The sequence below is a fragment of the Pagrus pagrus genome (assembly GCF_965226575.1).
Source record: "Pagrus pagrus genome assembly, chromosome: 15".
Taxonomy (NCBI): domain Eukaryota; kingdom Metazoa; phylum Chordata; class Actinopteri; order Spariformes; family Sparidae; genus Pagrus; species Pagrus pagrus.
Genome location: NC_140199.1, coordinates 27321767 through 27443662, shown reverse-complemented (window position 1 = coordinate 27443662; position 121896 = coordinate 27321767). Strand labels below are relative to the sequence as shown.

The following is a 121896-nucleotide window of genomic DNA, read 5'->3' as shown; positions in this document are numbered from 1 at the left end:
TTCTGTCCTTTTCTCCAGGTCTAGGGCAATTAGGCTCACAACTTCTACATTTTATGAAATCTCAGCTGTTAAAAGCTTTTCTGAGTGATGGATGAGGTTGCCATAGCAACACATCCTGTCTCTTAGCTAAGCAGTAGGATGCCCTCTCAGCCAAACCTGCCTCCTCACCTAGTGTTCTAGGAATAGTTCAGCCTGTGTAAAGACTCACACATTGCAATGTTACATAACATACATACTGTACAATACTGCATAAACAGGACAGATGGACTGCAATCAATCATAGACAATCTGATGCTAATGAACAGTGGAACAAATGGCAGTAACAAGCTGGGGTGCTTAAACTCTTTATTACTTTTTTATTTGATGTAAGAATGAATTTGCACATGATCATAAATCACATTATGATTAACAGTGCTTCATGTCACAGCCCATCACATTACATATACAGGCTGTAATTATGCAGCCTGCCTGCAGATCACTTCCCAGAACAATGATGACAAAGTTCTTCACATTAAAAAATCATACACAAAATCAGACACATTTACACATACAGGAAATTAAACGGAATGCTATAAACTGCCCCATGCAGTGGCTGCTGAACATGAACAGTACATGTACATGATTGTGCTATAGACCAATGTGACTTTTGACTTAAAAGTTCCCAGCTTTCTTCTTTTTGTCCTCCTGTTGGTGGAAGTCCCATCAGACAGTGGTGAAGGTAAATCGAGTGACATGTTTGTAGTCCTCACCAGGACGCAGAAGACAGTCAGGAAATGAAGGCTGAAGACACACACACACACACACACACACAATATGTATTTTTATTTTGCTGGCATTTGTAGCTCTGTTTACACAGCTATAGAGAGTTGTAGAACACAGAGTTTCAACCTTGAGGTCAGAACCTTTCATTCAAACTGTCTTAACATGCAAGTTTATGTTATATCTCTGACTCAGTCAAGCACAAACAACATCCCCCTTGAGGTCAGGCTGAAGGAGATTTTCTGATTGTCAATTGAATTTTATAGATACTGTATACGCCAAAAACACAAATCACTAATTTGCCTCAGAGAAGCAAATTACTTTACTATTTGGACAATATACAGCACTCTCTATCCTTACAGCCTTATATCTCCAAATTTATACCAAGGTCTGGGTAAATACTCAATTCTGAATGGCTGAAGGGTGTTGATGAAATCCTGATATACAGACACCCGTAATATCTTATTTACAACAGTGTAGTCCTTCAGTGCATCACCACAGGATGACCACATTCACTGATCTAAAATTCATTGTTCCTTGATAAAGAAAGTGCGCTGACACAGTGGCAAAGCTTGAATCAGCTTGTAATGAGCACAAAGAAAAAGGAAACAGCAATCACAATGTTTTACAGTGTGCAACAGCAGCAAATCGGACTCTGCAGTCCACAAAACTCACACATAAATGCAGCTTAAAGCACACAATAAACGCCATCATTATCTAGTATCTGCCCAGACACTAAATTAGGCCTCACTTGAGATTGTACTGATGGTGATTAGCATGTGTCCGTCTGCCTCGTTCTTGGCGTGGATGAATGCCGTTGCTCTTTTTTGATTGAAAAACCTGCTTGTCATGCAAGAAACTGTGGCACTCCATTCTCATAAGGCACCTTTATAAAGCTGTAGCTAATGGCTTCATTAATGGTCAAATAAGTTATTTACTAATGCTTTAACTGTATTCCTAGATTATGAGCTAAATCACATTTACAAAAAAGGCAATTTTAACTTTCTCAATAATATATTAAAATCCAGTTAGTTAACAGCATATCACTCCATACAACAACTATGTATAGAGTTTCTTTGTATCATCATCATCATCATCATCATCATCATCATCATACCTGGTTCACAGCATCAGGCCAATTTTGTGTCTCCAGACAGAAGGCGCAGTGCTTCATGTATCTAGCCCCACCCTTTCCAGTTATTGAGCCATCCAGGAAGTTGGCAGTGTAGAATTGGACTCCTGGTTGGCTGGTAGAAACCTCTAGGACACGCCCACTGGCTGGGTGAGACACTCTAAGAGATGAAGAAAGTTTTCCTGTCAGATTATATGAAGACAATTCTATATGTGTAGTGTGTGTGCATGTGTGTGACTGTGTATATGGAAGTGTGTTGATGAGAAAACAACTTCTGCAGTATACCTTGCAGTGTGCCTCTCTGTGCAGGCTTCTCCTGGTGATGACAAACAGAAGTTGTGGTCAAACCCGAAACCAGGAACTTCCTTCAGCCGAGGGCCAATCAGAACAGGCTTTCTGAGGTCAAATGGCGTGCCTTCCACTTCTCTGATCTCTCCTATGGATAGATTAGGTTATTGATTTTTGAGTGTATATCACTGAACATCGGTGAGATGATGAGGCTCCGACACAGGAATATACAAAGAAACCAAGTTCTTTCATAAACATCTTGATGGTTAAATCGAAAGGCCCTCTGTGCCTGTGTTGGAGTGCACAGAGACACACACAGACCCCATGACCCCTGACCTTAAGGAGACCTGAGAAATCCAGCCTCATCCCACCAACTTTGGAGGAGAGCACTTTGTTTGTTCTTCAAACAACGACGTGCCCTGGCACAGCTGATGGAAACATAGGACTGACTACAATGGCCGCAATCAGCTCCTGCAACCATATCGCAGCCATAATGCGGCTGTGACAGTCCCAGTGGACTCTAGGGGTAAGTGTCTGAAATGGTCAGAGCAGATCTATTTAAATGCGTCAATATACCTATTTATAAATAGTGTATGTGTTATATTGTGTATATTGACCATACTTCCATCTTTAAAAGCAATAAAAGGGGAAAACATTAAAGGGGGCATAATTCAGAATCTATTCACAAATGTCAAAAATCATTTTTCTAAATGTTAATTAGTAGCGTTATGTTGACGGAACGAAAAAGCCGGAAATAAACTGTGAGGGTAGTGCAGTACCTGGACAATTTACAGCATTAACACGCTAGAGTTATGTTGAAGTTCATCTTCAAACAAGAGTGGATGCAAGCATTTCTTTTATTTAATGACTGGATAATCACCTGTGCGAGACGAACATTAAGTAGGCCACATTTTTGTCATTACTTTTTATGCTGTCATGAGTGTGACAGTGTGAGCCCTCACTGTCACTAAAAGGACAGCCTTTTCTGACCTATGACTCCTGACGAGGGTGCACACTTGTGAGGAGTACATGAGCAACATCAAGGTCGCAAAGATGTCCTTAATTCAATCCACCTGTTCCCAGTCACCACACAGGGGTAAGGAGACACACCTGAGACTGGTTGTGGCTGATTGAATGGATGCCACCATCTCTACTTTTACTTTTGTTAAGGAAGTACAAAAGACGTCAAGAAAACACTACACAAGACATTAAGAGAACTTTATATGTTATATTATGTGTATTTAAAGTCATGCTGTTGTTATGATGTTTGCGCAACAATTATTTGTTGAGCTGAGGCTCGCCCCTCGCTATGCTGCTGGTCTGTTGAGGTGCTTAGGAGTAGGCCTACAACTGTCTCTGAGGAGGTAAAGTTTGTTTGTTTATTAAGTCATGACTGTAAAGTTAATTTGCTTATTTTTGCCGTAGTTAATTGATTTGAGTTTGTTAATTCTAACTCCTTATTTCAATTAATACATTCAATGTGTTTAACTGTGATTACTTATAGTTTTCTCTTTTTACAGAATGTGTTGGTCTCTTGTCATTGTTCACTTTAAACCACTTGGGTGAATAAACTTAAAACTTCTGCGTGTCTTGCCATCTATTTCATGTCAACCCGGGTCAGAGGCCGTACACTACCCATACCTGAGGCAGAGGTGTGACAATGAGACATTACGACATAACGTTAATGGAGAATTTACAACTTTCAGATATCAGACTGATTAATGCGATTAATTTTCCTCCTAATTAATTAATCAATGGAGGTATGCCCATTAACAAGTGCGTAATATTTCATGTATGTGGTGACAGTGCGACATAGCCAATGTATACTGTAATTCCACTTTGATTGTTAAAACACAAGTTCTACCTCAAAATACCTCTCCCAGCTTGAACTTTATTGTCTAAATCATACATTAATGATCGGACAGGACCTCCACCATGTATCATTTATACCTGCTCTGATGCCTGATTATCACTCCGTTATGTATAGCATTCAGGAGAGATGTGTAAAAGTGTTCTACAGATTGTTAAATTATTTTTTACACAAGACGCAATATTTAACAGAGCACACATTTATTCTGTATCAGCATCAACCAGCATCAGTCCATTAGCTGAAAGAAGTCTGAGCAAGAAGTTAAGAGGAACTCTTGGGAGGGTTATAATCTCTCGAATAAAGGATAACAAAAGTAAGAAAAGTGCAGAATTCTAATTTTTTCAGTCATAGTATGCTAATTTTCTGTTTCATACTTTTATTTGGGGGTCCTAATTTTCAAAAAACATTACTTTTCTCATATGGTGCATTGCTGCAGCACCCCTTTTGACACTGTTTCTTGAATGCTCCGTTTTAGCTATGGAGTGAGACATCTCGCCTCTGTTCAATCTTTGGTGAGAATGCATCTGTGCATTCCTTAACGGGCAGGATGTAGTGAATCAGAGGCAGAGTAGGGCAGATCGGGTCGAGCAAGATAGTGTGATCCAAAATAACGGCGCTACAGCTGGTAACCATGGATGCGGTACAGCCATACATGTTTGAGCCCAATTCTGATAACGAAACACAGGCGGAAAAAACCAAACCACCTTCGCAACCAAGACTGGACCAGGATGTTTCAGAGTGATTATTTTGTAAATATCTTTTATTTCAAATATAATGTTTTAACTTTGCACTTTCTCTACCTCACAGTAGCAACTGTATGTCTGCTGACTGACTGCAGTGTACAAATCTTATAATATATAAATATATATATTGCCTGTGACATAGTGATACACAGAAGTTATGGAAGTAAAGGTTCGACTCCAAACCATGTGTTTCAGGCAGTGCAGCAGCAGTGTTTTCTGTGGGTGAGAGTAACTCCCTTTGGTGTGGACTTTGGGCTTTTTCACTTTGCAGACCTTTTAACAGGCACAACAATGCTTCATAACACAATAAAGGAAAGGCAAAAACCCAGAAAGCAGAATAAGACCTCTTTAAGGCAGGAAATGGAGCATGTAAATGTAATGGCAGATAAATGAATGCATAAACTGGTAACTGGTTTCAGGAATTAGTAATAGTGCCAATAATATCTTGTTTATAGACTGAAATCCAGTGCCAGTGTCCAATTCCACTTTGACTATTAAAACACAAGTTCTGCCTCAAAATACCTCTCCTAGCTTGAACTTTATCCTCTAAATCATACATTAATGATCAAACTCCTCCACCGTGCATAATTTATACCTGCTCTGACGCCTGATTATCACTGTTATGGGACGTATTCAGGAGAGGAGATGTGTTAAAGTGTTCTGACAGATTATTGACCTGTGTTTTATATAACACCCATTATTATACAGTGTGCACATCTATTCTGTATCTGCATCAACCAGCACTGAGTACACCCCAAAACAAAAACATTTAAATGACTGACATTCAGTGGCATTGTATTCTGATGCTTAACCATGTCATATCATAGTGTTTCAGGGCAAACTTTAATTGAAATAACTTTAACTGTTTTATCATCTACAGTGCAAGTGTTATTGTAGCTACTGTTTCTCTGGCCAGGATGTGCATTGGCAGATGGGTGTAGAATATGTAGAATTTTTGTTATTTTGTAATTTATTTTATTTCTTTGTGGGTGTTCTCTCCATGATGCATGTCATTAAAGAGATCTGATTCATTGATTATATTTACATATTTTCACAGTCTGATATTTCATTAGTTTTATGACAAACTGAGACTTCCTACCTGATGTTTGTAAACTGAGATCTTTAAGTTTACAAACATCATATGTGTAGTTCATGACACAATTCAAACGGGATCGAAAGATTATTTGTCTTTCTCTATTCCCCACCATACCCAAGTAGTCCAATGGGGCAAACCGGAAGCGGCGTGACTTCAGCACTCTATCCACCTTATTCCTGGGGTCGTTGCTGTAGAAACAATTATGGGTGCAACTTCCGGTTCTCACCGTAAGTAGCAGTGAGCCATTGTTTGCTAGCGGTTTTCGTTTCCCATGGTGGTTTATTTGAAAGTTGTCTCTTACTGTTTTCTTTTCTAAACGATGATCAGCTCCGGTGGCATTTAAAATTGTCCTTGCGCAGCTCGGGAACATGTTGCGCTGTTCGCGGTTGTACTAATAACCACACAAAGTTAAATCTGTTACTACAAGAGCAATGTTTTGAACATTCCCCCCCCGGACTAAGAGAATGTTGTTGTGAGAATCGGTACAGTTTCCACCGCCTACCGAAGGATGAGGAACCCAGAAGGATGTGGCTGAAAAATCTTAACTTGAAAAGACCACCTAAAACGTTATACATGTGCTCTTTTCACTTTGTTGACAAAAATATTACTACTTACTTACTTATAAAATTATTATAATATATATAATATTATACAATATTATTATGAATTATTAATACTTACTTATTACTGTGCAGGCACTGATACGCCTCAGAGCTTTTCAGATTATTCATTGCCTCCCCGTCCGAAGCGACGGTTAAGAAAGAAGCTAAAAATGCAACTGTATGTTATCTTAGGTCACTTCTTCATGTCATCCTCCCACCCCTCTATATGAGTAGGCAACGGTATTGTAATGTCTCGTTTAAGCTCTGACAGCTGATGTTCCCACATGTTTTACCTCTCTAACCCTCATGAAAACCGGATTAGCGTCTACTGTTACCATGTAAACAAACGCGACCGGAATTCGCGCCCATAATTCATGCAAGGCATCATGGGGGCTAGGAATAAGGTGGATAGAAACAAAGATGGACACAAAGACAGACGAATAGGCAGGAAGACTGCAGCAGGGAGCGTAGTATTGAAAGACAAGAGCTTCCTGTGGAGTAAAAAGGTAAAGATGGAGAGGAAAAGCAGAAAATATTTTGTTAAGTACAGACAACATCTGGGGAAGTTGAGCTCAGGGTTTCATGGTTTGATATCAAGAAATTCTGATTAACAGTTTGTAGAGGCTGGACAGCTTTAAGACTGACTTTGATTTTTTGATATGACTATATCTATATGATTCCTAATTCAAAATCTAGTCCATTATTCACTGTTATTTACACATAAGATGAAAATGTTTGTTTCTGCACCTTCTGACCTTATCATTGGCAAAGCAGGATAGGGGAAACACCACCCCCATCGTCATTTTACTTTTTAATTAATACTTAATCAGATGACAGACGTTACAATAACAAACTCATCTCCTGTGCTGTGCCAGCAGCAGTCACAGCACAGTATCTCATAGAATCTTTGGCAATGTCATGATTTGATTTGATTTAGATTTTTTGGTGGCCGATCAGATTTTGAATCAATTCTCGATTCAAATTGCAAATGAAGATAAATGACCTGCAGCCTTTTCATTTATAAAGTTGATCGCATTAATTAATTTCAAACCATGCATGCCTGTATGTGAGGAACAACATAATGGGGGGGTGCTCTGCTGTGTTTTTAACATAAGTCCAGCAGTGAGAGCAGTCTCTCTGCTACACTGTTCTTCTGAGTTATTTTCGTCACTAGAGTTTAATAGTTGAATGCTGTGGTGTGTGTTTGCTAGCTTGTTAGTGGTTGTCAGATGGTCTCATTTGTTACTGCTGACTGCTGCTTCATTCCTTAACATTACATTGTAATGTCTCATGGCGGCATATTGTTCACATATATGTGGCCTGCTTCAAGTTCATCTTGGAAAGGTAATTATCCAGCTAACTTCTGGTTTAGTGCTCAGCTAACCTGAATGGGGATAAAATAATTTAATCATGCAGCTCTTCTAGACTTTCCAAATGTTATTGGACCAAATGGCTCAAATTATGAGAGTGAAACAAGTCATTTGCAGGGGCTGTGTCACTGAAAAATGTATCCACCGTTTTACAGACCCTTCTTTCACAATGGTAGCTTATGGGAAAAAGTCTTTTTGGGCCACAGTGTATAACGTGATGATGTAATTACACGGTTTGGCCACTATGAAAACTGGCTTCAAAGCCTGGTGCTCTTCCTGGAGGCTTGGTTTGGAGTTGAACTTCAATTCAAGATAACTCTAGTGTGTGCACGCTGTAAATTGTCTGGGTGCTGCACTACCCTTGCAGTTGAGTTCCGCCTTCTTCATTCTGTCAACATCACATTCATCAACATTCAGAAAATCGTTTTTTGACAATTGTGAATACATATTGAAACGTAGGAAATACGAATCTCAGGAGTCATGTTTCACTCATCAAATAATGAGTTAGAAGCCGACCAACAAGATGATGGCAGAGGATTTGTTGTCAAAGCAAAAAAGGAAAAGCACCAATTTGTGAGGGATTAGTGAGGGAAAAGGAGCTGGCTAACTCACTGAGAAGTTGGAGGTGTGAAAGCCTGCAGCTCTTTATCGAACAGCTTACTGAGGCTGCCCCATGTACCATTAGTCCCACAAACTTTATAAAACTACTCCCTGAAATCTTTTAAACTTATCCACTGTCAACAAAGGTCGAAAATGACAGTTGATTTGCATTGTAGATGCATTTTTGATGACAATAGCGATAAGTGCAATACTCACTGAACACATTGCATACTATGATAGGCCTACTTCAAAAAAGGTCAACTTGCTTTCTGTGTTTCTGAGAGTTTGGCAGTACATCCCATCCAACTGGCCTCACTGGCCACAGACCACATGAAACCATGCCCAGCGACCTCCACATCTGGCCTCTTCACCTGCAGGATAGTCTGAGGCTGGCCACCAGGACAGCTGATGCAACAGCTGGTTTGCAAAACGCAAAAGAATTTTGGCACAAACTGTCAGAAACTCTCAGGGAAGCTCATCTGCGTGCTCATAGTGTTGCTTTCGTCAACGAAAATTATGACGAAATATCGTCGTCAACGAACCTTTATCACGTGACGAAAACGAGACGGGACGAAACGTAAATGGTGGTCCTGTGACGACAACTATATTTAAATATATAATGCAATATTGTTGACGAATAAAAACGAGACTAAATGTGGTTTACAAAACAAAAACTCTGCTAAAATGTCTCCTCATTTTCGTTGACTAAAACGAGACGAGACGAAATAAAGTTAGTCGTGTTATTATTGTTTTCCGTTTCGTCGGCTGTGCGTCGAACTGCTGCTCAGACGCAGGCGACGTCACTTCCTCAATCCCCTCTATATCTGCTCCACACTCGCGGCAAATTCAATTAGATGCGGCAGGTGAGACGGAGTCATGGCCGGGTTGTCGGGGAGAAAAAGAAGAGATGATATCTGGACACACTTTAATTACAAACAGGTGGAAAACCAAACGGAATGCGTCGTGGAAAAAGATGGGGAGAAATGCGGCCATAAATTAGCCGGGAAAAACACCACGAATCTAAAAAGACATCTCAAGATCTTCCATGATGAAATCGAGGTAAGTGAAAACGTAACATGTGTCTAGCCTAGTGTGTGTGTGTGTGTGTGTGTGGGGGGGGGGTTGTAGCGTGTGTCTAGCCTACCGTGTGTGTGTGTGTGGGTTTGTAGCGTGTGTGTGTGTGTGTGTGTGTGTGTTTGTAGCGTGTGTCTAGCCTAGCGTGTGTGTGTGTGTGTGTGTGTGTGTGTGTGTGTGTAGCGTGTGTCTAGCCTAGCGTGTGTGTGTGTGTGTGTGGGTTTGTAGCGTGTGTCTAGCCTAGCGTGTGTGTGTGTCGAGACTAGCGTGCGTACGTGCGAGAGAGAGTATAAAGTGGGTTTATCCACACAACACACATAAATATATATTAATTAGCTCTAACTCGGAGCTAATTTAGTCAAGAGATTTTAACAAACTTCCTCTGACTAGTGCTAGCAGCAATTACAGTCATGTGAATCAACCAATTCTACAGAGGTTCTTAGTTCCTACTTCCTACCTGACTGACTGACTCTGTAAGTGCATTTAAGCATCCCTTAGTTAGACCCATACAGTATTACATTAAAACAAATGGTATTTGCATTAACATGCATCCCTGCTTAGTTTATGGCTACTTGTGTTTTGATTATGAAGACTTTACAGTCAAGTCACTCACTCAGAGGTTGATTAACTAATGTAACAATCATGGCAAGGATTATGCTAATTAATATTTATAGCAGTTAAGATTTTCTGGAGGCTGCACTGCATCTGTCCTGACATTGTATCTATTCCTGTGCTAGATTCCAGATAGAGCATCGGTGAAGCAAGTCCTGCCCAAGAAGATGGACAAGCCAACTACTGCTCAGGATTCCTTTGCCACAAAGTACAAAGACAACTCCCCAGAGCAACATACCAAAGAAGAGGGGATAGCACAGTGGATAGGGCGCACAGGACTCCCAGCGCGAATTGTAGAAGATGAGGAGTTCATCGCCATGATGGCAAAAATGGACAAAAAGTTCCAAGTGCCAAAAAGACAAAAAATTTTGAACTTAATTGAGAAAATGTACAAAGAAGAGAAAGAAAAGATAAAAGAAAAGCTGACCACAGCACGCAGGATTACTACAGGGTTAGATATTTGGACTAAAAAGGGGTTAACAGCATCCTTCCTGGGAGTCAGCGCCTGTTACTTCAACCCTGAGGACAACAAAGCTGAACACAAACTGCTGAACTTGAAGGAGATGGTTCATCCTCACACTGCAGAGTCAATAAGTACACTTGTGGAGGAGTCAATGGAAGAATGGGGGATTCCTAAAGAGAAGGTCCTCACAACAATTACGGACAATGGCAGCAATATGGTTGCTTCTTTCCACACACATGCAGAAGTTCCCATGACTTCTGAAGAGGACTCAGAGGCAGAGCAAGACGATGCCAATGATGGCGATGAGCATCAGGAGGATGAACGGTCAGTCTGTGTATGAAACTATGCTATTAATTCATTCAACATTTATATAACTGGTCTTTTTTTTATGAATAAAGTCATTCCATAGAAAGTTAAAAGATTAAAAATAATGCTATAAATTCATTCAGCATTAATGAAACTGTTTATGATTACATTTTATATACATAAAAACTTAAGGTCATAGGAAGTTAACTACTAGAACTATGTCATTTGGTTCAATAATGCAAGGGTTAAAGTGATTAAATATGTGCATTTGTTGTTTTAATATTTCCATGTAGATACGACTACGGAGCCATAGAGAGAACTCCATGCGTAGTTCACACCCTACAGCTTGTAGTGAATATGGTACAGAAGGATCCCCCAATCCGAAGGCTGTTGGAGAAACTGAGACATCTGGTGAGCAAGTTTAGGAAGTTATCTGTTGCTACAGAACGGCTGCTACAGAAGTGTGCTCTTGTTCTTGTCAAAGACTGTCCCACCAGGTGGTCAAGTTCCTTTGCTATGATTTCGCGCTGTCTTGAAGTCAAGGAGCACCTCACAGCTGTGGCTGAGTCGATGAGCTGGGTCAGCCTGCAGACTAGTGAGTGGCAGAAGATTGGGATGCTGAGAGACCTACTTCTGCCATTTGCGGAGCACACCCGGTCGCTTGAAAGTGACACTCAATCACTTTCCCTTGTTGTGCCAGCACTCCTCGATCTCAAAAGCCATCTGACGGAATTCTCACTTGCACATGGGAGAACATACAAAGATGCAGCTACTCTGGCCCAGAAGATGCTTTCCAGTATGGATAGGCGCTTTAGTGTGTTTCTTGACACAACAGCTGACAACTTCTCACCACTTCCCGCAGCAGCATGCTTTGTTGACCCTTGTGTTGCTGAAACCCTTCTGGAAAATGATGACAACGAAATACAGAATCTTGTCAGAAAGGCAGAGGACTACATTGCTCATCTTGTGCCACAAACAGTGCAAGTACGACAGGAGCAGTTGACTGATGATGAGCAAGTCGCAAGTGAGGGTACAAAGGCTCTAGAACCAACCCCCACAAAACGGCGTCGATTCCGGTTCTTCAGTGCCAATCGTCCATCGAGGCCCAAGACAGCCAAGACAACAAACATTAGGAAGGAGATTTCAAAGTATAAAGAAGCGCTGTCCGAGCCCCACCAGGCTGCTGCTACTAGTGCTGAGGTTGAGGATTCGGGCATTGAGTATTGGTTAACTCAGTGTTGTTCCACTGTCTTTCCAAACCTGAAACCAGTGGCGCTGGACCTCCTGGCGATGCCAGCCTCTCAGGCATTTACAGAGAGGGTCTTCAGTATAACTGGTTACCTCTCTTGTGGCCGCAGGAACAGGGCTAGGACAATCTTGGAAAGAAGCGCTTTCCTCAAAATAAACAAGCCTAAATAGTGGTTAATGGCTGGGCTGGCCTGAACAGACATGCAACAAGCATGCATGTACTGAGTGCACAAACAACACACAAACGAAAGAAAGAGAGAGAGAGAAGTGAATGTAGAGGAAACCCAGTTGCTGCAGACTACTTGTTATTTGTTTCAGTAGTTGTCAGTACTGTTTATTCTTTTCTGTCAACAAATTTCTGTGCAGTCACTGCCATTTGTACTGTTCCTTTTAAGTTAGTTTTTATGATGCAAAATCATCATCATGCAAAATTCAGTTTACAAGCAGGTCACAGACACACACATTTGCACTTTATATTATGTTACTGTAGCTCGAGAATCCTTGTTTCTCTTTATGACTTGAATGTATTGCCTACTTTTTTTGTTGCATTGTCAGATGTGATGCTACAGTATTTTATTTATTTAATTTAAATTTATGTGTGTGTACCTACATGTTTTGTTGGTAAAATAAATATGTTGAGCGGTCTGCTCAGCAGAGCATCTTCCACGTCTGGACTGGATGTTTTCTTGAGTCTATAAGGTAACAATAACATAATAATAAGATAACCATGTTTGTTTTGTGAAATGGGTTTGACTAAAAGAAAAAATTGGTTTCATCTATACTATACTAGGTAATTATACTATATTAACTGGTTTAAACAAAATTACATTATTAAAAAGAGATTACAATCATTGACTAAAACTAGACTAAAATGTCATCAGTTTTCGTCGACTAAAACTAGACTAAAATAGTCGTGGGTTATTCTGACTAAAATAAGACTAAAATGCTCAGAGTTTTAGTCGACTAAAACTTGACTGAACAAAAAGGAGTTTGAACGTGACTAAGACTAATAAAAACTAAAATGACAGTTTGACAGAAAGACTAGACTAAAACTAAAATTAAAACAGGCCGCCAAAAACAACACTAAAAAACTCACCGACGAGTCTCGACTTGACTGCAGATCATCTTTGTGACCAACTTGAGTGCAAAAAAATGCTCAACTTTGAAAGCATCTGGCACTTTAAAGAAGTGTTTTTTTCACATATGAATCCTGCATTACAGTGTACCAGGCAGATGGTGTTTTCCGTCTTGCTAATGTCAATGTTGTGAAAAGGGTACCCAATGGTGGAGGTGCGGTTATGGTATGGGCAGTGTGATGGCCCCGCCATCTATGTTTGGGGTGTGTTTTTCTCTAGTTGCTGGTTGTGTAGTGTCATATAACCATATAACCATATATAAGTAGTTAGTGGATAGTGACAACTTGTAATATAAAACTGAGATGTTAAAGAAACTAATCAAAATAGGACGGAATCGTAAATGAATGGTTAAGACATATACTACTCAGCACTAGTTGATTAAACATGCACCTATTGATTGAATTGATGATTAAACTACTGTATTGTGTTAACTTGGAATAAAATGTAACCACACATGTAAGAATGAAATTATGTAACACACTGTAATATTTTTAAAGTGCAGAACTGAGAAGGAGGAAAAGCTAATGGTGTATTCTGAAGAGATGGCCTGGGTTTTTTAAAACTGAAGAAAGGGCCTAGGTTTTTTTTAAAAACCAAGATGAGCTAATGGTATCAGGCACGTCCGCAGCACGGCCAGGTGCAGTGGAAAAGTTTGGGACTTTCCATGGAAAAAACCCAGTGTCAGCAGAAACGTGCAAGAGTAGGGATTGGTTGAGGCCAAAAGGCCCAGCCCCCTCTTTAGTGAATAAAAGGAGTATGTTTTGCATTGAGAAGTTGGGTCTTATCAGATGAACTTTTGTCTGTATGATCTCATGCTTAATTTTCGACAATTAAACATTATTTGCACTCAGCTTTTGAGGACTCCTGGAGATTATTTTGTTTTATTGGCATCTTTTTGAAACTCTGAAAAACCGTTTTGAACAAACAAAGAAGAAGAAGTCGATACGACAGTTGGTCTGCTCGGTCTTCCAGGTTCAGCAGAGGTGGGACCGTCATCAAGGGATGTGCTACACCTGGGCCCGGTGGAGCGCATTTACCCCCCCGCTGGCTGAACTCGCTCTCTCTCACTTCATCCACGCGGTCTGAGGGGACGCCACGGCGCAGCTGTGCCCTCCTGTTTTCTCTTTTGTTTTCTATTTTGTTTTGCGTCCTCACGCACACACGCATCCATACACGCCTACACTACTGATCACTGATACTGATCTTTTGCGTTATTTCTTTGTTACAATAAACACGTCACTTTTGCGTTGGAACCTCGTCTCCTCTCCCATTCTTGGTTGCAGTCTCCGAGCCAGACTGTAACAAGTGGGGACTCGTCCATTTTTGTTGACCCAGCTGATTTTATGGAGCTCAGGTGTGGCCTGTGGGCGGACTTTCATGCGTTTTGTGAATGAAGTCCGTAGCGGTTGTAGCATGACGTCAGCACACAGCTGTTGCTGTTTACGGTGTTTGTTGAATGAACGCTCAGCTGATTGCGGGAGTAGCGTTGACGAGGGCTTGTAAAGCAGGATGTAAATACCGGTGTGTATCTATCGCAAGTCTCGCTGATCTTGTCCGGCACGTCTTCCGTAGTGCAATCGGCTGTGAGGGAGACTCGCGTGAACGCGAATCGTGCCTCCAGGCAGATGAAGCATAGTGACTGTTTAGGCTAGAAAAATGTACTAAATGACGTTGTTTCGAGTAAACTCTGGATGTCGCCACTTCAGGACACTTGGATTGCAGCGGACGAGCAGTGTGGAGGAATATTACAAAGTTTTTGTGTAGTTTTATGGACCTTTTCCCCTGGGTCGCCACTTATGCTCGTTATATGGATTATTCCTGCCGGAGAGTACACCCGCGGGTCTCCAGCTGCACTTTGAGGAATAAGAAACTACACCAGACTTCTCATCAGCATGAGGGTGAGTCGATAATGACTGAATTTTGTTTTAGAGTGAACTATTCCTTTAAAGCAGCGCATGATCAGTTGGGACACCTTGGTGTTCGTAAGACGTATAATTACATCTTGCAATATTTTTTTTTTGCCTCGTTTAAGGAAAGATGTGTCTCACTATATTAAATCTTGTCCCACCTGTCAGATCACAGGGAAACCCAATCAGGGAATAAGTCCTGCTCCACTTTATCCCATTCCAGTGGTTGCGCAGCCGTTTGAGCATCTCGTGATTGATTGTGTCGGCCCTTTACCTCGTTCTAAATCTGGTAGCAACTACTTGTTTACAGTGATGTGTCAAAGCAACTGTATCCAGCTGCGTAGCCTCTGTGTTCCATCACAGCAAAGTCAGTTGTAAAAGCGCTGTCACAATTTGTTTCCATCTTTGGGACACCAAAAGTTATCCAGAGTAACCAGGGTTCAAATTTTTCATCCCATCTTTTTGCACAAGTGCTGAAACAGTTAAAGGTCCAACATAACATGTCTTCAGCCTATCATGCACAGAGCCAGGGTGCTCTGGAGAGGTTCCACCAAACACTTAAATCATTGTTACGTAGTTATTGTGTCGAGTTAAATCAGGACTGGAAGGAAGGGCTGCCGTGGCTCCTGCTAGCTGCCAGGGAAGTGGTGCAGGACAGCACAGGTTTTAGTCCTAATGAATTAGTTTTTGGCCATTCAGTGCGTGGACCACTTGCAGTGCTGCATGACGCTGTTGCACCATCATCAGAACGTCCATCAAACCTGATTGATTATGTAAATGGTTTCAGGCACCTTTTGTATTCAGCGGGGGAGATGGCCAAGGGTAAGTTGTCATTGTCCCAGGGAAAAATTAAACGCTTGTATGAGCAGAACGGCGCGTCTTTAGTGCTGGTGACCAGGTTCTTGCATTGCTGCCGTTGATTCATTTGCCTTTCCAGGCTAGGTTTTGTGGTCCGTATACTGTGTTTCAACCCCAAACCGCAGGAAGGCAACGCAACTCTGCCATATAAATTTGTTAAAACCGTATTACTGTCGTGTTTCTAAGTCTGTGTCAGCTGTAGCAGCAGTGGGGAGTCCATTCTCAGCGGGGAAGGACGATGGGGTCACAGCACCTGTTGACGGTCTGCTGCACGGCCGACTATCAAGGTAAACACAATTTCAAAACCCGATGCGTACCCGTTACCGAGAATTGAGGATTGCATAGACCAGGTTGGTGCAGCACGTTTCGTCAGTAAGTTTGATCTCCTCAAGGGATACTGGCAGATCCTGCTGACGGATAGAGCCAGGGAGATCTCTGCGTTTATCACACCTTCTGGTTTATTTGCTTATACTGTGATGAGTTTTGGATTGAGGAATGCACCGGCAACATTTCAATTGTTGATGAACATGGTGGTGTCTGGGTTAGAGGTATGCGCGGTATACTTGGAATACGTGGTTATCTACAGCGAGACATGGGAGGAACATCTAGCCTGTATTAACAGCTTGTTTATTCGTTTGAGTGATGCCCGTTTGACAGTGAACCTAGCGAAGTGTGAGTTCGCCAAGGCCACTGTGGTCTACCTGGGAAAAGTATCCAGGAGTATCCAGTCCCCACCACAAAAAAAGAGCTGCAGCGTTTCCTTGGCCTGGTAGGGTACTATCGCAGTTTTTGTAAAAACCTTTCCACTGTGGTAGCGCCCCTCACTTCCCTGTTAAAGGGAAATACCCGTTTTGTTTGGTCCTCCTTGTGTCAAAGAGCTTTTGATAATGTTAAATATGTGCTGTGCTCATCTCCTGTCCTTGCAGCCCCTCAGATGGACCGTCCCTTTGAACTACAAGTGGATGTGAGTGACGTGGGGGCAGGAGCGGTGCTACTTCAGAAAGACACGAACGGTGTAGATCGGCCTGTGAGTTTTTACTCCAAGAAGTTCAATGCTTTCCAGTTGAACTATTCTGTGATAGAGAAGGAGACCCTCACACTTATTTGGGCATTGCAACATTTCGAAGTATATGTCGGCTCAAACGTTCCTCTTGTTATTTATACTGATCATAACCCGTTGACCTTTTTGCACTCTGTCCATTGCCCAAATCGTAGATTGATGCGTTGGATGCTGTACTTACAGTCGTATCACCTGGACATTCGCCACATCAAAGGCTCGGAAAATGTTGTGGCCGATGCCCTGTCAAGAGTTTATAGCTCCTGATTGCCTTGCTGGACTCGTTGTGTGTAACCCTCTAGTCTTTTTGTCTGTCACTCTTAAATGCTTCTCCAGGCACCGGAGTTGCTGGGGGACGGTTTAGGGCTTGGTTGGCTTGCCAGGGATTAGCGGTAGGACGGTCAGTGTGAGCTTTGTTGTAATTGTAATTGTGGGTATAAGGAATGTGTAATATATAATTAATATAAGTGTTATAGTCTTCTCATATGTAGTGTTTTGGGGGGCTAGCAGTTGTGGCGTTCCTTTTGGAAACCCCACTCTTATGGGGGGGTGTGACAGCCCCGCCCTCTATGTTGGGGGTGTGTTTTTCTCTGGTTGCTGGTTGGTCTGCTCTGTCTTCCAGGTTCAGCAGAGGTGGGACCGTCATCAAGGGATGTGCTACACCTGGGCCCGGTGGAGCGCATTGAACTGAACTCGCTCTCTCTCACTTCATCCACGCCGTCTCAGGGGACGCCACGGCGCGGCTGTGCCCTCCTGTTTTCTCTTTTGTTTTGCACCCTCACGCACACACGCATCCATACACGCCTACACTACTGATCACTGATACTGATCTTTTGCCTTATTTCTTTATGTTACAATAAACACGTCACTTTTGCGTTGGAACCTCGTCTCCTCTCCCATTCTTGGTTGCAGTCTCCGAGCCGGACTGTAACAGCAGGCATAAGCTACAGACAATGACCACAGGTTTATTTTATTGGCAACTTGAATGCACACAAATGCCATTGTAAAGGAATTTCCATTATCTATATACTGTGCCTATAAAAAGTATTTGGCCCCTTAATTGTTTTCCACTTTTATTGCTTTTATGAATGGAATCATGCTCAATATAATTTGGCTTTTTTGACTAAAGATTTACAAAAAAATAACAAGAACCTCTTTAATGTCAAAGTGAAAACTTATTGCTACATAGTAATGTCAATTAATTAAAAATATATAATGTAAAATAAGTGATTGCATAAGTATTCAACCCCCTTTAAGTGACTGACCTAATTCAACAGAGATCCAGCCAATTGGTGCTAGCAGTCTCACAATTATTTAAATGGAGATGACCTGAGTGCAGTGAATGTGTCTCAAGTGATTATAGTATAAAGACACCTGTGTCTGACTGTCCAGTCACTGTTGCACCATGAAGACAAAAAAACACTCAAAGGTTATTGAAAGGTATAAGTCAGGGGATGGATGCAAAAACATTTCCAAGTCACTGAACGTCTCCCAGAGTTCAGTAAAATACATCATTAAGACATAGAAGCAGTATGACACGTGTAAATCTGCCTAGAGCAGGCCGTCCTCACAAACTGAGTGACTGTGCAAGAAGGAACTAGTGAGGGAGGCCACCAAGACACCTATGACTACTCTGAAGGAGTTAAGCAGTTGAGATGGGAGAGACACTGCATACACCTGGGTTCTACCAGTCAAAGAGTGGCAAAGAGAAAGCCACCGTTGAAGACAGCTCATTAAATCTCAACTAGAGTTCACCCAAAGGCATGCTGGAGACTCCAAGGTCAACTGGAAGAAGGTTCCTTGGTCTAGTGTACGGAGCCCCTTTAGGGTCACATGGTAGAAAAAAAAACTGGATGTGGAAATCCATGGGAATGAATTTGTAAACTGTGGGAACAGATTCGTAAACCATGCGAACGGATTTGTAAACTGTGCTCTCAGATTCACAATCTGTGTGCACGGTCTTGTAAATCATTTATTTTATTTTATTTTATTTAAGTTATTATTTCACCCACCTACACCCCATCCTCTATTAATCACAATGATAGTTTTTATGACCTGTCCGGTTGATCAGAGGACTGAGATCCACGCATCACATTACTCACACAGAGACGCACCACAGCGCTCCTCCTCCAGTTAAATAGAGCATTTTGCTCATATACAGTCAAACGGAGTTGTTGTCATCATCTTTAGGGCAAAATCTATGAGCACGGATTGTGAATCTGACAGCCCAGACTTACAAAACCTTGCGCATGGATTGTGAATCTGAGAGCCAACAACCTGATCGATTCTATTAGAAGATGCGTCACATTGCAAGAGGCAAGTAGTGTTCACACTAGACACTGACTGGTTATCTCAAGTCCATATTTTAGTGCCTAATAAAAAGTATTTTTTGAGGCAAGTCTTTTATTGGGACCTGTCCACAGCACACCTGTACACTAATCATGCTGTTTAATCAGCATCTCATGTCACTCCTTACCGGATTTTTACAAATGTGTGCTCAAAATCTGAGAGAAATAAGTATTTTGTGTGCACAGAAAAAGGCTTTTGATTCAACTTTTAAGAACAGGAGCAAAAAAAAAAATGTGTAGCAAACTTTGTTGAGTATATGAAGGATATTACTACATTTGCTTGGGACCACTTCATAAAACAGGGTTTGGTAAACAAAGTTTACACCCCCGAAACCCGAGGGGGGCAATTCACCATTTTCCAGTAAAAAACCATGGCCTCAGACTTGGAGATGCTGACTCACATCCCAACAGCTTCACACTCGGCTGCAAACCGCCCTAGTGCCTGCTGGAGGCTACAGACTGAAGATGCCAGCAGAATCACATTATTTGCAGAAACCAAAGATGCAATTCTGAGGTTCCTGAACCGGACACTCTCCTCACCATGGCTGTGCCTTGAGATTCTGTCCATAAATGTCACAAGCAGGATCGGAGAAAAAGGGTCAATCCTGATAAAGTCCTACAGCCAATGGAAACTTGTTTTAATTTGTGCTGAGTACAGAGCCGGTCCTGATCTTCCTAGGGGCATTCAGCAAAATTCTGATAACAGGCCCTCCTGTCTGACCTGTGAGCCATGTAAATCTTTGCCACTGCCACACAGTCACACCTGACACAGTCCTCCCTCCTTGAAAACAGCATGGTTCATGGTCATTGAATAGAATATTTTCTATAGAATCTCAAGATCAATGAATATTAGCATAAACACAAATATGAAATTTTGGAAAATAATAAAATATAAGTGAGCTTTGGCTCTGCTGCCTGGTAATTAGCCCACTTCTCACAGTAATATACAAATAGCTTTGGCTATACATTGTAAACATAAGCCGACAGGCCATAGCTGCAGCTTTATGTCTCAAAATTGTCAAATAAAACTTTTATAGCTTGCAGGGCTGTCATTTACTGAAGTATTCCAGAGCTGTAGCCAATGGTGAAATGTAACTTCCTACATTTACACAAACACTGTTCCTAAGTACAAATTTGAGGAACTAGTTTTTTACTTGAGTATTTTCATTTTATCCAATTTTATACTTTCACTTCACTGCATCTCAGAGGCAAATATTGTACTGTTTACTCCATTACATTTGTTTGACATCTGTAGTTACTAGTTACCTTTCAGATTACAATGTTCCATCTTTTATGGATTCAGAAAATTCTACTTAAAAAGTAGAATTTTAAAAAGCTAAATAAACTATTTTGAAATCATGTTGGATTAGCTGAAAAATACATTGTCAAAAAGCTAAAAAGTGAGAAGCTGACTTTTTAGAGATGTTTTTCTCACAGGACAGCCACAATACAAACAGGGATCATTTTACTGCACTGTTCTTTTCCTTTGGTACTTTAACTACTTTTATTTCAAATTGCTTTTATTGGAGGCGGTATTATTTAAATTAGCCTCAACCTTAAGCGAGAAGTTTAAGTTTTGGAAAAGTATGAGCTGCTATTTTCTCTTCATCTTGCTTTCTCATGTTTCCTCTGACTGAGTGTACACATCACGATGCATGTTGTTTCTAAGTCTATGTACTGTATGACACCGACCTCTGCCTGTGTTCATGTAGGACGACTGTCCCTTTGCACCAGTTTAAAAAAATGACTTCCCATTGCCGGGTTCATTTGTGTGTGATGTGAATATTTTACCTGTAGGAATGGATGTGTCATCCACAGGCAGGTAGGACTGAGCACTGATGGACACTTCATGGTCATAGATATCTGCTGCACCCTACACGAACGAACGCACACACACACACACACACACACACACACACACACACACACACACACACACATGCAAGCACGCAGTCACACACACACACACACGCACACACACGCACACACACACACACACACACACACACACACACACACGGTGACCCCCTGACCTAAACTCTAGTGCCATCATCAGGACAAATGTTACACTTGTTTACAGGAAATCAAGAAATACCTAAATCTAATGGATAGATTGTTTTTAAAACCACTTACCTCTCTGGAAACACTGAGTTGACTTCATTGTGTCCTGAGTTGAACACAACTGTTTTAACTCTAACTATCTTTCTGACCATCAGCAAAAGGCTGCTGTTGCTGGTGATTAATGCATTTGACCAACACTAAGTTGAGGCGCTATTGTATATAGGACTGAAAAAAACAAAATAAAAAACAAATAAAGCTAATAGCTTGAAAAACGACCATTAAATGCACAAGTCGGTTAGGAGGCACTGGGTGCTGAGGTGTTTGCAGTCATTATTTAGCAATTTCTTTCTCTCTTATTTTTATTTGTTTGTTTTGACTGTTTCAGTTATTTTCAGTTTCAGTTCAGTTTAAAATGTTGAATCTGTAATTCAACTTTAAAGAGCTTACAACTGTCATGTCAAACAGCACTCTGCAGGACTAAAAGCCCCTCAAAGAGTGGCACAGTCGGCTGAAAGTGCTACAGGGGGTGCTCTCCCCAGCCTACACGACATCTACAGCAGGTGTACAGGACCAAATCCAGGAGAATCATAAAAGCATGCCACCAATCCAAACTAGAGCTGGGCCGATTAAAACATTTTCAAACACATTTGATATAAGGCCCAAGAGTGGACCCGACTTGTAATACCAAATTTCACCACTAGATGTCGCACTAGACTTCCAAGAGGAACATTATGTGAGCCCGTGATTGTCAGCGTCAGTCAATTAGGGCAACTGCAACATGTCGTGTTTTCATTTCTCAAAACAATTCAACTTAATTTTTCTTCGTCTAAAATAAAACAATCACAATAATCAATGAAATAGGATTTCAGCTCAGCTCAGTGAAACTGGGTACTGTACTCCACCCTGAGAAGTACAGTGGTGCTGTGTGCACAACTGTCAGTTTTAGTATATCATAAGAAGATATAAACACCACACCACCTGTTGAGCTGAGCTGAACTAATTTGTGATCCCGGGGCCCCTGCTAAACTAGCCACATGCTGCTAGTTCTTTCCATCTCGTGTTACACCTGACAAATGCTGATGTTCACTGCATCCCTGTAAAATCTGCTCCATGTTTTGCAATTTTTGCACATTTTATACATCTTTACCCATCTATTTATCTACTGATCTATTGTATTTGCACATTTTTTTCAATCTATTGCTTATTGAAAATTTTGAAAAATCCGTTGTCATAAAAATCACTGTTAATGTTGTTATGTTTAGTGAGTGACAAATAAACTTAAAACCTGAAGATGATCATTAGTAATGGTGAATTGAAAGTGGCCTAATTCAATATTTCTCTTTCTTGCTGTATTTCTTCCATCTTTTCTACAACAAATACAGCACTAATAAGATAGATGATGATGTGCCCTTACCTGTCCAGCCAGGTTAAAGTAGGAGTGGTTGGTGAGGTTGATGGGGGTAGTTTTGGTCGACCGGGCCTGGTATTCAGCAGTTAGTGTGTCCCCCTGAACACATAACTTTAATTTTAACGAACTGATATCTGCAAACTATTTATCAAATTGCAAAACGAATAAAATGTCTGGCTAGAGAACAGTGCATTTTCTGTTTATCTGAAGAGTCTGAAAATGTTCTCTAAATTCAGTAAAACAATTAAACTGCCAACAAAATCAATATGGTATATGCATGACACATTTCTATTTAACATCTATCAAATCTGGACCCATTTCATCTAAGGTTGTTTAATTCAACCAAAAGGTGTTCTGTGTTCTGTGCTGACCAAAATATGCTTTGGGGCTCAATAAACAGAGCGGTTCTTGAGCCAGAACACAGTCAGATCATCCCAGGCAAATGTAAACTTCAGCTAGAAAATAGAAAAATGATTGGGATGTTTGAGAGTGATGATGATAGTGACAGCTACAGCATTTTAAATTATTGAACGTGGTGTGTTTACCTCTAGGTTATAGGAGACAGAGACCTGAACCTCTCCAGGATAACCCTGGTCTCCATCTGGACTTGTCATTCGCAGCTGTACACCATTTTCCAGTGCCGTAGCAAACCAGATACCCTGACGAGACAAACACATAAAGATTATACAATATATACATATAGGATTACAAAATAGAAGAAGTCATTGGTGCAAAAGATTAATACTCTATCAACTCATCTTTGGTGGTCACAGGGGGCTGTAGCCAAACCCAGCTTAGACTGGGCAAGAGGTGGAGGATGGCGATAATGGGTGATAATGTCTGGAGAATCCTGTTCATGTGCCTCGATATCAATACTGCATGTATCTGATGTATTTGTATCAATGGAAGAGTGGAAAGCAATATATAGGCAAGAATAAAAGAGTACGAAGCAGCTAACCTCCCTGCAGCATCATCATTACACTCACTATCTTGCTGTGTATTCTCCAAATTCTCCAATTCTTTGAAAATTACTTGTTCTTTTCATACATGGGGTCAACTGGACATGGGTATGGGCGATGTGAAAATCTTATGTCACAATTATCCTGGCCAAAATTATTGTGATTCACGATATTATCCAGACAATCATCAAAATATGCGAGAAAGTCTTAAAATGGCATTAGAACATACTAGAATCACTTTTTCTTACATTTTGTTAAGAAGCAAACATTTTTATTGCATCGCAATAAGATCCTTTTCTTGAGATAAATAAACTCGTCAGTAAGCAGACGGTCCTAAGTGCAAATCAGAGGTGATGTTCCAAAGAACATAAACCTTCTTCCGTCAGGTTCTGGGCACCTCATCTTCAAGTCCTTTTCAAAGTATTTCCACACATCCAATTCCATGGAAAGAAAGAAAGACAACTATTTTAAATCCCCATGTGTGGGTATTTACAATTATCGCGATACTAGAAATTTACCTCAGTCAGCTCATCCTTGCATGTCTTCCTCCCTAATAGGATGTTACACAGACTTTTTATTATAGAACTGGTAGGGTTAATTCCAGTTAATGTCCAGGTCAACTGATTCAGACACACATACAGCTTGGTGCCCAGAAAGGTTCAGTGTAGCAGTGCATGTGAAAATACGGCAATAGAAATAGAAGTAGACAACATTCGCACCTAAGGGCAATTTGGAGTTGCCAATTTACCTTCATGTCACTTTACTGTAGGAGGAAACTGCAGCATCCAGAGGAAACCCACCGGGTGAACACATAAGCTCTAAACAGACAGGCCACGTCAGCCAGCAACATTTACATATGTATATACTTTGCTATTACTGTAATTTTGAGTCTGCATGTGTAGCAGAAATGCTCCCATGCTGGGTTATGTAGGGTATAGATTTTGAGACTACTTAAACAACATAAAGGAGCTTAATTTCTCACTCTTCCTAAGTCTTTTACCTCTTTTTCAGTGCAGCCAATGCAACTTCTTCAAATAGTAATTTAAACATCGATTAGCCCTAATTAGGCAGGATGAATTTTAGTCCCATGTGCGAACAGGGACTAATGGGCTACTATCTCTTTGACTGCTCTGACTTCTTTTAGCCCCTATTTTTTCAACAGGAACATTTCTTTTGACAGACCTTAAAAAGTTCCAGTGTGTGGGATTTATGGGGATCTACTGGAGAAAATGGAATATAATATTCATTCATAATGATGTTTTCATTAGTGTATAATCACCTGACTATAAGAATTGTTGTTTCTGTTACCATGGAAGAAGTCTTTTATACAGTATCTGTGTTGGGAGCAGTTCCTCTTCCACCATGTAGCGCCGCCGTGTTTCTACAGTAGCCCAGAACGGACACACCAAACACTGGCTTTGAAGAGACTCTGAAGATTTGGGTGTTTTTCACATTTCTAGCAGTCAAATGTAGGGGAGGGGGAGACAAGTGGTATTTTTTCTGTTGCAATCGTCAACCTCACCGCTAGATGCCATAAATCCTTTACACTGGACCTTTAAAGCCAAACCAGCTCCACCAGCTCCACAGAGACTACTTCATGTCTGCTGATGGGGACATTGAACACATGCATGCAGTTTGTCCCTTTTCTCGCTGCTTTACAGCTTCTGCTTAAACCATCACCATGTGATGTACAGTAAAATTCCTTAAGCAGTGCAGTTATAAAGGTGTGTTTATTTTAAGCCTCATGAGACATCTAAATTCAATAAACACTTCTATAAACATGTTTGTTTATGGACTTCTGTCACACAAACAAACATGTGCAGCTAGATGCACAGCACAGACATGCACATATATACAGTCCTCTTAATATGGTAGGACTTGAGTCTTTATCTGGGGGGGGGGGGGGGGGGGGGGGGGTGTATGTGTGTATTTACAGTAATTAGCCAGTGCTATGTAGAATTTAGCCCTCAGTCTTAATAAGCAGACTTAGGTAACAGGCATAGGGCCCTCGCACCCACGACATGTGTACGCTAGCCACTTGAACAGCCCCATCGTCACCTTACCTGTTAGGGCACACTCACACTTGGCCTAGTTGCTCCGTATCGTGCAGAAGCGTAATTGTCCCTCCTCCCCAGTCCCCCGCTGGCCTGCACTCTCATTACTCCAGCCACAACCGGGCCTGAGCATGGTTACCTCTTGTACATACGTCATCATATTGTAACATGGTCGCAGCACAATTGAGAACAACACAGAGAACATGACTTTACTGACTTCTATGTGGCTTATTCTGTGTCGTTTTGGTCACAGATGGCACTCTGTGCAAGGTGGAGGAATACGCCTGATTATGCTTCATGTCCACTTTGCACACCCGTGCTTGTGCTCAGGTGTGCAAAGTGGACATGCTGAGCAACCGCAACTACTGTACCAGGGCCAAGGAAGTGTACTGTGCTTGAGCACTCACACCAGTTAAACAAACTCGACTTTGGGGGTCAAACATGCTGAGACATGGTATGGATGGCCTAGAGTGAGTGCGCCCTCCAAATGCTCTTCTGAAGGTTCTACTTACTGGTATATACAGTACTTATGTCATTTATTTCTCTTACTTTCTATACATATCTGCAATTATTTCCCTTATTGTGCAATTGCAAAAACTGATGCAGATCAACAAAGGTTTATCTTATTTTATCAGCACCTGGGTGGTGAAGCCTTTGTGAGACAAGTACAAAGAGGGAAAACTAATGGTATTTTTCCACAGAGGTTCTACACAAATTGCTATAAGCTTTCTAAAGGCTAATTGAAGCTGATCATACATGAAAACATACTCACCTTATTGAAGCCCTGCAGCCCCCCATGCAGTGCATTAGGTCCATTATTGACATCTAGTTGGTAGTCTCTTCCTTCCACTACAAAGTGTCCCTTTGCAATCCTGTTGGCCACACGACCCACCGTGGCTCCCAGGTAACGCTTATCTGTCACATAAGCTGCAACACAACACAGGCTATTTTTATTCAAATTCACTCAATAATGTCTGTCTTACATTAACCTCACTTGTTCTCCCTCAGTTCTTTTCTGAAGCATCTCTCTTTCTATAAAATGCAATTTCACAGAGCACCACCATAAAGAATATGAGGATGAGAACAATAATAATTTAATAAATTATAAAAACCAGAAACAAACTGGGGCTAAATAAAGATGAAGCCAACTCCCTTCAAAATATGGAATCTTAGAGTCACTGTGAATACTGATGCAAACATTTTCTATTTAAAATCAGGGAGCAACATATAGGGACTCTTAATACAAAAGTGACTTAAAAGATAAATTCATCCAAAAATCAAGTCATTATCTACTCACCCCTATGCCAATGGAAAGCCAGGTGAAGTTTCGTAGTCCACAAAACATTTCTGGTGCGTCATAGCTTAATAGCATTGCAGCATTCTCCTTAACAACTGAAGTAGATGGGAACTTTAAAATGTCAAAAACCAAGGCATTATTTACACCCTCGAAACAAGGCCAAGCTTGTGCAGCCACACCTTTAGCTTAGCAGCTACAGTGAAGATTTCGTCTTAAAAAGGGTGTAAATAATGTCTTCTCAAATCAGTTTGGCATCTCAAGGCTTCCAGAGACTTGGATTACACTGGATGAGCTGTATGGAGCCATTTCATGTTTTTTTGTTTTTTTTGCTTCAGTTGTTTAGCAGAATGCTGTGAAGCTCCAGAAATGTATTGTGGACCACAAAACATCATAGGCAAGGAGTAGATAAAGGCTGAATTTTCATTTTTGGGTGAATGGTTCCTTTAATTTCGACACAACAGTTCTATGATTAAAGAATTTTCCCTAAAATATTTTAAGTCTCGGTCAGGCTGGGCGATATGGCCTTTAAATCATATTGTGATATTTTTAGGCAATACTGCAATACTTTATATATATCTCTATATTCTTAAAACTCCTCTGAAGCAAAAAAAATCAAATATCATATTTTTTACCAAATACCTTGATATCAATATTGTGACAACATTACAGAGATGACTATTGGTACTTTGAAAAAAATATGAAGACAACGAGAGTTGTGATAAATAACTGTTAGTTATGTGGATATATTGACTTCCTTCTGAAGTCTAACCATTTAATTCATTTTGATTCGTTAACAGTTATGTGCCTTCCAACCTTCCAGGTCATCGTAGCCCAGGACTATGTCTTCCATTTGACCATCCTTCCCTCTGCTTTGCACAGACCTGATGATGGCACCCAGGGTGAGAACCTCAACCCGCACCTGGGAGGACTGCAGCACCCAGAGGTCCACACTGCCCTGGCCGAGCCCCTCCCCCCACTGCTGATGGCTTATCTGAGTCATCCTGCAACCACAACAAGCACAACAGGACATCACCTTCACTCAGTGGTCCTTCAGCGCGAGTTTCATGTATCAGCCAACAGGATTATCAACGGTGTTCTGACCCAGATTCAGATTGTTAAGCTACAGTGTAAGTGTGTGACTGTATGTGGTGGCTAGAGACGTCTGTGTGCCTTTTTCTGCGAGTGTCTGTGGAAGCGTATTACAGCGTATTTACCGGCACATACACTAAATATCATGAATCATCCAAACAGCAACAGTAATAATGCAAAGATATGTTTTAACGTGCCGTGCTTCTCACTGTCACACACACACACACACACAGCCAAAGTGTTCACTCGCACCGGTATGTTCACTGGTGTTTACTATGTGAAGTGTTGACAGCCAACATAATCTTGCATTCAAAGAATTTCACAAATCGTCAACCACTTGTAAGTTCACTCCTGTGGTACATGATCGTTTCTCACCTGAAAATAGTTTAACAACTCAAAACGCATCCGGTCTTCTTCTTCTTCTTGGGCTTGTATCGTGGCTCGCAAACCAACTTAAAGGCTGCACCTGCACCTATCGCCACCTACTGTGCTGGAGTGTGTAGATTCACGCTATCAAACATAAACAGACTAATAGTAGTAGCAGCAGCAGTCTTTTTAATCACCATAAAGACATTATATTGTTATTATAATAAAACAGTATAAAGTATAAACAAAGTCAACAGTCTATGAATGAAGAAGGCCTCACCATGGTGTAGTGGAGGCGTTCTTCACATATATTTTATATAATTTACTTGTATCAGATATTCTGTCTATGAAATTTGTAAACTGTGATTTTGTTGTTCTGTTCTGTACATGTGACATCTACTGCACGTCTGTCCGTCCTGGGAGGGGGGTCACTCCTCTGTGGCTCCTCCTGAGGTTTCTTCCATCTCTTTTCCCTGTTAAAGTTTTTTTGGATCGAGTCTAAGCATAAAGGATGCCATTCACTGAGGCAATGTGATTGGGATTTTTTGCTATATAAATGAAATTGATTTAATTTGATCTGATTTGAATGCCTAGTGACTGAGCAGGCTTAGGCAGAAGCAAAATGCTTATACATCCTGCAGTCCCCTAAATATGAAAGAAAACAAACAATCCAACCAACTCAAAACAAACAAAAGTCATTCATACTTGTAACCCTAGAAAATAGCTCTATAAACAGTCTTTTGAAAATTAAAAGGTAATACACATACATATTTTTTAAAGTTTATATTGACATAGCTCCATTATTTTACCCCAACAATAGAAATACGTCTTTTTTTAACCCCCCTTTTTTTTTTTTTTTAGCATTTTGTATGTTAATCTTACAAACACCTGTCAGATCATATTTGTTCTCCCGTTTTGAGAAAAACCTCACATAGTCTGGGAGTGACCTTGATTTTGCTCTAAACATATTTTGCATTATTACATAATAAAACAAGTAATTACATTTCTTACCATGGGAATTTAGAAACACTGGATTTGTGTGAGCATAATAATCAGTCTCGTTAAGAATTCATATGGCTTGTTTTTGTAGGAATTTGTTGCAGTTTTAAAGGTCAACCCCCACAATGCCACTGTAAGATATGTGAGGAAGAATAAGAAAGCAATATTATTTGAAAGGCCTTGATTGATGATTTATTATATCCCTAGATCCCTAAGATGCCTTTTGACTTTAAAATGTTTGATACTATCAGTATGTTGTTTACATGTTAATTTATGATGAATAATTTATGACCAAGAGTAAGCAATACCTCTCATCCCATACTTCTCCAATTTGTCAATAATTGGCTGTGATCTATAATATGAAAAGCCTTCTGTAGGTCAGTATAAATACATGAGCATGTTTTTGCTTCACCTTATGAATTTAAATTAGTAGCCCAATGTGTAGACCCACTTACAATGGAATGTAATAAAGTACATGCTTACTTAAGTCCAACATTGACGTATTTGTACTTTACTTATTGAGTATTTCCATTTTCTGCTACTTTTTACTCCAACTCCACTTCATTTTGGCAGTAGATATTTAACTTTTTACGCCAAACCATTTATTTGATAACCTTAGTTACTACATACTTAAGAGATTACATGTGACATTAGTGATAAATTAATTTATTTTATTAGCAATTGGGCAAATAAAAATCTGATAATCCTAAAAATTCTGAATATCGCTCGATATTCGTTAATCAGCCAGCCTGTTGGCCCATAGTATACAGTATATACATGTTAATATATTGATCATTTACTTTTACTTGTACATTTAATATCAGATAGACTTTTATTCAAGTACTATTTGTATGAGTTACTTTCACTTTTGTCAAAGTAATATTTACTTTTGGAGACTTTTTGTGATACCGAGGTCTACTGCATACAGTTAAAGAAGTATTCTCCAGTGTAGAGGTACCAAAAACACCGTCCAGCACGGGCATTGGTTAATAAAAACTTCATGCTTTACTGTGCAAGCATCTCATTAATGAGTGAAAATGTTGCCCTCAAAACAGACAGCCACTGAGCCAATTATGATCTGATGAGAAAAACACATTATTAATCACCTTTACCCTATATATGTCAGTATATTGAAGAGTATTAAAGTGAAAATAATACATTAATTAGACACCAATTGGGGGAAGACATTGCATAACTTTATTCTGCTCTCTCTAGAACAAAGCTCAAAAAATGTCAGATATTCCCTTCCTGGAAAATAAACAGGTTTGTTCACAAATGTCAAGTGATATCTAGTCATGTATATACAGAATAAATACGCATACAGAATATGTGACAGATATTACAGATAATAGGCTACGCTAAATATAGAGCTCATGTCCATTACCAGATTATTTATGTTGTAGAACACACATGCTCACACTTTCCCTATGATTACCCAACTATAAATTCACACTGAATTGCTTAGAGCACTACCACACACTTGTATTAGAGTTTTAGTATCTGTATATACAAATGGCTGTAGTTCAGCTTGTTGTGCATGTAGCCTCTTTACATTGTGCTTCTACAGTATTCTTCTGTCAGATGGAAAACTTGCTGTTATGTTTGCTGTACAACATAAAACAGGAAGCTTCCTTTACAGAAGACAGTTAGCTAGTGCTGTTAGGCTAGAGCCACATGTGCAAGCAACTTGCTAAATGGTCAGTTGGGTAGACCAAACAAAATAATTACCAGGTAAAAGTTTGAAAATATTCTTTATGCTTTTCATCATTCACCTACATCATACTGATCATCTCTGATGTCGTTATCATGGAGATTTTCATTTAAATGTCACTGCAGGCCTTCACCCACACACTCTACCACTGTTAAGCCTCCATTACCCCCATTATTGTGTGTGGTGTGTGTTTTTTCTGCACTTCAGATTTGATGATTTTAATTCAGAGCTGCAGGGGCCTTTGTGAGCACAGCCAGTGGCTGAAGGCAAAGTATACTTCTAAAGCACCGCAGCAGGGCTAGAAACCAAACACTACAAATAAGTAGAGACTAAAGCAAAGTATAAGCAAATTCTTTCATGCCAATGAAGTTAGCTCACACAGACTCCACTATCCTCAATAATCCTGCATGTGCAGCAAAAGAGCCATGGGTTTCAAGTAAAATGTGAACACGACTTGAGGCTAGACAGAACAAGATTCCCTTTCATGTGATTATAGGAGATACCAGAAGCTATATTGGTTTCTTTTAAACACAACAACATTCCCTAAAGCTGAAAGCTATAGTAGACAATTCTAGAGAAAGATAGTTGATAAATGAGTCTCATTCCCAGGTCGTCAAAAACCGAGGCTTTGGGTAGGACAGTTTTTTGTTTCACCTGTAACCAAGTCATTATACAACTTTGGACTACTTGTATCAGCCATAGTCCATCATTCAATGTTATTAAATGCTACACTGTCAATACACAGTATTTTTACCCCTTATACTACCAATTCTGCATAGGCTATATACAACCATCTTCAGTTGTCCCCTGATCTGAATGCTTGCAAATCATAAACATTTAAATCTTTCTAATCTCTACCATCCATCACATATGACATGATAGCAACAATGTGTTAAGTCTGAGGCTGCGTTAGACCGTGTTTAAAACTGTACTTCTTACCACAGTGACATGATGCAAATATTCATAAAGACATCCCCCATTTATGTACAATACAACTCTTACTGGACAAGCTCAGGAGCCTTAGAGAGAAACAGCATCCAAAACACCATAAATGCTTGAGCACTAGGTCATGCCATCCAGATTATTACTTGTTAATGCAGTTGCATGAATATCTTCATTTGAATGATTGCGGTGATTTACAGACCGTCTGGTTCAAAATGCTATGATGTTGGTTGATGAGCTGGTTATATTGTACAGATTCTGATGATGGAAGAAGTCCATTTTTCAGTCTGTCAAAATACCTTGGTCTCAAAGTAAATTTACACCATTGATTTACAAAGCCCAAAGCATTGTACATTTACTTAATATCAACAATCTTAGCCAGCCACATTTTAGGATAAATCAATATTGCTACACAATCCCAAACTTTTATGTGTCACCTGTTTTGTGAAAATTTTACTATGCACTACAAATAAACTTATTCGGATCCTTGGATTGATACTTATTCTACAACTTGGGCTTCTCACTTTTTGTCATATTTTTCGCCTCTTTTCAATTTAGAAAACATTAAGGATAAGGGTCATTCCATATCAAATCAGGGTTTTTTTTTAATTTTAGATTTGCATGTGCATGATAGTTAACACATAAAAAAAATTCTGTGAAATATTTGCATTATTGCATTATTACAGCACGAGGATGTGCTTTATAAAAAAAAAACCCAAACCACCAACTTAGCTCTCTTTCCATTTACTAGGGCTAGTATTGAAAAAATATGATTTTTGCTTGTGCCTTTCAATCATTTGGATCTGTTAAACAGTGTCTTGTCTGTGCCCTTACCAAATTTCATGGTTACTAGGAGTTATAAATAAATAAATACCCAGGGATAAAAAAAAATTTAATAAATGACAATAATTCTCAAAATTGATTGGAAATATTTTACAGTTCTTTCATTTTTGTGTCAAAAAGAATGTACAAAAAGTTTATGAGATTTGACACGGAATGAGCCATGACCATTATTTGCTCTTACTTTTTTCAAACCTTGACTGGTGGAGCCCAAATAAGTTGACCTCAGTCCATCTGTGCTACCACCATCCCTTTAGTCAAGAGCAAGACACCACAACAACTACTGTCCAGATGACAGTCAAATTTGGTATGATTATTTACAGTCGCCACAGAATGACGTCAGGACCATATTTTGGTAACATTATTGTCATACTGTTCCTTTGATTAACTGGTTAACCTTGTGCTCCATGACAAGGCAATTTGAAAACCTAAGACTGTTTTCTATGAATATTCATGGTCCCAAGACGATAATTCTCTGTTTTTGCAGAGCCCCTCACCTTTCCTCTACTGCCACCACCAGCTCAAAATGTACTCAATGTTTGTGAACAAGGAATGTAAAACTTCTAATGGACAGATTTCAATGAAATTTACTGAGTGTGTTCATGTTCCCTAGACTTAAACCCTTCCCATTCTATATACACTCTGACCTTCCCTCCCTCACTCCAAAATGTCATCTTTGTACATTAGATTATAGGGCCATCACATATATGGTAGATAACAAAAGAAAATGTTGAGTACATTCATGCTCCTGATTAAATGAACCATTTTGGTTTTAATGACCTCATGGCCTTTCCCTGTGAGCTAACACTCAAACTAAATGTACACTTTCATTCCTACTTTCGGTAAGCCTTAAAGAACTGAAACTCATTTTGTTGTTTAATGCTTATGTGAACATTGCAGCCACTGGGGGCTGTTATTGGGGAAATAGAGCCTTAGTCTTGTTGCAACAAAACCAGTGACATATGTTAAAGCCAGTTTAATATTTAGTAATAGTAGATAATCTGGATAAATCAATACAGTAGATTAGTTTGTTGCTGCATGCTGGTTTAGCTGGTGTCGCCAAGGATGGTCAATATGGAGCTGGCCTGCGAGGCAAGTTTACTGCTGCTATGATCCGTCAGTTTACTGAGGCTTTCCTTAATATTCACAGAGTTCAACTCCTCCTTCATCACACCTGGAGCAGACAAGGATAGAAAGAAGAGGAGAGAAGTGTGAGATGATTGCAGCTAGTGGGGGTAAAAATGTGCAGTTAAGATATATTCAGGCCTGCAATCTTGGATATGATTCATCCATATCATATATCATATATATATCATATATCATATATTTCATGACAGTTTTCCTCAAAATGAACAGCAACAGCTTGAAATCTACGGTGGAACAGTATTGCTGTGAGCAGCCGTGTTTCCATACAGCATTTTTATGTGCATTTTGAAGAATATTGCATTAGAATTTTTTATGGAAACAAAAACTTCCTCTAATTCACAAAAAAGTTTGACCGCTCGCTTGAGGTGGTTTTTGTCTCTTGCGAATCAGAGTTAATGTGCAAAATGTTTGATGGAAACAGATTTGCCGAATAAACTCTGACGTAGTGAACATTCAACTCAGCTGTTTCCGCTGCCTGCGAAAACATGTCTGTGACATAGCCATGTAGCCTACACCGGGTCATCCTCTGACGAAATTACGCTTTACGTAGCCTAGTTCATTTGCTCAAAACAGTTTAAGGAAACGCGCCAGATTCACATTTTGACTTTTTGATTTTTTGCAAACTTTCAAAAGTTCGCTTAAAAATTTGCTTGACATTTTAAGGAAACACAGCTAATGTGTGTTGTAAAATCAAACACATACTGGAGTTAGCCAGGCTGCAGATGAGTCCTAAAGCACTGAACTTGACTTCGACCGCCCCTGCAGGATCCTCCAGCATCCTTTTCAGCATTGGCAGCAGCTCAGCATCTCTAAACGGATCCTTCATAGACTCTGTAGTGTCCACACACACCCACAAACACACAGGTGAACACACACACAAATGCATTTCTAAATTTACATTATTACATTATTTCATTCAAAACGCAAAACTGATTTGTCAAATTTCTGTCATCATAAAATAAACCAAACCAGTTAGAGGTGGTTGGTCCTGTGTATTTCTTAGTGTGGAGCATTGATTACATTTGGCTGCACCTGGTCTTCCCATGCAGTCTTTCTCTGGTCTCTCAATACTATACAGATACTTTGCCTCTGTCATTTTGTGTCAAGTGGTTCTTTGCTTTTGCCTCACACATTAGATTAGTGGAACATTAAGCCCATAGAGCCTTATACATGTTTAAAAGGCCTTTACACTTTTTTTTTTCTATGATTATACACGTAAATTATTTATTTATTTATTTCACAGAGAAAGTGAAAGTGATGCAGCAAAAAGCACATTTTTTTTCGTATCAAGATACATTTTTCTGACCTTTCGCAGCACGAATGAAGGCATCAACCAATCATGTTTAACCAAACAGATGTCATGTCTCAACTCATGATATTTGTGGACTGGAACTGTTGATTGTTTATGTTTGTCATCAGCCTGTATTGTATGACAAAGGACACAAAATTATAAAGACAACGTGCCAAAGTTGATTTAGGATGAGTAGATTGCTCTCCGCACAGACAGCTGTAAATGTGGGATTTAGGGAACGGAAGCTGTTATATTAATCTGCACACAAACGTGGGAGTTGCATCTTAACGGACAACACTGGAGCTGAGATGAACCCGGTGAATGTGACCTGTCATATCATACCTTTCAGCGAGCCGGTCATTGCTGCATGCTCCCATGTCACTTATTTGCATATTGGAGCATAGAAACTGAAACAAGTCCAGTTGCCTATGATACAGCACCTAGATATACCATGACCTGGATGACTGAGAACCTTCATCAACATAATGGAGCATGCTTTTAAAAAATTGCGTCACTGCTGGTGTTAATAGTTATGATGCAGCATATTTGCAGGCGATTATTTCACATAGTCATGTAATTTATTTGTCATGTCCTTGGTGTGTAAAGGCCTTGAAAGTGTTTATTTTCAGTCCTGAGCTAATAATAAACCCTGTTTAGTCAGAGGTGCAGCTGTTTAACCACTGTGGTGCTGATTACTGCTCACACCAAGCAGTTTCTTTCTTTCGCTCCATGTATACATTAGCTGAATTAAAACAGTTTAGAATTCGCCTGATTTTGTTTTTTGGCTTCAATGCATATAAATATCAATTGGTTTTTATGAACTACTTCAACTGTTCAAAGCTAAAAGCATTTGTGTTTCTTTTGTATCCATATACTATATAGGTATATATGTGATGTACTGTGCACAACATGTTAAGTTACACAAAACATCAATTAAACTCAACAGGGAATAAACAGCAGGATGGTATGGGAATTCAATAGCATTTAAATAAAGTCAAAATCATCTCAACAAATCCCATGACTGACACAACAAGCTCTGCATTTGTGTGTATTTGTTGCAGAGAGAAAGAGTAAGCCAAGGCCAAATGTAGAAAGGAACAGTGTTCCAGTTTAGTTACAAGTGAACAATTTTGAGTTGCCTTTACCTTTTATACATACAATTATTATGGTTGATGTAGTTGGAATTTGTTTTTGTAAAAAAAAAAAAAAACTTTCAGCATATTGTATTAAACACAAAGTAGGGTTGAGTGAGTACTAATATCAAGTAACCTACAGATACTGTACTTTTATGAGTACAAGTATTATCCAACTATTCAATTATTCAAGTAAAAAGTGTCAATACTGTGATGGAGGTAAAGCCTCATTTGGTAGCTGACTGAAATGTATGCATTCAAGTTTATAAAAAGCTGTTCTGTAAATAGTTACACTCTTACTGAGGCTCCTCTCTGAAGCTGTTCTATTAATAGTTTTTTAATAAATAATAAATATAGCAACTTCTTATCTCAATTTCAGGCTAAAAATAACAACTTCCAGTCAGCCACACCCACTTCTGGTGTACAAACACAGATAATGGTGTACCTGCTCATTCCATATATGAACTGTATTGCAAGAGAGGGCCAAAAATATTGCAAGAGCCTGTGAGTATGTTAACAGTTGAAGCTCTGTTTCTCTGAAAAAAGGAGTCTGTGGAAAAACTTTGGGGTCCATATTTATCAAACTTGGTCCTACTCCTTAGGGATTTAGAAAAACTGTAGAGCTCTTCCTGTGGTATTCCAGGCAGGTCTACTATGAAAGGATAGACAGGTGCACTCTTCTCTACCTGGCTGACAGTTCACCTTTATTTCCAGTCAAACTTTGTAGTGTGAGTGATTCTGACATAATTTATAAATTCGTGCCAAGAACTCAATTTAGGAATTTACATAATCTCATAAATTACTTTACCAATGTCAATGGCAGATGCTATCGCCAGGGCAACCAGGGCCTCGTTCTGCATGATGACATGCTCACTTGTTGTCATGGAGATTAGCTGCCGAACCCCAGCTGCTTTAGCTACAGCACTAACAACTTCCTGCCAGAGAGAGGAAATCAGCCCATTACAGATGCTGCAGTGTGTGCATATGCATATACAAGTTAAACTTCAACAAACTGGGTATGGCTCCCAAGAAGAAAGAAATTGTAAGTTTTAGCTCAAATCTATACTAACATTCAGATCAGAATAAAATGACTCACAGGGCTGCGGCTGTGTCTGATGAAGGCAGCCAATAGGCGACTGGCTTCTCCTCTGACTCCTGCATGGTCTTTGGCTTCACACCACTCCATGACTCGAGCCAGCAGCACAGCATCTCTCCCCAGCACCAAGGCTGCCTCCTCTGACAAACACAGCAAAGTGGAGAAAACAAAAAATACATTTAAAACACCTGTCTTACCTCTAGGGTTGAAAATATTGAGATGAAATATTAGAATTAAATGGATTTTTCCCCCCGGGACAGGACAAAACAACACCTTACTAGACAGATGTGTCTGATCCCCTTCCCATTCAAGCAGATTTCCATGTGGCCTGGCCTGTATCAGACCAATCACAACCGCTTGTCTTATATGGGTGGGGTTGGATATGATGAATGACAGAGGACTGTTTGGCCACTCTAATTGGTTGTAGGTCCAATGCCGTCCAGTCTGCAGGTCTGTCTAGCAGTGTACCAGGCTCAAAAAATTCAACTCAAACTGTCAAACCAAGCAGTGCTGATCATTTATAAATCAAGATTCTGTTTCTATTTCTCAACTCAAATCTTTTCAGAAACACATTTTAGTGTACTGTATGATGTAATGCCATCGTTTGTGACCAGGCTGCAATTTTTTCCTGCTAGAAAAGGAACCAGGAACTGCCCCAACTTGCATGCATAACTTGGCAGAAGACACGTTTGGTGCCTCTGGATGTATCCTATCCAATCCATAGACATATAGGTCTGTGCCCGCTGATAACGCCCCTTGAAAATTGAAGGGGTGGAAGGGGGAAGGGAGAACATATAAAAGGATGGATAAAAGGACGAAGAAAGAGTAAAAGTTATAATTTAACTTCTTTAACTTCAACCCACAATGAATAGGCCCCAAAGGACTATTCAAAGAGGGACACATGGCATCTTTCCTACCTAGGGCGCACTCTGTAGACGGTCTGGGTCAAACCACCCACAAGTTCCCTTCAGCAAGGGAGAAATAAGAAATTCTTAAAAGATAAGATGAAGTAAAAAAGGAACGGTGGGGGGATTAAAGAAGCCCCCTCTTTGGGTCGACCTTTGTGCCTGACCCGTCTCATGCTGTGCTGATGCTGGCGGAGAGGGGCCCTGATAACCTGATGCGCAGGATAGGTTACTAGCTGTACTTGTTGTTGTGTGATTGTGCTGTGAAAACATTACTTTTAAATGATGAATGCAATTAGTGTCAGGCATGAATATTTACAGTCTTTGAACACTATGCTCACCTTGTCCATCCACCATCATGCGTAGTGTACCCAGAAGTTTGAACTGAACTGGTGGCATGTCAGAGCGCAGCAGAGTCTTTATCTGCTCTGTCACTCCGTCCTCCAGCATCCGCACTTTGTTGGTGGCTGGAAGACACTGAAGTCAAACTGAAGCACTTCACAATGTAATGTAAGCAGTGTCTGTGTTTGTATGTGCTGCTTTGTATGGTTTATAAGGACAAAACTCATTCAGGTTCATTTTAGCATCCTTGTCATTTTAAATACAATTTGAATGATAACATGTATTTTTATATTGCTGCCGGTAATTTTCAAGCATTACAGTTTTTGTCATTTTTCCTTATTTACCCATGTAAAGTATTTTTCTGACATTTGCCCATTAACACCCATCTGAATTGTTTCAGTAGGTTTTGGAAGATGACTCAGTGACTGTTATGTGTCTCTTGGTGTGAAAGTATGTACATGTATATGATCTTTAAAAAGTGTTAAACTTTCAACTCATAACTTGTATGTACTGTATTTGGTCAGTGGAACCATATGTTTTGCTTTAATCAGTACCAGGAATGGCCAGGTTTCTGAGCGCACTCAGTCCAGCATGTTGAACAGACACGTCTCCTTCATCGACATGCTGCTCCAACAAGGTCAGGATGTGAGGAACCACACCAAGGTCCAGCATCTTCACACAGTTACTGTCTGACAGAAACACAGCAGGCCAACAAAGACACCTTAAAACCAGATTACTGTATTACATTACATATCCCACTTCAAAGTGCAGCCATGAAAAATGTTTAATTTGATTAGCACAACCAGTTCATGAACAGAAAGCCTGAAACCCTCACAGCAGTTATTCACATTGCCGCGTTAATGCAGCCTTAGCACCAAGAAAGCTGTATTGACATTAATGGGAATATCCTGGACATTGCTTTTGGAATATAAAATGAAAAAAAAAAGTTCTACAAGAAGTTAGGGAAAAAATAATTTTGTCTTTGTGATGATTTTGAGATGAACAAACACTGAGAAGATATTTAGTAAGGGATAATGCCTGTGGAGTAAAACTGCCTGTTGAGGACGGTTGTGGCCTCTACATTATCCAATAATTCCTGAAAATAGTCACCCTGAAGGGCATTATCGTGCTTATACCATGGTCACTGGGCAAAGAAAAAAACAGAAGCACATCAAATCATATTTTCATGCATTCTGTGATCCACACAAAGTTTTTAACAAGCAATGTCTCAGTTTCCCTGGCAAAACTCTTTGAATAGAGCTGAACTAATAATTATCATCCCATAAGGTTCTTATGCAATGGAAACATTGTTCACTACTCCAGTGAATAGGGCAAACTTAGATATGACTTAATAACAGGGGATAAACTCAGCTCATAGACCTCTTTGGCTCAGTTATAATCCAGAAAGCTAACGTTATGCTAGCAAGATTTAAAGTCAATAACTTTAAGCACGGTTTACAAACATAAAATAAAATTTGACGGTATCTTTAACAACACTAGCTTGCTAGCCAGTCATGTCATTGTCCCCAAATCAAGATTTTCACAAACAAGGGGCAGCAACAAACAAGCACAACATTGAAATATACAGTGGTCAAATATACAGGCTATAGCTTATAAATACATGGCAAACTTGTTAGTAGGTGCTTATTACACATCCAGTAGATACAGAGCAACACCAGCAATTGTTCAGTGTTTGTGTCCATCATGAATGTAAATCCAATTCACTCTTTTTTTAGCCCTGTTTTTGGTCTCTACACACTACTGGGGGGCTGCACAATCACCAGCCACTATCCAACTGTGCCTGTACACCATTTGTCTTTATCAAAGCTTCAATAACATCTGCCTGCTGTAAATTATGATTTATAAGCAGAGGGACAGAACCAAAACAGTTTAGAGTTTGTGATAATTATTATCTATGTGTTCTTCACTACAATTTACACTTTTTAAATTAACCCAAACTGACCCATTCATATGATAAAAATAAAGTTTGTAGCTGCATTAAAGATAAGTACTGAATATTTTTGGGCATATTTGTCTTGCAGGGAATATTCTTTCTAAAACCAATGTCTGATATCACAGAGAGCTTGTATCTGTATCCTTTTCAAACAAAAATCTCACCGTTCCTTGCAAAGTTGGCAATGGCGAGGGCTCCAGACAGCTGCAGCTGGGTGTTGGAGCTCTGCAGCCAGGAGAGAACATCCTGATACACCAGACCTGATCCCTCACCAAAACACTTCTGCATGGACTCATCTGAAACACACACACACACACACACACACACACACACACACACACACACACACACACACACACACATACTGCTTTCAGACATATAACACATACAGAGACATACAATAATGGTCTGTTCTCTGCCTGTGTTGCACTACCACCCACAAAGGTCACATTATCTAGATCAGGGCTGTCCAAAGTTGGCCAGCCACAAGGTTCAGTTTAGTTCACCAGATATTTGCTTGCATCAACTAAAAAAATATATACAGTATATATCTAAAAAAAAAACGTGTGCTGTCGGTAAAAATACTATTTGAGTATGTGGGATCCCTAATTAACAGTTATTTTTTAGTCTTAGCATGGCAGGCAGAGTGACACTTCGCACAGGAAGTCAGTCAATTAGGGCAACTTTGGATCTTTGTACCATTTTGCTTCTTAACAATACATGACAGTACGAGAGGTGTTTGCTTTTGGCCCATGGCCTGCCATTAAGTTTTCGTTGTGGCCCTCAAGGGAAATAGTTTGGGCACCCCTGATCTAGATGTATAAGGCTGACATAGTCATTATACTGTAAATAGCCTTCTGGTCTGCTTTGTTGTGTCATGGTTAGCTCCTGGCCTGTCTGCCTTTCTGGACTCTATTTAATTCTGTGCCTTTTTTAAGATGACAGTTAGTTAGTAAACAACACATTCATGGGGCACAGAGACAACCGTCATCACTCTCTGCACATTCAGTTTGGATTGCAGGGCAAACTCTTTAACTGCAAAGAAAGTGGCGGTGGAAGATGGCGGCGCCCAGCTGCCAGACTACAAACCAAACAAACTTTTCTCTTCAGACTTAAAACCTTTTTTTTCCTTTATTATTTTTCTTCATCTTTTCACCCCTTTTCACTTCAAACTATAACACCTGGAACAATACATCGACGAGTACTTCAACAGAATGTGCACCATGAACAAGGACAATACAACTAACATGAAACTGGGCAAAGCTAACTCCACTCCCAGCAACAACAGATTCCAGCTGGTTTCACTCTCCAGCTCAGGTACACCAACACCATCTACATCACCAAAACCCCCACTTTTGGGGAACAGGAATGGACCTTGGACTCAGTGATCAATACCAACAACAAATCATGCCAAGACGCAAACAGCAACTCTCAATTTGGTAACAGATGATGACAGAAGGAAGAAAAACAGTAACTCTGTGGACAAACTATACATACATGGGTAGCTGTACAGAAACAGGGACATAACCCCTGACGCACACTCGCACACACACACATCAACATTAATTTCAGACTTATATTATTGCTTTTAAAATGTAATCTCTCAATTTGTAATGTGGAAGTCCGTGGAATTGGTTCTCAGCCAAAGAAAATAAAAAAATACTGAATCACCTGGCAAAACTACAAGAAGACAGCAAGAAACACTATACAAAACACAATAAATTGAAATCATCACAATTCAATAAAATACTCTTAGCTCATTCCAAAACAAAGAGGGGTTTTTATCATTAGAGCTGCAAGAGCACGGCCGGCTCTTGGCATAGGCCATATAGGCGGTGGCCTAGAGCGCCACATGCTGGAGAGGCACTGCGATGCGCATCTCAGGTCAGAGAGAGAGAAAGAGACCAAGTGACAGGCCCGACTGCTGCAGAATTTAGAAACGGAGAAGAGTTCCAATAAAGAGGTATGTCGTCTTTTATATCATATATATAAAATACCATGTTGTATAAAGACATTTCATTTGTACTAGCTAGCTAAATTGAAATGAAGCAAAACTAGCTAATAATGCTAAATAATGAAGCTATGTTAGCTGCTAAGGATGTTTATGAAGCATCTAAAATGTTAAGCCTGTTAAATTATTTGGCTGACTGTTGCTGTCTGCTTAACTGCTGCTGCTGTTTAGTGTTCCTCCTCCTACCTACAGTATTAGACTGAAATCCGCTCACCAATATGGACAAATAATTACCCATATTGTTGGGCATGTGTAACTGTTTAATTGTAGTGCAACCTCTTTTATTTTACTAATGCATAATCACAAGTAGGTAACAATTTGTGATGTTGAACCACTGGAGCTAGTAGCAGGCTGCAGGCTGCAGCAGTTGTTTGTCCTTCTGTCTGCTGCAGCTACATGTTTTTGCTTGTAATACTGTACATACAGTAATACTCAGGCTAATCTACTCTTTAGCTGTCCAGATGCACTCAGGACATTTTTGCAGAAGCCTCGAGCAGCTGCTGGAGAAGGGCCCTCTAATCTGCCATCTACACCACTCTCTGAAGCATGTCAATTCAGAAAATTATTTGTGGTCTCTGATACACTGCTATGTTGTTATCATTTGAATATTTGTTGTTGTACCAGGACCCGATGGCTTCCCTGCTGAGTTCTATAAACACTTCTGGTACAATTCAGCCCCACTCTTCAACACAACCACAATCTCACTCCTACATAACCTAACAAAGATCTGACGCTACCATCAAGGTATCGCCCCATTTCTTTCCTCAATTTAGACATAAAATTCATCACTGGGATGGGGTGTGGGTGGGTGAAAGTGAATACGGTGAAGTACAGCCCATGCATTTTAAAATCCTCTTTACTGTACACATACTGATCACAATGTCATCCACCGTGCTCAATAACAGCAAAATCCTGCCCTGTCTCAACTCAAGCATGAAGTCGAACCTAATCAAATCATGTAAATGAGATATATTAACAATATAAATCATCATGTTATAATGTGAAAGTTATCACGTTTTTACAATAAAGTTTTCACATTACAACATGATAGTGTTTTTATTGTGTGGTAGCAATAAGCTTCCATATTAATGCAACTGTTGGCTTTAGTCTTTATAATAACATATTTTCACAGTCTTATATTGCATTAGTTTTATGACAAACTGTGACTTGGAAAATCACAAAAATCACACGTGTAGTTCATGGCACAATTCAAACGGGATCGATAAATGATTTGTCGTTCTCCATTCACTACCATACAAAGTTTTTCTGAATTAAGGTCCCATCAAGAAAACCGGAAGGGGCATTACAAGTTACAAGTATATAAGATACTTGATAGAATTCACTTTACCACTTTTGGGGTTTTTTTCAAATAGTGCTGCAGGAGGAAGAGTATTTACAGCCGTTCCTCTGACCACTATACGATTCAAGCAAGTCATCAGTGAAAGACAAACCTTCAAGCAGGTATTCCTGTTGTAATGGTAATGCAAATGTCTGCCATGCTGGGCTGATGTGCCAAGTCAAACCAGAGCCAGGCTGACAAAATGTAATGGAAAAACACCAACCTATGTGTGCTTAGCAGCCTGCATGTGGTCAAACCAAAGCAGTGGCGCAACTTAACAGAGCTCATAATAACCCTGTTTAATGTGACACCAATCAGGCTTCAACCGATCGTGGCAACTCGAGGTGTGGACACGCTAGGCTGTCACCGAGCAAAGCTCTTCTCATCCAGCCAGCAGTGCAGTATACTACTGCCAGCTGTAGCTCCAGCGAGCAGAGAATGTGCACGGCATTATGAGGGAGTGCCTCAGTACATGGACATCAAGCACAAGGAGAAAAACTTAATTATACGAAGTCGGAGTTTAAAATCTTTTATTTGTTGTCCCACATTACACTCAACTGTATACTTGCATGCTCAAATACAAAGGATGATTTGAATGTGTTTTGATATTCAGGGCCACGCGATGCTATATGTATATCCCAGGAAACAACTGAACGTATTGGGAACGTTCCACAGGTTGCCTGAAGGGGTAGGGGAATGTTCCCTGGACCCCCTAAGAGGTCGATCCCTGACCGTAATTTTGGAAAGTTTTCTTAATGTTTCGCAAACATTGTCTTTCTACCATGTCATTTTCAAAGAAAAACAAATCTTAATTATTAAAAAAAAAATATTAGACCGTATTTCATTCAGAAAAACAGAACTTTCAGTTTTTGTTTTTATCGTATTCCCAAAGTCATGGCAGGATGTGTAATTGCAGCTAACTTGCATCTTTATATCCAAATATCAGCTGTCCTTCCTGGATTATGTATCAGTTTTGTCTGTTTGATCAGTAACAGTAACTGTCTATGAAGGGGGTTATAGCTAATTTATGTTTAATTTAATACTTACATATCTAACACATCCGACAACTACCATAATACGTTTTTTTCCCACAACCATCAGATGAATAATTTTCCATCTGTTTGTGGTCCCTTTTCATGGACTGAAGGAAGTTGGCGCCCACGCCAAAATAGTGACGTCACAGTTACCCAAACCCAGCCTGTGAAGGTCTAACAGTTAGGTCAGTGTTTCATCCATTCATTTGTTTGTTTTTTTGTTAATAATTGGATGTTTATATCATAACAATATAGTTTACAGAGACAATAAGTACCAATATAAGGAAGCAGTATCAGTTCAAATGTGAATGGTATTCAACCCTAGTTAGAGGGCAGAACATGTATGATAAAGAAGTAAATTCTCTTATAGGACAATTTATTCAGTATTTCCCTGATGTAAATTGCTGTAGATATGTTACATATTGTATGCACAGCAATTGGACAAGCCACCAAATGTTTTCCTGTTTTTTTACTAGAAGAAGAAGGGCCATGCAAGCAAGAAAAAGATATTGCCCCCTAACAACTGGAGCTTCTGTGGTACCACCTTTTGCCACCTTTTCCTCCTTCTGTGGCCCTTTTCAGACCTTGTATTAACATGCCTCCTGAGTGATCCAATCACAAGGAGACAGCTGTAAGCACAGGTGTGAACACCCCCAAGATGCATAGAGGACACATTTGAGATACAATCACTTAAACTACATTCAAAGATGGTCTGGGATGCATGTGATCACATTCTTTTAGCATTGTGTACAGAAATGTGTCCTGGGCCACATTGAAGGACTGCCTACTCAACTGACATCCTCCATGGAACAACAAGAAGAAGCCACAACAACAAGCAGGATGGATTACACACTGACAGATTTCCATGTGATTCACTGTTATGTAAGTTACAGGTTGGGTCTCTCTTAACCTGCCGATGTTAGCAGCAGACATTTTTGAACACAGTGTCTGTTTCAACCACTGAACTAGTGACCACAGTATCCCCAGACTCCCTGACAGATCACGTGATTTTAGGAGTTGTTGCATGAGGAGAAACTTGAACTGTGAAGCGGCTTTGAGAGCTTTTCACAATACTATATGAGAGCATTTTACTAGTGTGTGCGAGAGCTTTTCAGTTGTGTGTGTAAGTGTTACAGTTTCAATTATTTGTGTGAGAGTGTTTAAGTTGTGTGTGTAAAAGCATTTCACCTGTATGTGTGTGTGGTTTTCAGTTGTGTATGTAAATTAGTTCGGTTTCATATGAGTATGTGAGCGGTTATTCTCAGTATGTCACTAACGGCCCCTCATATTCACGTGTTCAAGCTAATGGAACATTTAAGTTGGCTCTACTCTCAATGATGAAATATAAATGTGTGGGCACAACGCAGAAGAGAGAAACTGAAACTAATCCCTTCGTATCGATCCAATTGACACTAGAATCGATCTTATAAAGGCTTATGAAATATCGGTAGTATCAATATTTTGGGATCAATCTGCCCACCTCTGATTTAGATTAGGGCAGAAAGCAGGAACTGTAGTTTTGAAGCATGATATACTGTTTGCATATATTATCAAACGCATTATCAAATGTATATCACACTTGTCATCCTACTGCGCTGTGCGCTGTCAATTTATCCCTAAAAATTGATTCAATAATTTGAAAGCCATACTCCTGCTGCTTTGAAAAGAGCCATGTGGCGTTGTGGCTGTGGTAGGATCAGTAACAGAGCACCAGCAGACCTGGGACCAGCTGACCACCTGCGTCTTAACGGAATGTGCATGATGGCACAAGGTAACAAATAAATGTAGCAGCACTAGTAGCAGCATTGTTTCCAAATGTAGAGATTTTTCTAAAAAATTGTACTCAGTAAGAGAAATCTACGCTGCATTAAAACTACTCCAAAAAGTACAATTTACTCAATAAAGTTACTTGAGTAAGTATAACAGAGTAAATGTTACTCATTACCACTCATCACTGCTCTAAACCCAGTTGGGCTGGTCTCATCCCAGGGGTCTGGAGGCGACCCTAGGATGGACTAATAAGTGAAGGAAGTGGGTAAAAAAAGTTGAAACAGCACAACATTTAAATCTAAATTCATTGTGTAATCACTGTATTGTGGTGTATTTACTTGTCTTAGTGTCTTTATTCTGTCTGACACAGAGTCGATGGTCTACACAGAAATGCTTTTTGCAGTTGCATCACTCACCTCCTAAAAGCAGGGACACTATGAGGTTGGAGGCGATTTTGATGCTGCAGAGGTCGTGGGGGTCAGAACCTCCCTGTAGACCCCGAATCATCTCTGATAAAGCCTCAGGGACTCCTGACTCTGCAAACTGCAGCTTCAGTGTATCTGGTGGCACAACACAACCAGGCAAGATTTACTTTTTAAAGATTTATTTCACCATCATTATCATCATTATGTTCATATCATACTATGTTCATGGACTGTGAGTTACTTTCATCTGGTCAATGCTTTAGAGTTCCAGCTGTCCAGACTAAAAGGACTAAATCTGCCTTCGTCATGATGTTATTAGGCTGGTCTACAAACAGATGTCTTCCTCTGTCATCCTAAAGGAAGATTTTGTGTCTGTTCTGTTGTCTGGGCTTTACTGCCTGATTGACCATTGATTCTATTCTTGTTTTTTAATGTAGTTTACCACAACCACAGAGTTAAAAAAAAAAAATGGTTGACTACCTCAGTATACTCACTAGGTAAATAACTGGTGGTTGATCATAAAGCCTGACTATCTTAATCTAAATATGAGAGGTTTAAAACAGATCTAAGCTGAAATATCAAGTCATGCTTGATGAAACCAAAATTTCATCAATAAGTCTTCCCTCTCCCAGACTCCTTGATGAAACATCATGCAGGTCTTACCACTCTCGCCCAGTGAGCCCAGTATTTCCAGAATGACATGCCGACGTTCTGCATCAGGCGCCCGTTTCAGCTGAAACGTCAACACATCTGCCACGCCCTGCTCTGCCAGGGCATCCCGCGCAGAATCTGAAAACACAGGGCTCTATAACTATAGACAGTTTTGACTGTAACTAACTATCCTGACCACCAGTTTAAGTCAGTACATTTGACTCTACAGCCAATTAAACACCACAGCTTTTTGAAATGGTTGATTTCCTGCTTTCTTCTGGAAAACAGTTTTTTCTCAGGGCAAATACCACTACAGATTATTGGTAATCAAGGATATGATAACTGATTTCTGGAACCCATTTATATTTGCAGTAAAATAAAAATCTTTCAAAATCTAGAATCTAGATGGAATGTAACTAACTACAATTTACACAGGTAGTGTACTTAAGATACTTGATTATTTCCATTTTCTGTTACTTTACACTTCCACTGTATGTATATTTGATAAAATTACTAACTAGTTACTTTGTAGATTCAGATTATTCAGTTTTGATAGGTGATTACCTGTGACATGTAACTAATCAGAATGTGTTTTGGACAGGACGTTGTGTGAGACCACGGACTACAAACGGAGAGAGGATGCTGCATCAAAGCCAAAGTAGCACATTTGAAAATTGATTTATTTTATTGGAAATCGAACACAAAACATAGGAGTATCCATAATATGAAAAATGCTGCATATCGCCCTGATATAATGTCAGCAATCTAGAGTCTGTGTTTTATATGACTGGTGCTGGAAACCCAGGAGAGCATATGGAAAATATATAAATGCCACTCAGAGATGAGTAAGAAGTAAGAGGGCTCCTGTGGCTGTGAAGATAGTTTTGCAATACTGAGAAGATGTCATTCAAATCACAGCTGTATAAAACAAATATAATAATACAAATAAAATAATTACCCATGTCAGCCAGGTTACAGAGGGCCAGCAGGCAGACGTTGACCAGCGGGTCATTCTCTGGATACTCCCTTATTATGCTTACCAGTCTGGGGATCACACCATTCTGGACTAACTGGTCCTGTTGGTATGCTGTGTGGGAGGTCAGACAAAAAGTGATGAAGGATAAAGTGACAGAAATGAACACAGTTTTATTATTATTCATCAATTTCATTTTGAAATCCATCACTCTTCATAGCCTTCAAAAGAATGCAGGCTCTGCCTCATAAGCACACTGTTCGTCATCAGTGAACCCTGCTGACTGAGCCAGCGCTGTCAGAACAACTCACAGTTGTCAAAGCAGATGCGTCCGATGGCCCTGCCAGTATTCAGCAGCATCTCCTCGTTATTGCTGTTCAGATGGGGAACCAGCACCTTCACCAGGCCTGCCTCAATGCACGGCTCCCTAACTGATGCTACAAAACACACACAGGAGGAAATTTCCTTCTTAACCTCTGTCCAACCTGTGACCACACCCAGATACTGTGGCAGACAGCAATGCATGGTGAATGCAACACAAAGACCAAGTCTGACTGACTCGTTTCTTTTTTACAAACAAAAATACAAGCTATCAGAATAATTCTACATATAATGGCTTTTTAGTCATTTGAAAAATGAAAAAAATCCCCACTATGCTGGGAAAATATTCTATGCGCTGATTACATACATTCAACATTTTTCTTTAATTTAGTCTGAATGTGACTTCTCAAAAACTTCTCAATGTGTGAAATTAGCACCATGAACCTTGTGAAAAGCCATGGGGCAAAGAAACAAGTATGTTGTCCTCAAAGTCCTCAAGAAAGAGGAAATTTAAACATTTGTAATTCCATTTCAAATGGGCAAACTCCATCTGTTGATAAAGACCATGTCATATGAGATGAGGCTTTAGCCCAGCCATCTAAAGGAACATTTGTCAACAATGACAACAATAGGCAACAATATAATTGTATTTATTATTTGTGGCTGAAATATTGTAAACATAGAACATCACAAGTCACAAGTCACAATTTATTTATAAAGCACATTTAAAACAACCTCAGTTGACCAAAGTGCTGTACAATTGCAAAAGCACAACAAAGTTAATCACAAAAACAATAAACAACAACATAAGCAGTATCCTACCTTCCCGTGCCATCTCTGCCACCACCAGAGCCACCTGGCAGCTCAGGCTGCTTTTACACCGTAAGGCCTGAGCCAGTGTGGGTAGAATACCGCTCCTGGCAATCTCAACAGCAGCATCTTTCTCTATCGACACACAAATCCATTTGTTCAGAATTAAAACAATGGCAGGATATTCAGTCAAAGCATATACTAGAAATACAGTATGTAAAGTTACTTTTGGATAATAGTTTCTAGTTTGCACAGTAAAGTCTTGCCACCATCAGACTTTCACTTGGACTTGACAGTCCAACAGGCAATAGGTCCAACCCTTACACTTAGTAATCAGTGTAAGGGTTTTCCACACAAAATCAAGGGTAATATAAAGCACTCTTTGGCCATGCACCTTGTTACATATATGAGATGGCAATCTTACAAATGCCCACATGCCTGAAAAGCAAGTTTCTTTTAAAAGTCAAACTGCCAATGTCAGACCTGCAACATTTCTGTAAGGCTATACCAGTACAGTGCTAAAGCATGTGAGCAAGAATGAAGAGAAAGTCATGTCTTGTCATTCTGAACTCTGCTTGGGTGTCTTCGGACTGTGTATTCTATCTAGGGAATGAAGACATTGATGTAAAAAATCATTGGGGAATCTACTGTGCAGGGTAGATCAGACAATCTTCAATACAATACATCACTTCATATCAGTATTTTCTGCTAGCACTGTAGTTAAGTGTAACTGTTATGAATACAAATATTACAGAACATTTATTTTACAGAATCCTTTGTTTGAGCGCCAAAAGACATAATTTTAACAAGTAGATGAAGCCAGCAATGTTACAAAGGTATTCTGTATCCTAAAAAAGATGGAAGGTAGGTATGTGTGTGTGTGTGTGTGTGTGTGTGTGTGTGTGTGTGTGTGTGTGTGTGTGTGTGTGTGCGTGCGTGTTTAGGCGCGTTACATGACTTACTCTTTTCCAGCAGAGCAGCCAGCACTGTGTCCAAATGAGGCTTGAGCTCCTCCTCAATCAGCTCTGTACTTACACTGATAGCCTTTAGTGCCTCACTCAGGGAGTCTGCAACGCACAAACAAACATGCATCACCACAAACACCAACAACAACAAAAGTTAAGAATATGCCAGCTTCAAAAGTCCTACTTATCCCACCTGAATAACCATGTTAATAAAAATCAAATATTAGTTGAATCAAAAATATCCGAAAATAAATTGTAATAGGAGGAGGGGCAATAAATGGAGGTAGCATGAGGGCATCAGCAGAGCGACATTGAGAAGTTCCAGGTTATGATGATGGGACGTTAGTAGGCAGCTGATAGCCACACAGCTGTGAATTGGCATTGTGAAGCGTAAATGAAACAGCTGATGCCTATCAGATATTGCAAGAGCAACTTTACTGCTCCAATTAGACTAATGCTATGCTCAATGAGGGGTAAAAGAACTACTGTAAGCTAACTCAGCTTGGACCTCCGGCTATTTCTCTACGTAGCCCACTGCCTGGTCACAGGAAAATGGATGGAATAAGATTCAGACTAACTCAATAAGAGGAAATCAGAGACTGTTGGGCCCATATCTTTACAAAGACCAGGCTCCATCACAACATTACATATCAAGGGCAGACTGTTTTCCTGAGGCAGACCTGTGTTTATATCAGTGATATATCAGTGATGCTCCAACACAGCTAAAGTGGATTGACATGTTTTCCATATGTCAAATCTTTAGATGTTTGCCATGTGTTAGCACACCTGGTAGAGCATGCAGTCTTCAGCAGTGGCCTGGGTTTGATTACAAAAGTGTGTGAGGGGCCCAATAGCCATATGAACAAATAACCAGATGGTATTTTTATTGTAGCTGGATCATGTTTATACAAGTATTCCTGGCAGCTACAAAGATCTTCTCCATCTTCATTTTGGTCTATCAGACTACATTTTCCTGCTTTTCCTGCACTCTTAATCCATGCTGATTAAAAGGGTCAAACCATCCGTAAAAACCTGTGCTGACAGACGACACTACAGAAGCTCTACATGACTGTTTTGACTGCATAGACTGGCTCATGTTCAGAGAAGCTGCCACCCATGCAAACCACACCAATTTTGAGGAATATGCGACATCCGTGACATCATACATACATCAATATTATTCACTAGCCAGAAAGCCTGGGTGAAAGAGGATAGATGGCTCAATTCAGAATTAAACAAGCTGCCTTTTGGTCAGGTAACAAGGAAGCATACAACACCACCAGAGCAAAACTGAGACATCAATATCAACTGGAGAGAGAACTCAACACTAACCACACCAAAGATATGTGGCAGGTGTTCCAGACCATCACAGGCTACAAAAACAGGAGTGCCATGTGTGAGGCCACAGTGCAAGATGAGCATTTTATGTTCACTTTGATCTCCTCTGACTCCAGAAGACTGGCCACTGTGACTATCCACAGAGGATACTAGGGAACATCCTGTTCACCCTGCTGCCATCTGGCAAGTAATACAGAGGTGTAAACTGCCGTACCACCAGACTACAGAGCAGTTTCTTTCCTCAGTCTGTTGGACTACTCAATTCATCCTCCGCACTCCACAATAACGATTAATTTTTGTGACCTATTATTAATCCATTCATATAATTTCTGCTTTGTGAGTAGTATAAAGTGACCATAACTTGCGCTTCATTTCACAAGACTGTACTGCTAAATAAATGAATGTTTTTTTATTGTAATTTGGTCAGACAAAATGTTAACAGCAACTAGACCTGGAGCAAGAGTCAATCACTGTGTGTCAGGTTGAAATACAAAATTGTGATTTTTTTTCCACCAATATCCATCCATCCATCCATCCATCCATCCATCCATCCATCCATTTATTTCCTCCCTGTCCACCAAAGTTTTCCAGCTCCTTCTGTGGAATCTCAAAACATTATATGTCAAGAAAGCTGTGATGGTATGGTAGGTGAGCAAAAAGTGGATTGACTTATTTTAGTTTAGACTTACCATTGTCTACTTTCTCCACTGTGCAACTGGGCCATGTGGGCACATATAAATATCAGAACTCTGTATCTATTTAACAGTAAAAGTTTCAGCTTTAAGACCAGAGCAAAAACAACTGCACAGGAGATCCAAAAGGGTTATATGTAATACACAAGTTGAAGCTAGCATTGTAACATGTCTTGTTTGTTGTTTAATAGCTGGTATCTATCTAATACATTACCCTAGAATAAATGTTTGAGCATAGCGGGCAATTAAGGAAAATTATTCCACATTTAATGGTTATACTTATAGTGAAATGTAGCAAGAAACAGCAACAGTAGCCTAAAACAAGATATCTGAGCAAAGGTCACCTATAAATTAAAACCATGCAGACATCAGTGCATACAAGCTTACTGACCATGATTGAGTCAAAATAGTTTGAAAATAGCCCTGTCTCAACACTGTAGGATGGTCCAACACTTGGTGGTCAGTCAAGGGGAAAAGGTCTTTATAGCTACAGGAAAGGACTTCTTCTTTTATTTCTTACCTTTTTAATTTATATTGTTAATTTTTGGCTATTGTTATTGTTTTTTGTAAATATTCTGTCCTTTGGCTTCTGTGGCAAACACATTTCCCCGTTGTGGGACAATAAAGGAATACTGATTCTGATTCTGACTGAATCTATGAAATTTTGTGTGGATACTGATAGTCCCAATGATCCTTAAGAGTTTCCTCCTGAGAAACACATTACTCCAGTCAATACCATCCTAATGTTTACTGTGACCCCTTGACCTTTCCCCTAGTGACATCAGGCCATGAAATCACTTTTATATAGGAAATATCAAAATCTAAGGGGCAGATTGACATGAAATGTATATAACAAAAAGTTATGCCCCTCAAAGGAGCATTCCTCACTATAATCTCTACCATGAAATTTGATGGGCCCAATAATGCTGCAAAGTGATTTAACTCTTCTGATTTTTATTAACCCACAGACCTTTACCTGTGTCTAATGTCACCTTTATGAATAAATGTTTTATTTATAACCCTGCTGGTGACATCTTGATGGGTTACACACTTATGTAATATGGTTGCTGGATGCATTCATTTAAATATGATTAAAATCAAACAAATGTATCCAGGAATTACATTTATATTGCACAATTCTTCACCTTACTCTCTATATCCAGTGCCAACATTCAGCGACACTTCAGGAAACAGTGTCCCCATTATGTCACAAGACAGACATTGATAATTGATAACAACAAACACAGAATTGAACGACTTTTGTTACTTGTTTTTTAAATGAAAGGTCACTGAGAAATATTGCACCCAGGTCTCTGGCTGCAGGGTTGATATTTGTAGACAGTGAGCCAAAATGTTACATGTACAAATACAATGTATTGTCTACATGTACACAAAAATAATGATTTCAGTTTTGTTTTTGTAAAGCTGGAGAAAGTTTTGAAGAAAATTATAATTCAGCAAAGGGTATAAAATCCAGAGGTTGGATACTAGGGCTAGGTTTCTTGAGAAGTGTGTGTACTACTATTATATTTCATATATTATACAAGGTACAACGTACAGTAAATGTATTGTCATTTCATGCACCTCTCGGGTTTCAAAAACAAAACTAGGTTTGAGTCCTTCTTACTACATTCACGAAAAAAACAAAATTCTATTCTATATCTATTTTACAAAATGTGTGGAGAATGAAGTGAGGAGTCTCACAGCCTGAAGAATGAAGCTGCTCTGTAGTCTGGTTGTATGGCAGAAGATACGTTTTTTATGTTTTTCCATATGGCAGCAGGGTGAACCGACTGTGGCTGGGTTGAGTGTTGTCTTTTAGTATATTTTGGGCTCTGTGCAGACATCTCACTTCACCCATATCACTGAAGCTCTGTATATGGGTAACAAAGATGTTTTGGGCAGTTTTAATCACCTGCTGCAGAGCCTTTCTGTCCTGGGCCATGCACAAACCATGCTAGTTGGTTTCCAAGAGGGGTGTTACCTCTGTGATGGTAATTCTGAGGAACCACTGATGTAGCCAGGTGTATGTGTCTTTGCCTCCTTTTTATAAATCTAGATTGTTCTCTGTGCAGCACTCTGCAAGAATTTGGATTTCCTCTTGGTATGAGTTCTCATCATTGTATGTAATGTGGCAGATGATGGTGGTGTCATCCGCATACTTAACAGTATAGGTCCCCTTGATGTCTGGGAGTACAACCGTGGCTGCAGAGTGTGAACAGGAGGGGGCTGAGCAAACAGCCCTGGGGGGCTCCGGTGTTTTGCGCTATTGTAGAGGAGATGTGACTGCCAATCCAAACTCTCTGGGGTCTGCTTGTGAGGAAGTCCAATATCCAGTTGCAGAGTGTGGTAGTCAAGCCCAGAGTGTTTTCCAATCAGCTTCATGGGCGACAATGTATACAATTCTGAGCTGAAATCAACAAACAGCATTCTGACGTAGCAGTTCTTATTCTCCAGGTGTGTGAAGACTGAGTGAAGGGCAGTAGATATGGCATCCACTGTGGATCTGTTGGTTCTGAAAGCATACTGGCAGGGATGTTGTGTTTGATGTGCTGGAGAACCAGTCTCTCTCAACACAGCACAGGGCGGTAGTCATTAAGACTAGACACAGCAGACTTTTTCTTTTTTTAACATAATATATTAATATTGATGGCTGTCTTGAGGCAGGAAAGGACAGTCTCCCGTGAGAGCAAGATATTTGAAATGTCATTAATGACATCAGCTAGCTGATTGGCACACATTTTTACAATACGGACAGTTATTCCTCTGTCCTCTGGAGTAGACTTTACAGCTGACTCTTTGTTGAGGAGATCAAAGCGAGCATAGAATGTATTCAGCTCATCCGGCAACATGGCCACATATGATTGGGGCTCTCCTGCTGTTGTAGCCTGTGACGTTTGAATCGCTTGCCACATATCTGTAGTGCTGTTGGTTTTAAGGTCTCACTACAGTTGTCTCCTTGATGCCAGCTTTGATATCAGTTTTCAGTCTTGCTCTGATGGTGTTGTTTGCTTCCTTGTTACCTGACCAAAAGGCAGCTTTTTGGCTCTGGACAATTTGCTGGCAGACATAACATCTAAAGGACATGATGAATGCTTTAAAGTGCTCAGTGAAAGGGACTCAAAATGATGGAGCAAAGCAGAGGGAATGAAGCACACTTGACTTTGATGCATAAGTTTGCCTCTGTCACAGACAGTTTGCTTTTTCCTTAACAGTAGATGTTAAATGTTTAAATTGAATCAATACATCAGCCGTGAATTATTTGGCATTACGATGATCCTCCCCTAACCATAACCAAACCCTAGCTGCCATGTGCAGAAATAGAAAAAGAGCTGTAGATAAATTTAATGTGGGGTTTTGTAGAATTGTCCAATATCAATGATGCTGACATGAGTATTTCCTTGGAGCTACATAAACAAATAGGCATACAATACAATGCATTACACATAAACACAAAAACACACGCACACAAACGCACACACACACACACAGAAGAGACCTGCAGATGGTAATCACCTCAGCTAATCCCTTGTAAGTCGAATGAAAATAGCCTGAGCGGAGGGGGCTATCAGACTGATAGCCGGCTTGTTACGTCAGGATCTAACCCCCATGTCCTGTGTGTGTGTATGTGTGTGTGTGTGTGTGTGTGAGAGAGAGAGAGAGAGAAAGAGAGAGCATGTGCATGTGTCCATGTGCTTCCATGTTTGTTTGACAAGAAAGCAGGTGAATAATTCACTAATCAGTCCCACAGAGAGCTGCAAGGGAGTCGCCAGGCACCTTATTACAGATGCTTCAACAACCCTGCATGTGCACTTACATTAACTTACATATATGCATCATCATTATCATCATTTAAAGCTGTACATTTAGGATGCTGTCTTTATGCCTCAGAGTAGCAACTGAATAACTGGTTGGTGGGGTGTCTTCAGCCTACATGACAGTCACTGGCCACTGAATAGTTTCCATCCCTCCACTCTTGAGCCAAACAGTATACTCTGACTGCCTTGTGAGACAAACAGCAAAATGTTCCTGAGAGTGTGACATTGAGTAGTGGTGCAACCCTGCACTTTACACCCAAAAAAGCTGAAAATATCGAATGGCTACTTTACATTTAAGGCAATGCAAAAAAGAGGGAGTTGAGCCAATGCTTAACTATTTGAAAAGAGAAAGACTGATATCTTCGGGATTTGTCTCTCCCCTTCCCAACATTAAACAATTTCTCAGATAGAAAAATGTGTTAATTAGTTATCACTATGTAGATAGGTTGCTATGTGGTTGAGGTTGACATTTTTACAGCAGTGACAGTTATATGTTGAAAAACCCCATTAATCTAACATTGCATCAGGGTCAACATTGAAATACGAACATTTAATCAATATTGCCTCGATGTGCCTACAGCCAACTGTGTAGCCAAAATATTTTAAATTCAATGAAGACAGGAGAAAACCCATTATAGAAGATTGTTTGACATTTATTTTAAATAAATGGCTTCTCCAATATGATGCATGCTAACTAATTTTAGATAACAGATAAAACTAAATAATTGATATGGATGTACATGGAAAGAGGAGGTAGTCAATCCATCACCAGAAGAAAATGCCTTGCTGTCTTTACAAGTTGTCTAGCATTGTAAATGCTCATTGCATCCACTATGGTAATGTGATTATATTTGGTGTTACAAATTATGTCAACTAGCATTATACTATTGTTACCTAGAATAACAATAGACTCCATTAATTATCTGGATAAAGCGACTGATCCAGGAATTTTTTCTCACCTTCTTTAACAGCGAGATTTTTGTTCATTTCTCAAGGAATAATGCATGGATCTTGATTAAAAAAATCACATTTAGGTGGTTAGTATCTATGTGCGAGTACAATCTTGGCAGAGGTATATGTCCTATTGTGTGCCATTCTAGCTGTAATCTTACATACCACCTTTGTTGGTTGTCCTAATATATGCTTGTTTGTTTTTTTATACTCAGTTAGAAGTAGAAAAAAATAAGTGCTGGTACTACTGGATACTGGACTGATTACACTTTATGCAAACCTGAGAGGTATATTTGGGGATCGATGAATGTCTTTCAAAAGAAAAAAGGAAAAGAGGAAAGTCAGTCATCCTTTCAGTGAGATGGAAACCCTGTTAGAGTTCCTACATAGCTTGCGCCTGACATGAGCTGTGTCCAAATTCAGGGGCTGCATCCTTCGAAGGACCTGGCCTTTGCGGCCTCCGAAGGCGAGTTCTTCGGAGAGACCTTCGAAGGCCGCGTCAACTGTTGTTCAATTGGACGGTCTAGCCTTCAGAGTATTTCCTGGTTGCGTCACCAGATGTTCCCGCCCTTACCCTTACGTCCCGATTTCTGCTGCCCAGGACCGCAAAAGAGAGTTGACTGAATGGATTTTATGGTTTTCTGAACGTCTAATATTTTGAAAGTGAAGGCTTTTAAGGCTTTACTTCCAACGGCATAATGCTAATTTATGCCTTATGCTAATGCATGAAAGTTAAAATTTGGAGTTTCCAAGTCCCCTGAAGTTTAACATATCTGGCGTTGGATGTTCAAATGGGTAAAAACCAAGTATAAACCCAATACTTACATTTAAATGTCAAGTCTGCGCCATTTGATGTCGCCATTTCTCTTGCTTTCCCTCTTCTTTTTCGGGACTGAGCAGCGGCGCGCAAAGAATCTAGGGATAGGGGAGGCCGCGAAGGATAGTAGCGCTGTGTCCTCCGAAAAGAGGGAAAAGAAGGCTGCATTTGTGGGCTGCATTTGAAGGAGCCTTCGAATTTGGACAGCCTTCGCGCGGCATTGTGATGTAATTGGCCTTCAAATGCGCCCTTCCAAGGATGCAGCCCCAGAATTTGGACACAGCTTTAGTTAATAATGGTAAGTAAAATTCCAATGGTTGTGCTTGCCACGACAACTTTTTGCTGTGTCAGGGAAAGCGTTGTGTCCTGCACAGTGCATTTGCCCTGTGACTGCCATGAACCCAGTGGCAAGCATGTGAGAAAAATAAATGTGAATGACAAGCTGTATGTTGACCATCAAAAAATTTAACCGATTTCTTGTTTTGAACACTGACTAAACTGTTGCTGCCTTTTAAGATTTTAAAAATGCAAAAAAAAAAAAAATGACACAGAATGTGTATACAAGATCATCTTAGTTCACACACATCATTAAAGTAAAGTTCTCATATTTATCAACTACACAAAGACATTGCAGCTGACCCCCAGCATCCACTGGAGAGAGAGGCAGAGACATAGAGGACAGTTGGAAGAAAGGAACAATGTCAGATGAAAAGAGATAAATAAAATGAGGCTATTGCATTGCTAGTCACCCTCTATAAGTAGTAAGCTCATTGTTTAATTTGTAAGATATGCTGTGATAATGTATTTCACTACTTGATCTGTAAGTATAGTTTAATAAACATTTAAACATTATGCACACTATACTTTTTGGAAATGTTCATTAGAAAAAAATAAATGACATTTTTAAATTGCCAAAATGATTAATAAAATAAATTAATGTATACAAAAAAACAATTTATTATGTTGTACTTAATTACTGTAACATTGTTTCAAAATATCAAAATCACCGAAAATTCAATCACAGCCACCCTTTTGGATAAAGGATGAATCACTAGCCTATCAGTATAGTAACAGTGTTGAAAAACGGACGTTTAAAAAATTAAACCCGAGGAGTATCTATCTATCTATCTATCTATCTATCTATCTAATGCTCTTATACACACATTCACACACGTTCACATTCCCTGACGTGTGATGCCTAATCACACAACAACAGCTGGTATTATACAGTACATTGTCGCTCATATAAACACACATCTCTCTCTCACACACACACACGCACACACATGCACAGAAGGGGATGTTAGATTTGCAGGTACTCACCAGTGTCTGTCATGGCTGCTGGTAGGCAGGCTCTCTGCTGCCTGCCTCACTGCCTCTGCCTGTGTGTGCGTGTGTGTGTGTGTGTGTGTGTGTGTGTGTGTGTGTGTGAAAATGTGTGTGCGTGTGTGGCTAGCAGAGGAGCTACCCTCCCTTCTTAAGGTCAGGTGTACCCCAACTTTGTCTCTCACTCCTTCTGTTTCTCTCTACTCCTTGCTCTCGCTCCTTCAATCCCATTATCCAGCTCTCCCTGCCTCCTTCTCTCTCTATATATAAGTCTCTCCCTCCACCCTTCCTGCTCTGCACTCACTGCGCCTGCGCTCACATCCTGCTCATTTGTTCCTTTCCCAACTCAGTCTCTCTCTCTGACTCTCTGTCTCTCTCTCTTCACAAATTAAAATAAGCTTTATTGTGCAAATCTCAAATGTACAAAAGAACATGGTAACAAATAAAAAATGAATTATTTCAAATGTTTATTTAAATATAATAACCATGAATCATGGCGCACAAATTAAATATTTAACTGGGTGGCAAATATTTCCTGCTCTTTTTTTAAGAAACCTCATTTTAAATGATTGGGGCAAACTGGTTGGGGGAATATGACAAACTTAAACTTAAACTTAAACTTTATTTATTTATATAGCACCTTTCGTACATATAAAATGCAATACAAAGTGCTTTACAAGTTAAAAGACCCGACCCCCCCACCCCACACACATACACACACATAAACAAATGCACACACACACACGCAAGCACACACATACGCACAAAAAACACGCACCTACTCACTCACTTCAGCATGCACACACAGCCGCAAACATACACTCGTTAAGATATGATATGATATGGCTGGGCACTAAGGATCCAAGTGAGGAAAGCATCGTTGGGGAGCCATCCACGCCGGGAAGTCATGTAGATGGCCACAAGGGGGCACCGCCACAGGAACCACCCAACCAGGATAGACAGAGGAGCCCACACCACGGCTGTGGAGATGGCCGCGGTGCAGTCCCACCCCATCCACCCAGGCCAGGACAGCCCCCAGGGCAGCACCCCCGTAGGCAGATCAGATTACTCCCAGCGTTGAGGGCCCCCTGTAAGGAAAACACTGGAGCTAGAAGATAAGAAGAAAACAGGATAAAATCAACATTAAAAGAAGTTAAAAGTAGTTAAGAATATTAAGAGGAAGACTAAAAGAAGAAAGCTTAAAGATACCATTCTTAAAACTATATCATAAAAGTTCCAAAAAAAATAACCTAAGATCTGAGTAAAACACCATAAATGACTAGTTAAAAGTTTAGAAGAATGATAAAAAGAGATCAATTAAAAGCCAAGTTAAAAAGGTGTGTCTTAAGCCTGCTTTTAAAAACGTCAACAGTCTCTGCAGCCCTGAGGCTCTCCGGCAGGCCATTCCACAGACGTGGGCCGTAGTACTTAAAGGATGCCTCACCGTGGGCTTTTGTCCGAACACTTGGGATGACTAAAAGGTTGAAGCCGGACCTCAAGGAGGACCTCAGGGTCCGCGAGGGTTGGTAATGTAAAAGCAAGTCAGATAGATAAGAAGGCCCAAGACCGTTAAGACACTTAAAGACTAATAAAAGAACCTTAAAATCGATCCTGAAACGCACGGGGAGCCAATGCAGTGATTTTAAAACAGGTGTAATGTGCTCCTGCCTTCTGGTCCTCGTCAGCACACGTGCGGCTGAATTTTGAAGTAGCTGGAGTTTGGAAGTGCTCTTTATGGGAAGACCAGAAAGCAGGACATTGCAGTAATCTATGCGACATGAGATAAAAGCATGCATCAGCACTTCCGTGTTTGACCGAGAGAGAAACGGGCGGATTCTGGCTATGTTCTTAAGATGATAAAACCCTATCTTTGTAGTATTTTTAATATGAGTAATAAAATCGAGCTCAGAATCAAAAATGATGCCCAGGTTCTTGACACATTGTGAAGGTTTAAAGTCTTGTAGTTTTGGTAAAAGTTTCTCTCTCTTGGCTTCAGGACCAATAATTAAAACTTCTGTTTTGTCCCGGTTGAGCTGCAGGAAATTCTCTGCCATCCATGATTTTATATCTAAAATGCAGTTAAGAAGAATGTCAACTGGCCTCGTGTCTTTAGGAGACACGGCGATATAGAGCTGTGTGTCATCAGCATAACTATGAAAATTTACGCCGTGTCTCCTGATGACATCGCCAAGCGGAAGCATATAAAGATTAAAAAGTATTGGGCCTAAAAGCGAGCCTTGGGGCACCCCACAGTTTATTTCATAGGTTTTTGAGAATCATGCATCCATACTTACAAAAAATTGTCGGTCATTAAGGTAGGAGTTGAACCAGTTTAAAACAGTACCAGAGAGGCCCACCAGGTTTTTCAGTCTGTTTATCAAGGTGTGGTGATCTATTGTATCAAAGGCAGCGCTAAGATCCAGTAGCACCAGGACTGAAAGTTTCTGTGAGTCCATGTTACACCTGATGTCATTAAGAATTTTCAACAGGGCTGTCTCGGTGCTGTGGTTCGTCCTGAAACCCGACTGATACTTCTCTAAAATATTGTTTCTATTTAAAAATTCATTGAGTTGACTAAAAACCAGTTTTTCTAAAATTTTGCTTAAAAAAGGTAAGTTGGATACAGGTCTGTAGTTGTTAAGAGTGTTGGGATCTAAGTTACTCTTCTTCAGAAAGGGCCTCACTACTGCTGTTTTGAAGGCAGCAGGGAAGACACCAGTCTGGAGAGAGCAATTCACAATGCTTAACAACTCCTCCTCAAAAAATCCATAAAATGTTTTAAAAAGTGATTTGGGAATGGGATCTAAAAGGCAGGTTGTTGGGTTAACTTGGGAGAAAACTCTACCAAGCATCCCTGCATCAACCAGGACAAAACGCTCCAGTGTTTCCTCAGGTAAAAAGAACTGTTCAGAAGTGTCACACACAAGAAGGGGGTCCATGTAAGTGATTTACTTAAAGATGTCATTTGTAAGAAATAGTGAGGAAACGTCACTCCCCTTCCACTGGGCCACAATGGCACTTTTTTTCAGGAAAATGTTTGGTAGTGAATGGAGACAAATATTTTTTTTATTCCTCTTGAATTGTGCCAGTAATTACACATATGATATTTGTCAATTTTTCATCTTGAGAAAGTTGCAGTCTGTCATAAAACTAATGAAATATGAGTGTGAAAATATGTTATTAGAAAGACTACCCAGCCAACAGTTTTGTAAGTCGTTCAACACTCATTGAAACCCATAACTAAAACTTTATAGAACCACTACCTTGTATTAGCGATAAGATGCTTGAATAATATTCAGTTGTCATGGTTAAGTTCATGTTAATGAGGTAAACGTGAATTTAATAAGAAGTTAGAATGCATAAATAATTTACAGGTAAATGTGTGCCTTTAAAATAAAATGTAAATTTCATGGCTTGTTATGTATGTTAAAAACCTAAAAAAGTAATTATTGTAACGTTTGAGAAAGAATGACCTTGAAGAGTAATATTTCTGGTTCACCTGTCTGTGAAGAGGAAGAGAAGAAGGGAGCGCTTCTGCGAGAGAACAATGGTGTAGAGAAAGAGTCGAGAGATAGACTGAGAATAGTTACAGACTGCTGCATTTATCGTGTTATTTTCCTATTACCACGCAATCATGCAAGTGAGTTTGGGACTGTTTGCTGCAGACAGAGTGTGTGTTTTTTCGCTACAACGTGAGCTACCTGAGTTAGCTTAGCTGTCGCCATCATGGAAGAGACATCGCCTGCATTTCTCCTCTGTGTGGATGTCGGAGCCAAGCGGACCTGCGGATCTGTGGAGCTTCAGCCGACGTTGTGGGGCTGTGCCAGTTGCTGGGGACGGACTTTCCATGCTGTTTGGTGAGGCTGTGAATCCTGCTGCTCAACACGGTTGTGCTGCTTCAGATAGAGAAACATGAGAGGGATTTTCCTGCGGTAGGAGTTGCTACCATTGAACCATACAGAAGTATTATTGTCTTATTCCTTTATGAGCTCCAACTTTAAAGCACGCAAACGATTCCTGTTATTTCTTTCAATTCGGAAACAATACCATTTAGTTTTGGGGGGTTAGGGTTATATATCACACCAAATAAAAACTGAAGAAAGAAACAAGTGATAAATTAAAAACACAATATAAATAAGGCATTGCACAAACATATTAAAGAATATTGTCACTATCCTGTGCTGAGGTACAGGGGACAGGAGCACCTGATGCTGTGTCACTGGGGGTGATGATGAAATATTTGAAAAGTGCATCTGAAGAGAGAAGAGAAGTATATGTGACCACTGGGTGTTACATTATAATAAAAAAAACACAGAAAAACTCCACTCTATGGCCAGAATTTGAAGGTCGCTCCAAAGCAATAGCGGGCAGGTTAACCCTAGTTCTACCCTAACCCTAATTTTTATGGGACCTCGCAGTGCTGGGAAACTCCAGGTGATGCAAGACCCAGACCCATGCAAACCATCAGAACAGTGTTGTATAAAATGGCCCCAAGCTAACAAGGAGAAGGTGTGGCTCCAGTTTTACAAGGATGCAGATTGTATCTTGGAAGCAACAGCTAAGGGGGAAGCTGATCAATGCCTCCAAACGATGACCACCATCATCATCATCCTTGCATCTGAGAGATTTGGGCTGGGGGAGAGAGAGCAGCAAAGCTTCTCTAAACCAAGAACAGAAGGGCGAGTAAGATCCACCAGCTCAGGCAGGAGCTAAAGAGCTTGAGTCAGCAGTTCAAAGAGGCAAGGGAGGCGTAGAGGGGTCCTCTTATTGAGTTGTGCAGCATTCTATTAAGAGACTCACAACCTTGAGGAAAGCACAGGAGGTGGCGAAAGGAGAGGGCCAGGAAGTGCACTACCTTTGTGGCCAGTGGCCAGCTCACCTGCTCCAGAGCTGAGATCCACTGCTACCTCAGAGACACCTTCAGTGATAAATCCAGGGAGCAAGACCTAGGCCAGTGTAAGTCCCTGATTAAGCCATCTGAACACTGGATTTTGATCCAGGTCCAGGAAGTAGGCAAGAGCAAGGTCAGTAAGTGGGGTACCTTAAAGAATGTCTAAAGTTGCCCAAGGTTAATTCACAGGCTCTGGAGGATCCTGAAGGTGATCTGGAGAAGGGGCAAGGTAGCCCATCAGTGGAGGTATAGGGATGGGGTGTGGATTCCGAAGGAGGAAGATTTGAATAACATCAATCAGTTTAGAACCATCTTGCTCTTCAGTGTTGAGGGGAAGATATTTTTCAGCATTTTGCCAGGCATCTGAAAGACTACCTCCAACATAGAAACCGTGGTCCCGACCTCGTCCTGAACAACTACAACAGCTTCAGTCTGAGAGTCTCTGTTGGGTCTACAACCTCAGAGTGGCACAAGCTTGAGAAGGGAATAATCACTGGATGTACTACTTCAGTGATCCTCTTTGCGCTCGCCATTAAAATGCTGGTAAAGTCTGCTGAGGTTCAGTGCAGAGGGCCCCTCACTAAGTCTGGTGTGAGACAACCACCCATTAGGACCTTCATGACCTGACAGTGACAACAACATCTGTCCCACGGAGCAGGTGGATTCTGAGGGGCCTTGAAGAGCTGATCACCTGGGCTCGCATGAGCTTCAAGCTGTTGAAATCTAGATCCCTGTTGCAGGAAAAAAAGGAAAGCCCATCATCAAGTTCAAGGTGCTGCAATACAGAAAGTCCTGTGACCCAAAAGAGGCTCAGGTGGGAATCAAATCAAATCAAATCAAATTTTATTTGTATAGCCCAAATTCACAAATCACAGTTTGCCTCAGAGGGCTTTACAGTCTGTACAGAAACGACACCCTCTGTCCTTCGACCCTCGATTCGAGTGAGGAAAAACTTGCCCCCAAAAAAAGCCCTTTTAACAGGGAAAAAAAATGCGGAAGAAACCTCAGGAAGAGCCACAGAGGAGGGATCCCTCTCCCAGGACGGACAGACGTACAATAGATGTCGCATGTACAGAGCAGATCAACGAGATCACAATGTATGCAATTATAATAGATGGTTGACAGGAATGAAAGTACATAAAGAGGTATTACAGCAATAATAATGAAATGCACATAATGGAAATGGGACTACTAGTAGTAACAGTAGTAGTGGTTAACGGTAAGGATAGTATGTAGTAATGCATTACAATAATAGTGAAACGTATGTAACAGAGATATGACTAATATTAGCAACAGTAGTGGTGGGTGTCAGGCAGGGCCATGGCAGTAGGCGCATCCACGATCCACAACCCTGGCGCGGCCAGGATCCATGAGAGCCTGTAGGACTAGAAAGCACAAGGACTCCAGGGAAGAAGTGAAGTCAGTGACATGCAGAGATGGGGCGTGTATACAGGCATAATGTATACACATGGAGAGGAGAGGAGGAGAGAGAAGCTCAGTGTATCATTTGTCCCCCGGACTGGGCCTATAGCAGCATAACTAAGAGCTGGTCCAAGACAGGCCTGGGCCAGCCCTAACTATAAGCTATACCAAAAAGGAAGGTCTTAAGTCTACTCTTAAAGGTAGAGAGGGTGTCCGCCTCCCGGACCAAAACAGGAAGATGGTTCCACAGAAGAGGAGCTTGATAACTGAAGGCTCTGGCTCCCATTCTGCTTTTGGAGGCTTTAGGAACTACAAGTAATCCTGCGTTCTGGGAGTGTAATGCTCTAGTTGGGTAATAGGGTAATATGAGCTCCTGGAGATATGATGGTGCCTGACCATTAACAGCTTTGTAGGTGAGGAGAAGGATTTTAAACTCTATTCTTGATTTTACAGGGAGCCAGTGCAGAGAGGCCAATACAGGAGTAATATTATCTCTTTTCTTAGTTCCTGTCAGTACACGTGCTGCAGCATTCTGGACCAGCTGGAGACTCTTTAGAGACTTGTTAGGGCAGTCTGATAATGGTGGGTCAGGATGGAAGTGGAGAGCAGCAGAGGCCGTGGGTGTTGCTGAGTCATGGCTAAGGCCCAGGGTGCTGGTGGGTGCAGTGGCCTGTGGAAGGGCTAACCTGTGTAGCAGCAAAACACCTCGCTACAACAAGGTGCAAGGGAAGGATAGGAGGTTGCTGGTCCAGGACGAGATGCGAGCAGCAGTTGGTTGGACGTAGCAGCAGGCAGCCTTGACAAGATGGGACCAAGCGATGGAGCGCAAAGTCACATGGGCTGAGATTTGGAAAGCCAAGCCGCATCAAATAAAGTTCTTGATCAGGCTGTGTATAGTGTGTTAATAGCTCATTCAACTTGTTTTGCTGTGGAAAGGTGGAGTCACCAGCTTGCCCAGTATGCCTGAAGAGAAAGACCCTGGAGCACATACTCAGCTGCTGTTCGAAAGCCCTGGGCTAGTGCTGGTGCCATGACCAAGTCCTAAAGGCCATAGCAAAAACCATCTGCAGTGGAATCAGCCACTGCAAGCGCCTTCACCCAGTAAGGACGACCATTTCTTTTGTGAGGGCAGGGGAGAAGAGAACAGCTGTCAGGAGCACTTCATCTGGGCTGCTAGCAACAGCTCAAGAGTGGGAGCTGAAAGTTGACCTGGGGCATTCACGGGCCATGCCACCCCAAATGAGATATTGTGCCTCTTTTCCCCAACCCCCACCTGAGGGCCAGGCTTCTGGTGCAAACTTTTTGTTTTATTAATTCATTTATTTTTAATTATATTGAAAGTGAAAATAGTTTAGCTAAACTAAATTAAATAAAAACATGAATAACAAATACATAAAAAAAGGTCATGTGATTTGACGTAGTCTATGCTCATCAGTCTGGTGTGTGACCTCTAACCTGCTGATTTACACACATAGGCTACAGTGAGCAACTCAGATAATGTCAGATATTTAATTGAGAGCAAGGGATTATCGAGAATAGAAAAAATGGTCTTCTAGACCTTGGGACTGATAATCCCAAAGAAATTGTTCGACAACAGTACCCTGCTACTATTTTCAATAGAAGTAGAAAGCAATCATTTTTCTTGGTATCACAACCGCAACTCGCTTGAATATAGTGTGAAGGCTGATGCAGCATTTTGTTTTTGCTGTCGGCAGTCCAGCGACCCACGGTCCGTGGGTTGTCCGTAACTGGAAAAATGCAGTGGAGAGACATTGGGGATAGTTGAGACAGTAGCCCCATTCACACTGCCGTTTGCATGCGAGGATCCTGCGCAGATTCTCCGCATCCGCTGCTGTGTCCATCCATCCATCCATTATCTTCCGCTTTGTCCGGGGTCGGGTCGCGGTGGCAGCAGGCTCAGTAGGGAGCTCCAGACCTCCTTCTCCCCAGCGACACACTCCCGGTGTCTCCTCCCAGTTGGACGTGCCCGGAAAACCTCCATAGGGAGGCGCCCAGGAGGCATCCTGATCAGATGCTCAAACCACCTCAACTGGCTCCTCTTGATGTGAAGGAGCAGCGGCTCTACTCCGAGCTCCCTCCAGATGTCTGAGCTCCTCACCCTATCCCTAAGGCTGAGCCCAGCTACCCTATGAGGAAACTCATTTCAGCCGCTTGTATCCGTGATCTTGTTCTTTCGGTCACTGCCCACAGCTCGTGGCCATAGGTGAGGGTTGGAACATAGATGGACCGGATGGACCATAGATAGTTGGAAAACCGCGACCCGACCCCATGACGGCCCGGTACAACGCCCGCAATACTGCAGACGCTGCACCAAGCCGTCTGTCCACCTCATGCTCCATTCTCCCATCACTCGTGAACAAGACCCCGAGATACTTAAACTCCTTTGCCTGGGTCAGGAGCTCACTCCCCAACCGGAGGGGGCAATCCACCGTTTTCCGGCAGAGAACCATGGCCTCAGACTTAGAGGTGCTGACCCTAATCCCAACCGCTTCACACTCGGCTGCGAACCGCCCCAATGCCTGCTGGAGGTCATGGACTGAGGAAGCCAACAAAACCACGTCATCCGCAAAAAGCAAAGACGCGATTCTGAGGTTCCCATACCTGACACTCTCCTCACCACAGCTGCGCCTTGAGATCCTTTCCTTGAATATCACAAACAGGATTGGAGACAAGAGGCAGCCCTGGCGGAGTCCAACACCCACTGGAAATGTATTCGACTTTGTGCCGAGTATACAGACACAACTCTCACTTTGGTCATACAAGGACCGGATAGCTCGTACCAACGGCACCGGTACCCTTTACTTCTTCAGTACCCCCTACAGTACTCCCCGGGGAACCCGGTCGTAGGCCTTCTCCAAGTCTACAAAACACATGAAGACTGGATGCGCAAATTCCCATGACCCCACCAGCAAGCCTGCAAGGTGATCCACTATTCCGCGGCCAGGGCGGAATGCGCATTTTTTTTTTTCGTGAATCAGAGGTTCGACGATCGGACGGACCCTCCTTTCTAGCACCCTGGAATAAACTTTCCCAGGGAGGCTGAGCAGTGTGATACCCCAATAATTAGAACACACCCTCCGGTCCCCCTTTTTGAAAATGGGGACCACCACCCTGGTCTGCCACTCCAGAGGTACCGTCACTGACCTCCACGCAACACTGAAAAGACATGTCAGTCATGAAAGCCCATAGAATGTCCAGAGCCTTCAGCATCTCGGGGCGAATCTCATCCACCCCTGGCACCTTGCCACTGGGGAGCTTCTTGACTACCTCAGTGACCTCTGCCAGGGATATGGACGAGTCTTCCCCCGAGTCTTCAGGCTCTGCCTCAGTTTCAGAGGACGTGTTAGCCGGGTTCAGGAGGTCCTCAAAGTGTTCCTTCCACCGCCCGACGATATCCCCAGGCCGGTTCAGCAGGTCCCCTCCCCAACTGAAAACATCCTGGGCTGAGGCCCGCTTCCCTTTTCTGTGTCGCCGGATGGTTTGCCAGAACTTCCTTGAGGCCGACCGAAAGTCCTTCTCCATAGCCTCACCAAACTCCTCCCACACTCAGGTTTTTGCTTCAGTGACCGCCGAAGCTGCAGCCCTCCTGGCCTCCTGGTACCAGTCTTCTGTTTCAGGAGACCCCTGGGCCAGCCAAGCCCAAAAGGCCTCCTTCTTCAGCTTGACGGCTTCCTTCACCGCTGGTGTCCACCAGCGGGTCCTTCGGTTGCCGCCACGACTTGCACTGATGACCATCTGACCACAGCTCTTAGCGGCCGCCTCTATAATGGAGGCTCTGAACATGGTCCATTCAGATTCCATGTCCCCATTCTCCCCTGGGATGACCGAAAAGTTCTTCCGGAGGTGGGAGTTGAAGAGCTGATGGACCGGGGCCTCCGCCAGACGTTCCCAGTTCAACCTCACTACTCGTTTGGGTTTCCCAGGTCTGTCCAGCTGCCTCCCCCGCCACCTGATCCAACTTAACACCAGGTGGTGATCAGTTGACAACTTTGCTCGTCTCTTCACCCAAGTGTCCAGGACATATGGCCGCAGGTCCGATGATACGACCACAAAGTCTATCATCGACCTTTGGCCTAAGGTGGCCTGGTACCAGGTACACTTATGAGCCACCCTATGCTCGAACATGGTGTTCAACTAGCACAGAAGTCCAATAACAAAACCCCCTTCGGGTTCAGATTGGGCAGGCTGTTCCTCCCAATCACCCCCCTCCAAGTTTCCCCATCGTCACCCACGTGAGTGTTAAAGTCCCCCAGAAGAACTATGGAGTCCCCAGGTGGAGCCCCTTCCAGTACACCACCCAAGGACTCCAAGAAGGCCGGGTGTTCCGAGCTGCTGTTCGGTGCATACTCACAAACAACATTCAACAACAAAAACCTTCCCCCCAGCGACCTGCAGTTGCATGGAGGTGACCCTCTCGTCTCTCGGGGAGAACTCCAACACAGCGGCGCTCAGCCGGGAGCTTGTGAGTATCCCCACACCCGCCCGGCACCTCTCACCCTGGGCAACTCTGGAAAAGGAGAGAGTCCAGCCCCTCTCAAGGAGTTTGGTTCCAGAACTGGTGCTGTGCGTGGAGGTGAGCCCAACTATATCTAGTTGGTACCACTCTACCTCCCACACCAGCTCCGGGTTCTTTCCCCACCAGAGAGGTGACATTCCACGTACCAAGAGCTAGTCTGCGAAGCCGGGGGTCAAGACACCCAGGCCTCCCCCTTTGCCTGCTGCCCGATGTACATAGCACCCGACCCCATCGCTCTCCCCTGCGGGTGGTGAGTCCACAGGGGCACGGCCCCACGTTGTTCTTTCGGGCTGAGCCCGACCGGGCCCCATGGGCCAAGGCCCGGCCACCAGATGCTCGTCTGCAAGCTCCACCCCCGGGTCTGGCTCCAGGGGAGGGCCCCGGTGCCCCCATACCAGGGGAGGTACTCCTTGCTTGTGACTGCCGATTCAAAGGGTGTGAAAGTCTCAGATGTGGCAAGGGGTGAAATTTCGCTGTGTCTCTGATGCGCCTCCGGAGGTAGTATCAGAGGCACAGTATTGGCAAACTGAACCAGTTCCAATGTGATGGTGTTAACTGTCTGATAACTCTACAGATCCTTCACTCAACAAAATATAGATAAATGTCCCACAAAGCAATGTTACAGGACCAAACAACAGTAACATAGTAACTGGTCGTGTCTTTGGCATAGGTCAGCCCACCCAACTGAGACTTCAGTGAACTTTCCCCCATAAAACAGCCTCCCTCCCTGCAAGTGACAGAGTCAGACAGCGTCCTGTTGGCTGATGGTGATTATGTTATTATGTAATTTAGAGAAAAACATAACTTTGTCATTTTCCAGGATGCATGGTGGGTCAGGATCCCAATCACAACACACTATAACAGCATCCATATGATTATAAACAGTCAGTGGGTACATGTTTAGATTAACAGGTGGACACTGGGGGAAAAACCTTGAAAAAAACACACACGTCATCATCAGGACGTGTACCATCATGCCTCCTTTGGAGCCGCAGTGCCGGCTTTCTGTGTGAACAAACAACAGCGGAGAATTGGCGAACCGCCGCTGCGGCAATAATGCGGCATCACTGTGTGAAAAGGGCTAGAGTATGAAGTAGCTAAACAGTTTTTCAGCTCACAAAAACAATCACAGGGTGGATTGGACTATACAGCACATCCTGTACCACACACATCTGATCGCAACGGCCAGTGTACTGACTGCTTTCAGACATGCTTTTAACATTTGGTGTCTCCACGGCAATGTGTGAGAATTCATTGTCTACTCCAAGAAACGTTTTATCGGACCAGAGACATGGAATGCTCCACCAAAGGAAGGCCCAGCTTGTTCAGCTTGCAATTGAGATGGACTTGCACAACTGAGTTGAAGCACACCATTCTCAGGGGTTTCAGCACCAACACTCGCCATCAGCAACTATTTTAAAGGTAAGATTCACATTTTAATTCACTTTATGATGCCAGCTTTGGCTTTCGTGATTTACTACACAAAATGTTTTGATGATTTTTTGGTCTGTCTGAATTTATCAGTCAGAGTTATGCTATGTACTCTATTTCAAATGCAGTCTTTATGTGTGTGTGTGTGTGTGTGTGTGTGTGTGTGTGTACGCGTGTGTGAGAGAGATGGAAAAAGAGAGGCTATATTTTGTGTAGCGGGGTGTACAATGCAGTCTGTTTGTGCATGCATGTGTGTGTGGTGCACAGGACACTGTGTGTGTGAGTGTGAATGTGTGTGAGAAACTTTAAATCATGTTTTGGGTAAAATTTTTGTTGTTTTAATGGTTCTTGATGGCAAACAGTTATCAGGAACTTACATGATGGATAGAGTTTGGCAGTTCATGCCCACCCGCGGTTACCCTCATGCCCAAGTTAATTTGTTCTGATGCCGACTCTGGAAGCAGCTGATGTTCCCAGAAAACGTGGCCACAACAACTTTAAGGCCGTACATGGTGCTGACTTCAGAAGCCTCCAAGCAGGTCTTTCTCTTTGAACATACCCTGGGAGGACTGCATTAAGGAGGCAAATGACAAGAAGCGGGCAAAGTAAATGGAGCTAGTGGATGAATGCCCGAGAAATGGGTGGCTAGCGAGGTGTGAGCCCATTGAGGTGGGATGCAGAGGGTTTGCAGGCCAGTCCCTCTGCAGGGCCTCCAACATGCTGGGAATCACAGTGGCCACCGAGGCAGCTGAATTAGCTTTGAGGAGGCTGTGGATCAGGGGAGGAGAGCGGTTGGTGGGATAGTGCTTCTTGGACACAAGTCAGGGCTTGCTCAACCCCAGCTGCGTCACCTGGGTGAGGGTGTATGATTGTCAAAAGATCCAAAACACCCAATGACCTCAGGTACAGTAACTAATGCTTTGTCCAGGTGCATCACAAGATGTTCAGCCTATTTCTCTTCTTTTTTTTTTTTTTTTTTTAGGATTTAACTCTTTATTTCTCGCTTTGTCAGTACAGCATGAAACACATGAACACAGATGCCTACAAATACTTACATCCCTGACAAATATAGCTCTTATTCTTTTTGTTTTTTAGAACTTACTCTCCACACATACACGCCAAAAAAAAAAAAAAAACCCAAAACAAAAACAGACGAAAAAGAGCAAAAAACAAAAACAAACAAAAAAAACCCCCCAAAAAACCACAAGGTTTACACAGTCAAAGTACCAAGGGGGATCAAACACAGCAATACGCCGACAGCACATCAAGATCTAGGAATGCATCCTGAAACCTCAGTCCATGCCAGACCACAGAGGCCACTCCGGAGAGCCCGGGCCCCATCGTCTCCAATATGTTCCAGAAAGGGGTCCCAGATTTGAAAAAACTTAAATGGTTTATCATTAAGCCAGAAGCTTATAGCTTCTAGGGGGAGAAAATCCATAATACTCCGGATCCAGTGTGAGACTGTGGGGGCAGAGTCTGAAATCCACTGTAGAAGAATACATCTCCTTGCATTAAACAGCAGCACCTTGAGCAGCTTCAGTGAAGGGGGGCTGAGGTTCAAAGCTGCCGGTTGTACTCCCAGGATACAAGAAATAGGTTCCAGGGCTAGTTTCCTCTTGAAAATAATGTAAATTTCTTTACACACTTTGATCCAAAAGTCATTAATAAGAGGGCATTCAAAAATACAGTGGAAATATGAACCTTCGATAATTTTACATTTATTACAGTATTTTGAAAGCAGAGGATTGAATTTGTTACGTTTCACAGGAGTAATTTGAAGCCTGTGTACAACCTTAAACTGCAACTCCCTAGCTTTGTTGGTAAACAGGCAGCCTGCGGAGCTCGACCAAACACTGTCCCACTCATCATCTGAAATAACCTCTCCAAAATCAGCTTCCCAGAGAGCCCTAACATTAGCCGTACATACGTTATTTGGGCTCGATAGGGCCCCATAAAACCTGGAAATAAGTTTTCTGGAGCCTGGGTCTTGGATGGCCTCCTCCACAGCCGAAAGAGAAAACCCATTAGGGTGTAGTTTAATAATAGAGGTGATAAAGCTACGTATTTGTAGGTATCTAAAATGATGGTTCTGTGGGAGGTTATATTTCTCTCTCAGCTGCGCAAAAGACATCACAACATCGTCTATCAACAAATCACCCACAGTGTCTATACCCTTACTGGACCATGAGGAGAAGGCGTGGTCTGTCAAGCCAGGGTGGAAGTCTGGATTTAAGCGGATAGGTACGAGGCGAGAAATAAAGCCCTCCTGGCCCTCAAGTTTTCTTGCCAGTCTCCAGACCCTCATAGTATTCTGTAGCAAAAAGTTGCCTTTTACATTAGGCTGTGTCCATTTCTTAGATACATATAAAATGTTACGGAGAGGAATAGGGGCCACTGGGGTAGCTTCTAGAGTGAGCCAAGTAGAATCAGGGTCACCTCTGAACCAATGCCAAAAATAACTACAAAGGCAAGCAATTTGTTAACGTTTAATATTCGGAACTGCCAGACCCCCTTCCTCGAAAGGGCGATGTAGGGTGGTCAGTTTCAGCCTAGCACGTTTATTTCTCCAGAGAAAGGAAGATAGAGAGCTATTTAAAACTGAAAGTGATTTCCTTGTTAAAAGAACCGGGATCATTTGAAAGGGGTATAACAACCGAGGAAGTATGTTCATTTTGAAGAGGTTTACTCTCCCCAAAAGAGACAGTGGAAGAGCCGTCCAGCGGGCTAAGTCTTCTTTAATCCTACGAATTAGGGGCACGAAGTTGGCTTTGTACAGGCCAGAGAGGGAGGGAGTAATATTAATGCCCAAGTAGACAAAACCTGATGGGGACCAACGAAAAGGGGCAGAGGAATTTGAAGACCACGACACATTAGGGGTCATTGGCATTGCCTCGGATTTAGAGTAATTAACCTTGTAGCCTGAGAATTTTCCGAAAGATCTAATTATCTCCACTGCTCTTACAATAGAAGCCTCAGGGTTACTCAAATAGAGAAGGACGTCGTACGCATAAAGCGAAATTTTGTGCTGTAGAGGACCCACCTGTATACCAGTCACTAGTGGATCAGTTCTAATGGCCTCTGCCAAAGGCTCCATGGCGAGAGCAAACAAAAGAGGGGAGATTGGACAGCCCTGTCTAGTGCCCCGTCTCACTGTGAATGCAGGGGATCTCATGCCATTTGTAATAACCGAGGCACGAGGGGCAGCATATAGAAGCGATATCCATTTAATAAAATTATCACCCAAGTTAAATTTAGAGAGAACATATAACAGGTAAGGCCATTCAATCCTGTCAAAGGCCTTCTCTGCGTCAAGGGAAATCACAAGAGATTTGACTTTTGACTGTGTGCCATGTTGTATAAGATTTAGAAGTCTCCTTACATTATTATAAGAGTTACGACCTAGAATAAAACCAGTCTGGTCTAATGACATAATATCTGGGAGGATACTTTCAAGCCTTCTGGCCAGTATTTTAGCAAGTAATTTTCGGTCCACATCCAGCAGAGCAATTGGCCTGTAGGAAGCACAGTCATCCGCAGATTTGTTTTTTTTGAGGATTAATGAAATATTTGCGTCCATCATGGTATTGGGAAGAGCTCCAGATTCAAAGGAGTAAGACAGCATCTTGAGCAAGGGATCACTCAGCAGGTTCTGGAAAGCTTTATAGAATTCAGGAGTCAAACCGTCCGGCCCTGGGGCCTTGTTATTTTGTAAATTCTTGATAGCCTGCATGACTTCCTCTTTTGTAATCGGCTTGTTTAGCAGCTCTTTTTGTGTATCAGAAGCTCGAGGAAGATTGATGGATGACAAAAATGTATTCATCAGGGTCTCCGAATTACTACCAGATTCAGAATTATATAAACATTCATAGAATTCTGAAAATGAATTGTTAATATTCTTGTTATCATAGACTTTTTTGCCTGATCTGTCTTTTATAACTGGGATGGCCTGAGAATCAGCCCTTGCCTTAACTAAATTTGCTAAGTATTTACTTGATTTGTTCCCGAATTCATGTATCCTTTGCTTTGCAAACAAAATGGATCTTTGAGCCTCTTTAGAGAGGAGAGTGTCCAGAGCTGCAGTAGTAACATCAATTTGAAGTCTCAAATCCTCTGACGGGTTGAGGTTAAACTCTCCCTGCAGATTACATAATTGTTGTTCAAGCTTCTGCTGTTCTGCCCTCTGTTTTTTCTTTACGCTTGCTGAGAATGATATAGTAAGACCACGGATAACAGCCTTAGCGGTTTCCCAAAGCAGACTAGGAGAAACACCAGGGGTGTCATTTTCAGCGATAAAATATTTGAACTGTTCAGTAAGATGCGATTTAAAATTGGGGTTTTTCAGAAGATGATTTGGGAACCGCCACTGTGCCTTGGGGCGTTGTACTTTACTGGACATGACTAAAAATACTGGTGAGTGATCACTAATAATAATGTTACCTATCAAACAGGAGCGCACATTCTGCAGTGCGAATTTAGGGGTAAAAAAATAATCAATTCTAGAGGATGAATTGTGAACCTTAGAATAAAATGTATACTGTCTGTCAGTGGGATGGAGAGTCCTCCACGTATCTATAAAATGGATGTCGTTGCAGCAGCCAAGTAAAGACTGGCCCTGCCCTATATTAGATTGAACTTTTTTACTAGCTCTATCCAGCCGTGGATTTAGGTAACAATTAAAGTCGCCAGCAATGACAGAGGATTCAACAATCCAATCCGAGAACAAGGAAAACACTCCAGTAAAAAAGTCTGAAGAACGGACAGGGGGGGCGTATACATTTAAATAGGAGACTGCATCCCCATATAATGTCCCTTTAATCATAACATACCTGCCCGCACTATCAGCTCTAACCTCAACCCCTGTCAGGGGCAAGGACTTATGGACCAGGATGGCCACACCCCTGCTCCTAGTGGTAAAAGAAGAGGAATAAATCTGGCCCACCCATTCTCTCTTTAGTTTTGAATGTTCGCTGTCATCCAAATGAGTCTCTTGGATCAGAGCTATTTGAACATTTTCTCTCTTTAAATAGTTAAGTATTTTCTTGCGTTTAATAGGACCGTGAATCCCATGGACATTCCAGGAGCAAAGTCTAATTGTCCTGTTGTCAACCATAATCCCAATCGGCAGATCCAATAAATCTTGCTGAAACCCCCGATATTATGTCAAGACTCTGTGGAGAAAACCTTCTGACCAAACAAAAAATAAGACATAAAAACAGTAAAAACAGTGTGGAGAAGAACAAAACCCCAGCCCACCCACCCTCTACACCCCAAACGCCTCCCCAAACGAAGCGTCTACTACACCTCACACCGTGCATCCTAACTGCACTAAACCAGTGCTCCAAACCTAACAATATATAGCACCAAAGTCTAGAGAAAAAGAAAAGAAAACTTGTCATGGACATTATCTGTATACATTTTCAAAATGAAATACTTTCAGCACTCATCACACTTAATCAAATAATATAATATATTAAATTGAATTGGCGGCTTTAAATGGGAAAACACAGTTTGAAACAGTTGTGAAACAAATTTAAGCCGTCCATATTGGATAGTCTGTGAGGCTGTCATGGGGGAAAAACAAACCGTGAGCCCGTGAAGAGTCAGCCGTTGTCGGCGGTGCCGTCAGCTCGACCCGCCGGGAGCGTCGGGGCGATGGTCTCCGCGTAAAATCTCTCTGCCTCGTCCGGAGCAGCGAAGCTGTATCTCCCGCCGCCGAAGGTCCCCTGCAGCCGAGCCGGGAACAGCAGACCATATCGGATGTGGGCAGCCCGGAGCTTCTGCTTGACATTGTTAAAAGATGCCCTCCGTTTAGCGACTTCAGTAGTAAAGTCCGGGAAGATATGCACCAATTTTCCACGAAATGTGAGTGGGCCTTTCTCCCTGGCCAGCTGGAGGATTTGCTGCTTTACTCTGAAGTGGTGCACCTTCACGATCATCGGTCTGGGAGGAGTGTTGGAGCCCGCGCCGGACCGCGAAGCGAGGCGGTGCGCCCGGTCCAGCATCTCCGGTCCCTCGGGAATATTCATGCCCAGCGTCTCAGCGAAGAAGTCGGTCATGAATGCCGTGACTCTAGGCCCCTCCATGTCCTCCGGGATACCGACCACGCGAAAAAAATTGGGGCGGCGGCTCCTTGACTCGAGGTCCTCGGTTTTCGCCATTAGCAGCTTGTTGCACTTCTCCAAAGTCTCACACTTCGCCTCCAGTGTAGTAATCCTGTCATCACAATCCTGTAGCGAGGTTTCCACCGCCGTCATACGTACCCCGAATGACTCTATAACAGACTGCAGAGTGCTCATCGAAGAGCGGGTTTCACCGCGGAAACTTTCAATAAGTTTGATAATCGCCGACAGGGACGGGTCCCCCTCCTCCTCCTCGTCGCCATGCCTGGGTGACGGCGGGTGGTTAGCCTTCTCGCTAACGTGCCGAGGTTGAGCTCGATTTGAGCGTTCTAGGCGAGAGCTAGCTTTCCCGGCCATATCTGAATGTTTCATAAATCGTCATAAAATAAAAAAACAACCGAAGTAGTAGAGTAAAATGACGTTTGGTGTACTATTAATGATTAAATATACAGGAGCTGGCAAAGGCGTGTCTACACAGTGGCCATGTTGACACGCCCCCCTATTTCTCTTCTTGACTGTGGATGTATTCAACAAACAGTTTCCATGTCACCCCAGCGTATCAGTATAAGCTAGCCTTCTCTTTGGTGACTGCCAGTGACCACACGAGAACAGCTGCATGCCCAACTCATCCCATCGGCATCCACTAACACCATTTACCCTCCTACCATGATAGACCCTTGCATGCCTTAGAGACCTTATTGGTACTGTCAGAAGATGTAGCTTAGGTTTAGGTAGCTAGAGATCTTATGCTGATCTTACGCTGATTCACAGTTATATATTATCATAAGATCTGCATAAGATCTCTAGCTACATAAACCTAAGCTACATCTTTTTGAAAGTATCTCTCTTGAGACAATGTCTAAACTGGTCTCAACCTCAAAACTCATGATAATCCTTGTTCCATGTTCCATGATGTCATGGTGTTCCTCAAGGCTCCGTGCTTGGACCCATACTATTCACCTTATATATGCTCCCTCTAGGAAATATAATTTGGAAACACTCCATAAACTTTCATTGTTATGCAGATGATACCCAGTTATACCTAGCAATAAAGCCAGATGAAACTAATCAGCTTACTAAACTCCATGCATGTCTCAAGGACATTAAGACCTGGATGACCTGAAATTTTCTGCTGTTAAATTCAGATAAAACCGAAGTTATAGTACTTGGTCCTAAACACCTTAGAGATGCTTTGTCTAATGATATAGCTAGTTTGGATGGCATTAACTTGGCCTCCAGCACCACCGTCAGGAATCTGGGAGTTATCTTTGATCAAGATATGTCCTTCAACTCCCACATAAAACAAATTTCAAGGTCTGCATTTTTTCATCTACGTAACATTGCAAAAATCAGGCCCATCCTGTCTCAAAAAGACACAGAAAAGCTAGTCCATGCATTTGTTACTTCCAGGCTGGACTATTGTAATTCTCTACTATCAGGCTGCCCTAACAAGTCTCTAAAGAGTCTCCAGCTGGTCCAGAATGCTGCAGCACGTGTACTGACAGGAACTAAGAAAAGAGATCATATTACTCCTGTATTGGCCTCTCTGCACTGGCTCCCTGTAAAATCAAGAATAGAGTTTAAAATCCTTCTCCTCACTTACAAAGCTGTTAATGGTCAGGCGCCATCATATCTCCAGGAGCTCATACTACACTATCACCCAACTAGAGCACTACGCTCCCAGAACGCAGGGTTACTTGTAGTTCCTAAAGTCTCCAAAAGCAGAATGGGAGCCAGAGCCTTCAGTTATCAAGCTCCTCTTCTGTGGAACCATCTTCCTGTTTTGGTCCGGGAGGCGGACACCCTCTCTACCTTTAAGAGTAGACTTAAGACCTTCCTTTTCGATAAAGCTTATAGTTAGGGCTGGCCCAGGCCTGTCTTGGACCAGCTCTTAGTTATGCTGTTATAGGCCCAGTCCGGGGGACAAATGACACACTGAGCTTCTCTCTCCTCCTCTCCTCTCCATCTGTATACATTATGCCTGTATACATGCCCCATCTCTGCATGTCACTGACTTCACTTCTTCCCCGGAGTCCATGTGCTTTCTAGTCCTACAGGCTCCCATGGATCCTGGCCACGCCCGGGTCGTGGATCGTGGATGCGCCTACTGCCATGGCCCTTCCTGATCGTGGATGCGCCTACTGCCATGGCCCTGCCTGACACCCACCACTACTGTTGCTAATATTAGTCATATCTCTGTTACATACGTTCCACTACTATTATTGTAATGCATTACTACATACTATCCTTACCATTAACCACTACTACTGTTATCACTAGTAATCACATTTCCATTATGTGCATTTCATTATTATTGCTGTAATACCTCTTTATGTACTTTCATTCCTGTCAACCATCCATTATAATTGTATACATTGTGATCTCGTTGATCTGCTCTGTACATGCGACATCTATTGCACGTCTGTCCGTCCTGGGAGAGGGATCCCTCCTCTGTGGCTCTTCCTGAGGTTTCTTCTGCATTTTTTTTTTCCCTGTTAAAAGGGCTTTTTTTGGGGGCAAGTTTTTCCTCACTCGAATCGAGGGTTGAAGGACAGAGGGTGTCATCTCTGTACAGATTGTAAAGCCCTCTGAGGCAAACTGTGATTTGTGAATTTGGGCTATACAAATAAAATTTGATTTGATTTGATTTGAAAACCAACTACCTGCCTCCTGGACCCCTTTCTGGCAAAACTGTTTAAGGATTTATGGCCAGCACTGGGACCTACAATGTTAAATATTGTTAATAAATCACTCATGACAGGTGCTGTCCCGGCTAGTTTTAAGTCTGCTGTAGTTAAGCCTCTACTTAAGAAACCACATCTTGACCCAGGGTCTCTTTATGATAATAAACCAGTATCCAACCTTCCCTTCTTCTCTTAAGTCTTGGAAAGAGTTGTGTCCCAGCAACTTTCAGGCTACCTAATTAATAATGCTTCTGTTACTGTATCTCAGCACTGCATTTGATACCATAGATCATGGCATACTGTCAGACCGACTTGAAAGTCAATTTGGATCTGTGGCCAGGCTCTCGCTTGGCTAAAGTCTTACCTATCTGAAAGAACACAATGTGTTTCTTATAATAACACTACTTAAATATTTACTGATGTGACGTACAGAGTTCCCCAGGGCTCTGTTCTTGGCCCTTTGCTCTTCTCTTTATATATTTCACCTCTTGGCCAAATTATTCAGAGTTATGGAATACAGTTCCACTGCTATGTGGACAATACCATGAAAAATCTTAAATCACAAAATTAGAGACCTGCTTGTATGTGGTGAAGAAATGGATGTCAGAAAACATCTTGCTCCTGAATTCGGATAAAACTGAGATGTTGGTGACTGGCCCTGCTCGACAAAGACACCGCTTTGATCAGGTGACGGTAACTCTTGACAATTGTGTTATTTCTCAAAGTTCAACTGTTGCCAAGATTCTTGGTGTTACTTAAGATTCTACCCTCTCTTTCAATCAGCAGATCAAAGAAATTACCAAGATCCCCTTTTACCATCTGCGCAACATAGCTAAAATTAGGTCCTTCCTGTCCATGGCCAACGCAGAAATCCTGATTCATGCCTTTGTTTCATCTAGGCTGGATTATTGCAATGCCTTATTTTCGGGTCTGCCGCTTGAGAGCACTTAAAGTCTTCAAATAATTCAGAAAGTTTGCAGAGCTTGTTCCTGTCATGCCCACTTGGAATAACCTCCCAGCTGACATCAGACAATCGGGCTCTATTGACGCCTTTAAATCTAAACTCAAAACTTACTTCTTTGACTTATCCTTTAATTAGCGCTTGACTTCAATTGCTAGCTTCTTCAGTGCAATAAGTCTCTTATCTATAGTAGTCGAATTCACATTGTCTTGCCAACCCAAAACAATCTGTTTATTCTGATTAACATTGCATTTCTCTAACTTTTTTTTTGTTTTCTGTTCCTACAAATTGCAAGCTGTGTCGCTCTCTCAATATCCCCTCTCTATAGCTTCCTCCTCCTCCTCCTCCTCCTCCTCCCTTTTCATTCAGACTCCCTTCTGATGGACCATGGGCCCCTGGGAACATCTATCTCTCCTGGCTCCTGCTGCCTCAAATATTGTCGGATCTGGATCGTCATACCTTGGTCTCCACTGGATCATTGCTCTCCTGTTTTACTAACTTTGTTTTACTTTACATCTGTATTTCTGTAAAATGTGATGCCTCTTCACTCTGATGTTTTCTATTTTACTGCTAATTATCTTGCATGGCCTGCCCTCTTCCAGGTCACCACGGTGGCGAGAAGGCCGTGTGGCCCGGGCACCACTTGGCGATGCTTCTGCCTGCTTAGTCGTCCTCCTGGATCCACACTTTACATCTTTTATATAAAATGTATCAGATATTCTGTCAATGAAATTTGTAAAATGTGATTTTGTTGTTCTATTCTGTACATGAGACATCTATTCAATTCGATTCAATTGAAAATACTTTATTTGTCCCCTTTATTGTACCTTATTGTACTTTATTGCATGTCCGTCCTGGGAGAGGGATCCCTCCTCTGTGGCTCTTCCTGAGGTTTCCTCATTTTTGATTGGTCTCAGAATGTTAAGAGATTTTCAACAGTTATAACAAAAATGCATCCAGAAAAACTTCCTTCCCTAGCTTTAAGGAAATAGAGGAGATACCAGCTATGAACAGTGTTGGAAGGGTTACTTTTAAAATTAGGGCCGGGACTCGATTAAAAAAATTAATCTAATTAATTAGAGGCTTTGTAATTAATTAATCGAAATTAATCGCATTTTTAATCGCATATAAATATTTGACCTGAGAACAGTGAGAAGCAATTTTTTTCATATGGGTTTTAGTATACCATTGAATAATGACTGAATACATAAGCTTAAGCAACAAAACATTGTTTATTTTTTTTCAAGGTGGTACCAAGACCAACCGACTAGGGATGCAAATTATCGATTAATTCATTAATCGTTAGTTGATGGACCTTATCGATCGATTAACGATTACCTGATAAGATGCGATTTTCCTGAGAACCTACATTTAAGGGGAAAATTTAGGCTGAACATTCCTTATACAGGACTCTACACTAGTTTGTTAGTTTATTTTTAGAGCACAGCACAATGAAAAATGTTTAAGTAACAAGTTATTTGGTAAATGGTCTTTCCTGCCACTACACTATGATGATTACTGTATTTAACTACTTAAATCACGATAGCATAAACTGATTTGTTGAACTCAGCCTGATGTAAACATTAATAAAACACAGGCAGCTCTATGTTTTCCCTGTGTGATGTTCAGGGACAGGTCAGGACAGTCTGAAGACAGAGAGCTCTGAGGTTGAAGTCTTATGCACCGTGAGACAGTGACAGGTCTGTAGGCTACCTACGTCTTGACCACATGTCAGCTGTTCAGCTGCAGCAGAGGAAACTCCGTTGTTCTCAGCTCCACTGTGACGAGCGCTTTTTAAACGGTAGCGACCGGCTAAACTACGGGAGGATACTGTAAACCTGCGCGGATCCGGTGTGTTTATCAAAGCTTGGTCGCAGTGCTGAGGCACCGGGTCGGTTTGAGCTGCGTTCAGGCTACATTAAAACTTTATAGATCCATGGGCAATGATCAGTGTCGGCGGCTTCTTAACTCGTTAAATAATTGTGCTCCAGTCTAATCAGTACGCCTGAAACGTTCCGCGGTGCAAAAATAAGTGCAATTAAAATGCGTTAATTTTTTTAACGCGTAAATTTTTGTGTAATTAATTAATCTTAATTAACGCGTTAAAGTCCCGGCCCTATTTAAAATGTTTTCCCCTACAGATTACTGATTACATGTCCTAAAATGTAATCTGTAATGTATTCCCTTGGATTACTCAAGTAAAGTTTAGCTTGCTTCAAAATCGTCTAGCTGAGCGTGTTTATCTGGAACAGTGAATTTAGTTAACACATGCTTTGCGTTGTACTTCAAGAAAAGGGCTTTGACCATTGCATAGGCCTTCAATGACTCCAAAGTCTTGTCGGGATCCTGGAGGTACTTCTGCACCTCATTCTCCGCTGTGGTGCTCATCATTTGTGTGCTGCCAAAAGTGAAGAAGTCATCCTCATTGGACTCGCACTGTGGTGCATTAACTCTGGTGCTCACATCATCAGAAGACTCGGCGACAGGCTCTAGAAGACGAGCCTCTTGGACGATTAGACGCGTCATGACTTCCTGTTCATCAGGGGCAAGCCACCATAGGCGGAATCTTGGGATGGTGGATGCTGCCATCCTCGCCTCATGTGAAACAAATACCTCCCCAAACCGTGAATCTATGGCTTTGATGACTGCCATGATTATATGCGCAGAGAACTGTACCTGTGTAACTTTCTCCATTAATTTTCCCTTCAGGCTGAGAGTTGTGGGTATCAAAAAGCCAAGGAAACAGTTCTTTTCGCCCTGGCGAAGGTTGATTGAGTAGGCGAGTGGTTTCAGAACTCCAGTGTACTCATTTAAAAACACAACCTCTTGAGGGTGTAGTTTGGCCACATTGAGACGGTCACAGACCTCAATGAGCTGGGCTTCGGTGAGACTCATTACCTTTTCAATAGCTTGATACTCTGAGCTCCATCTGGTCACGGAGGGGACAACACACCTCATGTTGGCAATGTCTTCATTCGCTTCAGCTGCACCTGGTGAGCGGTGAGCTTTGTTCCAAATGGCAGAACATTTTGACATGGCACTTCTGTACAGTTTCCGTGTGAGACCTTGTGATGCAGCCTTATCCAGATCATTTGTGGCGATCAGGTTAAGAGTGTGAGCTGCGCATCGCTGGTGTGGGGGTAAATAAAAGTTCACATCTTGCTCCTCCTGGACCCCGTCAAAGAATTGCAGCAACATCTGCAAATTGCACATCATCTGTGTCCTCTTCTACATCAGATGCTCCATATTCTCTGAAAGCTTTGGCAAAATTGCTTCCATTGTCAGTCAGTATTGCTGTGTCTTTGCCCTGGATTTGAAACGCACCATGTATCTCGCTAATTTTTGTTGCAATGACATCGTATGTGTGGCGTCCTCTTATTCTTTCACATGCCAGCGCTGCTGATTTCCTCTCCAATGTCTCTGGCTCAATCCAGTGACAAGTGATCCCTAAAAAACTCCTATGGCAGATATATGGCAGTCCATATATCTGCTGTCGTGCATACTGTAGCATACTGTCCCATGGACTTTTCTGGTTATTGACCCTTTCATGCTCTGGAACTCTTTGTCGATGCGCTGCATCAGAGTCTTCCTGCACATGGGCGTTTTCCCACCATTGATTCCTTCTATCAGCTTACAGAAGTCTGCATCCTCTACTAATGAGAAGGGTTGTGCACTGCCAATTACAAAGTCAAAAATCAGCGCATTAACTTTGCTCTGGGTAGCGGTGGCAGCTGCTGCGATGAGCTTTGCTTGTTTCTGATGAGGTCCAAAAGTTGTACTGGTAGTGGCGCTGCATTTGTCACCGTCATCAGCAGTCATCATTTTCTCATTCCTTTTAGCTGCTGTCGTCTGCATGGCTATGGGGTGCTTTCTCTGAAAATAAATAAAAATAAAAAAATGCAAACACAGTGAAAAAAAAAAGAATCATAATCAGTTGATTAGGTACATTTTAATGGCTGAGAAATACAATAATGTTACATAATTAGCCCAGTGTTGATGAACATAATATGTTCATCAGCCATACCATATTATGGTAAGAACCAACCTAGTAGTGCCAATACATTTATGGACTAAATGGTAGGCTGCTGGCATGTACAACAGAAGAGGTCCACCACTAGTGGATTGTTTTTAACTCTGCCAAATGTGCTTTCCTTTATCATTCATCATTCATTTTGCCACTTGTTATACTCTAAGAGTACAGTGGCTCCTTTAAAGTCTGTAAGGCATTAATAAATATGTTTGTCACACCACAGAAAAATGTTATCGATCACCCAGCAATATTTAAATGATTTAAAAAAAAATCGCCAAGCACATAAAATTAGTATATTAAAATAGAGCAGCTTTCTCTGCTCTGCATGTCCAAACTACAGCCACTGAGCCTCTAACATTTATGCAGAAAGCCTTTGTAAAAGTACACAATTTAAAATAGGCCTTGTTTGTGAGTGTAGGACAAGCAACATGTGAGCCGGCGGACATGTGAGCCCCCCCCCCGGAATAATAGTTGCTGGGGTCATTTCTCCGTTAACGCTAATTAGCCAACTTACCTCAAGATGCTTCTTCAAATTAGACGTGGAGTCCTTCGATGCTGAAAGCAGCTTCGTTGATGGTGAGCAAAGCTTGCACTGCACTGTGATGTTGCGGCCATCTTGACCAGGTTTGTAGGTAAAATGTTCTCTAAATTTCCATGCCAAAAATGCATTTTTGTCCTCCTGGTCGTTTTTCTCATCCTCTGCCATTGTCATTCGGTTGTGTGGAAAGTGCTCTCGCGCATTGACTTGCAGCGTACCTGCGCACATAACGCCACCTGCATCCGCACAGTGCAACCTACGTGTAGCGTCGTAAAGTAATCCCTACAAGTAATCCTTTTTTTGAGAAAGTAACTGTATTCAGAATACACCAATTTAAACTGTAACTATAACGGAATACAGTTACTCTTATTTTGTATTTTAAATACGTAACGCCTATTTAAAATACATGTAATCTGTTACTTCCCAACCCTGGCTATGAAGGATGAGAAATTGCCCAAATTGACTGAAACATACCTGTTGGTAGAAGCAGTAGTAGGGTGGGGTAAGGTAAGAGTACAGTAGGTATGTACAATGTAGGGTAAGAGGTAGTCTACACCAGTATCAAACTGCATACCAACTACTTTGTGAAGGCGATTAAGTCAGCAAAACTCATTGGAGGAAGGCAAAAAGGAATAAAGATTAATAATGATTTTTTTTTTTAAATGGGGTATGGCCTGAAAGTTATTTATATGAATCTCAGTTTCGATCTGTTGCTGTCTCACCTCCTGCCTCTAACTCTTGTCATTGCTTATCCCCATCCCATTTAAATTCTGTATCCTCCCTTTTCACTCACAATTCTCTCTCACTCTCTCTCCCCCTGTGCCACCTGTCTTCACTCCCTCCTTAATACTCTAAATCTATTCAAAGCTCATCAGTAGATTATCAGTTGCAGAGATAAGCTGAAGCCAAGATACAAAGCAAGGACTGGTGACACAAACACACTTTGCACACTCTGCTGTGGGTTGTGACAGGAAAATGTAACAATGTGTCAGAACAAAAGCCAATAAATGAATGGTAGGGTTGAAGAACACCATTGTGATTGTGAAAAGCTGTGCCTCTATGTCTGTGTGGGCAGGAGGGGAGCAAGTGGAGTAGCTATTCTTGTGAGGACAGTCTTTGCAGCCAGCTGTTCTCATGAGGATATGTACTGCATATAATACAGATCACGACAAAGAGTTTCATTTGAAACAAAGCACCACCACCATGGCTGAAAGCTGAAGCTATGGTAGAATGCCTTCAGATGCATGCCCATTAGTAGCCACTCAGTGACTCCAAAGTAGCCTTGGCACTACAGATAATTCAAAATTCAATTCTGTCTCAATATACAATATAAGTCAAGAAACCTCTTACGTCTGAATAATAGGTGTGAATTCTGGTAACATGTTGTGTTTGTGGTTGGTTGGTTTTAATCTTCCATTGTCATGTTTCTGTTTGTATTGTGTGATTTCCTATTTTACTTTGAAGTTTTCCCCTCATGTGTCATGTTGCTTTACATTTCCTCCTTTTGTGTAATTTCCTGCACAATATTACCTTCCTATAAGGTAACAGGTTGAACTGCTAGAAGCCCCTGTCACAGGGCAAACAGGGACTAGGAAACAAAGTAAGTGCCATAGAGAAACCAAGAGAGTGACTAGCAAGTGTGCTTATGCTAAAACATCATCCACCAGACGGCCACCAGGACTAGTGGAAACAAAATGCATTTCTCAAATTATTATTGAAGGGAAGGAATTCAGCTGTCAGACATGGGGTCTCAAGTGACCACTGTTCCACTGTCATTCTATTACTTCATTTACCTCATCATTGCTTGAAATCCCTGGATGGCCTATTGGATGTAGAGTTAGAAGTAGAGGTTGCCAATGGAGATGCAGTGCCCTACCTTGGGTATATAGAACTGAACATGATGTTCCTAGCAGGGCCGGCTCTAGCCCTTTAGCTGCTCTAGGCGAGATTGAGTTGGGCGCCCCGCCCCCCCCCCCCCCCCAAAAAAAAAACATTTTTCAAAACATTTACTTTTTTATTATTTTAAATAGTTTATTACACACTCAAAGTCTGTTTCAAAGCATGGATGAACTCCATAAAGTGCAAAGGTGCTCATAAATTAAAGGATATTTAACTTGAAATTAACTCTATTAACTATGGAAATAAAAGTGCTTTTAAGGACACTGAAAAAATAAGCAAATTATGACTGAAAAGAGTCACCTCTAATGACTTGTATACAAAAATACTATAAAGGATACTCAAGAATATTTAACAAATTACAACTCAAAGAATGGATGAACTCCAGAAACTATACAAACAAAAATGTTCTTATAGTCACTCCAACCGGAAAATTATGAATGCTACAGAGAATGTTCAAGGATATTTAACAAATTATGACTCAAACAATGGATGAACAAACAGAAATGCTCTATAAAAGTAATAATTGCTAATAATAATACTAAGCAATAACAAAAACAGCAACAATAGTACTAGTTGTACTTACAAAGCTAGAGAGAGGCAAACATGAAGGATCAGGCGTCCTTTTTCTCCAGCAGGTGCCGGCCTCTGCAATATTGCCTGAGTGCATCTGGCCAATTAATAAAAAAATAAAAAATAAAAAAAAAACACATATATATTAGTATATTCCTGGAGGGGAACTTTACAGAAGTGTGAACAAACACCACTATCACCAAAATGGTTACATGCACTTGCTAGTTGTGAACTCACTAAACAGAACTTATGCCTTTTAGCTATAATGAATGTAGAGAGCAACTGTACCTTTCATAACTATTCTGAGGGTTTTCGAAACCAGAAGGCTGGGCAAATGCAAAATGAAGAAAGGGGTCGAAGCACTGGAGATATTACTGACAGCACATCTAGGCTATGATTTTCAACATCAGGTTGAATAGTGCAGGTTGTCATTAGAGAGCTAGCTGCTAACGGTAGCTGCTAATGGTAAATTGAGTATCAGGTTACCTGATACTCTATTTACCGTTAGCAGCTAGCTAGCGCCTAGCACTACCTAGTGCTATATTGATTCAGATGACTGATTAGCTAGTCTAGCTAATACAACATCAGCACAACAACCCTTGTTGAGAGTTCACTTCAGGATTTTTATCACCAGTGCTACCACCGGTTGGCGAAATAGCATTACAAAAGCATGCGTTATCCAGATACTGGTCTTATGACATTTACATCTATGTAGGTTATCAGTAAAGTTATGTTTGCTAGTAATACGTAGCAAGCTAGCAAAGTAGTGACAGCAATGAAACGTCCACAATGCACAATGCAGGTGATGCACAATACTAAATTTATTTCAGCAGGAGGCCAGGAAAACAAGATGGTTGCCTGAGCTGAGAGCTTTCTACTTCCTCAAGAGATAAGTGCCTTTTTTACCTCCACTCAGTGAAAAATCTGCCACCACTTTGACTCTAATCAAGAGTTAAAAATATAAGAAAAGAAGAAAAGCAAACTACAGAATGGCAAACAGCCTACGAAGCAAAGGAGGGCTAAACAAACACCGGAGAGCACGAAGCAGAACCCTCACTACAGGAGATAATGCTTGAACTAAAATCTCAGCGCTTTGAGATAATAGGTCGATTTAACAGCATCAACATACGTTTGGATGATGTAACCACACAAGTTTCGACAATTAAAGACACGTTAGAAAACACCAATCAAGCTCTTGAGGAACAGAAGCAACGTGTCGAAGCAGCAGAGGAGAGAATCTCCGTGTTGGAAGATCATCTCCAAACTGCACAACGGGAATTACACCGATCAGAAAAAATGATACAAACGCTGGAAACAAAGGTGGAGAGCTTATCGAACAAAGAGAGGGTGAAAAGTCTGGTTCTACTGGGCCTCCCAGAGGGGTCGGAGCGCGATCGACCACTCTCTGACTACATCCAGCAGAGGCTGCCAGGCTGGCTCGGACTCCCCGTGGATAGACCGCTGGAGCTAGAGCGCGGATGCGCTTTTCACCATCCGTGGCTGGAAAGTCACCAAGACCTGTCTTGATTCAGTTCTTACGTCTCAGAGACAGACATCTAACATTACAAGCTGCAAAGAAGACATCGATTCAGGAAGGAAAAGCCAAGCTCACTATTCACCAAGACCTTCCCGCGGAGGTGTGCCAAAAACACAAGGAGTTCAACCAGGTAATCAAAGTCTTCATCGAAAAAGGCATGTTTCGAGGCTTCGCATATCCCTCCCGTCTGTGGATTCTACATGACAACAACATCGTCCTCCTTAACAATCCAAAGGGGGCAGAGTCATTCATCAAGAAACTTAAGTAAAGCTCACCTCAAATGAGTGGAGGTAAGACATTATTTAGTCCACTCCTCCCAGTGAGTGTCATGGAATAGAACTGTGCATACACCAAAGCTTAATTTGAAAGTGGACTGTTATACTTACTCCTGTAGAATAGTAAATTTATATATTTTATTTTATTTAGTTTTTTTTTTTTACATTACTGACTGAAAAGAGACACTTTTATGACAGTTGTGTTGACACTTCCTACAACAAAAAATGACATCAAGAGGACGGTACCATCACAAATAGGAAGGGGTCACACACTATCTACACACCGAATTTAATAGCCACTTTTTTTTCTTTTTTTTGCTTTTCATATTATTTATTTATTTATTGATTGATTGATTGAGTTATTCTGTTCTGCCCCTCATAACAAATGGACTCAATACGCATCAACCAATTCTTTGGACTTGATTGTAGTATAGATTCATAAGCTACGTGAGCATTTTTTTTTTCTTTTTTCTCTTAATTTTATACAGTCCACTACAGATGAGCAAGACATACCACAATGAACAGTGGGGGGAGGGGAAATCGAAAAGAACTCAAGAGGGTGTGGAGCTCCGGGTGCTACACCACAAAAAACTAAATGTGTTTTTGTTTTTTTCTTTATAACAGTTTTTTTCTTTGGCCCATTTCAAGTGAAGAAAACACAATGTTGTGGGTTTTGGAGCCACAGCAAGGGGGGGTCATGGGAAAATATATTATACCTTTTCATTTTTCACTTTTTTCCTTTTTTGACATTCTAATAAATACAGTTTTTGAAGAACAGAACATGAACTCAGACAATCAGACATGATTTTAAGTAACACTAAAAACAGATCGCAATTATCATGTCAGACCTGATTATTAACTCATGGAACGTTAAAGGCTTGGGCAATCCCATCATAAGAAAAAAAAAGCTATCCCTTCTTAAAAAAAGCAAAGAACACGTTGCTTTTTCACAAGAAACATTCTTATCAGAAATTGAACACACAAAATTGCAAAGAGATTGGGTGGGACAAGCCTACTACTCTTCGTATAAGAGTCACAGCAGGGGTACCGCTATCCTAATCAATAAAACAATACCATTTAAGTTAGACAAAAAAATCACAGACCCAAATGGGCGATTTATCTTGATCTCAGGCTCCATTAATGGAACCGACATGGTATTGCTATTTAATGAAAACTGTAAAGGATTTGGGATCATAGGTGGAGATTTCAACTGTGCACTAAATCAAAAAATGGACAAATCTTCACTATCTAAAAGCAACAAACCAAGATCTGTAAAGGTGCTTCAGGGCCTATGTACAGAAAGTGGTCTTGTCGATGTATGGCGTGAGTGAAATCCAAAAGTCAAGGGCTACACATATTACTCAAATGCTAATAACTCATATTCCAGAACTGATTATTTTTTTTGTCTATTCTAAGCACCTTCATATGATAAAAAAATGTGGCATTAATCCTATAATTTTGTCAGACCACGCAAGGATCGATTTTACTATTCATTTGGAAAGAGCAATACCAGTCCATAAGCAATGGAGATTTAACACCTCCTTGCTTAAGGACGAAATATTCAACTCAAAAATTAAAGTTTGGATCAAGAACTATATAAATGAAAATAATGATCCCAACATGGATCCCGGCATAATTTGGGAAGCTGCTAAAGCCACATTGAGAGGTCTTATCATCTCTTATACCTCGTACAAGAAAAAGGAAGAATCAGTGCAATTGAAAGAAATAGAAAATGAAATAGAAAGATGTGAAACTCTTCATAAAACTGCACCAACAGAAGATAACTGGAAACAATTGATTGCAGCCAAAACAAAACTAAATATCAAAATTACAAATGAGATCACACAAAAAATTAAAAATACTAGACAGACGCACCATGAATTTGGTAACAAACCTAGCAAGCTATTGGCTCATCAATTAAAAAAGAACAAGCAGAAAGGATTATAAAAAACATTCGTTCTAAAGGCAACATAACACACTACCCAAAGGAAATTAACTTAGCGTTTAAGGAATACTATAGCACACTATATAAATCTCAAAGTAATGCCACACAACAAGACTTGGCTCATTATTTGGAAAACATCAATTTACCAAAACTTTCTGACTCAGATCAACAAACTCTTAACGCCCCGTTTACTGAACAAGAAATATTGGCTGCAATCAATTTGATGCCTTCAGAGAAGAGCCCAGGACCAGATGGAATTCCAGCCCAGTTATACAAAGAATACTGGAATGATCTCAAACCCATTTTTATGTCGATGATTAACAATTTTGTTTATAATAAGGTTTTACCTCAATCAATGAATATGGCTAACATCATTGTCCTACACAAAACAGGCAAAGATCCTATGGAGTGTTCGTCATACAGACCCATAAGTCTTTTAGATCATGACTATAAAATAACTACGAAAGCATTAGCAAAAAGACTGGAAACCATCATGCCCAACTTGATCAATCCAGATCAATCAGGATTCATCAAGGGTAGATATTCCACTGATAACATCAGAAGATTGTTGAATGTAACTAATCACTTGAATGTAAATCGAAGACCTTCTCTGCTCCTATCATTGGATGCAGAGAAGGCCTTCGATAGAGTTGAATGGAATTTTCTTTTCAATGTACTACATGAACTTAACATGGGTGTGGCTTTTATCAAATGGATCAAAACAATTTATCAAACTTCTAAAGCAAGAGTCATTACTAATAGTACAGTTTCTGATAGTTTTGTTTTAACCAGAGGGACAAGACAGGGGTGCCCACTGTCCAGTTCACTGTTTGCAGTAGTGATTGAAATACTGGCGACATGTATACGAGACAACACTAATATAAAAGGAGTACGGATCAATAAAGATGAACATAAAATATCTTTATACAGAGACGACATAGTCATATATATCGAAGATCCAGAAAACTCCCTACCATACATATATGATACAATTGAACAGTTTGGAAAGTACTCCAGATATAAAATAAATTACAACAAATCAAATGCTTGTCTCTTACACATGAACCCAATGAAAAAAATGTACCCCTTCCAATGGTCACGGGAGGGTTTCAAATACTTGGGAATACAATTTACACCACAACTGAATGACCTATTTAAAAATAACTATATCCCCCTAACAACTGACATTTATAAAGACTTAAACAAAAATGGTCCACATTACCTTTATCTCTGTAAGGAAGAATAAACGTCATCAAGATGAACACTCTCCCGAGACTACTCTTTCTCTTTCAAACATTACCCTGTTACTTACCCACAACTTTCTTCAAATCCTTGAATAATCATGTTTCGAAGTTCATCTGGTCCAACAAAAAAACAAGGATTAAACTATCGACTCTCATGAAAACTGAAGCGATGGGGGGCTTAGGTCTTCCCAACTTTCAGTATTATTTCTGGGCAGCCCAGCTTCGAAATGTAGTGTCATGGTCATTGGAAAGACTAGATTCACGTTGGGTACAGATAGAAACAGGTTATGTTGACCCTCTACCCTTAGATTCTCTTATTTTTATAAAGAACTTTAATATGATAAAAAACACTGAGCAATATTTAACTGTTTTTAATACACTACTTGTATGTAAGGATTGTTCTACAAGATGTGATATTACTAAATGCATTTCTGTATAGTCTTCCATTCATCAGAACCCTGATTTAAAAAAATATCTTTTTTCAACCGATGTAAGTACGTGGAAAAAACAAAACATTAAAATCATTCCTTGAGTTAAAAGCAGAATACAAAATTCCCAACTCGGATGAAATATATGCAAATTCAGAGCGTTTTACGCTCACTCACTAATGAAAAAAAAATTGTGTCTGACTTGGAAGGTATACTCATTAACTCAGATACAATTAAAGGCAAAATCAGAGAAATATACGCCATTTTAATTAAAGGATGGTACTCAAGTTTCCCTAGCTTACTAAAAAACTGGGAGACAGACACAGCAACAAAGCTGGATGAAAATGCTTGCCAGAACATTTGCGAACGAATACACTTCCCATTTACGAGTAATAAAATCAAAGAAACAAATTATAAATTCATTCATACATTTTATTTGACTCCTGTAAAAATGCACAACATTTCAAAAGAAAACTCACCAAATTGTTCAGGATGTAAAACCAAAGAGGGAACATTTATGCACATGTTCTGGTGACAAATTAAATAGTTTCTGGAAAACGATTCATTTATTTACAAAATCTGTTCTAAGGCTTGAATTTGAATTATCCCCTCATGTTTACTTACTAAATGACATTTCCAACTGTCATTTAGACTCAAAGAAATGCAGATTATTGATTATTATCACTTTTTTTGCTAAGAAATGTATACTTCATTTATGGAAAAACGAATCACCTCCAACATTCCATATGTTTCTGGATTTCATAGCTCAATTTCTTCCCCTGGAAAAATTAACATTGGGAAAATATAACCAGGGTCACTTGTTCCATGACCTATGGGACCCTTTGTACACTGAGCTGTAAATGTATTTATGAATTTTGTCACTGTTCATGAATTGATATTTTGTATTTTCCTTTATTTTTATTATCACAATTATTTTTATTTTTATTTTATTTTATTTTTTATTTTGTTGTTGTTTGTTTTGTTTGTTTGTTTGTTTGGGTGTGTGTGTGGACAATGGAGTGGGGTGGGATCGAACCACAAAAGTGTCTGTGGGGTTGAATGGAAATAATAATAAAAAAGAATTTGAACAACAAATTTATTTCGTTTGACACTTTAATGGCTGAGAAGAGAAGACTTACCTCTATACCTGGCTTTCTTTTTATCTTCTTCCTTTTTCCGTTTTCGACCCTGTGCACCAGAGGGTTTAGACCGCTTCATTTTGGGAATCAGGTGAAGCTTGATTGAGGCAGCAGCTGAGCGCTTGCCTCACATAACGCAACGCAACTAGAGCGCGCGCGCGAACACTTCCTGGCTACAGAGTTGTTCTGGAAAATCCTGAAAGTGCGAAGAAGAAAAGCAGGCACTGATTCCCTCGGATGGGTGAAGGTGCAAGGAAATGCCCCAGAAGTGGTGCCAGCAGGCAGTACAGTCGTCATTGACGGGCTAGTCCATGTGAGCAGTGCTCTTAAAAATGGTTTCCTGTGGAGGCTCCCTCTGGGTCTTCTCTTCCTGGTGGATTGCTAGTGACTAGCTCCCTGTGCATCTCGCCTGTGAAGCACCCTTACCATGTGCCAGTTCTGCTAAGGAATGAGACTCAAAATAACATCAGGATTCCTCCCAAGACAGTGTTGGCTGAGATCCACGGTGTTCAGCAGGGGATGGCAAAAGAGCATTCTGCAGACTCAAACACCCCCGAAACAAGGAATATGGAGTTTGACTATGATGACTCCCCCTTACCACCTCAGTGGAAAGAGTGGATCAAGGGACAACTCAATTCCATGCCTGAGGTCTTCAAAGATGATACTCCCTTCAAGCAACAAGCCAGACCCAACTATCCAGAGGATGTAGATGCAGTCAGGAAACACCTTCAAGAGCTGCTAGATTCCGGTATCATTCGTGAATCAGTCCCCATTTGCATCTCCCATAGCCATGGTTCAGAAGAAGAATGGTTCTGTGTGTTTGTGCATCGACTTCAGGAAGCTAAACTCACAGACCATAAAGGATGCAACCAAAAGAGTACAGATTGAAACCGTCTCCAGAAAAAAATTTCAAGATGTCTAATATCTGGGTCACATAGTGTCCCAACATAGAGTCGAGACTGATCTGGAAAAGACAAGCCCTCAAGACCTTGCCAGTAGCCAGGAACCTCAAGGACCTGAGGTCTTTCTTAGGTTTTTCTTGATACTACCAATGGTTTGTAAAGATTATTCCAAGATCATCAAGTCTCTCAACGATCTCTTGGCAGGGTACCCCCTCTAAGGAAACAGAGCAGTAGAGGGAGAGAAGAGACTACCAAGTACTTCCATCCAAAGGACTTGTTAGTAAGAGTAAGGTGGACTCCAGAATGTCAGAGAGCATTCAATGAGATCATCTGTGGTGGAAATTCTTATTTAGAAGTGAACAAATAATAGATGATTCACACAAGATTGTTTTTGAGTAATCCAATAAAGTGGTGAAAGGAAAGAGCAAACAGAGTTAACCAATTTCAGCTGAAAGGCCAGCCTCATCCACCAAACAAACCCTGGCAGAGACTGACAAAGAGTCACAGACAAAGTTACAGTTTATAGCACACTCAGAGATACCTTGAGAAAGTGAGATTTTCCCAAAACAATATCCAGCTGGCCAGACAGCCTTGGATGTATCCACAACACCTGACATGCGCCCGGGGAGCACAGACTGCTACTGTGTACAAACACTTGTACACATAAATCAGCGAGGTCACTTTATAAAAGTAAGTCAAACAGTTCATAGTTAGGCCAGGTCATAATTCACAGTGCACAAAAGTGTAATAAACCATAAGGTTATAGGTCAATACATGAAATAAAACAGTTAACTTCTATTATCACCACTGCCCTTGTCTTGGCGTTTGCAAACCCCAAACTCCTGTATATCCTCCACACTGATGCCCGTACAACAGGGCTTGGTGCCGCCTTGTAACAAGAACAAGATGGAAGGATGAGAGCTATTGCATTTGCAAGCAGAGGACTGGCAAAAAGTGAGGCCAAGTACCCTGCTCACAAGTTAGAGTTCCTTGCTTTAAAGTGGGCTGTCGACGCCAAGTTCAGTGATTACCTCTATGGCACGGACACTGTTGTCACCGACAGTAATCCAGTGACCTACATTTTGCCCTCCACCAAGTTGGACGCCACAAACTACAGGTGGCAGTCAACTCTATCAACGTACAGCTTCAAGCTCCAATACAGAGCAGAAACTCAAAATCGTGATGCGGGTGGGCTTTCATGGTGCCCACATGGAGAGCTCTATAATGATTCTGTGTCGAGGAAAGGAAGTTGGAGAATCAAACAGTTCACTCTATTATCTGAAAGATTAGGAAACTCAAGATGTTGTTCTTCCTGATGCAATAATCTATCTATCTGTGAAAGGCACAATGTCCATTGGTCTCATCGTGATGCTACAGCCTCAGATCCATCAGTCCCTCTTGTGGAATTGCTGACCATCCATCCTGATGCTCTAACCAGCAGCTTCTAGCAGGAAGATGATGATGGACTCTCTGTGGTCTGTCACTTAACTGAAAAGAAGTTTCGAGACCAACAAAGAACTGACTCAGAACAGTTATTCAACACTTTCATGTTTTTGAGTGATTCAGTCCAGAGACAAGTCTTCTCCTTCATTAAGACAAGAACTCCCAGACCTAGCTTTGTGGCTTCGAGAATGGAAGCGATTGGAGCTAAGGGATGAAGTGCTATACAGAACATGACAAGAAAATGGACAGGTCACGCACCAGTAAGTGCTGCCAGTTGAACTGCGAGCCACTGTGTTGAGTAGCTTACATGATAATCTAGGTCAGCTAGGCATAGAGCGGACTCTGGACCTTGTGTGGTTCCAGTTCTATTGGCCTAAGATTTGCGCAGATGTGGAGCAGAAGAACAAGACGTGTGAATGGTGTGTGCGTTGAAAGACCCTGCCTGAGAGAGCAGCCCCCTTGTTGAACATCAAGACCAGTAGACCCTTAGAATTGGTCTGCATGGATTTCTCTCCTTGGAGCCTAACCAGAGTAACACAAAATACATACTAGTGCTTACAGACCATTTCAAGTACACAGTTGCTATACCAACTAGAAATCAGAAGGCACAGACTGTGGCAAAGTGTTTATGGGAAAAATTCCTTGTGCACTATGGTTTTCCTGAAGTGACCAAAAGTTGTGCCTGATCGCTGGTATCCAAGAGGTGAGGACCACCATATCATCCAAGGGGGAATCCGGTGGAAAGATTCAATCGGACCCTCCTCCAGATGTTGGGCACTCTGGAAAACAAAGATAAGTCTCACTGGCGAGAGTTTGTCAAACCTCTAGTGCATGTGATGTGACTCGGGTTCACCACATAGAAACTGACAGTTTTTCCTCACTCGAATCGAGGGTCGAAGGACAGAGGGTGTCGTCTCTGTACAGATTGTAAAGCCCTCTGAGGCAAACTGTGATTTGTGAATTTGGGCTATACAAATAAAATTTGATTTGATTTGATGTTTGGCTGACCTCAGTTGCTGGTCGACTTGGCATTTGATCTACCTGCCAACAGTCTACTGAAGTCACGCTCCCAGTATGAACATGATCTAAAAGGCTGCCTAGAAGAAAGCTACCGAATTGCCACTGAAAATGCCTCAAAGACAGCCAAACACAACAAGATCTGCTTTGACAAGCGAGTTGTTGATTCCACCCTTGAGGCATGTGACCACTTCCTTGTGAGGAACGTTTGAATTAGGGGGAAACCCAAGTTGGCTGACAAATGAGAGCCTGACATTCACCTAGTGGTCAGACGTGGCGTAACTTTACTGTAGGTCCATGTCAGATGCTACACTGTGATCTATTGCTGCCCTGTGGATTCGTACCTGTTGCTGAGTCAGAAGAGCTCCCGAAGCAAACTGTCAACAGACCTAGAACAAAGAGGCAGTCTAGCTTTGAAACAAGCGTCTTGGCCCTGTCAGAACCATTACCATCCAAGGAAAGACAACTCAAAGAGACAAGCTGAAATACAGGATCTCCAGTTGATGTGAATCTTGTGCTTGTCAATCTGGAATAAAAGAAGAAATACTTCATCACAAGGCAACTGAAGAGTGAAAAGAGGCATTTCTCTGCAAGAGGAGCAGCAGAGGGATGCCCTGTAGAGCTCACTCCCACTGGAGTCGAGAAGTCTCCAGACCTAAGAGACAAGGAACCTGTGGAGCACACTCCCTCTGAAGCTGGGAACCCTCTAACTTTGAGAAATGACAACTCAACAGAGCTAAGTCCAAACGGACTTGAGAGCTCTCTGGTCTGGAAATAAAGCTCAGCAGCTGTTGAAAGAGAGACTGAGGTGGTCCCAGAATCAGGAGAGTCATCTTCTCCTAAAACAAGAAGTGTATAGAAGAGTATCCTCTGGGAAATCGTTTGAAACCCCTCCTGACATTCAAGGGACATGGAATGAAACCTTACCTGTTCACCCAAGTATGCTAGAGTCTCCCTCTGATGAATCCAATATCATGGATGAAGGGCCTCCTGTTTTCTCAGACCTGTCATTTATTGACCACAGCAGAGATGAGAGATCGCTTGGCAGTGAACCTGGTCAAGAGGTATCAGTGGAAAGGAGCCACGAGTGTGCAGCAGCTAAGGTTGTTGATGGAAGAAAAATACCCCCAACAAGCACTCAAGAAACTGAGAGTAAAACCACTCCCAGATGTTCTCAGAGGCACAGAGAACAACCTGAAAGACCACAGTAAATTCAGTTAGGACACCCCTTGCTGTCTATAGCTCAGTCACTGTTCCGAGCCCAGAGTTAAAACTATGATGATGTCCTTTACGCAACTCCTAAAGCAGTATTTAGTCAGTGGGTGTAACGGCAAGTACACACCTTGGAGGGGGGAGGGTGTAACCCATGTTATTAGGCCTTAAACATGAGACTGTAGTGAAGGAAGAGTCAGCAAAGACATTTTTTTTTCTTTTCCATAGAGGAGATAAGTTAGAGGACTTGATTAAAAAGACAAACTTAGTGCATTAATAAATAAATACATTGGAAAAGGATCTTAGATCTTTAATTTAAAAAGCTTTTATGTAATTTCAAGTGTGGTGAATGTGCTTGTGATTGTGATTTACATGGGAGTAGGACAGCACTGAAATAGGTAAGTTTATGTGATGTACATGTGATAATGGGCTGATAAACTGCACCATCCAATCAGACTGCCGCTTGCTGTGTCAATTAACTCACTCGCATTCTCAATTGATACTCCTCCTCTGCGCAAACGAGACCAGAGCAGACCTTTTTTTTTACTTTTGTTTAATGAAGATACTGTGGTTTCATGAAGAGTGTGATGGAGAAAGTCCCCTTTCTTTGGCAGTACGTCGATCTAAAACAAGCTATCATGCACGTTGGAGCTGCAGGAAAAACACGAGTAGCCTATTATTAGCTGCTATGTTTGCTATTAGCAGTCAATAAGCTGCATAAATTCGAGCAAGATTAGTTGTTTTGTGAGGCTAGATATTTAAAATGATATCTACTCTGTTCCCATGCCACCTGTCTCTGCAAAGTGAACAGAAACCAGGAGTTTGTGAGCCTTGCTCCTTCACAAGTTTGGAGTGCGTGCCTAAGAGTGAACCTTGTCTGGTGAGTGAATGTTATTGCTAATTTTGTGAGTGAATTTATTTTAACCTTTGTGAACTGTTAAATAGTTTAGAAAGTGCTAATTTTGGTTAATTGGTTCTGTGTTACTTTTGTTCATGCCGTACATAAAGCCATGCGCTGTAAATTCATGCTATTGTTTTTTAAGGGGTATTTGGTCATACAGTGTGAGTAATTCTATTCAAAAAGGAACAGAAATCCATTGTTTATTGTAATACCTGTTTATTATTTCCTCTTTATGCAAAGAAATACAGTAATAGCTTCTTTTTTTTTTTTCTGAGCCTGATAACAATATGGTGTGTAGTTCCTCTGGAGAACATGTTTCTTTTAACCTATTTATATCATTAATGTAAAAAAAAATAAAAAATACTCAGAACATTAAGAAATTCATTATTTGTGATTAAATAATAATTATGTTTGTTGGTAATAATAATAATAATAATAATACATTTTATTTATAAGCGCTTTTACAGATGCTCAAAGACACTTTACACTTTAAAAATCATGAAATATACAGTTCAAAACAGTAAGATACAGTAAAAACACAGAGAACAGTATAAAACAAGCACATCAAGATTATAAATTAAAAGCTAATTTAAAAAGGTGCGTTTTGAGCATGGTTTTGAATGTTGGGAGGTGTTGCTGAGTGTGGAGTGGGTGGTGTTGGTGATGGGTAATGTATTAGTGACCCCCACAGATATATGATTTTACTGCTTTCATGGGAGCTCAGACCCTACCTTATGGGAGCTCAGCTTCCATTCCCATGTAACACGAACCCTGGTTGGGAGTATATACCCACAGAAACATATCAATGCAGTTGAGATAAAATCATAGAACTATTAAACAAAAAATTATTAAATTGAATTAAAAAAATTCACAAAGTCATCGGTGAAGTTATTAAGCAGTGCTCACTACCAGAGGAGGCAAAAACCACAGGAGGCTAAAAGAGAGGAAGGGCAGTGGCTGATTTCTGCTGTTTGTGCTCTCTATACAGCAGGGGGAGTGCTTGTACCTTTAACTGCTCATGGAGGACAGTTAACAGGACTGGTTTATGTATTACAAACCCCGACACCAGCACTGGGCTTACATCCAGTTTCATCATCTGGAGATCAGTGTACCATGGCATGACGAAATCCTGCAGCTCCTTTTAAATTAGAGCACTACAGGTGAGGTAATGCATCAACAGATGAGCATGTGAAGTCATCGAATGCCTTTCTCTGAAAACTCTGAGACTGGACCTTCTTACAGGCTGAACAAGGCCATATAGATAAAGATATTAGATAAAGACTGTTATTTAATTATTAGTGCAGAAAAAATGCGTTGATCATAAGCCCTAAATGTTCTTATATGAAATGCTTTGAGCTTTCACACCGGTGTTTACAATTATCATTAATAATTAGAATTCTGCTCAGATTGGGTGGAGCTGGAATATGCTGGACTTATAGAAGTTACCATACTTAATAAACTAGTAAAGATTTTAAGGTGTGAGGGTCCCGACTCCATTTATTTTCTAAGTGAACAGACAAATCGCTTACTAGGAGCTTGATGGGATAGAGACGAGCAAGTACCATGGAGCTTAAATGGACTGTGACCAGGAAGAGGTAGAAAATTCCTCACTCCTCAACGAGTGACAGGTTGAGTAAGTAGTTTAAGTACATTTAAGACATACTGTATATAATTGGTCAATGCTCTAAATTTCAAATAAAGCATATCTGATGGATTAAACTTCAAGCGATTTAAAGAACCCAACAAGGGTTCACATACATTGCACATTAGGGGTGGGCGATATATATCGTTTGCAATAATATCGTCATTGTTGTTTTGACGATGTGCAAATTTCCATTATCAGGTATTTAAATTACTTCGCCAAAAATATTGAAACGCATGCGGAAACTCCTCACATCCACTTAATACACGGTGCAGCAACGCTCTCTACAGCATGGCAGGATTCGCCCCACCCCTCGACCTCTTGCCTTCGACCTCTGAACCCCGCAACATCTCATAACAACAACAACAACAATGGCGGACTACATGCTTGTGTTCGTGTTTCTTGCAACTTACTCGCCTTGTAGTCGAGCGTGAGTCGCAGCAGCAGTTCGACCTCATTATTGGTCCACACAAACAATTCTGGTTTCCTTGCACTAGCCATTTTTGTTTTCTTCTTGTTGTGTTTGGTTTCTCCGTCTACTGTCTGTTTGTTTACAGCGCGCAAGCTTTTTGCGCATGCTCCGTCTCTTCTTCTCCGTTTTTGGTGAATTTCAAGCGCCACCTATAGGCCTGGAATATGAACTTCAGTGGATCGGTCTGGACGCAAATATTCTTGAAACAATGTCGAGGAAGACGGAGGAAAAAAAGATCATTTTCGTCCGTGTGCACGGGGCCTCAGTCACACGACTAGTGGGCCTACGTGATCACATGACGTGATCACATGACCTCTCGCTAGCATCCTCCTTGCAAGACGTCAGCGGAGACGACTGCACTACGGAAGCCGCGCCAGACAAGATCAACGAAACTCGCGATAGATACACACCGGTATTTACATCCAGCTGTGAGTTTCAAAGTTTCAAATCACTAGTGCAGGCAGATCCCTCTTGTGTTTGTGTGTCGCTCAGTCGCCCACAGCTGGATGTAAATACCGGTGTGTATCTATCGCGACTTCCTTGTTGATCTTGTCTGGCGCGGCTTCCGTAGTGTAAACAGCTGTGAGGGAGACTCTTGTGCATGCGGGAGCGTGCCTCCAGGCAAATATAGTATAGTGACTGTTTAGGCTAGAAACATTTACTAAATGACGTTGTTTCGAGTAAACTCTGGATGTCGCCACTTCAGGACACTTGGATTGCAGCGGACGAGCAGTATGGAGGAATATTACAAAGTTTTTGTGTAGTTTTATGGACCTTTTCGCCTCGTCATTTACGCTCGTTATATGGATTATTGCTGCCGGAGGGTACCCCCGTGGGTCTCCAGCTGCACTTCGAGGAATGAGAAACTACACCGGACTTCTCATCAGCATGAGGGTGAGTCGATAATGACTTAATTTCATTAAAGAGTGAACTATTCCTTTAAGCTCAATTGGGTGCTTTTGATAGCCATCAACAAGCTTCCAGTAGGCCTCTGGCTGAATTTTTAACCACCCCTGGTCAGAATTGGTGAAGGTCAACTAAATCTTTTGGCTTCCTGGCACAGATTTGTTTCTTCAGTCCACATGTTCTCGATGGGGTTCAAGTCAAGTCAAGGATTTGGGAAAACCATTTCAAAACCTCAATTCTAGCCTGATTCAGCCATTCCTTTACCACTTCTGATGTGTGTTTGGGATCATTGTCCCATTGTAACACCCAACTTCACCCATCATCTGGCTGATGATTTTAGGTTTTCCTGAAGAATTTGCAGATAATCCTCCTTCATTATTCCATTTACTTTCTTTAGAGCACCAGATCCACTGGCAGCAAAACAACCCCACAGCATAATACTACCACCACCATCCTTGCCAGTGGGTATGGTGATCTTGGGGTTAAAGGCTTCACCTTCTTGCCTCCAAACATATTGCTGGTCATTGTGACCAATTTTTGTTTCATCTGACCACAGAGTTTTCCTCCAGAAGGTTTTTTTCTTTGACCATGTGATCAGCAGCAAACTTATGTCGAGCTTTAAAGGCTGCCGACCCAGCATTAGTGTTTCATGCCACATTAATAGGGAATTTTGGGTTAATTTGGCTATCAATAATAATTAATGATTATCAGGATAATCATTAATTATTAATAAGATCCAATAAGATCCAATTTACATTAGATCACCTCGGGACACCACCCTTGAAGAAGGGAAAAGATAGCCAACTCACCAAACCAGTCTCATAAAAATGTACTAAACTGTCAGTTTGTAACTCTGATTAATAATTAACTTCATAACTACAACCAAAATTACCATAACAGCTACTAATGGTCGAAGGATTTTGGAGTCCTTGACACAGTAGGGGTTGGCAACATTCACTCTTGTACAATATTAAAGCAACACTAGGTAGTTTGGACTCATTACTACCCCCAGCTGGTTGAGAAGCACAATTATCTGTTACCAGTGTCGTAAATACTGTCGCTGTATTAGCATCCCTGGGGAAAATGAATACACGTGAATTTGTTGACGGAGCCAACAAATCACGAAGCCTCGTTTGGAAACATGTCCACCGACAAGGTAAAGTAGCACATGTTATACTATATTTACAAAATATCATTACATTGTACCAATGAACACCACATAACAACAAATCAAAAAGTCAGTAAGATAATAAGTATGTATATGACTTACAAATCCAGTAGCATCAGGGCTAGGTTGCCATCAGTCTTGAAACCCATTTCTTCTTTCAGCTCGCGCCACCGAGTGTAAGTTGGTCCAATATTTATCCATGTCCGGGCTCGTGTTCTATCACTTTCTTTTTCTTTTCTTCACCTCCTCAGACATACCTTCTAGGCTTTTTTAGCTGGCTCAGCCATGGTGTTGGTTTACGAAAAATCCAAGTAGCTGCTGGCTAAATCCACCGGCGAATAAACATGTGACGTATCCCGTAAAGCAGGTCGCACTAGATGCCTTTACGTCAGAAAGGTCCCTACCCGCTCTGGGAAGTTGCACAGTGCGGTTTCTGCCGGCACGACACCATTGATCCTATTACCCGCTTTTCTACCACTTAAAGCTGGAGTGTAGAATATGTGAAAAATGCATGAGACTGGGATGGAAACTAACTAAGCTAACCATTTCTCTCATGAACAAATTGAACGTATGGACAAACAAACATTACTTTTGCATTGTTTAAAAGACCGATAGAGACTGACAACAATTATTTCTTGCTAACGTCTCAGCATGACATAGCCTACATGTCTGGCACTAATAATGCTATGATATTTGTCATACTGACGTGATACTTATAAAGCATAATCTAATGACAACAGCAACAGTTATATATCACGGGAAAGAGGTGTGAATGCTACGAATAATAAAACAACATATAATGCTAAAGTAAACAATTACCCCCACATGCACAGACTATCGGAGACAACCACTTTATTCAGACACTTCTTTCTTTTCACCGCAACCTGAAAATAAATAATAACTGTCACATCCATATCTACACGGCACACGTCCTCTGTATGTCGTGTATATAAAACGCTACTGACAATACATTTGACGTTGACTTTGGCTCTGACTTGCTTGTAGCTGTCGTGAGCCTTTGGCTACGGTTAGCATAAAGCTAATCAACTCACAACATTACTCGTCAATTGTGACCACAAACTGCCTGCTTTATTAGATTCATGGTCATTTCAACTACACAGCCAATTACTACCACACATTTAGATTATCAGCTATGTAAAACTTGCGTTGGAGGCTCACCTGTCCAGGAGAAGAACAGCAAGCTCAGAATCCAACTTCAGCCCAATGCTATCGCTCAGCTCTCTCCACTTCGGATATGCTTGTCCAATGTTTACACACGATTTATTCTGTCTATTGTCACTCTCCCTCTACATCGGTCTTCCTTTTTTTGGCTTGCTTAGCCGTGTACACTTTTGTTGGTAATGCCGGGATAGCGGCTTTTCCTGCCTGGACGTTTGCCGTTGCATCTTCACCACTGATGGAAGGTGAACGCGCATCGACTTTGGTCGAGCAACCAATAGGAACGCCCAAAACAGCTTGCTCTGTAAAATTAACTGTGATTGGCTGAACACTGCCGTCACGGCACTGATTTTTTAAAGCCTGAATACAGAGCCAAGAGGACACACAGAAGTCCAGTGTTCTGTCATAACACTATGAATTACAATATGCTGAAAGGTTATTATTGATTTTTGACCAAATGACGCCAGAAATAACTTACACACTCCAGCTTTAACTGAGTTTAGAAACATTATTTTAAGGTCGAAAAACTACCTAGTGTTGCTTTAAATAGACAGCAATGTAGGTTCAAAAGTCTTTTATTTAACACAAAGATGAAAACACAATCTAACTGTGTTGTTGTAACATGTACTATATACAGGTGTGTGTGTGTGTGTGTGTGTCTTGAAGAACAAAAGCAAAATGGTGGATCAAAAGGGACAACAAGATGGCTGATCGAAGGGTTGGACTCAGGCAGGCAGCCCCGTACGGAAAGAGGTAGAGAAGAGCAAGAACAAGGGAAGAAGCTGGAGTTTTGACTATCTGGTCAGCGGGGGGTCTGTCACCCTGACCAATAGTAGCTCAAAGCTGGGTCTCTTGGCAGTCTTTTCACCTAGGTGCTAAAACTGGGGAATTCTGGGGAACGGAGTTCAGTTCAGAGTCCATTTTGAAATCCACAATGAACGACTTCATATGTGGGTCCCAACAGCATCATTATTTGACGAGTTGGGAATGAGACTTAAAAATCTTCTCTTGCAAATAGCACCTTTAAAGCTAGGATTGGTAAAATGGAGAAACCGTCAAGTTCAGGCTAGATTTGGAAAGTATCCTATTAAAAAATTCCCACTCCCTCCAATCAGACCCCTCTCTTAATCCACTCCCCCCAAACCATGAACACGCACTGTCTGACAACTGCCGAATATGGGGACAGACGGAGACCCAAGTCCTAATGAGCGGTGGGAAGAAGAGTGTATCAGTGCATCTTTTTAATTACATCTAATTACAAGTAGCTACCTTGTGTCTCATTCGCCTGTAAGTAAACACCTGTTATTATCATACTGAAGGTAAACATCCAACGTATAGCTATTGCTATTTCTGATAGCTGTCAAGCTAGCTTTGTTAGTGTTCAGTAATTGTCTCGAAAATGTATTTTGATGTCGTTACTTATTTCTAGTTAGCTGGCAACAACTATGGTAACGTTAGATATGGCAAAGCTAAAACAAGATTAGAGGTTTTTTTCTGTTACCCTCAGTGATTCACAGATAAACGTGAATATTTTATTGGACTCATTATAATATGATGTTTTCCATGTAAGAGCCTTCATGATGAGAGCATTGTTGACTCTGTTTATGAGTACATGCCAGAGCCAAGCACATCACGTAAGAGAGGATGACCCCTGGGTCGAGGGCAAAGCCGAGGTGGTCGTGCAAGAGGGAGGGCAACCAGCAGTGTCCGAGGAAGTGGAGTATAGTATACAGTATACAAGTAGTATACAGTTGCTGTGTGTGGAAGATTCGTGACCATTGCTCTGATCCAAATGGACAGTATAAAGGTTTCATTCCAAGTAGGGTTTAACCTGTAAGAGAACTGTAACAACGCTTTAAGTGGGAGCATTGCACAATATAAATTACTGCAGCTGCAGAGTTGATGGACATACATGCACTGCATGTTTAGTTTTCCTTTCTTGATACATAGTAGTAAGATAATAAAAGATTGTATTTATTTCTTGTTCTGTATTTATTCCTGTATTTATTGCATTATCTCTAACTTGTTTGAATAAAGTCCTGAAAATGATAAAAGCCTTTTTCTTTTATGCTTCCAGTAAATATATATAACCAACCCATTACAGTTCTGACACTTCACGTGATGCACTAATATTAATAACTGAATTTGGTATGACTCTTGTTTATTGATTTGTATTTATTGATGCTACACATGTAAATAAAAAACACTACAACAATAGTGTACCGTTTATTGTTTAGACAATATACAGTACAATTACCATAACCAACTATATACAGGAAGGATGTTCAGAGGTTTCTTGACAGATCAGTGTTGACCAACAGGTCAGGCTGTTGATCTCAGTACTGTCGCAATCCTCTTGTCCTGTGGAAAGAATAACACAATTACTTCTCTGACAGTAAATACAGCATTTCAGGACCTTGAACTTACTTTCAAAACAATATAACACCACAACTTTGGATTCATTGTATGCAGTGACAAATATCTCGAACAGCCTTCAATGTCGTAGTATTAAAGTACAAGTACTTTTTAGCCATATTTTACATTGACCAGAAGTAGCCCCCATTACACCAGAATTGCAGCATTTACAGTCATTTTATTTCCATTTCTACTTTTTGGGTGGGTTAGCAAGATTTCACTTTCAGAGTAATTTACTTAGTTTCACGTTTTCATTCTTTTTACAATGCATTTTGACAGAAGTTTTACCTTTCATGAGCCATGACTTTATCTAAATAACTACCTTAAGTCATAACTAATTCTGAGGTTCAGAATCTGTAAATACAAACCTAACTTTGCACAACAGAGTGATGGATTATGAAATAGATTATTCACATGAGCATGACACCACTTCATGCTACTGTAAGCCTACTCACCATGCCCTCTGCTGACTTTCATCTGCAACAGCTCCTGGGTGCTTGGATTGCCTGTGATGTAGCTATAGCTCTTGTCCTCCTTTAGTATGTAGCAGCTCCACTTTCTGAGCTTTTTGTTGTATACCTTGCAGTACCTTGCATAAGAAAAGAGTTCCAGCTTAGTGAAACATTCATACTACTTTACATTGCACAGCAGATTGGATTTCCATATAAAGTGACTAAATCAGTAAATAGTGACTAAATCATGCATTTTGTTCCTGTTATAAAAACAAAACAACTTGACTTTTTCTCCCACTATTTGATCAACCTTGACACAGCACCTATACGTTTATTGACAACAATGCATAGGATTACTTATAATAGAACTGAATCGAGCCATCAGCGTTTCTATTTTTTCTCTTTTCAGCTGGTCTGTTGATGTGGTGATTGTATAGATAGAACAAGATATTCTGCCAGTTGTTTTAGACAGGCATGGTAAGTAATAGATGCAGGATGGCCAATAATAAAATCTTCAACCACAACTTTAGCCGTCTCTGGGAATAGAGTCTCCTGTACATCGGTGGTAGCTTGATCTTTTCAGTTGTCAACAACAACAACATGGACAGTGTCCTCCATGCTGATGGTTGGAAGTGCATCCAAGCAGATGTTTGTCTTTAGTGCATGGCCAACAGGGGCGCCGCCAGGGATTTTGGGCCCAATGAAAAAATATCAAATTGGGCCTCATCACGACAGGCCACGCGAACCCTGTGCTACTGCTGTAACCACATCTCCAGGACCATATCGACCCATTCAAGGCTTTACAAAACTACCTTTGTCCTGTCTTTTGTAGTCCAATACTTTCAGTATGATGATTACTGCCAGTGAGCTGTGCAAATATAATACTGTGCTGACATACATGTAACAGTCTGCATATAGTGGAATTCACTATTTGATGCAAGACTAATACTTTCTATGAAAAATGTCCTAAGTGTTATGCTGCGTAGTATTTCAAAACTGGACCCACAATGCAGACGCTGAGACAGGAGTTCACAGAAGTGTTGGTCTTTAATGACAACAAAAAGAGTTCAAGGCAGCAGTTCCAGACGGTCCTCAGAGGTAAGCTGGGTTATTGAAGGGACAACAGGCAAGGCTGGACGGGCTGGTGCGTGTGGCGGGTCTGCAGCACAGAGGGGGAAAAAGGCAGGTTTCAGACCAGAAAATACAATATAAACAAATACAAGCTGAATTGCACATAATCTTCTCAACGAGGCCTGTGTGTTACCACGGTTGGTTTCACAACGAACTGGCGGAGACTGGGAGGAAAGGACCAGCTTAAGACAGGTATCTGGTGATTAGTGTAGATGGACCGCAGGTGAGTGGAGCAGCAGGTGAGATGAGTCTGGCTGATGAACAGAATGTAGGTCAGCCCTGGCCAGCCTGAGATGACACTGACAGACAGAGGGAGACAAACATGCAACAAGAAGGGAGGGGAAGACACAGGAGAAACAAGGGGAAATGACAAAGCACTGCAGATCCTAACACTAAGGGCCATCTCTTACAGTCTAAAGGTAATCTTTATTGTCAAATTATTGAATGGAAAATTAGTTTTAAAATATGGTCATAACTGTGTGTATACATGAAACCAACACAAACCAACAAAAAATAAAACAATAGGTTTCAGTAACATCAAATTAAAAAGTAGGGTAACTTAGTATGATAAGAGCAAAAGACTCCTGAAAACCCTCACGTTTTTCTCAAGTAGTAGCTTGTTCTTGTTTTGTTTTGTGTTCAACAAGCTACTGAAACAAATTGTTGTTTGTTTGAGTAGCTGTTGTTAATCCTTGTCGGATTAATAAAGTCAATTTCTTTAGATCAATAAACAGCCATAATTCAGTCTGCATCAAAGCATCTGACTTGAAGGTTTTATTTTAGTATTGGCTGTAACTTTAATACAGACCTAGTCACTCAATGCCTTGAACAGTCCAGCATCCAATACAGACTATAGGCTGTCTTTGTCTCATATAATTATCAAAATGTGGAAAAGTAATTACAGTGTTCGATTGAAAAAGATTTAGTTTTCTTTTTGTTGTAATAGTAAAAGTAAAAAGATAACAAACCCCCCGCAATGATGCTAACTGACAACACAACACAATGTTGCTCACCTTCTTGATATGGTTAATTGGGTTAGGGAGGGGAATGGGGAAACAGGGCTGCTGACGAATCTGTTGTTGAGTCTGGTAGGAGGGGCAGGGACAACTGATGTAGTATAATTAGCTTGCTAAATGTTTACCTGCACTGATTAAATGTAGGTTAGACAGGAGTGAAATGTAACTGTTAAGTGTAGCTTATTTCACTGCGGACATCAAGCTAACAGGTTAATTTCAACCACTCACAGACTACACACACCTTTCTTTGAGAAAAACTGGGTGACATACTGTCGCCCTTTCTTTTTTCTCTCCTTTCTTTCCTTTCTTTCTTGCCTTTTTTGGAAACCAGATTTCCTTTTAGGGAGCATGACCAAAGTGTTGCTCTTGGGGTTCACTGCGCAACTCCTGTCTGCTAGCAAGTACCACTCTAGCAGACACCTAGATCAAGTGAGGACCTACTTGACCTACCTACCAATTTGAACAAAACTTGTCAATATTATTACCATACCTTGCATGCAATTGCTCAAGGGCTGTCTCCTTTGCACCGCTGTTGCCTAACTCCTCAACTCCTGCGACTAAAAAGTCATCATTTCTGCAAAAATTATAATAACTACAGACAACTGGATAAGGATGTAGAAGTAAATGTATTTACAAGACATACAATAACATTTCAATGAGTTTACAGTCCATAAAGATGCATCTGAATGTGTTTATGGGGCAAAGCAATTTTGATGATTCTCTCAAAGATAACACAGGACTGTTGATATCTAAAAATGTAGATATAGAAGTCTGGGGTTGATGGGAAGCTTATGTGATGGGTGGCAAGGGATATTTGAAGGGATCGATAGGTGCATTGTGTGCAGCAATTATGGCCACTGTTCCCCACAGTCTACTGTGGTTGACCGACAGTCAGATCATGACTTGCAATGCAAAGACTATTTTCTTAAACAATCTCTTACTAATATGTAATAGTCTCAAGCAGCAGGCTAACATGTGACTGTTAGGGCCTGTACTTGAAGCATTTTCCTTGTGAAGCTAATGAAATGATGCAATTCCTTTTGTATTGTATCCCTGCTAAGGAGCGCATTCATGTACATAAAGCAAACCAACTTGATATGAAAGAAGGACACATGTATATATTAAGCATACCCATCATAAATGCATATGACATGATTTACAGTGGCCTGATCCATGTTGCTATCAGCATCAATTTACACTCACCTGTCGGAGACTCTGCAAAGACTGGAATCAGCGGGACATGGTTCTGCCGTGAATTGATACTTAGAAGGCATGGAAGTTGATGTGCCTCTCGCATAAACATCACATAAATACCAACGATATCGGCTATCAAATACAATGCAAACCATATTCACAGATATATGCAATCTTCCCATGACCTCTGAAAAATGGACTTGGCCTTTCACAGGTGTAGCACACAAGAATTAGTCCATTTCTCAGCTACAGCTCGTCTGGCTAATGTCCAAACAGCCCAGGGTAGCAGTGCATGTGTGAACACTGCTGTATGGATTAGATCCACAGTATGTGTAAACATTGGCCTGCGTGTAAACAGCAATGTTACATGTAAATATGTTTCGTACGGCAGTAGTCTGCTATCATAGCTAGCTAGTTAAAGTTAGTGTTGGGCTAATACATCCAACAGCAACATAAGGAGCTAACGTTAGCTACACAAAATCAAAGTAATAATACATTTCCCCCAACCAAACAAACTAGCTAATTACCTGTCCAGCAGAGACACAGCTACCATGGCATCCTTTTTCAAGTCTTCGACTCCATCAGTTGTCACCATCGCTGAACAGCCACTCCAATGTTGACTCTTGCTTTAGCTCTGGCGCTATCCAACTTGTTTTTGTTTGTAGCCTTCTCGAGTTCGCTCTTTCTTTTCTTGCTTTGTTTAACAGTGCCAGCTGCTGTAGGTACACTTGGTAATGACAGGTGTAACTGTACTTTCTCTGCTATTCTTGTCCGTAAACAGTGAGCTCACTCCGCCACAGCTCTAGCAGTGCGTTGTTTAAACACCAATGTAAGGTGGAGTCAGCGCAGGGTGGGCAGTTCAGGGCAGAGTGATAGACAGGTAGGCTGTCCAGAGAATACCTTTGGTCTGCTAAAATTGATTAATGTGAAGTTGTTACAGCCCTGTCGCAGCCACAGACAATGATTCCCCCCCCAAAAAAGCATTTGCTAGTTTAATTGCGGACTGGATGTTGGAAATGTTATACAAATATAATAAAAAATGCTTCTGAACTGAATTACCAACCCCAGCTTTTAGGTGCCTTGTCTGGAGCAAGGGCTTCTTTCTTGCACGGCAGCCCCTCAGCCCATGTTGATGCAAAAGAAACTTGACGATGGACACTGTCACCTGTCTTCCACCAGCTTCTAATTCATTGTGGACTTGCCTTTTGGTGGTTTTTGGTTGTCTCTTGAACATGTGGCTGAGTCTAGTGCGTGTATCAAACAAGCCCTTAAAATGGGCCCAGAAAAGTTACCAGCTGTTATCAATCAGAATAACCCAGAAGAAGTTAAGAGGCAATGCTTCCAAGAAAATTAGATTCACATGACTTTCTATAATCACCAAAATTGATCATTCAAGTTACTTTATGTATATTTTTCATCATATTTTCAGAAGACCTAAAATAAATTCATTATTGAACCAAATTTCCTTCAATGTTTTTTGTGAATTACCATTACTTGGATAACTGAGAACCTTCATCAACATCTCTAAGTGCTGTATCGTAGGCAACTGGACTTGTTTCAGTTTCTTGAAGATGTTTCACCTCCATCCAAGAGGCTTCCTCAGTTCTAACCAACTGGAGGGGAGTTGCAGGTGTCCTTTCAGATTTCTTAGGGCCACCTGTGGGTCATTGACCCAACCAGCCTTCATGCGGGTTGCTAGGGCTTGGTGAGCTCAGGTGTGAATGGATGTTAAGCTGTCTGGGGAGGGAACTCAGTAATGCATTGTAGGTGGATGATGGGTAGTGTCGTAGGCCACCTCCTCTGTTCAAAGATGGTCATTCCAGTTTGACATAAATGGATTCCTTTACTCCTCTTTCAAACCATCTGTCTTCTCTGGCCAAGATGTTTACATGTTTCTCCTTCAGATGTAAGTGGCCTCAGTGTGTTGGTAGGTTTGAAGTGAACAGATATGATGTTTATTAAAGATCCTCCTGAGTTTCTCAGATGTTGCGACATAGGGAATGACGATGTTGTTAAGTTTTTCTTGTCTCCTCCTCTCTGTCTGCTCTGGATCTTTTAGAGGCTTTGACAAAGGTCCAGTTTGGGTAGCCACAGGTTTAAAGTGCTCCCCTGATGTGCTTCTGTTCCTTCTCCTTCCCATCTGTCTTTGTGGGCCTGGTCTCAGCCCGATGTTTCAGAGTTCTGATGATCTCCAACTTGTGCTCCGGTGGGTGATAAGAGTCGAACAGCAAGTATTGATCTGTGTGTGTAGGTTTTATGTACACCTCAATGTTGAGGCTTTCATCTTCTTCAATGTGTACTCCACATGAAACCATTGTTTTTGAGTCCACTCAGACTCAGGCAAATAAATTATTCTGAAGGAAGCTGCACTGAACATAAGCATCCTGATTCTAAAGGAATCGTATCTGTTTATTGGTTTTCAGTCTGAGACGTGGAGCTTCCTCTGGAGCTACAAGAAGGCTTGATATTACTTTCTTCATATGCAGCAGTACTCCCCGAGACTTGTAAGCACACTTGAATGTGTAAAATTGGTTACCCTTTAAGTAAAGGATCAGAATACCTTTTCCAATACTGTGTGACATGCTGGGCACGAGCAGACGTGCAGCTTGTGAACAGGCAAGGCAGACAACTGCTTGGGGCCCCGAGTTGCCAGGGGGCCCCCGAGACTCGGGGCCCGAGGGCTGTTTTATGAACGTTTCAAAAATATATTCGACGCATGCCCCCCCACCCCCACCCACCCCGCAAAAGACCACAATGGAAGAGAGAATTGAAAAAGACAGCTTGCTCTCACCCGACCTCCCTTTAAAAATAAAGGTTAAATAAACAACAATGGGCGATTTGCATTGACATCTCGAAACCTCCCGAATGGGGCCCCATGTCAATCAATCCCACCTCACGTTCACCTGTGTGATGCAGTGTTGCCAACTTTGTCGCTATATTTAGCGAGTTTTCAGACCCGTATAGCGACTCTTTTTCATAAAAGCGACTAGCGACAAATCTAGCAACTTTTTCTGGTGTATGTGGAGACTTGTGGAGACTCTGACGTGAAAGCACATATCGTTCAACGAGCAGTGGGTGCTGCCATGCTGCTGTGCACCCTAACCCTGAATCTGTCCATGACACACTGCAGACCTCCCGTCTGTTAAGGCCCCCATTGAGATTTCTTTGCAGCCCCATTTCGTTCTAGTTGAGGGAAATGGTGTTTATTCTTCAGCCCTGTTGAGTGACCATCGAAGTCACCAGTCAACTAGGCTACCTGCTACAGGGCTGTCCTTATTTGTGCAAGTGTTCCAAATAGCCAGACGCCTGCAGGTTTTGTTTTTGTTTGTTTATGTTTGGTTTATCCTAACTGAACCCCTTGAAACCCTAGCCCCTATACACCTCCAGTTTTTCCCATTTTAATTCTTTTTTTTATTATTTTAACTTATAAAAGCACATTTCAGTTTGATTATCCCTTGAAGAGGCATTTGTTCATTATTCTAGTAGTTGACATTTGGCATTTCCTGTAGATATACATATTTTTTGTTTATATTTTTATGTAGGTTGGGGCTGGTTTGTAAGCATTGTACTGCCAGTACCGACACAGGCTGCAATTAGCATAACACACTTGATTCTCCAACTGAACTGTGGATTTCTTTTCCTGATGTGTGGGTTTGTTTTATTTTCAGAGGTAGAATACTATATGTTCTGATAAAATTTCCAGTTATGGCAGTTGACCCAGACTGACTGTTCTGGCCTCTTGATTGAAGCCCCTGCGTCACAATTCAACTGATAATCCCAGGAGTTTACAACTAGGAGTTACAAAAATGCAGTGGTTATTGCAGACATAAGGTTAATTATTTTATGCATTGAGCCTTTGAAGGAGTGGCACCAAAAGAAAACATGTCTTTTAGATTTAAAGTTTAGCTTTTTAAATTATTATAAATTATGTTGTCTCAAAAGTATTAGAAATTAGGATTTTTTTTTTTAACCTTTTCAATCTGCTCACTGGACTGGAAAATCAATTTGGCATCTCTGGCCAGGCTCCTGCATGATTAAAATCTAACTCATCTGAAAGAACACATTGTGTTTCTCTATAATACTACACCAAGTGTCTGATGTTGAATATGTAGTGGCTCAGGGCTCTGTTCTTAGTCCTATGCTTTTATTTCTTTATGTTTCACCTTTTGGCCAACTTATACATCATGGAATCAATTTCCACCTCTACACTGATGATACTCTGCTGTTTGTGCCTGTATTGGCAGATCATGAATCTCAAATGATTAAATTAGAGGCCTGCTTTGAAACACAGGATGTCACTTTATTTCCTGCTCCTACACCAATTTGATCAAGCACCAGTTAAACTCTCAACAACTTAATGATTCCTTAAAGTTTGACATCCAGGAATGTTAGTGTTATGTTTGTTTCTACCCTCTTTTTTGATAAGCACACATGACCAAGACCAGTTTTTTTCACCAACACAACAACGCTATAATTCAGCCTTTTCTGGCCATGACTGATGCAGAGAGCTGAATTCATACCTTTTTTTTAATCCAGACTTAATTATTGTTGTTAGGCCAACCCATGCTAGTAAACTAAAAGTCTTCACATGATGCAGAATACTGCAGCTGTCATTTTTATGAGAAAAAAAAAAAACATTATAAAAATGTGTGTTTATGATCTATCTCTTCTTATAACTAGATCTATCTCTTCGATTCATATAACCATCCACCCAGTCTTCTGTGCAGTGTCTCTTGCTAGAACACACATTGTCTAATTAAGTCATTGAGCACAGGTCTCTGTTCAGGCACATGGTAAACCTGGCAACTTTGCTGTGATTATAAGATACTGCACACCAGTCACTGCACCAAGTCTTGTTTGCCAAGAAATAGTTCCAGCACACAATTTCTCATAAACCCACACACTTTTGTTTTTGCATTTCTCTTTGTGTACAGATTAAACAAATATTTAGCTACGCTATCCACACACCCTGATTCCAGTCATGCAAGTACAAGCAAAGTATTTGTTATGTACTTAAAGTACTTAACAAAGTACTTAACAAGCATAACACACAAGTGATTTTGATTTTCTCACCTAACTTCTTGAAAGACAACAAATAGAACATTTCTTTAAACAGAGCACCTGGCAAAATGTCAAATGCCAAAGTAGTTTCCGTCAGTGTTTAATAAAAGTCACTGAACACATCACCTCCTGCTGTAATTTATCAGAGACTCTTCTCAGCAGGTATCTCAAGTCATTAGTATTAAGGCAGCTCCTCTTTGTCATACACCGCCATAATTCACATTAATGCACTGGATTATAAAAAACAGCTTTGTCATTCTTTAACTGGACACGGAGGTAGAACACAGAGGGAAATTATTTTATTTTATGCAAGATCACTTTATTAGTCTGAGAAGAAAACGTGTTCCCTCATGGCTGCTTATATCTGCACATGAATTTGGACAGTTCATGTTTTTTCTCTAATAAGAAGGGGCAGTGATGCAGCATTGTGTTGGTGTGTGAAGAGGGATGGTGGTGATTTCTCAAGAGAAAAACCTGTGTGTATTCTCCAGACAGACACGTGCTTCATTAGCTAATGTTCTTGTCTGGATAATCAATTCAGTCTGTCAGACAGCCACAGATAGTCTGATGCTTTTCCACCAAGCTGCCCCTCACCTCCCTTTGGCTACAACTCTCTTCCCCAAAAGGACTGGATGCTGTCCAATATCATTCTGTGTATCTTGGTTTCTTTCTTTTACGTGCTCTGTTTTTCCGTTCTTGCTCCCATTTAAATTTCAATTCCTGTCAATTGTATCCAGAAAAAGTCTGAAAGCTCATGTTAGACCGCAGAACCAGTATATTCACAAAAGAAAAAAAATCGTACTCATGATTCACTTACTTATTTTTGTTTTGTTTTTTGTACCTATCCATCTATTCCAGATGGGGCAGCTAATTTGGTTAGCCTTCCTGAGCAGTTCCCGGTGCAATTAGCTACTATAGCTAATCTAGTGAGATTTTGTATGCGTTTGATTCAGTCAGATGTGTGCTGCTTGCCCTAATATTGTTATACTGTAACTGATTGTGATAGACAGAGATCCTTGTTAAGCTTGAAGAAAATGCTCCCCAAGCCAAAATGTGTCAAACTTCTCAAACTAGCATTCACTGCTGAAGTGAAATTAGTATTTGAGACTTGTATTGATCCCGGAAAAAGACTTATATTGCATGCATATTAAAGAGGAACTAAAAACAAACGCCACTTTTTTCAGCTGAACACAATCTATATGGGTGTGTAGTAGTGTTGTTGATTGATTCAGGTCCATATCTCTACATTTAGTGCAAAGTATTCAAATTCTACATATTGTATTATAAATATGCATAGCGACTGCCCTCTACAGGTTGAAACCTGGCTATTGCAGTTGAATTTTGCTATTAGCGGGTCTCGAGGCAGGCGAGCGCTTTCATGGTAGTTGTGTGTGTCAAATTCGTCATCTATTTACACTATTACCACTATTTCTTTCATTTTTTCTATATAATAACGACCAACAACAACATAACATCATGTCATGAAAACAGTGATGTCATCATTGTTTTCCTGTCTTGCCCTCAGATCTGGGCTCCTAATAGCTAAAAATCCATACGGCATTCTTATTTTATGCTATTAAATTGGCAGACAACCCAAAATTTGCAATTACCGCCAGTCAAATTAGAGGGGCTGTTTTCAGCCAAAAGGGGGCAGTGTGTCCAGCCTGTAACCTGGACCAAGCCTACCTTCTATCAATAAATCACTGAAATCAACATGCCTGTTTTGTCTGCATTTAGGTCCAATTTTGTATTTCTTCAAGACAGATTTCAATACATTCAGTATTCTTATAACTTAAAAAGCAGAGTGTAGCCTGTTTGATTGTATTGTATCACTGGTAATAATACAGTCTTCGGTCTTGGTAGAGGTGTTAGGCTGAGCTCTCAGTCCTGACATGTCACCAGCTCAGACTGCTCAGCTCATCATCAGGCTGCTACTAACAGCTGTGGTTGTGGACCAGCTCTCAACAAGGGGGCAGGGCGACAATTTCCACCAGTGCCCACACATAGACACATACGCGCACGCACACACACACACAAACACACACACACACACACACACACACACACACACACACACACACACACACACACACACACACACACACACACACACACACAAAGACTCCCTCCTTTCCCTTTCTGCACTATACCAGCTGTTGCTTTCAGAAGACCCTGTGCCCTCATTAATTATTCAGCTCTAAAAGTCAGGCAGCCATACACAACTGCACACTCACACACAGCAGGGAGCTCTCTCTTTATGCAGCATAGCTGACTCATACTGTCAGCCCACACAGGAAATGTATGCTCAGCCCTTAAGTATCAGGCCCTCCTTTATTCCATGAAACATTTCAACCCATATAGTGCCCATAGTGTAAACATCAGTTTTGGCCTGTTTCTAAATGTCACGTGGTATTGTTGGCAGACAGTGTGAATATAGACCGAAAATCAGTCAGTCCTGTGCTACTGAAGGACCTTCAGACAACAACAAATACTTATGAACTAGGATGGCACCTACACAAATAATCAATATGGCCTCAGTCTATCACTACGTTTCTTATGTTGTTGCATTTTGGCAACAAGCCTTCATCAGAGGACAACAATAATGATGGGCTCCTCTTTTTGTATGACAAGTAATCAGTCCCAGCTGTGTGTTAGAACTTTGTCATATTTGTACATCTCTCAAACAGCCTGGAATACGAGCCTTCTAAAAACGATTTAAAAGGATAGAAAAAGAAACGTATGGTGCAATCCCAGGGACTCTTTACTCTTTACTTTGCTTTAACTTCTACTGTTGTTGCTTGCCTAACTTGAAACATCTGGTTATCTAATGCTGTCCATTCTACTTTTGTCCGAAACTCACTTTGGTCATTATGTCTGTTTTGTACATACCATCAAGAGTGGATACTGACAAAGCAGCAGCGTTGCTGAACAGGAACTGTTAAACTATTGTCTCAAAGGCCTAAAATTGTCTTATTTGGGGGAAAATTAAAGAATTGGACTCATGATTTCGAGAACAAACAGACGTAACTGTGAAATTTGAACACATTTTTGACACACCAACAAATCAACCTTACTGGTTATGTAGCTATGATGTGCAAAGTCCACCAATCTGACTTTTTTTGAAGTAGCCTTCTTACACAAAATTAAATTACAAGACAGTGCGACTCTATTCTTGATTCAATTCTCATATTCTGTATGAAAACAGGCCATAAGCAAGGCTAGTTAAAACTTGGACTTAGTGGTGCAATCAAGACAACTCGACTTGAACCAAAAATACAAGCTCCACCTCCATGTCACTTCAAATGAGCTGACTGTTGGTTGAAAAGTGTAGGCACTAAGCCCATTTATTGAAGGCTTTTTCATTTTAATTTAAGTTTATATGCCTTGATGAAGACTGTAAGTTGAAACGAGTAAGCCTTTATTAAAGGCTTCTACATTTTTGCAAAGCAACGTGCCTTAGTATCTTTTGGGAATGACTTATGACTTAAGTATAAATCTAATCTCTCTTTGTTGGTTTCTCTCCAGTGTCGCTCCAGTGTGGAAGTGTCAAAGGAGAGAAAATGACAGTCGTGCTTGTGTGGCGCACCTAAGGGAATGTGACCACATTAGTAGTAATAAGTAATATTAATTATTCCAGTAATAATGCTGAAGTTTAAACTAACATTTATTACGTGAAGGTATTGTGGCTGCAGTGAGGCGGAATGTTTGTGTTTGCTCTGGTTGCTCTGGGGTATGGGAAAGAAAGTGCCCGGTTTTTTAAACGGGGGTACACCTGCTAAAAATCGACTTGTGACCCCAGTCCTTCTTCCTGCTGGCAAGGCAGCCTTTT

The 121896-nt window shown here is 41.1% G+C and overlaps 3 protein-coding genes across 4 annotated transcripts; 1 reads left to right on the top strand and 2 right to left on the bottom strand.

The window, feature by feature from the left end:
• Positions 1-331: 331 nt before the first annotated feature.
• galm (galactose mutarotase) lies at positions 332-28758 on the bottom strand. Its single transcript, XM_084375695.1, has 9 exons — positions 28713-28758; positions 28062-28249; positions 26724-26878; positions 23484-23597; positions 22945-23037; positions 21261-21342; positions 2177-2327; positions 1877-2051; positions 332-780 (listed from the first exon to the last, which is right to left on the bottom strand). The coding sequence occupies exons 2-9, from the start codon at positions 28246-28248 to the stop codon at positions 703-705; spliced, it is 1035 nt and encodes a 344-aa protein (XP_084231821.1). The 5' UTR covers position 28249; positions 28713-28758; the 3' UTR covers positions 332-702.
• LOC311270185 (uncharacterized protein) lies at positions 9081-11451 on the top strand (the record flags this gene model as incomplete). Its single annotated transcript, XM_084374930.1, has 4 exons — positions 9081-9519; positions 10272-10933; positions 11209-11326; positions 11413-11451. The coding sequence occupies exons 1-4, from the start codon at positions 9337-9339 to the stop codon at positions 11449-11451; spliced, it is 1002 nt and encodes a 333-aa protein (XP_084231056.1). The 5' UTR covers positions 9081-9336.
• A 2118-nt stretch (positions 28759-30876) lies between the features above and the next one.
• On the bottom strand, positions 30877-60581 carry LOC311270700 (rap1 GTPase-GDP dissociation stimulator 1). Of its 2 annotated transcripts, XM_084375786.1 has the most exons (14): positions 60301-60581; positions 51359-51463; positions 50409-50531; positions 49577-49702; positions 49251-49379; positions 48305-48430; positions 47633-47776; positions 41227-41358; positions 39663-39797; positions 39108-39233; positions 37862-38001; positions 37574-37700; positions 35044-35172; positions 30877-34369 (listed from the first exon to the last, which is right to left on the bottom strand). In XM_084375786.1, exons 1-14 carry the CDS (start codon positions 60311-60313, stop codon positions 34242-34244), a joined length of 1683 nt encoding a protein of 560 aa, XP_084231912.1. In that variant the 5' UTR covers positions 60314-60581; the 3' UTR covers positions 30877-34241. The 2 variants fall into 2 exon arrangements, with proteins under 2 accessions (XP_084231912.1, XP_084231913.1); XM_084375787.1 differs by lacking the exons at positions 30877-34369; positions 35044-35172 and adding an exon at positions 35651-35761.
• Positions 60582-121896: the final 61315 nt, after the last annotated feature.

Excerpts from the sequence above, each read along its gene's own strand:
- galm (XM_084375695.1), bottom strand. The coding sequence starts at position 28,248 with ATGACTCAGATAAGCCATCAGCAGTGGGGGGAGGGGCTCGGCCAGGGC. Across the intron at positions 23,598-26,723 it reads GGCTGCAGGGCTTCAATAAG|GGTATCTGGTTTGCTACGGC; the intron begins GTGAGTATGTTT and ends TTGTCTCGTCAG. Across the intron at positions 2,052-2,176 it reads ACAGAGAGGCACACTGCAAG|AGTGTCTCACCCAGCCAGTG; the intron begins GTATACTGCAGA and ends TTCATCTCTTAG.
- LOC311270700 (XM_084375786.1), bottom strand. Across the intron at positions 47,777-48,304 it reads GGGCTCACTGGGCGAGAGTG|ATACACTGAAGCTGCAGTTT; the intron begins GTAAGACCTGCA and ends TTGTGCCACCAG. Across the intron at positions 39,798-41,226 it reads TGCCAACTTTGCAAGGAACG|ACAGTAACTGTGTGAAGATG; the intron begins GTGAGATTTTTG and ends TGTTTCTGTCAG.